Raw genomic sequence first — 144,179 nt, 5'->3', positions numbered from 1 at the left:
TATCTCAGTGGGCTATCACGCTGCCGTGGGTACAAATCCAACTAGAAACCTTCTTCTATCGGTCCCTTTCTTGTAGCGTTGAAGTCAGAGGGAGATGACTACTTCATCAACGGAGCGTGGACCATCGACTGGCCCAGGAAGTTTGACATCGCAGGGACAGCGTTCCACTACAAGAGGCCACTTGACGAACCTGAGTCGCTCGAGGCCCTGGGGGCCACCACGGACAACCTAGTCGTCATGGTAACCACATTTGACTGTTTTGTTGTGTGTTGAGTAAACAATGTGGGAGGGGTTTGCCTTTGACATAGAAAGAGGATCAAACACAAAAAAGTGCTTTTTCAGCCCACCGGGTGTCCTTAGTCAATTTGGGGGGGGTGGGGGGGGGTATTCCACGAAAAAGGGAATTTAACAAAGACAACCTTCAGATGTTACTCGTTTGAATCGACATGAAGCACAACAGCTGCTCCCAGCAATCCTTAGCTGACCTTCAGGCCAGTAAGACTGTGCTGGTTCGGGGTTTACTACTGTATATACAGCAACGTAGATATTGAAAAAGCCATTTCTGGCTCAATTCAACTGCAAGTGGACATGTGTTTTGGTGAGGGTGTGTGTTTATGTTTGCGAGCCGTGTTCTGGCTTGTGAAAACCTGCGCGTGTATGTGCACGGGTGTAAGTGGGTGTAATGCCTGGATGTCTGTGTGTGTGTGTGTCTGCGTTTGTGTTTCTTTAAGCCATCCCACTCCATGGCCCTCAGGACCGCAGTGGCTTTTGCCTGGACATGAATAGTGGAAATAGCAGACCCCATAGGACCACTGGAATAGGGCTGGGGTTAACCCGGTTAGGGGTTAGGAATAAACAGAGCTGTCCATCCCACCACAGGCCATTCCGTTTGTGGCAACTGAAAAACGGCATCATTCCTATGTTCCCTTGCATCAAATAATGCATCAAATACTGCATCAAATACGCTAACATAAACACAGTGCTCAATGGATGATTAGAGTCTCCGCTGCAGTACAGTAAGAGGAACACGTAACAACTCCTTACTGGGGACTTATTCTATATTTCAATAATTCATCATTTGATTTTTTACATTGTGTTAATGATGGCCGATTGACATTTCCACGTTTTTTTCAAGATGAGTGATGAGAAGAGAATCGCTCAACCCATCGGGTATCTCACTACGGCCCCGTATGCCCCGTATGCCCCCCGTCTTGGAATATGCTTGGCAGAAGCGTTAAAAGTATGTTTACATTGTAATACTTCTGACAGCCAGTTTATCGCCAGAAAGCATGGATTATTGAGTCATTATTATACTGAGCAAAAATATAAACGCAACACTAGGCCGTAATCTATGGATTTCACATGACTGGGAATACAGATATGCGTGGATCAGAAAACCAGTGTGGATCAGAAAACCAGTGTGGATCAGAAAACCAGTGTGGATCAGAAAACCAGTCCGTGTCTGGTGTGACCACCATTTGCCTCATGCAGCGCGACACATCTCCTTCGTATAGAGCTGATCAGACTGTTGATTGTGGCCTGTAGAATGTTGTCCCACTCCTCTGCAATGGCTGTGTGAAGTTGCTGGATATCGGCGGGAACTGCAACACACTGTCGTACGTGTCTGGTGAGTACGCCGGCCATGGAAGAACTGGGACATTTTCAGCTTCCAGGAATTGTGTACAGATCCTTGCGACATGGGGCCGTGCATTATCATGCTGAAACATGAGGTGATGGCGGCGGAGGAATGGCACGACAATGGGCCTCAGGATCTCGTCACGTTATCTCTGTGCGTTCAATTTGCCATCGGTAAAATGCAGTTGTGTTCGTTGTCCATAGCTTATGCCTGTCCCATACCGTTACCCCCCTGCCACCATGGGGCACTCTGTTCACTACAGTGACATCAGCAAGCGGTTGTGAGGCCGGTCGGACATACTGCCAAATTCTATCAAATGATGTTGCAGGCAGTTTATGGTAGAGAAATTAACATTAAATTCTCTGGCAACAGCTCTGTTGGACATTCCTGCAGTCAGCATGCCAATTGCAAGATTCCCCTAAAACTTGAGACATCAGTGGCATTGTGTTGTCTGAAACGACTGCAACATTTTAGAGTGGACTTTTATTGTCCCCCAGCACAAGGTGCACCTGTGTAATTTTGTGTATATCGTTGACCAAAATTACAATTAAATCCGGTTACCTTGTAACCCAACAAAATAGGCTGTCAAAGGGGTGTGAATACGCTCTGAAGGCACTGTAGGTCAACATTTGTAATGGTAAAGGTTTTTAATACATTTCAGGTGCAGAAGATGCGCTCTGTTCATTCTCCAAATTCTGTCGCTAAGTGTATTTCATGATACTGGAGAATGATCTGATATCACTATATCATTCATTTTTAAATCCAGTAAATATAACATAATGCAGTCAATTCTTGAACAGCATTTCTTACTTTGAGAAAGAAAAAAATAGTATATTTTGTAGTTAGGAATAATACTCTCTAGGTGTCCTGTAAATCATTTACAGAGAGCACTTTTTTCAGCCTAAAAGTGCCTTTTTTATTACCACATCTGTCAATCTTATCAAATGTATAATTTAGGTCACCTGCTAAATAATGGTTTCTTTATCTAATATAGCTAAAAATATAACTTTCCCCTGGTGGGATATACGATGCATTTGGAAACTATTCAGACCCCTTCCCTTTTTCCACATTTTGTGACGTTACAGCCTTATTCTAAAAATGTTAAGATTAAACTTTTTTTCTCATCAATCTAAACACAATGCCCCATAATGACTAAGTGAAAACAGTTTTTTAGACATTTTTTTGCTAATTTATGAAGAATAAAAACTGAAATACCTTATTTACATAAGTATTCAGACCCTTTGCTATGAGACTCTAAATTGATCTCAGGTGCATCCTGTTTCCATTGATCATCCTTGAGATGTTTTTACAACTTGATTGGAGTCAATTGATTCAATTGATTGGACATGATTAGGAAAGGCACACACCTGTCGATATAAGGTCCCACAATTGACAGTGCATGTCAGAGCAAAAACCAACCCATGAGGTCGAAGGAATTGTCCGTAGAGCTCCGAGACAGGATTGTGTCGAGGCACATATATGGGGAAGGGTACCAAAACATGTCTGCAGCATTGAAGGTCCCCAAAGAACACAGTGACCTCCATCATTCTTAAATGGAAGAACTTTGGAACCACCAAGTCTCTTCCTGGGGCTGGCCTCCCAGCTAAACTGAGCAATCAGGGGAGAAGGGCCTTGGTCAGGGAAATGACCAAGAACCTGATGGTCACTCTGACAGAACTCTTGAGGTCCTCTGTGGAAATGGGAGAACCTTCCCGAAGGACAACCATCTCTGCAGCACTCCACCAATCAGGACTTCATGGTAGACGGGCCAAATCGAAGCCACTCCTGCTTGGAGTTTGCCAAAAGGCACCTAAAGACTCTCAGACCATGAGAATAAGATTCTCTGGTCTGATGAAACCAAGATTGAACTATTTGGCCTGAATGCCAAGCGCCACGTCTGGAGGAAACCTGGCACCATCCCTACGGTGAAGCATGTGGGTGGCAGCATCATGCTGTGGGGGTGTTTTTCAGCAGCAGGGACTGGGAGACTAGTCAGGATCGAGGAAAAGATGAACGGAGCAAAGTACAAAAAGATCCTTGATGAAAACCTGCACCAGAGCGCTCAGGACCTCAGACTGGGGTGAAGGTTCACCTTCCAACAGGACAACAAACCCTAAGCACACAGCCAAGACAACGCAGGAGTGGCTTCGGGACATGTCTTTGAATGCCTTTGAGTGGCCCAGCCAAAGCCCGGACTTGAACCCGATCGAACATCTCTGGAGGTACCTGAAAATAGCTGTGCAGCAATGCTCTCCATCCAACCTGACAGAGCTTGAGAGGATCTGCAGAGAATAATAGGAGAAACTCCCCAAATACATGTGTGCCAAGTTTGTAGCGTCATACACAAGAAGACTCGAGGCTATAATTCCTGCCAAAGGTGCTTCAACAAAGTACTGAGTAAAGAGTCTGAATACTTATATAAATGTGATATTTCACATTTCACACTATTTTTTTATACATTTGCTAAAAATCAAAATCAAATATTCTTCACTTTGTCATGGGGTGTTGAGTGTAGATTGATGAGGGGGGGAAAAACATTCAGAATTAGGCTGTAACGTAACAAAATGTGGAAGAAGTCAAGGGGTCTGAATACTTTCCGAATGCACAATACATTGAACTGTGTATTTTTCACCATGCAAGGTAGAAAACAGCCTTCTTGGTCCATGTGCTGGGATATAAGGGGAAATGGTGTATTCTTATTGATCAGGCTGCCTACACCTCTGCTTTTACTACAGTTGGTGGCAGCATAACGACTCTCCAACCCAGCTCCTCTTTAAATGTTACATTTCTCCTATTTCTCAATGTAGCCACGTCGGCTGACATTCTCTTTAAGTGTTTGAGAACCAAATGCTTTTCCCTCCCCATCATGTAGAACTTGCACATTCCATGTGATAAGTTGGAATTTTCTATACTTGTATAGAATCAAAGTTAACCTTCTCTGTTCCGTCTAGTAAAACATATTAGCTGACATGACATATGAGGGCGGTGGGCATTCCATAGAATGGGAGAATCATAGTCTTAATACATAGTTATGGTATACATTACATACAGTATATAGAGCGGTGTGGGCATGTGGGCTAAGCAGACATTTAACGAAAAACATTTTGAAAAAGCATGAAGAAAAAAAACCCACAAAGAAAAATACGATAAAGGTTTGGGTCAATTCCATTTCAGTTGTTTCATTTCGGATGATTTCAATTCAGGACCTGCACTTAAAATGAATTCATATGGAACTGAAGCCAACGCTGCAAATGTGATAAATCAAACCACGTCTTCCTCTCACTTCCAGGTTCTTCTCCAGGAGCAGAACATGGGGATCCGTTATAAGTTTAACGTTCCCATCCAGAGGACAGGAAGTGGGGACAATGAGGTGGGCTTCTCCTGGCACCATCTGGCCTGGTCCGACTGCTCCGCCACCTGCGCTGGAGGTATGCAACTGCAACAACCAACCACATGCCCATATATGGCTTTGACCTGGTCCTGTTCATTTGGCACCAAACAAGAGAAAACATTTTGAAACGGGGTACTTGAAGTTATCCAATGCTCCCAGTCCAATAAATCTTTTTTTTTTTGCTTTCTGTTGCAAAACTCTATGGCTATGTTCAACATTGTGCCCTACGGAACACAATACTGTAAATGTGGAGACTGTGGGGAGCATGGGTTTAGGTGTCAGAGATCTATGGCTTTTTAAAAGTGCTGCTCTAGCTATCTGGTAATGGAATATGGTTACACACTGTCGACATTTTTATTGTTTTCTTTACAATAACAGTAGCTTTCTCCAACATGAGATACATTGTGTCTTGTGTGTCTTTCCAGTCCGGACCAACCGATACTTATTGAAATACTGGAGAATACTGTGGGGTAACCCAGTATGATCATTTCACATGGGTTTGTAGGATCATAACTTTATTGCTTTCTAAATGTCATTTCAGCTTTTAAGTCAAACTTAATATGCGTTTTCCATATTTAAACCAGGCACATGAATATGGTGTCATTTCTATGAATGAGCTGCTCTGCATATCTTCGGGTTAACCAGGGCTAGCTAGCATACAATCTGGCTCGCCAGAGATACTACGGTCTGCCGCTCGAAAACCCTTGTCCTACTGCATACTGAAACCTCCTCACTCTGAAACCACAGCGAAATGTCGACCACTGCCTGAAGAATGACTAAACCAACTCATTTTAACCCCAAAAGCCATGGGCTTTTATGAAGAAATAAATACTGTTCCTCTCCAGCTGTCGAGCATGGCCACTAAATGCCTTCAATATTCGAACAAAGAACACAGAACTGAAAAAGAACCCCGAAATAGAGCTCCTGGGAAAGGAGATCTGTGCAAAGAGCTACAGATATCATATCATATAGATGTTTATACCGTAGCATTGTAATATGTATATGACATTTTGGCTTTTGGGACTTCTACCAAGCAACACTTTACGACATATCAAAATGAATACAACAGATCCGTACGTTTTGCATGTGGGCCTTCAAATCATATAGCCGTTGAATTTAGCTGACGCTGCTAATCGTAACATTTCATTTAATGCATCCCAGTGCTAACACAGCCTTTTAAAAACACCTTCGGGCATCCAGGCAACTTCACTACCCTCTCCAAGCATGATACTTTAACACCAATCCATATATCGGCTGTACTATGGGTGTGTACACCACTATACAAATGCCACTATACGAAGGAAAGCAGGCAGGCACGCACTCACACTCGCTCTCTGTCACCTTACGCACACGTGCATAGCACTCACACTCGCTCTCTGTCACCTTTACGCACATGTGCATAGCACTCACACTCGCTCTCTGTCACCTTACGCACACGTGCATAGCACTCACACTCGCTCTCTGTCACCTCACACTCGCTTACGCACACGTGCATAGCACTCACACTCGCTCTCTGTCACCTTTACGCACATGTGCATAGCACTCACACTCGCTCTCTGTCACCTTTACGCACATGTGCATAGCACTCACACTCGCTCTCTGTCACCTTACGCACACGTGCATAGCACTCACACTCGCTCTCTGTCACCTTTACGCACACGTGCATAGCACTCACACTCGCTCTCTGTCACCTTTACGCACATGTGCATAGCACTCACACTCGCTCTCTGTCACCTTTACGCACATGTGCATAGCACTCACACTCGCTCTCTGTCACCTTACGCACACGTGCATAGCACTCACACTCGCTCTCTGTCACCTTTACGCACACGTGCATAGCACTCACACTCGCTCTCTGTCACCTTTACGCACATGTGCATAGCACTCACACTCGCTCTCTGTCACCTTTACTCACACGTGCATAGCACTCACACTCGCTCTCTGTCACCTTTACGCACACGTGCATAGCACTCACACTCGCTCTCTGTCACCTTTACGCACATGTGCATAGCACTCACACTCGCTCTCTGTCACCTTACGCACACGTGCATAGCACTCACACTCGCTCTCTGTCACCTTACGCACACGTGCATAGCACTCACACTCGCTCTCTGTCACCTTTACGCACACGTGCATAGCACTCACACTCGCTCTCTGTCACCTTTACGCACACGTGCATAGCACTCACACTCGCTCTCTGTCACCTTGCGCACACGTGCATAGCACTCACACTCGCTCTCTGTCACCTTACGCACACGTGCATAGCACTCACACTCGCTCTCTGTCACCTTACGCACACGTGCATAGCACTCACACTCGCTCTCTGTCACCTTACGCACACGTGCATAGCACTCACACTCGCTCTCTGTCACCTTACGCACACGTGCATAGCACTCACACTCGCTCTCTGTCACCTTACGCACACGTGCATATCTCCTTGCACCAGTCAGACCAGCATGGCGTTCACCTCGTCCCCAGGCTCAATTGATACTGCATATACAGCCTGGGAAACAGTGTGCAACAAAGTGAGGACTTGAAAGGGGCGTCGGTTAAAATCGAGGTGGAAGAGAGCCTGCTACAGCTGTATTAGATGGCACAATCAACATAAATGGTCTTTCACCGGGACCATCTGATTTCCCCAACTCACCTCCTTGGTCAGTGTGCTGCTCGCACTTCTGAAATCCAAAAGGGGAGGTCCTAAGGGTTCTGCTAGGTAGTGACGATGGACGGAGAGATCAGCCAATTAAAATCAGCGGTTGTGTCGTCCGCTTTTGCCACAGACTTCCAGTCAAGTCCCGTTCTGAGGCGCTTGGAAACCAGACGTCTTGGCAGAGCAAGTGCCGGTTGGTGGGCAAGATTAGTATGGTGTAGGTCCTAGGATATGTCCCATGGGACTCCACACACACACACACACACACACACACACACACACACACACACACACACACACACACACACACACACACACACACACACACACACACACACACACACACACACACACACACACACACACACACACACACACACACACACACACACACACACACACAGAGGGAGTTGGGTGACAGCGATACGGTCGTCCTCAGACTCTGCGCTAGCAGTCAAAGGAAAGAGCTGCTCCGTAAAAGTGATTTTATTTCCCAACATATCCTGTAAGGCACCAGACATTTACACATCTGGGTTTACCACAGACTGAGACCATCCCTTAAGTCTCCACCCAAACACAGACACACTGCACCGTAGGGAGCTGCCTGCTGCACTCTGGTTCATGTGCAGGAGAATAAGAAGGTGATTTCGGTACTGTATTTTCTTACATTTTCAGGAATCCAAAGTTAATCAGGGAAATGGGTGTCGTGTGTGTGTTTGCTCCCCTTCTCAAGTCAGGGTTCCCAGGAAGTGATGCATCAAACAGGAAGAGGCTGGACAATAACTGGGTGTTGTGCGTGTTCCCCCTTCTCTGTTAGGTTCTCAGAAGCAGGAAGTGCTGTGTAAGCGTCTGGATGATAACTCGGTGGTGCAGAACAGCTACTGTGACCCGGACAACAAACCTCCGGAGAACCAGAGATCCTGCAACACTGAACCGTGCCCTCCAGAGTACGTACAACAAGACTTTCATCTACAATACAGGACAATACGGTTCAATAGAATGCAATACAATGCAGTGGTCACGTACAGTACCTGCTCCCCAGGTAAGACCCTCAGACTCTATGAACCTAATATCCATCTTGGAAAATAAAGATATCCTGCTAAACTATGCTGGATGGGTGTACTGTATGCTACCTTGGCTCACAGGAAATGCTAATACTGGTGTTGGACCACTTATTACATACAACCAGAGACCAACCAATAGTCGATAGTGGGTGAAGTGGGTTCAGAAGGCTACACAACCGTTTAGGTCTATCCTAAGCTCCATTTAAGACTATTTCGTAGAAAAACGATAACGACTTGCTATATTAATTTGCCTTCAAGGAGTCCCTTAGCTGTAAAATGTGTTTTGAAGAAAATGCTAAAATAAAACGGCAATGATTTATAACTTCATATGTTAACTCTTTTCGAAGCTTGTTTTATGCCCAAGAATGAAAATGCTGAAAATGACCACCTGCGTTTAATTGTATTGGCTAGCTTACGCTATGAACCGTCGAGGGATGATGTACGCACGAGCGCGTGTGTCCGTCTCTGTGTGAGTGAGTGGTGAGTGCACGCACGCATCCTTGAGAGAGAGAGTGTGTGTGTGTGTGTGTGTGTGCGTGTGCGTGTGGGTGCGCGTGCGTGTGCGTGTCTGTTGTGGCCAAAAACGCTTAGCCTCTCTGCAAGGGCTGAGGGAACGGTCAGACAGAGTTCAATCATGTCTCAGATGTTCAATTGGAGGGAACAAAAGGATGAAATACTTTTGGCCTATGGGCTGAAGCCGTCTGCCAACAGTGATGCGTGTGTATAGTTGGGTGTAGATGAATAAGTCGTTACGGTTAGATGGGCATCTGTAATGAACTGATATGAAGGCCGTTCCTGGCTTCACTCAATGCCCAAGAAAGCTATGTTTGAAATCATCAGCTCACTCCATTAATAAGGGCCAGGTTGACAGAGGAACAAACACTATCTATGAATATTCAGCTTGTTAAGTGGATTCCTTTTCTTCTCTCCTCTCGGATAGCCCTTGTTGCCCGTTGCCGTATCTAAGGCAACTGCTACAGTTTTCCAATCAGGAAGGCAAACATAGTGTCCACAGGCAGGGAGAGTACTGGATCAACATGAGCGTGTAAACATGATTGTTTTAGAATACCCAGCATGGCATGGGCGGGGGCGCGGGGGGGAAGGGGAGGGGAGGGGGGGGGGGACCCAGATGTTGGGAGACAATGTTAATTCTCTGTACATTCCTGCGGAATGACGTAAGCCGGATCAGGAATGTAACGTCTCCCAGTCGCTGGATGTCTGCGTCGGCTGTGTTCCGACAACATGTTGTGTAGTTTGAAAAATGCGTTGCCCTTAAAGGGAATTAGTCTTGGCAGTGCACAAGAAAATATTTCCCCCGGAATATAAAATTGAAGCGTATTATCCCATTTGTGATACTGCATGATACTGGGGGCCATATGAAAACACATCTGACCCATATGGTTCCAATGGGACTGTCCTCTTCAAGTCCCATTGTTGTTCTGTCCCAGTCGTTGTTCTAATGGTGGTGATCGTGCTGTTGTAGGTGGTTTATCGGCGACTGGTCGGACTGTGGGAAGACATGCGGCGGCGGGATGCGGACTCGGACGGTTCTGTGCATCAGGAAGATGGGGCCTGCCGAGGAGGAGACCCTGGAGGACAGCCACTGTCTGACGCACCGACCAATAGAACGAGAGGCCTGCAACAACCAGTCCTGCCCCCCTCGGTGGGTCACTCTGGATTGGTCAGAGGTAGGAGAAGGACCGCCTCTTTTTACATCCCAGCGTGGGGGGAAAACAGGGTCTATTTTTTTCAAACAGTTTTGTCCACTGGGACAGCAGCAGTTGTAATAGGGAACTAGAAATGTGTCATGTAGGAAAAAAAGTCAAAGGTGACTAGTTTTATTGAGCTCGTCTGTTCTTCCTTCTGCTCCCAGTGCACGCCCAAATGTGGCCCTGGGTTCAAGCACCGCATTGTGCTGTGTAAGAGCAACGACCTGACCAAGACCTTCCCGCCCGCCCACTGTCCCTCCCACAGGAAGCCCCCCGTCAGGACCCGCTGTAGTCTGGGACGCTGTCCGCCACCTAGATGGATCCCAGGGGAATGGGGACAGGTAGGATTCGCTCCCCCTTCAGAAATCATTGCTTCCTTTCACTTTTCATTGCTTCAATATGTCTTGAGACCAGGATGTCAATGTGTTTGTACCAAAGGCAGGTAAACGAAGCTATTCTAAGAAGAACAGACTCCAAATCCCCTGTTTTGGTGAACAGCCTACAGAATTTATGGCTTGATCATAAACTGGGGTCCCTAGAGAGCTGATCATGTGTGCCTGTCCAACCTGTCTGTCTGTCTGCCTATGTTGTGCGCGCGTGTTGTGTGTGTGTGTGTGTGTGTGTGGGATTGTGTGCTGCGGCCCCAGTCAGATCTCAACCATACCATCAACACGTGTCTGGCCCCTGTGCCCACCGGGCCACCAGGCTTACCCTCCCTTCAGATCAGGCTCTGTGGAGCCTCACATCCCAGCCTGCATGTCATCTCCTCCCAATTAGACGGCCTTTATTAGGGCCCAGGCCGGCCCTGACAGATGGCCCACGTCAATGGAGGGTCTTAAGTGGGATTTGAACCAGTGACCTTTTGGCCTCCGGCAGCGAATCCGGGGAGTGAAGCACGACCTTCACAACAAGCTGCCCTTTCTATGGCTCAGGGAGAGGAGAGACAGGGGTGAGAGACAGGAGGAGAGGAGAGGGTGAAAGGTGTAATTATAGAGGGGGAGGGAGGGGGACTGAGAGGAGGAAGAGAGGAATGGGCCAATGGGAAAGAGAAAGAAAGAGATAGAGAGAGAGGTATATACATCTCTCCTTGGCCAGTGCGTGAGAAAGTCCTTGGTCTAAACAAACTTAAAGCTCTGGTGTTACTGGTATATATTAAACCCAAGAACCTGTTGTTTGATGGGCTGATTGAAGTGGGAGCACCGGGTGATGTTGTTATGAGAACCTGGGACCAGAGCCCATGACCTCTAACCCCCCACAATTCCTTTAATACCACAACAAAGTCCACCACAACCTGGTTAGGCCCCTAAATAACATCCAGGTACAGCTAGAAGCCTTCTACTACAGAACCTGAGAAATTATCTCGTTACAGACAAGTAAGAGAAGGGAAGGGGGGAAACCTAGTCAGTTGTACAACTGAATGCATTCAACTGAAACGTGTCTTCCGCATTCAACTCAACCCCTCTGAATCAGAGAGGTGCGGGGAGCTAGCATAATCTACATCCACGTCTTTGGTGCCAAGGGAACAGTGCCTTGCTCAGGGGTAGAACGGCAGATTTTTACCTTGTCAGCTCGGGGATTCGATCCAGCAACCTTTACGGTTACTGGCCCAACGCTCTAACCACTAGGCTACCTGCTGCCCCAGAGAACTACTACGGTACAGATAATAACATTGACGGGAGAATGTTGGACTCATAACCCTGGCTGATGTACAGTAGTTAACTAGATGTTTCCAGCTGATGCAACTAACTGCATGTCTCTTGTGTCTATAGCTGGTCGCTACCATCTCTCTGTTCTAATGTAAACCAGCTGACTGCAGTCTGACTGATGCCCATTAAATAATTACTACTGTATCACTTTCCTCCCATAATCGTCTGTGCATGTCGAATGTTCATTCTATTTCTTTACATGTTCATTCTATTTCTCTGCACGTTCATTCTATTTCTTTACATGTTCATTCTATTTCTCTGCACGTTCATTCTATTTCTTTACATGTTCATTCTATTTCTCTGCACGTTCATTCTATTTCTTTACATGTTCATTCTATTTCTCTGCACGTTCATTCTATTTCTTTACATGTTCATTCTATTTCTCTGCACGTTCATTCTATTTCTTTACATGTTCATTCTATTTCTCTGCACGTTCATTCTATTTCTTTACATGTTCATTCTATTTCTCTGCACGTTCATTCTATTTCTTTACATGTTCATTCTATTTCTATGCACGTTCATTCTATTTCTTTACATGTTCATTCTATTTCTTTACATGTTCATTCTATTTCTTTACATGTTCATTCTATTTCTCTGCATGTTCATTCTATTTCTTTACATGTTCATTCTATTTCTATGCACGTTCATTCTATTTCTTTACATGTTCATTCTATTTCTTTACATGTTCATTCTATTTCTTTACATGTTCATTCTATTTCTCTGCATGTTCATTCTATTTCTTTACATGTTCATTCTATTTCTATGCACGTTCATTCTATTTCTTTACATGTTCATTCTATTTCTTTACATGTTCATTCTATTTCTTTACATGTTCATTCTATTTCTCTGCACGTTCATTCTATTTCTTTACATGTTCATTCTATTTCTTTACATGTTCATTCTATTTCTATGCACGTTCATTCTATTTCTTTACATGTTCATTCTATTTCTTTACATGTTCATTCTATTTCTTTACATGTTCATTCTATTTCTCTGCACGTTCATTCTATTTCTCTGCACGTTCATTCTATTTCTTTACACGTTCATTCTATTTCTCTGCACGTTCATTCTATTTCTCTGCACGTTCATTCTATTTCTCTGCACGTTCATTCTATTTCTCTGCACGTTCATTCTATTTCTCTGCAGGTTCATTCTATTTCGTTACACGTTCATTCTATTTCTCTGCATGTTCATTCTATTTCTCTGCACGTTCATTCTATTTCTCTACATGTTCATTCTATTTCTCTGCACGTTCATTCTATTTCTCTGCAGGTTCATTCATGTTCATTCTATTTCTCTGTTCATTCTATTTCTCTGTGTCATGTTTGTCATTTATTATCATGTCTTGTCCCTGTTCATTTTCTGCTGGTCTTATTTCTCTCCCAGCTGTTCATTCTATTTCTCTGCACACCTGTTCATTCCTTTCTCTGATTAGGTTCATTTCTTCCTTTGTCTCTGTCCCGTTTCATTTTATTTCTCTGCATTGGTTCATTCCTGTCGTTTTTTGCCTTCATCAGATTCATTCTATTTCTCTGCATGTTCATTCTATTTCTCTGCATGTTCATTCTATTTCTCTGCACGTTCATTCTATTTCTCTACATGTTCATTCTATTTCTCTGCACGTTCATTCTATTTCTCTGCAGGTTCATTCTATTTCTTTACATGTTCATTCTATTTCTCTGCACGTTCATTCTATTTCTCTGCATGTTCATTCTATTTCTTTACACGTTCATTCTATTTCTCTGCATGTTCATTCTATTTCTCTGCACGTTCATTCTATTTCTATGCATTTCATTCTATTTCTATGCACGTTCATTCTATTTCTATGCATTTCATTCTATTTCTCTGCATTTCATTCTATTTCTCTGCATTTCATTCTATTTCTCTGCATTTCATTCTATTTCTCTGCATTTCATTCTATTTCTATGCATGTGCATGCACTGTATGTTTCTGTGTGTTCGGACTCAGTCACTTAAACAGTTCAGGAAGGCCATTCTACTTATCTTGGCTTTTCAACTCTGTCCTGTCTGTCTGTCTCTCTGTCTCTCTGTCACTCACTCACTCACTCACTCACTCACTCACTCACTCACTCACTCACTCACTCACTCACTCACTCACTCACTCACTCACTCACTCACTCACTCACTCACTCACTCACTCACTCACTCACTCACTCACTCACTCACTCACTCACTCACACTCTCTCTCTCTCTCTCTCTCTCTCTCTCTCTCTCTCTCTCTCTCTCTCTCTCTCTCTCTCACACCTTTCTCTTAACGGTGACTTAATAGGATGAGCTACTGTGTCCGTAGTGATTAGTCAGACTCGCTGAGTGTCTGCCGAGAAGGCAGCAGGGGGGGGCAGTGGGAATCTGCACACTCAGACTACGCTAAGCTAAGCTTGGCCCATAGAGGTAACCTTTTGGTTACTGGCCCAACGCTCTATCCGCTAGGCTACCTTTCAATAAACGCCATCCACATTACACTGCCAGACAGCAGTAAAGGGCTGTTTGACTGTGCATAGGACTCCGTCACTATAGGTTATAACACATGGGTGTGAGTTTTAACAGTGTGGCCGTGTTGAGGGTGAATAACTCTGTATCTTTTGACTGCGGTATGTGGTTAATAATGTGGTTCAGTGTTTGGCGCAGTGTGATTGATAATGTGTGTGTGTGTGTTTCACCACAGTGCTCAGCGCAGTGTGGACTGGGCCAGCAGATGCGGACGGTGCAGTGTCTCTCTTACACGGGCCAGCCCTCCAGTGACTGTCCCGAGGGCCTCAGGCCCACTGCCATGCAGCAGTGTGAGAGCAAGTGTGACGCCATGCCCATCGCCAACGGTGACGGTGAGTACAGAACACACACGCACACACTCACACATACACACGGAGCCCTCACCCACCGATCAAGCCGTATGACCTAAACACGGCGGGGTGACACAACTCTCACGGAACACACCACATTCATCTCCCCATTGAGGTTGAGCTGGCTGCCTGGACCCTCTATCCTCTGCCTGCTATGATGGATGTGTGTTAGGATGCCTAGGGACAGGACCAGGCAACACGCCGATGGGGGTGAATGGAAACGCTGAGCAGGTGTGTGGAGACGCTAGCAACTAATGGGATTAGCTTCAGGCTAATTGTCCCCGTGCAGACAGACAGAGAGACAGATAGCAGTGAGAGCATGCCTCCCTCCCAGGCCACAGCCCGATAAGGCATTTAGAGGTTCTGCCCTGTTCGTCCACCAAACTGTGTCTGTGGTGGGGGGTTGGGGGGGCTGTTATTACATTGTGAAGGGTTGAGAGAGAGAGATTCATCTGGCCTAGCCTCGGACTACTACTACAAACCCACACTCAAGACAGACGGTAATGGTTGCTTATGATTATTCATCTGTGAAGGAGCATAAGAACCAGGTCTCTTTTACAAAATATGTTTTGCCTCAATGAGACCGACCTGGATTGATACATACGATGTAAGAAAGAAGAGAAAGAAGCTGATCTTGCACATAGCGGTAAGAGGAAGAGCTTAGAAAGCCCGAATAATAGTCCTTTTTACAAAACGGGGCCAATGGGATGAACAGAAAAGTGCTCATGTGAAGTGAGATAGTTCTAGACGTGGTTTGTCCTCCATACTTATTCATATAGCACACATATATAGCACTATCTCTCCCAGGTAGGAGAGAACTGCGGGAGCCTCACAGCAGGCCATCCGTCAGCTGGAACGTACCACTACACAGCAACACGGAGGGGAGATTTATTAGGGCCTGTTGTTATAAGAGACAAGAGAAACTTGGAATAGTCCACAGTGTTTCTCGACCTTATTGCACCAGGGACAGGCTCGGAGGACCGCTTATATTAAATCTAACAGCTAAGACCTGACTAAATAGGTGTGAGACAATTATTTCTGGGACCGGTGCACCTGCCGGAGGTTAGAACCACTGGTCTGGAATGCATTTAATTCATTTGAATCCAACAGCAATATTACAACATGGACACACACACACACATGCACAGACAGACACACACATGTGGTTCATAGACATTGTCATTCCTCTCCTCTTGATCTTCTTCTTTCCTTTATCTCCTATCTAACTTTTGTATTTTTCTCTCCAGAATGCAAAGACGTAAACAAAGTGGCATATTGCCCACTGGTGCTGAAGTTCAAGTTCTGTGGCCGTGCGTACTTCAGACAGATGTGCTGCAAGACGTGCCAAGGACGCTGACCCACTGAGAGGGAGGGAGGGTGGGAGGGGGAGGGAGAGAGAGAGAGAGAGAGAGAGAGAGAGAGAGAGAGAGAGAGAGAGAGAGAGACAACGGGAAGAGTGAAAGAAACGCAAGACCAGTAGAAGAGGAGGAGGAACGAGGATTAGGAAACACTGGGACGAGAGAAGAAAAGAGGGATTTACCCGTTTGTTACACCTGCTACGCCCTCAAACCCCCCCCTAACCCCATCATCACCGTGGAAACCTAACCACTGCTCAGCAGACACGCTGACACAAACGTTTATTGCCGTCACTTCTGTGAAGTGGGAACCTTAGAGGATTATTGTTACTGATGTTATTTTTTATTATAATAATAATAATGAATATTATTTTTTATTATTTTATTGTCGTCTGATTGTTGTCGTTGTTCATCGCCGTTGTTGTTTTTTGAATCCAAAGTGCTGGACACGTCGAGCGGAAGCACCGCAGGGATGTAGGGAGTAGCCACTGGAAGGGGGGAGAGGGGGAGAGGAGGAAGGAGTGTAGCTTAAAAATGGAGGTAGGGGTCGTAATGGTGCTCTACGGACAGACAGACAGACAGACAGACGTCGGCTCCAGTGCACAGGCGTGCGTGAATATCCCATAAATTACACCTAAACACTCCCACATCACCAAAACCACCAGTACTGTAATGAACTGTAATGAACCACCAGTACTGTAATGAACTGTAATGAACTGCTGGTCAAGACGTCATCGCCCGTAGTGTCCTTCAAGCGTTTTGTATTAAATCTGTCTGCCACTGCCACGTGTTGTCAGTGGAGTCCTGGAGGGCGATGAGATGACAGAGGGCATGTTTCTTTTAAAAAATGTTCCGTGCAGGAAACCAAAAAAACGAGGTGCTGTGTCTGGAGTTATTGCCACTTCCGTGTTATCAGAGGAGCTGAACACAAGGGCCCATTGCTGGGGCAAAATAATGGATTTGTGAAAAAGTCCCTAATATTGCAAACTGCACCGTTTGTCAATGAAGTAGTGAACTGGCTTTGAAGGACCTTATTGTTGTTACCATTATCGTTATTATCATGTAGTTCTTATCGTGTAGTTCTTATCGTGTAGTGGTTGTACGCCACCTCCAAATAGCCTCATCAAAAGGCATTGGAGACGGTTGCTGTTCGTGAACGATACTGTAATCAAAGCCGGAGGACCTCTGTATCAGCTCCATAACAGTGTATGTGTAGGGCCGAGGTTTCATCAGCGTGGGAAGAACGCACAGCCTCTTCAGCACTGTGGCTGGAGTTAAGTGAAGGGCCAGTACTCGCACACACACACACTCGCGCACACACGTCCCTCCCAGCAGACCACGACGTGTTGCCAGACCACGCAGATCCGGTCTGCCACGGACAGACTACCTCCAGATACTGTCACCCCCCCCAGAGAGTACAAAAAGCAAATAACAGAATATTATGCAACTCAATGGTGCTTTTTATTCTTTTTTATTCCGGTGGAATACTGTTTGTTTCCGTTGCCGCCTCCTCGTTTCCTCTTCCTCTTCAAGTGGGAGGCCTTTCCTGGCTTCACCCTGGCTCCCCCAGGCTCTTCTCCCAGGCTCTTCTCCCTGGCCTCTCCCTGGCCTCTCGCTGGCCTCTACCTGGCCGCTCCCTGGCCTCTCCCTGGCCTCCACCTGGCCCGTGGTGCTATAGAAAGGGGTCATTCACTCCCCACTACCATACAGGGACTATAGGCTGGATCTGTTCGGAGCAACATGAACACTAAGACAGTATCTATGTTTGTTAATGCCGGCAATGTTGCTGTTTGTTTCAAATGATCTCTTCTTACCTCACTCACACTGGCAACTTTCATTGATGGCGAGGTATCCGTGTAGTAACCTCGCACCCCCAAACACAACACCGCCACCCCTCACCCCTGACCCCTGACCTCTATACATGGGATTCCAGCCAGTTGTATCCTGTATTATACCTAGCGGTGTCAAACATTCTTCCAATGTAAACCTCACCCAAGTGACATTGCTGCTGGCGTTGGTTCGGGGGTTTGTGAAAAGGGACCGCCACCTGTGTGTGGAGCTGACCCGCGGTTCCAGATGGCCTCAGACCCATATGGAGCCATGCTGCGGAGGATAAACCAGTAGGACTTAATGGGAACCCCCCCCCCCCCCCATATCATCGGGAAAGACAATTTAGGAGTCATAAACGGACCACGTGGGGACTGCCACAATCATACGACGACTCCGCTACTTTTGTTTTGCTGCTGCTACTTGTTTGGTAGCCACCTCCACATTGAACCGGGACGTTTGGACATTAGTGGATACGATGAAAACGAAAGCATTTGACACGTATTGAACTCCACATGCTGGGGCTTCTTCCAGAGCTGTCGCCATGTCAAATCCGGAGGCTTGAAGTAACAGTTTATTGGCATTGGGACACAGAGCCGACAGACGGACAGAGAGACAGACTGACTTGACAGAGACACTCTAGAAGATGCTCATTCCAACTGGTACTCATAGCTGTGAACTTGGACGTTATGAATGTCACGTTGCTTTACCACCTTCAAGGGCAAGAGAGACATGAAAAAGAAGAAGCATTATTTGATTAGTTGCGTATATTTTATATTCAGTATTAATGTTGGTACACTGTTACTAATATTTTTTTTTTTTACATTGTAAATGAAATGCTAATTTATTGCCATGTGTCACTTGTCATACATTTGCTTCACTGCATGCGAACATAACGTCAGTCTCGTGGAAAATAAATGCAGTGAAATAGGGCCCCTTCACCAAACTGATTTAACGTAGATACATTACGACAATAAAAAGAGCTGCTTCCGAAGAGACTGCGTTAAGATGGCTTCTGTTTTTCCCTGAAGTGTGTGAACATCCCGCTTCTGTGGTGTCTGTGTTTCAAGGTCTGAAAATCTTCTAAGGACCTTCTACGACTCTTCCCGACGCTCTAAAAGAACGTGTGGACAGATCTTCATTCTGAAGGTGCTTATAGTGGCCTGAGTTTGACATTTCTTGCTCTGGCTCAGTAGTAACACCCCTGATTCAAGCAGTATGTTATTTCAACTCCGGCTGTTAAAAGCTTTGGCCACCAGATGCAATTTGAGACTGATCAGTCCATTCACCAAGTACTGGGAACCTGAGGCTCTTAACACCCGATGGCAGCACACCAGAATACTGAACCCCCGGTTAATAGCGACTAACAAGTGCATCTATTCACTGCAGTATAAGGCTACAGCAAGCAGAGCTGCGCTAACCAATCCTAGACACCCTTACTTCGTAGTGATACACGTGTGATTTCCCATACGGGTCACTTTGGTTACAATCGGGGTGGAACTCCAGTCTGTATGATCTGGCTACTAGTACCTTCACCCCCCCCCCCAACTGGGACCTGCTGAGGCCTTCTCTAGGCCTCCTTGGTAATGAAGTCTAAATAAACCCCATCTACCCCAATTGGCTCATTAACACCTGCTCCTCATGATAATCCACAGCCTCCTGTTACACAGGCAGAAAGAAAGACGGGCTGTTATGTCTAGCGTGCGCGTCCCAAGTTTAAAATGCCTATGTGTGTGTCTGGCTAGGCTTCTGTCCTGCTGGCCAACTGCAGGGGTCTGTGATTACATTACCCTCGAGGAGGAGAGAGAGGGGGAAAGAAAGGGAAACGAGGAAGAGGAGCAGAGGAGAGCGAGGGATGAGGAGGACGAGGAGACGATTCGCAGAAAGAGGGAAAAAGGTGAGACGGTTCAGGCTGAGGGATTCGACAGCTGCTCTCCAACTGACACGTGATGCACGCCAGCGACCCCGGTTCGGCTGCTTTACATGCCTGGGTTGTCAGCAGCCACAACAGAGAGGAGCGCCGAGGTCTACAGACAGAAACAATGACATTCCTCATATCACCATATCACGACAAACACCATATACGGCTCCTACGAAGCTGAAATACGATTGTATGTACAGTGCAGTTCTGGTGGTGCAATATGTTAGAGGGCTAGGGGCAAGCTCAGCTCCATTTTGGGTTTGTTTACTAATGGACTGTGCTTGTATGAAAGGGATCCACCGTTGAACCAAATATGTGTGTTTTCCAGAAGCAGTCAACTGCATAGCGTGCGTCGTCAGGGGAACAGACATTCTCGACACAGATCCATGACACGATTGGCTTGTTGGTGATCCTTAAAACGTTATGTCCCATTGGGCACTCACCGGTTGAGTCAATGTCGTTTCCACGTCACTTCAATTCAATTATGTTGAACCAGTGTGGAACAGAAGCTGAGGGTGCTGGTGGGGGTGCTGCTCCAGGCATAGTATTGTTTAAATGGTTATTCAGCGTCACGTGGGCGATGTGACATAAATCAACCCTTTTCATTCGACTGCCGGACAAGATGGCGCCTGGTTCGTCTCTCACATACACCTCACCAGATGCCAAGTTCCTCTCCTGGACTCAGTAGCCTGTGTACAGCGGTAGTCTTACCTGATACAACAGAAACACAAGCATATGTTATGACACTCACAGACTCCCTCACAAACCCTGTAGGATGCCTACGTAAATGCTTCAGAACGTTCTGTCTCTCTCTCTCTGGCTCTATCTGTCCACGCCTGTTGTCAAGGCTATAATATTAGTCCCCGTGACATATTCCGTGTGTGTGAGAATGAACGTGCTGTGAAGAGGGGTTCCCAGCAGGTTGGCTGTCTGAGGTGACAGAGGTCTGTGGGAGATCTGTGGCGGCCGCTGACGAAGAGGTGCGCCATAGACTCCATCCTCATCCACGCTCTGCTCTGTGCATGAACACACAGTTACAGACAGTGAGAAAAGCCATTCCCCCTCGTTAGTTAAAAACACTCTCGGGGCATTTAGACACACACACACGCACTCACACCCCCCCCCTCCCCACACACATTGCTAGCACGCCTACAAGTGCATCTCCATCAAAGCCTCCAGGAAGGTATTTGTGACTTTAAGCTGCCTCTCCTGGCAGTGTTTGGATCAAGACCCGTGGCTGGTTCTAAGCCTCCTCACCTCTGGACCTGGGAAACATCCTAGTGCCAGATCCTTCTCTGACAGAAACATAGATCCTAGCCTGGCAGGGAGCCAATTACGGCAAAGAACAGGGGCCTGGATTCCAAAGCTGGATCTAGACAGCCGTCGTTGTCGCTGCTGTGTTAGTGGTTTTCTTCTCTACTAGACTGTGTGAGGATTAACGTGATGACAAACGGCATCTCTTCTCAGAGAAGAGAGGACAGCAAGAACCCCACCGCCCCCCCCGTCTGGCTGCCTGCAATCAAAGCTACAGTTGAAGTCGGACGTTTACATACACCTTAGCCGAATACATTTTTCACAATGCCTGACATTTAATCCTGGTAAACATTCCCTGTCTTAGGTCAGTTAGGATCAACACGTTATTTTAAGAATGTGAAATGTCAGAATAATATAGTAGAGAGAATGATTTATTTCAGCTTTTATTTCTTTCATCACATTCCCAGCGGGTCAGGTGTTTACATACACTCAATTCGTATTTGGTAGCATTGCCTTTAAATTGTTTAACTTGGGGCAAACGTTTCGTGTAGCCTTCCACAAGCTTTCAGGTTGAGCGGCCTTTCAGGTTAAGTCGATATAGGACTCGTTTTACTGTGAATATAGATACTTTTGTACCGGTTTCCTCCAGCATCTTCACAAGGACCTTTGCTGTTGTTCTGGGATTGATTTGCACTTTTCGCACGGTCATTTCTTTTGATTTCCCCACAATTTCAAGCAGTAAGGCACTGAGTTTGAAGGTAGGCCTTGAAATAAAAACCACAGCTACACCTCCAATTGACTCAAATTATGTAAATTAGCCTATCAGAAGCTTCTAAAGCCATGACATAATTTTCTGGAATTTTCCAAGCTGTTGAAAGGCACAGTCAACTTAGTGCACGTACATTTCTGACCCACTGGAATTGTGAAATAATAATAAGTAAAATAATCTGTCTGTAAACAATTGTTGGATAAATGACTTGTGTCATGAACAAAGTAGATGTCCTAACCGACTTGACAAAACTATAGTTTGTTAACAAGAAATGTATGGAGTGGTTGAAAAACGAGTTTTAATGACCCCAACCTAAGTGTATGTAAACTTCCGACTTCAACTGTAGCTGTGATACTCCTGGTGTCGCCGATGAGAGTCTGAAGTGCTTTGGACATGATTCTACTTAAGCTAAACAGCTCCAAAAGGTGTTGGGAGACCGGAGGCAGTGCGTGTGTGTATATGTTTGTTTCTGAGTGTGTCTGTGTGTGTGTGTGTGTATTAAGTCCAGCAGGAATGTATTTGGTTTGGGTAGGTCATCTGCCGTTGCCCAAGCCTGGCCTGGTCTCTCCTGGGGTTAGGCCCTGTTCGCTGCTCTCTCCCACAGCAGACAGCCAGCCAGACTGAGTTATTGTACAGAACAGCAAAGGATGGGATGTGGGGCTGTTGGGGGGGAGGGGGGACATCTGTCTACCTCGTCCCTCTCACCCCACATGCAAGGACAGTCCTGTAAGTTATATTCTATATTCTCAGCCATGAGGTGTACTGCAGGCAATGTCAAGTTTCAAGTTTTATTGTCAGATGCACAAGTACTCTAAAAAAAAATACAAATAAAAGAAGAACACGAGAAAGCAAGTGAGCATACCACACTGAGTGGACAAAACATTAGGAACATCTGCTCTTTCCATCACATAGACTGACCAGGTGAATCCAGGTGAAGGCTATGATCCCTCAATTGATGTCACCTGTTAAATCCACTTCAATCCGTGTAGATGAAGGGGAGAAGGATTTTTAAGCCTGGAGACAATTGAGACATGGATTGTCTCAATTGTCTTGTGTTCTTGTTGTTTCCTGCACTCAGAGTTTACCTGTTAGGGTCAACACCTGTGGGTAAATCTAAAAGCACAGCAATAACAAAGGATGGAAAACATCGGATAAGTGCTTTCTCACTCTATTATATAATGATACCACAGTATAGTATTAAAGTGATGCAGAATGCTGCTGAACAGAAACGTCTTTGTGTGTCTCTGCTGTAGAACCGAAAGTGAATCCGCACACTGGTATAATGTTCCCAAAGTGTTCAATTAAGGACAACATTTTGACCCCAAACGGAGTCCTCGTCTCTCAGTGATTGCCCTGGTTCCTTTGCCCTAGTTGTCCGTACAACAGTTCACCTTCAGAGACGTCCAGTTCCATCATGTCCCCTGTCCCATCATGTCCCCTGTCCTATCATGTTCCCTGTCCTATCATGTCACCTGTCCTATCATGTCCCCTGTCCCATCATGTCACTTGTCCTATCATGTCCCCTGTCCCATCATGTCCCCTGTCCTATCATGTACCCTGTCCTATCATGTTCCCTGTCCCATCATGTCCCCTGTCCTATCATGGTCCCTGTCCCATCATGTCCCCTGTCATATCATGTCCCCTGTCCTATCATGTCCTGTCCCCTGTCCCGTCATTCCCCCTGTCCTATCATGTCCCCTGTCCTATCATCCCCCCTGTCCCATCATGTCCCCTGTCCCATCATGTCCCCTGTCCTATCATGTCCCCTGTCCTATCATTTTCCCCTGTCCTGTCGCTATGCAGAGGCAGCCAGGTAAGTAGATTAGGCCCACAGCGATTCGATAGCCAATCACTTAGCCCCATGGAGTTGTGCCAAGAGAGAGTGTTTGAGCAGCCCCGGGGGTAGATGAGGTGTGTGTGTGTGTCTGCGTGTGTGAGAGAGTGTGTGTGCGTGTGTGTGCTAAGGACTCTGAGTTCCGATAGTAGTAAAGGGACGTTTTTTTCCTGGCCATCACATCTTTATCCCCATCAGAGATGAGTTATACAGGCCGTCCTCCTCCTCTACACAGCTAATAACAGACAGCAGCCTAATGGGGATGAATGATGATGATGGGACTTGGTGTACTGTACGGTAGGGTGTACGGCTCTCCCTTGCGTTTAGTGCTCTCGATTGCAGTTCTGCTTCACTGTTATGCTGCACTTGATCTGTGTCTAGTCCAAGCTGCAGCTTAGTGAAAAATGTAGTATTTTCTTCCATCCTGGGAGTCTCAAATGGTTTTGATGAGACTGCAAAGATAAAACAAAATGACACCATAGAATAAGCACTGCAGTGACACCATACATGGGGAGTGAGGCACGTTTTCCTCCTTTTGAAGGCTCCTTTTACTACTTCCATCTCCTTTATCGGTGTCTTTTGAATGAGGCTGATTCTATTGGCTAATAACAGAGCCAAATATAGCCTCCATATATAACTCTGGCTAATACTGTCACTTAGACAAAGTGAATGAGGCCATATAGCAGGCCATATAATTGTAATCAACTGATTAAGTGATTCAAACATAACAGTGGAGGAGTAACACTACATTTTATGGGGTACATGTGGACTGTTACCCTCGGTACTGTGTGTTAGAGATAACACCTGTCCTCCCGGTCTCTCTGGTTAATTCTGTTTCATTGTAATTACGATATATACAGTGGGGCAAAAAAGTATTTAGTCAGCCACCAATTGTGCAAGTTCTCCCACTTAAAAATATGAGAGAGGCCTGTAATGTTCATTATAGGTAATCTTCAACTATGACAGACAAAATGAGAAAAAAAAATCAAGAAAATCACATTGTAGGATTTTTAATGAATTTATTTGCAAATTATGGAATCATTTATGCCGACATGACATTTTCATGTATTTTAGAGTGGTCAATTTGCATGAAGTGTTGCTGGGAAAACCAGTTCTATGGAAGAATATTAGGGCCAAGTGAAGAAATAAATGGCAAAGGGTGATGGTACTTGGATACATGGTACGTTCTATTTTTTGCATGATAGTACTTTCACAAAAGTGGGAATATTTTGAGAACAAACTCAAAATGTAATTTTGAGAATAAAGTCAAGTGGCAGTTATATTTCAAGATTAAAGTAGGAGATTTGGTTAACTGCATGTCTCCCTGGCTCCCTGTTGCTGTGCCACCACCGATGACAAATGCCTGCAGTCAGATGACCTGGTGAAACTAACTATTGTCTAACAAGGAAATTCTTTATATTTTAGCACATCAGGACCTGGAAGAGGTTATGCCACATATTATTTTCAGGTGGAACCATACTAGTCTTCGATTAGGTATTTCATCCAAGTTCAGGTGGTTACATACACACTGTAGGTAGAGACAGCTGGGTTGTGTGTGTGTGTGTGTGGGGGGGGGGGGTCTAAATACACTTGTTCAAACAGGCGTCACACAAACACGGTATCCCCAAAGCGATAACCATTCTAACGGCCATGGTGCGTTGCTAGACTGCGAAGAGACATGGAGTTGCTACAATGTCATCCTCAATCTCCTGCGTATGCCAACACCATGCGTAGTATATTTTAGATAGTTACAGCTAGACCAGCAGCCTATATGTCGAAACAAATGGTTAACTTAGACATGTATGCATCATGGCATGGTGTTTTATATAGACTACGCTTCCGATGAAGTAGCCTGTGCTGCAGCGACAGCAACAGGTGACTGTGGGGCTGGCACTTGTACTTCAGTTGGGGCCAAGGGAGCATGTGCCACCGGTAGCAAACCACTCAAGGTGGCATCAATGGCAGAGTGAGGACATGCAGGAGGTGGCACCTTCCTCAGTCGGCTGGCAAGCCAGACACATTTTGCTGGGCCCAGCTGACATTGAACTTGACAAGGTGTTGACAAGAAGGTGCAGAGCTCGTCTGCGCGGTGTGGTTGTTGAACCCTTAACCTCGCTTGGATTCCAGGAAGCTGTGCTCTCTTTTCATGTTAGCAGTCCTCACTTTTACACTGTTGGCTTTGCAGTGCTGCTTTGACTGTCGAGGCTGTCGGGTTGCCAATAAAGGGACGGAGTCTGTGTAGGGGGCAGCTCTAGTTCACATCCTAACATCAGCTTGACAGGAGAGACTCCAGTGGTGGAGTGGTGGGCAGCTCTGTCGTGCAGCAGAGTTTGTGACATATACTCAGTGTCGGAGCCACCTTGACGTGAGCTCTCAGTCCATTTTTCAGGGATTGATTGAACCCATTTTTCTTGGTCAGAGTTGCAGGCGGTCCCCAGCGAGAAAAGAGCATATCCAGGGAGTGTATGGTGGCCCCTGATGTGACAGAGCCCATGGGTGTGACCTCTGGTCATTTTGAATGTAGGTCATACAGAACCACCAAGAAGCGTGTGTGATGTGGCACATCGTAGAGTTCACCGCAGATGTCCAGTTGGATATGTTCCCATGGACGGCAGCGCCAGGCCAGTGGCTGCAGTGGTGTTGGTGGAGGTCTTTCCACTGACAAGGCATGGAGCACAGTCACGTACGAGCCTCTCTGCTTCTGCTTCACAATGCCAAGGTTGTCCTCATGAGCCATGGCCAACACTCGTCCTCTGAGGCTGCTTGGTATGATGGTGCAGTTTCCGCGAGCCTGACATCTTTCATTCCAGCACGACAGCTCATGTTTGAAACCTGGCATATGGTTGGAGTTCCGACGGGCGCTGTGCTGGCCAATGATTGGCTACGTATTCCCGCAAGGTCGTGAAGATGGGGTCGTTGGCTGATTCTTGGGTCAGATCTTGAGCGACACTCTGTGTGCGAGAGGTGAGTGTGGGAGCTGGATGAGGTCCTCCTCGGAGTTGACCTGAGCACAGGTGGAGTCTGGGGGAACTGAGCGCGAAAGGAGGTTGGCTACCACATGGTCCCTGCCCAGCGTAAACTGCAGCTTAAAGTTATATTGCTGAGGGCGGTACACGCGGAGGGGCTTGTGACCCGACTCTGAGGTCGACATCAATGCTGTGAGGGCCTGGTGGTCGGTGCGTAGAGGTAAATGTGCCACCGCTCGCAGGCCCAGACGCGTGTTAGTGCCTCCCTCTCTCCAACTGAGTACTTCTGTTCAGTGGGGCTCAAAGTGCAAGATGCAACACTGTCCTGAAGCTGACAGAGGACCGCTGCCACTGCTGTGGCTGACGTGTCACAGGTGACCAGGTGAGTTTAAAGTTGGCCAGGACAGGTGAAGTGGTCAGCAGTTATTTGAGAGAGGGGACAGCCTGTGCACAGTCGGGTGTAAAGACCCAGTACACCTGCTTCAACAGCTGAAGCAGAGGGGACGTGATGGCCGAGTACTGGGACAGGAAACGCATGTAATAACCCGTCATTTGCAGAAATGAGGCAAGTTGTGTAGCAGATGTCGGTTCTGGGACATGATGGATGGCTTCCACGCTTGACTGCAGCGGTGAGAGCCCTAGGGCTGACACGCAGAACCTGACAAAGTCTATCTCTGGCACTGAGAACAGGCACTTCTCAGTGTTGAGTGCGAGGTTGTATTGGCTGAGCGCTGCAAAGGCTGCTTGCAGATGTTCATCATGGACGGCAGAGTTGGGTCCATGGATGACGATGTCGCCCAAGTAAACAGCCACTCCAGAGATCCCGGCAAGGATGGTGGACATTATCTTCTGGAAACAGCTGGGGGCTGAACTGAGGTGTATGGAAACTCCCTCTCTGGGTGTAGGGGAACTTGCAAAAGTCCAGCTTTGTGAAGACCGTCCACCCGTAGAAGTGAGTGGTCAGTTCCTCCATAGTCAGCAGTGGGTACTGATCAGGTATGACGGCCTTGTTGGCCGCTTTCAGATCCAAGCAGACCCGCAGCTCTCCAGACTTCTTTTTAGCGATGACCAAGTTGGACACCCATTGGGAAGGCATCCACCAGCTCCATGAATCCATCCTCCAGCAGCTTCTGTTGATCCTTAGTGACCTCCTCACGTAAAGTCAGTGGAATATGGCGTAGAGGATGAACGACTGCGGTCACCTGTAGGGTCGAGGAGGGGATTATGTGTGAACACTGTCAGGGCACCTACAACGTTGAAGAGGGTGGGTCATTGCTCTTGCTATGGAGAGGTGACGTGCAGGATTGTTGAGCCACTGTTGTCCAACAGAGAGAACCCCAGGCTGGTGAACAGGTCTAGACCTAAGATATTAGTGCCCTGCCGTGGGATGTGGAAGGGGAACCGAGTGCAGGTCTTGTTGCCATACTGCACTGGTGAGTGTATAAAGCCAACGTCATCAATCACTGAGCACCCATATTCGTACAGGCTAAGGCTAGGTGGCTGGAGAGGCAGGTGGGACAGGAGCTGGTGGTAGGTAGCCTACATGTTAGAGTGCTCAATCTAGTAAACCGCTATAGTTTTATAGCTATAGTTTTAGTAGGCTGTTGTAGCCAATTATAAAATGTGGAGAGCAGCTTGACATGGGACACACACACACACACACATAGCCCCCGGTCTCCAGGATCCCAAGATAATTTGTTCATGTAGTCTACTAGGCTATAGTCGTTAGAAGGATAGTTGTCATAAGGGGGAAACACTACTGTTAGTAAAGCATTATGGATAGGATTGTTAATAGTTGCCCTTATACACACATTTTTTTACAAGGTGTTTGCCTAGGCTACGCAGCATACCGTTGTAGCGAATTTAGGGGGCAGACTGACCAGCCTACGAAATGCTCTGAGACCAGGTTGCAGCGAAAGGGGACCCTAGTTTTATTCACATTCAGTGGCAGTGCCAAGAAGGTTTGCTGATTGTGTACATAACACACCATGGCAATTAGAAGAGTATATGCCTGTAGTCTGAAATTGCCATGGGGAAACTTGGTGTGTGTGTGTGTGCGAGTTATTAGATTAGACAGATAAGAGTGGGGCGGCAGGGTAGCCTAGTGGTTAGAGTTTTGGACTAGTAACCGAAAGGTTTCATGTTCAAATCCCCAAGCTGACAAGGTATAATCTGTCGTTCTGCCCCTGAACAGGCAGTTAACCCACTGTTCCGAGGCCGTCATTGAAAATAAGAATTTGTTCTTAACTGACTTGCCTAATTAAATAAAGGTCAAATAAATAAAAAGAGTGAGTGCGCAGTGACTCTTGTTTGAGCTAACGTATTAGATCATTAGATTGATAAGAGTGGCAGAGACGCTAGTTTGAGCTAACGTATTAGATCATTAGATTGATAAGCGTGGCAGAGACGCTTGTTTGAGCTAAAGTATTAGATCATTAGATTGATAAACGTGAGCGTACAGTGACGCCTGTTTGAACGAACGTATTACATCATTGGATTGATGTTTGTTTGCCCCCTACTTTTTACACACACACCTAACCAGCCCGTCTCGACCTGTATGCAACCACTTTCTCTTTCTGGAAATAATCTGCGGCACAACCTATTCCAGGTCCCAATACTTATAACAACATGGTTATTATGTGTTAAAAGAGCAAGGATTTCCTTCTTACTAAAGCCAATTCTAAAGTTTAGTTTCATCAGGTCATTTAACTCAGGCATTTCAACGGTGGCGTGCGCCAGCAACAGGGAGCCAGGAAGACATGCACTTAACCAAATCCCCTACATTAATCTTGAGATATAACTAAGACTTTATTTTCAACATTTTGACACTTATTCTCGAAATTACTTAGAATTTATTCCCGAAATATTGCCACTTTTTGCCCGTTTTTTTTTCAAGTACTATCATGCAATTTTTTTTTACAACCAAGTACTACCACCTGCTGCTGTTTATTTTCTATTTTCTCTTCACTAAGCCCTAATAGGCTTATGTACATTTCAGTCATGCTGAACAAAGAGGTAAGTTCCTAAAAATAATTCCTCAAAGATGTGTCTTCTGAGGTGAAGTATCAATGTCTCTCACCATCTCTCTGAGGATGTATGACACTATCTCCTAACTATTCCAGGGGTGGATATAGGAATGGACCTGCTGCCGTCATGTGGGTGTAAATAAGGAAATGAAATACACAGGAGCTGGAATGCATTGTACATTGGCAGGTACTTTCTCTACCTGGCAAACTCATCTTTGTTGATATTGTCTGCTCTTGTTGGACTCCTTCTGATTGTTGCTTCCGTTAGATGTGGAGACAAAGACCGTGGCAGGATGCTTGGTGGTGTCTTGAAAGGACATTAGGTCTTGAGGTTCACAAATGTATTCATATCACAGCAGGACTAGACTTTGACCCCATTTGGTACTATGCAAAATACCAATAAATATGCATGAGATTTTTTTTTTTTATTATTATTTTTTTTTAAAGAGATCGAGAGACGGAAAAAGAAAGAGGGAGAAGACAGAGAGCCTTTCCTTTAATGTACCTACCTGAATGAACATGACCAAAATACCACTGCCACACACTTTATGAAGGTGCGCATTCAGTCACAGTCAATATCATATAGGCATCCACTCGCTTCCTGACCATCAATGTCTTTTATATCCTGGCTTGGTCCACCGCACAGGACTGCCCAAGTTACATACCTTAGATTCTAATCTGGACGGGGACCAGTCACTGGGAGACTGTGAGAGAGATAGAGAGACACCTGGCCAGTGTGCATAGAAAGAAGATAAATACAGCTGTATACTTTAGCAATGTTTCCGACTGGACCGTTTCAGCTGGCTCTTGTGAGAGTGACAGGCCCATGACACAACACTAACGTGGAATGGACATCTCTCTAAAATGCAAATTGTTTTCGTTTTTGTAGGAAAAGCCGGGGGCTGGAATGGAGAAAAAGAAATAACGGCACACTGACTGCTGTAGCAATGTTTGGACCGGAAAGGTCAAAGACACCTGGCTGGCTAAGTGGAGAGTGATAGGCACCTCAAAGCACGGGCCAATGACACAACACGAACATCTCCATTTCAGACATTCCCTGTATTCATGGAAATCCCAAACTATTAGCATTTTAGAGAGAAGAGCCATCGTGTTGGGTCACAAGGTGTTGTTGTTCTGCTAACTAAGGGACAGGTGAAGATGGGAGGGTTGGCCCCAATGATAGATGAATTGTATCACCTGTTCAGCCGTTGTTAGGGGCTCAGAACAAGGAGTCATCCTTTTCAATGAGCAGGATTACTTTGTGGGTTCCTGACTTGGCCTTCTCCATTGGGGACCAGAGTCATACTCCGATTCCAACAGCCAGGTCTCATTTCTACAGACTTCCTTTCAGAGTTCAACACCATCCTCACAAAACAGCACCAATATAGTCATGTCAAATATAAATTCCCCTTTCCAAGAATCGTCTCTCGGATTTATGGAATAAATTCATGCATTACCTTAAATGGAAATATTTTTACAGTCTCCAACGGGTGGGTTAGATAACAACCGCCCAGTGTGTAATTTAATGCAAAATGCTCATTCAGTCCGAGGTAGAATATTTCTGAGGTTTCCTTTTTAGAGTTTAACCTTGGTCTTTGGTTGTAGTCTTGGGCTTAATTTATTGTTTTGACTGGGTCCTTTCTATGCTTTAAGATTTCGGGGAAATAGTCTTCATTCCTGATCAGTCTCGTCCAATACCTCTGGTTGTGGGGGTTTTCGTGTGCAGGCAGCCTGGCCTCTCTTGGATCCAGCGTCTGGAAAGGCCTTGCAGGGGGAATGAAGCTCTGTGTTTTTTGTTAATGCTCCAGTACCCCCCCCCCCTTTTCAAAGGGGAAACATTATGCTGTATCACATTCCCCAGGTTGGCATCTCTCCTGACATATGCCCCTCCAGTGGCACTTCTTTAACAAGGTGTCTGAGTCTCTGGGTCAAATGACACCCTATGAGCCCTATCCCCCTCCTAGTGCATGTAGTCAACTAAGCCTTATAGGGACAATCTGAAGTTGATACAATACATTCTTGGACTTAACAAATTAATTACACAGTATATACCCATTGATTCTTGACGAATATAGCATATAAATGCCCCACGGGCTCAGTTCAACTGTCGTACCCCATCAGAACCCCAGATAGAAGATTGTTCTACTCCAATGTCTGTAAACATTGTACACGTAAACAAACACTATAGCCTCAAAACATGCTTAAAAATACTGTTGATATCTTGGATGGTCAGTGGTTATATTTCTCCAGACTCGTCCCTCAGGTTTTAACCAGAAAAGAGGCAGTGGGACTGCTTTGTTATTGTTTCAACTACAGATTGCCCCTTTAAAAGGTCTCTGCTCAATAGTAGTACATTTACAATAGGGGATGTTGTCCAAATTATGTGCACTACAAGAAATAGTGGGCTCTGGTCAAAAGTAGTGCCCTATAAAAAAAAGAATAGGCGGTCGTTTTTGCCCGAGAAGATGAGGAAGGACAAGCAGCACAAGAGCAACAAACCCCAGGTCTCAGTAGCCCAGTCAGGCGTGTGGAAGAAGCCAGTGACTGTTTTCTAATACTTCATCATCCAGAGTTTCACCAGCGGCACACGCTCCCTTGGCTCCACTGTAAATGCAAGAACTCAACTCTGCTATATAGAGACTTTGATTGTGTTTGTCTTTAGTAAAAGAAAGTTCATACTATTTCCACATATGACCGCCAAGCACTTCTGGACATCAGATCGACAGTTACTAATCTTGATTTCGACTTCAAATACGACTTCAACTCCGACTTAGCTGTTCATACCGGACCCTATTCCTTGTTCTGTGGGCTACCAAAACATGGGAGATGAGGTGGAGTCCTGGTGAAATTGAGGCGAAGAGAAGAACGAACGACACTCCCCTCCGTTCGATTGACAAATGTCACTTGAGAACAAGACGGATGAGATTCGTTCAACATTCTCCTATCAGAGAGACTTGAAAAGCTGCCATATTATATGTCCTACTGAAACGTGGTTGGATGATGGCTCTGTGCACGTCGTACTCTTGTGGATTCTCCATGCAGCGGCAGGATCGGACGGTGGCTTCGGGGAAGTCAAAAAGGAAGGAGGTGGAGTGTGTTTTTTAATAAATAACAACTGGTGTGCTGTTTCAAGTGAAGGACATCTCGAGCTTTTGATCACCTGATATAGAGTACCTCGTGGTAAGCTGCAGACCCTTTGATCTACCAAGAGAGTTCTCATCTCTAAATATCACCACGGTCTACATCCCTCCACAAGCCGTTTATGGAGCCATAAACAAACAACAAACCGTTCACCCAGAGGCAGTGTTTCTGGTGGGCGGAGACCTGAACGCGGGGAGACTTAAAACCGTTCCACCTCACTTCTACCAACATGCCTCTGCACCACTAGGGGCGCTAAAACTCTACACCACTTTAATTCTACCCACAGAAATGCATACATGGCCCTCCCTTCGGCAAATCTGACCATGACTTCATTGCCTTGTTTCCTGTTTACAAACAAAAGCTCAAAAAGGAAGTACAAACGATGCACTCAATACAGAAGTGGTCGGATGACGCAGACACGAGGCTACAAGACTGTTTTGCTAGTACAGCCTGGGATATTTTTTTTCTGGGATTCCTCTGATAGCATTGAGGAGTTTACAGTCACGGGTTTCATCAAAAACGTGCATACACGACGTAGTCTCCACAGTGGCGATATGAACGTATCCAAACCAAAAACCATGGATTACAGGTAATATATGGGCTAAAGGCTAGAGCAACCACTTACAAGGAACGGGACATGGACACATACAAGAAAGCCCACTACGATCAAACATGAAAAAGGACAATATAGGATCAAAAAGGTGGAATCCTATTACACGGGCTCTGATGATCGTCGTATGTGGCAGGGTTTGCAGACGATAACCGATTACAATTGGAAACCCAGCAATGGGTCTCAATTGTATTTCACACTGCCTGGACAAGAGGGGAAGTAACTATGGGAGAATGTTGTTCATAGACTACAGCTCAGCGTTCAACACCATAGTCCCCTCCAAACTCATCACCAAGCTGGGGAACCTGGGACTGAACCCCTTCCCCTCTGCAACTGGATCCTGAACTTCCTGACAGTACGGCCCCAAGTGGCGAGAGTTGGCGACTACACCTCCTTCATGCCAACATTCAACATGGGGGACCCTCAGGGGTGTGTGCTTAGTCCTCTCCTGTACTCCCTGTTCACCCACAACTGTGTGGCCACGCACGACTCCAACACCATTATCAAGTTTGCTGACTACACAACGGTGGTAAGCCAGATCACCGATGACGATGAATTAGTCTACAGGGAAGAGGTCAGAGACATAGCAGTGTTGTGCCAGGACAACAACCTCTCCCTCAACGTCAGTAAGACCAAGGAACTGATCGTGGACTACAGGAGAAAAAGGGGAGAGAACACCATCCAGATCAATGGGGCTTTTGTGGAGCGGGTTGAGAGCTTCAAGTTCCTTGGCGCCCACATCTCTAAGGACTTAACATGGTCCGCACACACCCGCACAGTTGTGAAGATGGCACATCACAGCCTCTTCCCCCTGAGGAGGCTGAAAAGATTTGGCATGGGCCCTCGGATCCTCAAAAAGTTATACAGCTGCACCATCGAGAGCATCTTGACTGGCTGCATCACCGCTTAGTATGGTAAATGCACGGCCAAAATGCCCCGCCGACGCTATATATACAAAAGTAGACACCCCTTCAAATAATTGGGTTCAGCTAATTCAGCTACACCCGTTGCTGACAGGTGTATAAAATTGAGCACACAACCATGCAATCTCCATAGACAAACATTGGCAGTGGAATGGCCTTACTGAAGAGCTCAGTGACTTTCAACGTGGCACCATTCAACAAGTCAAGTGCCACCTTTCCAACAAGTCAGTTTGTCAAAAATATGCAATGCGAGAGCTGCCCTGGTCAACTGTAAGTGCTGTTATTGTGAAGTGGAAACATCTAGGAGCAACAACGGCTCAGCTGCAAAGTGGTAGGCCACACAAGCTCACAGAACGGGAGTGCTGAAGCACAAACGTAGCACTTAAAAATAGTCTGTCCTCGGTTGAAACACTACTACCAACTGTCAAACTGCCTCACAAGAAGTGTTTGTTTGGAGCTTCATGAAATGGGTTTCCATGGCCGAGCAACTGCACATAAACCTAAGATTACCATGTGTAATGCCAAACGTCAGCTGGAGTGGAGTAAAGCTCGCAGCCATTGGACTCTGAAGCAGTGGAAATGCTTTCTCTGGAGTGATGAATCACGCTTCACCATCTGGCAGTCTGATGGATAAATCTGGGTTTGGCAGATGTCAGGAGGACGCTACCTGCCCGAATGCATAGTGTCAACTGTAAAGTTTGGTGGAGGAGGAATAATGGTTTGGACTAGGCCCCTTAGTTCCAGTGAAGGGAAATCTTAAAGCTACAGCATACAATGGCATTCCAGACGATTCTGTGCTTTCAACTTTGTGGCAACAGTTTGGGGAAGGCACTTTCCTGTTTCATCATGCCCATGCCCCCGTGCACAAAGCAAGGTCTATACAGAAATGGTTTGTCGCGACAGGTGTGGAACAACTTGACTGGCCTGCACAGAGCCCTGACCTCAACACGATCAAACACCTTTGGGATGAATTGGAACGGAGACTGCAAACCAGGCCTAATCGCCCAACATCATTGCCTGACCTCACTAATGTTTTTGTGGCTGAATGGAAGCAAGTCCCCGCAGCAACGTCCCAAACCTCTAGTGGAAAGCCTTTCCAGAAACGTGTAGGCTGTTATAGCAGCAAAGGGGGGGGACCAACTCCATATTAATGCCCATGATTTTGGAATGAGACGTTCGACGAGCAGGTGTCCACATACTTTTGGCCATGTAGTGCATCTACCTCAAAGACCTCTGACCTCTGGTATTCCCTGTATATACTGTAGCTCCATTGTGTGTTTTATTCTATTCCTTGTGTTACTATTTTATTTCTAAACTCTGCATCGTCGGGAAGGGCTGGTAAACAAGCATCTCACGGTAAAGTCGACACCAGTTGCATTCAGGGCATGTGACAAATCCAATGTGATTTGAAGAATCACATTTTCATTACAGCGAGGAGAAGACGAAGGAGGGGAAGAGAGGAAAAACCTGCTGGTGAAAAATACATCTCAGAAAGTGGCAGTGAAATATCGTCTGTGACACGAGTACATTTATACAGGTTAACCCTATTAAAAGAACAGGGGCCCTGTCTACCTCTGTTTGACTTTAACTACCCCCTCTTTTTTTCACCAAGAGGCCATTAGAATACGAAGACTCAGATGAGCAGATAGACTGTCAGCAACACAGCTCCGGTAGTAAGGAACAGGGCACTGTGACAGAGAGGGTCACAGAGACCTAGAAAGACAGACGAGGTAGTAAAAGCACAGTACACATGGCTCAGATTCAGCGAATGCACTCACCGTTTAATTCAGGCTATTGAAATAATAGTGCTGGATGTTGCACCAAGGTCATACTGCTTTATGATAGGCTACAGAGTGGCATTTCCCCTCAGATCTCGCCCTCTCCTCTTTGAGCTCACTCTCTCCAACTCATGAATAACCCTAATATGAACACAAATGGGCTCCCTTCTTATGGACATGCTCTGGTGACTCTATTCCCATGGCCTATAGCAGCTCCTATAGCAGCGCTTTGGCAAAAAACTAAACGTGCACCCAGGGGGAGCCCCAGGACCGACTTTTGGGAAGCTATAGGGCAAAAGAGAAAGACACAGTCACCAAGGGGCGATTAGGTTAGGTGCGCTATCCCATCCCTTCTAATTGGGCATGGACACAGGCACACACACACAGCTCCTGCCCCGTACTGCCAGGTTGTTCCTTCTCACAGGGGACTTGGCCAGGTTGTGAGGACTCATGGCTAGGGGTTAGAGGTCAGACACGTGGCCCACTCCACATCCTGGTCCTCCTATGCCGCTCCACACCTCCCCGGCCACACAGGGTTAAGAGCACACAAGGAGGAAGGCTGCATTTCATAACATGTCAAATGGGTGGGGGTGAGGGTAGATCAGAAGCAAGGTCAAACTAAAATACCTTTACAAAGTCACTGGAAAGGGTGTGTGTGTATTGGGAGGAGGGGGGTTACAGGTCATTGGAATGCTAAATGTGCAGTAAAACCATGGAGCAGGAGTGTGTGTGTGTGTTACAAGTTATTTACATTATATGCAGCAGGAAATGGGCAGGAAAACTCATCTGAAGGGTTGAGGGAAGCAGCATCAAAGCCCTGTAGAGCCCAAGGTAAACTGTAATGTTATCCGACAACCCCAGTAGCCATCCTTCCCAGCCAACCTGATGTAGCTCAGACACACGCATACTGTGTTTTTTAGGAGAGCAGAAGGATTAGTCTGCTAGTTGTAACCTCCGTCAGCCCGTCCACAAGGGCAGAGAACATGGCGGTGGTGGGGCATGATAACGTAATTACCTCAAATCTCATCCCCAGCAGTCACGTGACCGATGGATGGACGTTCCGACAGACAGCAGCAACCATGAGTGGTATTTCCTGCCCAGAGCTAGCCATAGCAAGGTCAAGCCAGGGAATGTTAAGTATTCTGCTGGTGTTGCTGGGCTGGAGAGAGGAGTGGCATCGTCTTGTCCGACCCTCTCCAACCACCGCTAAGATGGTTTAACCATAGTTCAAAACCTGTACACGTATGCACGGCAATGTTCTAGCATGTTGGACGGTTGGATTTCATACTTTTCGAATTCTCAGTGCACTCAAGCAATTTCTTCAACCGGCGACCCATTTAAATGAATAGAGGACGTGGTGAGGTGAGGTGTGCGTTCGGGCTTTGTGTCCCCTGCGGAGGGCGGTCTCGGAGCCAGTAGCTATTGTATATGTCACAATGGGACGGCAGACAAATCGCGTCTCATCATCTGGGGACTATGACTTTATGCTTAAGCTGTTTTTGTATTCTCAGCTGATAATTCGATCAAGCTAATACAGTAGTTAGCTCCTTATATTTAAATTTCTTGACTGTTTCATGTCTATTTGTTTTTGTTGTTCTGCACAATATTGTGAGAGCTTTTGTAAACAGAAATGATTTCTAGCCAAGAGACAATATTGATATGAGCCACGCACAAGCCAAAAGGGAATCGGTTGTGACCAACCAGTGGTGGAAAAGGTGTCAAGGAAAACATACGGAGTAAAAATGACATCATTTTCTTTAGGAATGTAGACAAGTAAAAGTAGTCAAAAATATAAATAGTAAAGTACAGAAACCACCAAAAATCGACTTACATAGTTTAAAAGTATTTTTACACCACTGGTTGTGACCCACCATTGGCCAGCCACTGGCACGGCTACAGTAGGTAGTCTAACTGAAGCATGGTGCCTCTCACCTGTTTTACATTAGCAGCAGCAGCAGCTCAGACTCGGGCCAGGCCGTGGCTGGGCGACCAGGCTCATAGTGGAACATTAACTCTCCTTCCTGTTCCATATGAGAAGTTAAGCATGAACCCAGAAGAGCAGTAAAAGGCGGCTTGCAGGCCAAACTCTGCTCCTGGTCACACACATGGCAAATCTACATCATTTACCCTAACAAAACCACTACATTAAAGCAGAGAGGCTAGTCTGGTCTTAAATGCCACCCTAATCTTTGTGTAGTGCACTACTTTTGACCAGAACCACCTTATTGCATCCCCATATAGTACACTATGACATAAGACCAGAACCACCCTATTTTACCAGAGCCCATGGCTCTCAGTTGATGGAATAGGAAAGGAGCGATACATTCAAAAAGAGAGGCAAGGAGGTTCGATTGTCACTAGTTCGATTTCACCACAGCTATGTGTTCCTTGCGTCAATCTGGTGAAATGACTGTGAAATGGCTGGGTGAAGGCAGATCATATCCTGCCTGACTGTTTTAACTGACAGGGTTGGAATGGAGAAGAGAGGAAGCCCTACAGACTGACTCAATGTGCATCCCAAATGTCACCCTATACAGTGCACTACTTTTGACCAGACCCATATGGGCCCTGGTTACAAGTAGTGCACTATATGGGGAAAAGGATGCCATTTGGAATACAACTATGGTGCTTAAATAAAGACAGAGTCAGGGACTTAATCGAGCTTTAATACCAGTTTTCACAACTTCTGCTGGAGAGCTGTTTTTATGATTCCAGTCATGTGAAGTCACACTGGCTGGCTCTGTCTACTCAGCTGCTGTTATATCAGATATGAGGAAAAGTTGGCTTTGGGCACAGATACAGGATCAGCTTACCCTCTCCAGATACTGATATTAACTATAGGGGAACAACGCTAAACTGACCTTAGATCAATGTAAAAGGGGAAACTACTGCAGCAGCTACTGTGTTCCATTGTCTCTCCTCCCTTTTCAGCTTACTGCTCATTCCTCACCATAGTCAAGGTTTTCATAACACATTCTGGGTGGATCTCTCTCAAGTTGTTTAAAGTAACTTCCTCTCATAATCTTCTCTCCTTAAATCTCAAAAGCATACGGTGGCGTGCTGGTTTCCTCTCCATCTCGGTAGTTGCCCTTCTAGCATGAACAGTCACACTTGTCTTTGCTTACCAGCGCCGACTTTGCTGACCGCTGCTTTACTAAGGACATTCCTGTTGCTTACTATAACTTTGATGTGTGGTTGTCTCACCTTGCTACCTTTAAGATGAATGCGCTAACTGTAAATCGCTCTGGATTAGAACATCTGCTAAATTAGTAAAATTAGGCAAATGTAAACAGTCGGAGTTGGGTTCCTCGCCTCCACGGACACTAAACAACTGGGACACGTGAAAATCCCAGTGTGCATCCTCCATGTTGCGTTCACCTGCCCAAGCCAATGGTTGAGGAGTTCTTAAAACGCAGCAAGCGCAGAGAGGAATACAAAACACAGCTGCAAACATCAAAAGGAACGTGTGCCTTATGACAAAAAGGTACATTTATTATCCGTACATGTTCACAACATTGGTCATCAGACATGTTGACGTCAATGACTTGGGACCATCATCCATCACCGTACTACTTTCCCTGGATCCCTGGGCATTTCTCGACATTTCTCAACCCCTTTTCGCCTTTACTTTCCAATGCTCCCGCAATCACAACATACAGTACTGTACGACAGAGAATTAACCTATTTTTGGAAATGTGGGTTCACATTCCAGTTCAAAATGACACTGTCTTGATGATGGATAGTTTTAGATTAGCTATAGCTGCCAGGTCATGTGCGTTTCCTTTTTTATTGGAGGGATAAACCTGATGGGCTGAAGTCACACTGGCCTTGTGTTAGCCGTTCCCTTCGTTCAGATGTGAATGGATTCAGACAGCTTCTCAGAAATAGCTTTGTTTTGGTTGTTCATGGCATTCCAAGGTTCAAAGTTCGCTCAGGAGAGACAGTTGTTTTGAAGTGGTAGGTTTAGAGAGGAAGAGAGGAGAGGCCTGGTCAGTCACATGGCTGGGGTTAATCTCCATGCCTAATCCCTAACCCCTCACCTCTTGGCCTTCTTCTCCTTCATGATCTTCTTGCTCTCCTCTCTCCGCCGTTTGTTGACGGGGTTTCGTGGATCGGAGATCTCAAACGTGTCTTCGTCCTGCATGTTGGCATCCTTGACTTTCCTGGTTTGCTCGTCAAACTGGAGAACATGGGCCATCCTAAAATCAGAGAAAGAGGAGGTTCAAAGAACAGCAAATAGAGCACTGTGATGTGAACTCACATCTGGTGATATGGAACTCTCCATCTGTTCCTCTCCATCAATTCAAATAGAATCCCATTCCCTTTGAAGCCGGTGTTCTGTCACAACGGGCATTTATGGTATCAAGATGCCATGGTGGTGAGTGATGGCATTGTATTGATGATAAAGGAATAGGCTACGGCTACAACACAGCAACGTGCGCCCTATCACATTAGTGTAAGAATACAAACATGGTACAAAATACAGGGTTGAAATGTTCTGTTCTCTTAGGGAGGAGCAGGAAGAGGATGGAGAGGAAGATGAGGAGGAAGATGACTGATATGCATGTGGAAGCATCCTTGGCTGTTCTCTTGTCCTTTGTGGACTAGCAGCAAGCAGCACCTCCCCAAAACAGAGAAAAAGGGAGAACGGCAGAATCTGAAGAGATTGTTGGGTTTACATTTACATTTACATTTAAGTCATTTAGCAGACGCTCTTATCCAGAGCGACTTACAAATTGGTTTAAAAAGGCAACTGACTTCACGATTCAACCTCTATCAACACTTTGACGAAAAAACCCTGACATGTTACCTAGCAGGCCAAGTGTGTCATTGTAACAGTTATCGATCAAACTCCCAGTATATAGATACAGTGAGAGCAGGAATCCCCGGGGAGACAGCAGAGAGTGGAGAGAGAGAGGACTTCAAGAGGGGTGAGGCAGGTCTCCGGTGTCCATCACGCAGACACATCTGCCCGGCGCAGAGGGATTTGCGCTACATGCATAACGCTCTGACAGTGTCTTGACACGCCCCACCTGTTTGGAGGGTTCTGATGAAGGCCATGCGTCACCAGGGGCCACGGGGCTGCAACCCCCGGGGAATTAAAAACAAGATAAAAGGGAAGATGCTAATCACCAATTCACAGAAGCAGAGACGGAGACAAAGCCAAGCCAGACGAAGAGCTTCAGGCCCAAATCTCTTTGACTGTTTGCGCTATTACTGTGATGTACTACTATTACAGGTAGTTAGTTAAAGCCCATATCTTGTCCGAATCTGCCATATCTATCATTTTTACTTGGCGGGAAGATTATTATTCCAGTCCCCAAAAACCTACCGTTTTTTAATATATATTTTTTTAATACAAACTCCCAGGTCCTTTGATAATATTTATCTAGTGTGAATCGTCATCACTGTGTATTGAGGGATATTACAGAGTTTTACGGTGCTGCACCCAGTTTGGGCAAGAACATGAGAACAAATTGATGCAAAGAGCTATGTACAAAGTGCTATAAAGTGTTATGCAAACAAAGTCCTATCCGTTTTGTCATATATCAACGTTCCCAGAGACTATTTGTCTTTTTTTAAAGATTAAGTAAATGATAGTGTGCCAATGAATTGATAAATTGCCGAATACATCAGTTAATTAAAATGTCTGCATGCAGTTTATGGTTCTTATTGATACTATTTATACTTTCTCCTAACTGAAAGCCAATATTAGGCTATTCCTAGACAGGTTGAAATACACAACATGGTCAAAAGTATGTGGACACTTGCTTGTCAAACATCTCATTCCAAAATCAAGGGCATTAATATGGAGTTGGTCCTCCCTTTGCTGCTATAACAGCCTTCACTCTTCTGGGAAGGCTTTAATATGGAGTTGGTCCCCCCCTTTGCTGCTATAACAGCCTCCACTCTTCTGGGAAGGCTTTAATATGGAGTTGGTCCCCCCCTTTCCTGAGGTCAGGGCTCTGTGCAGGCCAGTCAAGTTCTTCCACACCGATCAACAAAATATTTCTGTATGGACCTTGATTTGTGCACGGATGCATTGTTATGCTGAAACAGGAAAGGGCTTTCCCCAAACTGTTGCCACAAAGTTAAAAGCACAGAATCATCTAGAATGTCATTGTATGCTGTAGCGTTAAGACTTTCCTTCACTGGAACTAAGGGGCCCGAACCATGAAACACAGCCCCAGACCATTATTCCTCCTCCAAACTTTACAGTTGGAACTATGCATTGGGGTAGGTAACGTTCTCCTGGCATCCGCCAAACCCAGATTTGTTTGCCGGACTGCCAGATGGTGAAGCGTGATTCATCACTCCAGAGAACACGTTTCCACTGCTCCAGAGTCTAATGGCGGCAAGCTTTACACCACTCCAGCCGATGCTTGTTATTGCACATGGTGATCTTAGGCTTGCATGCGGTTGCTCGGCCATGGAAACCCATTTCATGAAACTCCCGACGAACACTTGTGCTGACAATGTTTCTAGTTGCAGTTTGGAACTCGGTAGTAAGTGTTGCAACAGAGGACAGATGAATCTTACGCGCTATGCGCTTCAGCACTCGGCGGCCCCATTCTGTTTGTGTGGCCTACCACTTCGCGGCTGAGCTGTTGTTGCTCCTAGACGTTTCCACCTCAAAATAACAGCACTTACAGTTGACTGGGGCAGCTCGAGCAGGGCAAATATTTGACGAACTGACTTGTTGGAAAGGTGGTAGGCCACACAAAGGTCCTAGGACGGTGCCAGGTTAAAAGTCCCTGAGCTCTTCAGCAAGGCCATGTTTGTCTATGGAGATTGCATGGCTGTGTGCTCAATTTTATACACCTGTCAGCAACGGGTGTGGCTGAAATGGCCAAATCCACTAATTTGAAGGGGTGTCGACATACTTTTGTATATATAGTGTATTTCATAGCGGTTTAGATGGTACAATTGAATCTCTACACATTGCTTGTTTTGTCATATAAACTGACATTAGGCAAACTATTATTCAGTCAATTTTTACTCTAGGTGGACTCCAACCAGGAAATGGAAACAAGATGTACCAGAGTTCAATTTCGATCTGATAGGCAAACTATTAGCATATTTATTTCAACCAGTTTAGCTGGCAGCCGTTTTGCACCGTTCATGCCTAGAACAGCCTCCAGTCTTCCATCATAACAGTACATAAAAATAATTTAAAAAAAGATTTACACAGGGGGCAATTTCATAAAAACTAATCCCGTCCGAATCGGACAATGGAAAAAACAGACAAGCCTGGGGGTATTACTTACATAATGAACGTTCTATAGTAATAGAATATCAGCCAACCTATTGCTATACAAGTTCTGCTGTATGGTCCTTGGGAGAGATCCCCTTTAAATCAGCCACTAAGATCACATTGAAATGTGTGTCCTCCTTGTATGTGTGTGTTGGATGGCGTGTCTCTGACTGTGCACTTGAGTCTGTGTGCGAAGCGTACATTATGAGTGTCTGCCCATGTGCTTCGGTGAAGCGTGTGTATATAGTGGTCCTTGGTGGCTCAGTTGGTAGAGCATAAAAACATCTGCTAAATGGCATATTATATATACACTGAGTGTACAAAACATTAAGAACACCCTCCTGATATTGAGTTGCAACCCCCCCCCCTTTGCCCTCAAGACAGCCTCAGTTCCTCGGGGTGTGAACTGTACAAGGTGTTGAAAGCGTTCCAAAGTGTTGCTGGCCCATGTTGACTCCAATGCTTCCCACAGTTGTGTCAAGTAGGCTGGATGTCCTTTGGGTGGTGGAGCATTCCTAATACACACAGGGAACTGTTGAGCGTTAAAAACCCAGCAGCGTTGCTGTGCTTGATACAAACCGGTGTGCCTGGCACATACTACCATACCCCGTTCTAAGGCAATCTTCAATCTTTTGTCTTGCCCCATTCACCCTCTGAATGGCACACCCACACAATCCGTGTCTCAATTGTCTCGAGGCTTAAAAATCCTTCTTTGGCCTGTCTCCTCCCTTTCATCTACACAGATTGAAGTGGATTTAACAAGTGACATCACAGCTTTCACCTGGTCAGTCTATGTCATGGAAAGAGCAGGTGTTCATAATGTTTTATACACTCAGTGTATGTGTTTGTATGTGTAGGGCTGCACAATACAGGAACATATCTAATTGCAATTTTTGTACCAAATACTGCAATTTTACTTGTGTATATAGATCAAAACACTTGGGAAAACGGTTGGAATCACAGAAATAGAATGATCATTCTAATTTCATGGTTGGAATACTGTGGACACTTGGAATGCAGTTTAGGTTGGCATGAAAACGAATGAAGAAAAATATGGGAGGAGATGGTTGTGACAGAGTAGGAACCAAAGTGTTGGTCAGTGTTTCCCAGGCGACCCTAATTAGATTTAAATAGATATGTATGTTCAGACAAAGATGTTAGAACATTCTTCACCTTGTCCTCTCTGATAAAGAAACAAGTTGTTGCACCACGGGTTCCGGCCTGTATTCGAGTAAAAGTTTGCTAGCAAGATTTGCCGTATCTCACTGGACTTGTGATGTGTCTTAGCTCCTAATGCTAATTGTTAGCTAGCTGGCTAGCTGACTCCAGTGAGATACAGACACATTTGCAATCTTGCTAAGACCAACTAAGTAGCATGTTGCAGAGAGCAAGTTACACAAGCGAACAGTCAAATATACAAATGTTGATTTATGTTAAGGAGCAAAGTGGAACGCTGCCCACTGCAGTTCTTGTTTGAGATAAATCTGTAGACTGCACGCTGTGGTTTGGTCAATGGAGGCAGAGTGAATTCCCGAGCACAAGGAGAGTGACATGAAGGGCGGGGATTGAAGTGCATGGGATTGGGAAGCAGCCTTAAGAAGAGAGAGGGAGAGAGAATTGTGCCACCTTATGTGTTTGTCTGCCTTTTAGTCTGCTTGGGTACATGGGTGAAGTATGTGTGTGTGCTCTGCAGTCCCCCCTCCTGTGTTCATGTGAACTGGGCAGTAGTAGTGACAGCTCATCCAGGACGTCATGGTGGCTCTACTCTGGCAGACTGAGGAGTCCTGCAGCGCGAGGCGGACCGCTACCATAATTTGTCTAGCAGCCTCAGTGATGACAGGAACACAGCCTCATTGCCCAGACTACAGAACAGTGTGTGTATGTGCGTGTGTGTGTGTATATGTATACACACAGTGCCTTCAGAAAGTATTCACACCCTCAACCTTTTCCACATTTTGTGTTACAGCCTGAATTTAAAACGGATTAAATTGAGATTTTGTGTCAATAATCTACACACAACACCCCATAACGTCAAAGTGGAATGATGTTTTTCTAAATGTTTGCAAATTAATAAAAAAGTAAAAGCTCAAATGTCTCGAGTCAATAAGTATTCAACACCTTTGTTATGGCAAGCCTAAAAATAAGCTTAAGAAGTCACATAATAAATTGCATGGACTCACTCTGTGTGCAAAAATTGTGTTTAACAAGATTTTTGAAAGACTACCCCATCTCTGTACCCCACACATACAAGTATCTGCAAGGTCCTTCAGTTGAGCAGTGAATTTCAAACACAGCTGCGACACCAAAGGCCATGGAGGTTTTCCAATGCCTCACAAAAGGGCACCTATTGGTAGATGAGTAATAAAACGCAGACATTAAATATCCCTTTGAGCATGGTGAAGCTATTAATTACACTTTGGATGGTAAATCAATACACCCGGTCACTACAAAGATACAAGTGTTTTTCCTAACTCAGTTGCCGGAGAGGAAAGAAACCACTTCGGGATTTCACCATGAAGCCAACGGTGACTTTTAAACAGTTACAGTTTAATGGAAGTTACAGGAAAAACTGAGGATGGATCAACAACACTGTAGTTACTCCACAGTACTAACCTAAATGACAGAGTGAATAGAAGTGACAATTAAATACATGGTTATTCCACTTTGTAACAACAAAATGTGGAAAAGGTCAAGTGGTGTGAATACTATCTGAAGGCACTGTATATGTGTATGTGTAGCAGGCTCTGGGCTCCCACCATTCAGCGCTCCAGTCTGCTTATCAAACCCACTCTCTACCCAGAAGCCTCAGAACTCAGAAGCCTTTCCTCCATTTGTTTTTCTTTCGCTTTCTGAAAAGAGGGTGGAAAGAGGGAGGGATGGGGCGACGGGCTCTATGGCTGGCTTCTTGGAGTGAGAGTGTGTGTGTGTGTGTGTGTGTGTGTGTGTGTGTGTGTGTGTGTGTGTGTGTGTGTGTGTGTGTGTGTGTGTGTGTGTGTGTGTGTGTGTGTGTGTGTGTGTGTGTGTGTGTGTGTGTGTGTGTGTGTGTGTGTGTGTGTGTGTGTGTGTGTGTGTGTGTGTGTGTGTGTGTGTGTGTGTGTGTGAGCAGAGCGATCTAGAAAGTATAACGTTTGTAGACCCAGACGGAATAGTTTACAGTCCCCTGGCCCAGACTTGACTTGGGGAGTCTGACCTGTAGTAACCCAATAGTTCCTGTACCAGAGCTTGTAGAGTGGCACAGACATCCTACGCTAGTGCGTGGCTGGCGGGTGTTGTTCTAGATTAGGTCTGCGGCCCAAATGACACCATATTCCATATATAGTGCACTACTTCTTACCAGAGCCCTGTGCACCATTTGGGACCCGGGGTGCCTTTTGGGACATCGCCTGGGACTGCTAGGCTACTGTGCCCATCTTCCCTCCTCCTCCTCCTCCTGTCTCATACCTAGCTTGTTGGCGGGGGCCAAACAGTGAGACTGAGCTGGGGGCCTGGCTGGCTGAGACTAATAGCAACTACAGGTTTTGTTATTCTAAAATCTCTCACACAGACACTTTCCTCGAAGTTCAAACACATGGGATTAATTTCAGCCCTCTGACTCTCCCTATATATTGAGGTCTGAGAGAGAGAGGTCTGTTGGTGGAAATCAGAATGGGAAAACACGGATGTAAAAGCTGATTTCCTGACTGTGGCTCTGTCAGCCCACTGAGGGAAACGGCAGAGAGACCAGGCTCTGCAAACACATACACACCGCTGTCTTCATTGCCCTCAATAAACTGGTATATCTGAATTATTGGCACGGCGTCAGGTGCCAATACACAGACACACGGGCCGTGTTTTAACTCCCAGCAGGAGCTGCTCCACAGGGCAATGTGTTAGCTAGCTTGTTTCCTGTAGGCTGGAGCTCGCCCTCCCTCCCCTCCGTGTCTCTGCGTCTCGCTCTCAGTGAGTCGTCAGTACTGCGGTGAGGCTCTCTGTTCTGGTCAGGACACGGCAGGACGTTGAAAACACATCAGCAGCAGAGAAGAGAAACGTCAATCCATCTGAGGAGGTCATCAAATTGAAAAATAGAACCGAAATAGACCATAAATGTGACCGGCCGGGGGAGGAAAAAAATGGAATTCCATATGCATCTGATTTGTCTGACAGAAGGAGCGGTGCGAGCCAGCAGACTACAGTACTGAACAGTGTCCTCCTAACTGTAGTGTACATCCCATTCTATAGTTTCAGCCTGCGCGCACTAAAACCTTAGAGAAACATCCCTATACTTCCTAATGTGCTAGTTTCTTACACAGTGGCAACTCAATGTTGTCTTGTGTAAAACACACATTAGGGATGACAAAACCTTCAGTCCTGGTCTAGGCCTAGATGGTAGAGAAAGTGGCATCCACTATTACTGTAGAGCTGTGCCGAGGGTCGGGAACGGTCTGTCCAACACACGCATCCGTAAAAACCCGCGCACGCACACGCACACACACACACACACACACACACACACACACACACACACACACACACACACACACACACACACACACACACACACACACACACACACACACACACACACACACACACACACACACACACACACACACACACACACACACACACACACACACACTGAGCCAAGCCTACTAAGACAAAACTAAAAATGTCAAAGTAAGAGAGAAATAAACATGCCCATGTTAGAGCAATCTTTTCACCTGGCTGGCAGTCTGTGTTTCTCTGAGAGTACGGGAACTAAAACCTAAGGCTGGCACCCAGGCAGGCCATAGCTACATCTAGAGTGCGTTGGGGAAACTATTCAAACCCCTTGACTTGTTCAATTGATTAAATACATTTTTTCCCTCATCAATCTACACACAATACCACATAATGACAAAAAGTGAAAATGTAGAAAAAAATGCCTTATTTACATAAGTATTCAGACTCTTTGCTATGAGACTCAAAATTGAGATCAGGTGCATCCTGTTTCCATTGATCATCCTTGAGATGTTTCTACAACTCGATTGTAGTTCACCGGTGGTAAATTCCATTGATTGGACATGATTTGGAAAGGCACACACCTGTCTATATAGGGTCCCACAGCTAACAGTGCATGTCAGAGCAAAAACCAAGCCATGTCAAAGGAATTGTCAAAGAGCCCCGAGACAGGATTGTACCAAAACATTTCAGCAGCTCTGAAGGTCCCCAAGAACACAGTGGCCTCCATCATTCTAAATGAAAGAAGTTTGGAACCACCAAGACTGTTCCTAGAGCTGGTCACCTGGCCAAACTGAGCAATCAGGGGAGAAGGGCCTTTGTCAGGGGGGTGACCAAGAAACCGATGGTCAGTCTGACAGAGCTCTAGAGTACCTCTGTGGAGATGGGAGAACCTTCCAGAAGGACAGCACTCCACCAATCAGGCCTTTATGGTAGAGTGGCAAGACGGAAGCCACTCCTGAGTAAAAGGCACATGACAGCCCGCTTGGAGATAAAGACTAAAGACTCTCAGACCAAGAGAAACAAGATTCTCTGGTTTAATGAAACCAAGTTTGAACTCTTAGGCCTGAATGTCACGTCTGGAGGAAACCTGGCACCATCACAATCTACAGTGAAGCATGGTTGTGGCAGGACGACAAGTCTCTGAATCCTTGAGTCGCCCAGCCAGAGCCTGACCTTGAACCCAACCGAACATCTTTGGAGAGACCTGAAAATAGCTGTACACCAATGCTCCCCATCCAACCTGACAGAGCTTGAGAGGATCTGCAGAGAAGAATGGGAGAAACTCATCAAATACAGGTGAGCCAACCTTGTAAGCGTCATACCCAAGAAGACTTTAGGTTGTAATCGCTGCCAAAGGTGCTTCAACAAAGTACTGAGTAAAGGGTCTGAATACTTATGTAAATGTGATAGTTTCTATTTTATAGTGTGTACGTAGTGCGTACAGCCCAGGACATTACTGGGGCTAAGCTTCCTGCCATCCAGGACTTCCACACCAGGCGATGTCAGAGGAAGGCCCTAAAAATTGACCCCAGCCACCCCAGTCATAGACTGTTCTCTCTACTACCGCATGGCAAGTGGTACCGGAGTGCCAAGTCTAGGACAAAAAGGCTTCTCAACAGTTTTTACCCCCAAGCCATAAGACTCCTGAACAGGTAATCAAATGTCTACCCGGACTATTTGCATTGTGTGCCCCCCCAACCCCTCTTTTACGCTGCTGCTACTCTCTACATTTACATTTAAGTCATTTAGCAGACGCTCTTATCCAGAGCGACTTACAAATTGGTGAACAATCAACAGGGATTTAGTTTCAAAATGTCCTCCTCGAGCATGTGTTCTGTGATGGGTTCAGGTCCAACTGGGGGCAAGTTTAACACCTCAACCATCCACAGGCTCCCTCTCCAGCCCAGAGGCTGCTGACCCTTCACATGCCATGTCTCTGTTGATCTTATATGCATAATCACTTTAACTATACATTAATGTACATACGACCTCAATTGGGCCGATCAACCTGTGCTCCCGCACATTGGCTAACCGGGCTATCTGCATTGTGTCCCACCCCCCACCCCCTCTTTTACGCTATTGCTACTCTCTGTTCATCATATATGCATAGTCACTTTAAACATATCTACATGTACATACTACCTCAATCAGCCTGACGAACCGGTGTCTGGATGTAGCCTCGCTACTGTATATAGCCTGTCTTTTTACTGTTGTTTTATTTCTTTACTTACCTATTCTTCACCTAATACCTTTTTTTGCACTATTGGTTAGAGCCTGTAAGTAAGCATTTCACTGTAAGGTCTACATCTGTTGTATTCGGCGCACGTGACAAATAAACATTTGATTTGATTCGATTTGCAAACATTTCTAAAAACCCAGTTTTTGCTTTGTCATTATGGGGTATTGTGTGTAGATTGATCAAGTTTAGAATAATGCTGTAAAGCATCTAAATGTGGAAAAAGTCAAGGGGTCTGAATACTTTCCGAATGCACTGTATGTAATCTAGAGCAGTCAGAGTGTGTTGATCCACTGTATAAAGTTCAACAGTGTGTCAAGTCGTTAAGGAGCAGCTCCTCAGGCCTGTGTTATGACTGGGCATTAACAGACATAACATATCTGTTACAGAATGGGGGGGGGGTGGATGGGCTGCTCTGGCTGGCCTACTAGAACTGTCTCGTCCTGAATGGCACTATTCCATCAATATCATGACGTTGAATCAACGTGGAAAACTGGTTGGAGCTGCAAAAAGTCCTCGACGTAAGGGCATTTCCATCTTTTCATCCCCAACTTTTAACCTAAATCCAATGATATGGTGACATTTTTTGTTGATTTCAAGTTGAATTCACGTTAGTTGACAACTCATCCAAATGTAAATCAAAACTAGATGTTGAACTGACTTCTGTGCCCAGTGGGAAACTTTGCTTAGGACTTATTGCAAGTAAGGCTGTTCCCGACTAAAAAAAAATCTTGGTTGACCGAGAGTCGTCCTGACAGACCATGTGTGTTTGAATAAAATCAACTACATATGCACTGAGCTTGTTTGATGCTTCAAGCACACGGTTTGATTAAATAATGGAGACACAAAAATGACTCAAGAAGAGCCCGATGGTCACACTGTGTTAAAAAATAGTAGCGAGACCTGCGTGCATATTATGTGTGACAAACAGGTGCTGTGAGATTACAGTATTATTTTTCTGCCTGTTGGGAACAGTGTAAACAACACTAAATAAATTGTAAGTAATACTACAAGTCTGTTCTAACGAAAAACGTTTGTAAAGCCTTTATTACAGCATAACAAAATAAAAAAAATAGCCGAATCTGTACAATTGCTTTATCCAAAATATTGCTGTTGTATATTAAACAAACAAAACAGGCAATAGAAGCAAGATCTGTCATATTTATGTAGATATTTGTGACTAATTTCAGGAAACTAGGCATATGCCACGGGTCACTACTTCACAGGAACACATTTGAACTAAAACTGTGTTTTTTGGGGCAGAAATGCCTTCTGGAACATGTGAACTTTCATGTGCCTTAATAACAAACTTGTACGCCATTTGTAAATACGAATACAATTGTTAAATTATGAGCCTCGTTGGTTTCGCCACAGAAAAAGCCAGCAACCTTCCCGCTAACTATGATTGGCTGAGATAATGAATGGCTGGACATGCCGAGTTCGGATTGGTCTGCCATATGGCCCTCTTCTGTCTATTTGAGCTGGTAGGTAATCCTGTTTTTTTTTAATCCTTCAAAAAAACATATATATTCTGTAGTAGAACTGCATAAGTGTTGCTCTTCATAATCATGATTTGGGATTATGGTTCATTGTTTAGCTAGCTACATGTCTTATCAAAAGTCTCCACTATGCAAGTATTAATTTCAATAGAATGTCACCGTTAGCTACATTTTTGTCACGCCTTGGTCATTGCATCTTGTGTTTTTGTTATATGTTTGGGTAGGCCAGGGTGTGACATGGGTTTATATGTTGTGTTTCGTATTGGGGTTTGTATTAATTGGGATTGTGTATTATTAGGGGTGTGTCTAGTTAGGCTTGGCTGCCTGAGGCGATTCCTAATTGGAGTCAGCTGATTCTCGTTGTCTCGGATTGGGAACCGTATTTAGGTAGCCTGAGTGCGCGTTGTATTTCGTGGGTGATTGTACCTGTCTCTGTGTTAGTCACCAGATAGGCTGTAATTAGTTTCACTCGTTTGTTGTTTTTGTATTTTCAGTTATTTCATGTACCGCATTATCTTCATTAAAAGTCATGAGTAACCTACACGCTGCATTTCGGTCTGACTCTCTTCAAACAACAGATGAACTACGTTACAGAATCACCCACCACCATTCACAGACCGAGCAGCGTGTGAACTGGCAGGATCTAAAGGAGGACGTTATGGACGGCAGAAACAGGGATTATACGACGTGGGAAGAAATCGACAGGTGGGCGGCCGACCCAGAGCGAGTGCAGGAGCCCGCCTGGGATTCCCTACAGCAATGCGAAGAGGGCTATACACGTATGAAATCGAAAAGGAAAGCACGGCTTTACAGAGCGAAAACCGTAGGTAACGGGGAAAGCGCAGAGAGAGTGGCAGAGTCAGGAGTCAGACCTGAGCCTACTCTCCCTGTTAATTGTGAGGAGCAGCAATATGAGGACTTCTGGTCTTGGGAGATGATATTAGATGGAAAAGGACCCTGGGCGCAGTCGGGAGAATATCGCCGTCCCAAGGAGGAAATAGAAGCAGCTAAAGCGGAGAGGCGCAAGTATGAGGAGGCAGCACGGCGACGCGGTTGGAAACCGGAAAGTCACCCCCCAAAAAATATTGGGGGGGGGGGGCTAAAAGGGAGAATAGTTATGCCAGGTAGGAGACCTGCGCATACTCCCTGTGCTCACCATTGGGCTAGAGAGACCGGGCAGGCACCGTGTTATGCTATGGAGCGCACGGTGTTTCCAGTGCGGGTGCAGAGCCAGCTGCGATACATACCAGCCCTTCCTATTGGCCGGGCTAGAGTGGGCATCGAGCCAGGTAAGCTTGGGCAGGCTCGGTGCTCAAGAGCTCCAGTGCGCCTGCACGGTCCGGTCTATCCAGAGCTACCTCTACACACCAGTCCTCCGGTAGCAGCTCCCCGCACCAGGCTTCCTGTGCGTGTCCTCGCGCCAGTACCACCAGTTCCAGCACCACGCACCAGGCCTCCAGTGCGCCTGTTCAGCCTGTTCAGCACAGCCAGTGCTTTTCCTCCCTGCGCTCCTGTGCTATCGGAGTCTCCAGTGCCTGTTTCAGCGCAGCCAGAGCCTTTCTCCTCTCCTGCGCTGCCGGAGTCTCCTGTCTGTCCAGCGCCACCAGTGCTCCCAGTCGGCCCAGCGTCCAGTGCGCAGTGCGCCAGAGCTGTTCGCCTGTTCAGTCGCCTGTTTAGTGCAGCAGAGCCTTTCTCCTCTCCTGCGCTGCCGGAGTCTCCTGTCTGTCCAGCACCACCAGTGCCACCAGTGCTCTCAGTCGGCTCCAGCGCGTCCAGTGCGCCTCGCCTGTTTAGCGCAGCCAGAGCTGTTCTCCTCTCCTGCGCTGTTGGAGTCTCCCGCCTGTTTAGCGCAGCCAGAGCCTTTCTCCTCTCCTGCCGGAGTCTCCTGTCTGTTCAGCGCCACCAGTGATCCCAGTCGGCCCAGCGCGTCCAGTGCGCCTCGCCTGTTTAGCGCAGCCAGAGCTTTTCTCCTCTCCTGCGCTGTTGGAGTCTCCCGCCTGTTCAGCGCCGCCAGTATTCCCAGTCTGCCCAGCGCCGCCAGTCAGCCCAGCATCACCAGTCTGCCAGGATCCGCCAGAAGTGCCAGTCTGCCAAGATCTTCTAGATCGGCCAGACAACCTGAATCATTCAGTTCCACCAGCCAGCCAGGATTTACCGGAGCCTACTACCTGCCTAGGCTTCCTCTCAGTACCGAGCTTCCTCTCAGTACTAGGCTTCCTCTCTGTCCCGAGCTGCCCCTCTGTCCCGAGCTGCCCCTCTGTCCCGAGCTGCCCCTCTGTCCCGAGCTGCCCCTCGGTCCCGAGCTGCCCCTCGGTCCCGAGCTGCCCCTCGGTCCCGAGCTGCCCCTCAGTTATGTGGGGATCAGGGTGAGGACTATTAGGCCATGGTCGGCAGAGAAGGTGGATTATCCTAGGACGCGAAGGGGAGGAACTAGGACATTTATGGAGTGGGGTCCACGTCCCGAGCCAGAACCGCCACCATGGACAGACGCCCACCCGGACCCTCCCTATGCTCTTGAGGTGCGTCCCGGAGTCCGCACCTTAGGGGGGGGGGGGTTCTGTCACGCCTTGGTCATTGTATCTTGTGGTTTTGTTATATGTTTGGGTAGGCCAGGGTGTGACATGGGTTTATATGTTGTTATTTCGTATTGGGTTTGTATTAATTGGGAGTGTGTATTATTAGGGGTGTGTCTAGTTAGGCGTGGCTGCCTGAGGCGATTCCTAATTGGAGTCAGCTGATTCTCGTTGTCTCGGATTGGGAACCGTATTTAGGTAGCCTGAGTGCGCGTTGTATTTCGTGGGTGATTGTACCCGTCTCTGTGTTAGTCACCAGATAGGCTGTAATTAGTTTCACTCGTTTGTTGTTTTTGTATTTTCAGTTATTTCATGTACCGCATTATCTTCATTAAAAGTCATGAGTAACCTACACGCTGCATTTCGGTCTGACTCTCTTCAAACAACAGACGAACTACGTTACAATTTTCAAATATAACACGCTTCTAATTTGGCAGAAAGTCATATTCATTTCAAGTTAAAGTGTAAAGTGTACTGTTAGCTAGCCAGCTAAAATTAGCTGGCTGGCTCACTAGCTAACGTTACGTGTATGATCTTATTATTCGTATCTCAGAGCCATTTGCTTTGCTAGTTATAGCCTAATGTTAACTAGCTAACATTGAACCTGGTTGGTTAGCTACCTGCAGATTAATGCAGGATAGTAACGTCATGAGTTAGAATTATGGTTCATTGTTTACCTAGCTAGCTAGCGACATGTTTTAACAGAAGATTCCACTTTGCAAGTAACCATTTCAACAGAATGTCACTGTTGATAGACGTAGCTGGTAAATTCACTCTGGCTATCTACTCCGATTTCAGATAACTCTCGTCCGAGTGTGCCAGAGCGCAGAATAACTGATGAAATTTACGAACGCTCAACACCTGTTAAATATGGCTGGTAAATATGTCAGTAAACATGGACAACAAAAAAAACTTCAATTGTTACAAGCTCTGAATAACATGAAAACAGCCTAACCAGCTCTGCTAGGGCGAGTAAAATGGTCAGTGAGCTGTTCTCTCGTTTGTGTCTGGAAGTACACTAACATTAGCCAGTTAGATCGGGTGCTTGACTGATGTTGTTAGGGCCGAACGCTCAGATCAACCCTTCTTGGTGACAGAGGGCAGTATTTTCACGTCCGGATGAAATGCATACCCAAATTAAAATGCCTGCTACTCATCCCCAAAAGATCATATGCATAGTATTAGTAGATTTGGATAGACAACACTCTGAAGTTTTTAAAACTGTTTGAATCATGTCTGTGAGTATAACAGAACTTATGTAGAAGGCGAAACCCCGAGGTAAAACCATTCAGATTTTTGAGGTCATTTCTCTTTTCATTGGGAATCCAGATTTCTAAAGGGAACTTCTTGCAGTTCCTACCACTTCCACTGGATGTCACCGGTCTTTAGAAATTGGTTGAGGTTTTTCCGTTTTTCCGTGTAATGAAGAAGTAGCCCTGTTCAAAACGAGGGTCACTTCAAGTGTACTGTTTGTTAGAGGCACGTGACCAGAAAGGTAGCGTCAGTTTGTTTTCTTCCTGTATTGAACACAGATCATCCAGTCTTCAATTTTATCGATTATTTACTTTAAAAATACCTAAAGTTGTATTACAAAAGTAGTTTGAAATGTTTTGGAAAAGTTTGTAGGTAACTTTTGAAACATGTTGTAGTCACGTTGCACAAGTTGGAACCAGTGTTTTTCTGGATCAAAACGCGCCAAATAAATGGACATTTTGGATATATATCGACGGAATTAATCGAACAAAAATGACCATTTGTGATGTTTATGGGACATATTGGAGTGCCAACAGAAGAAGCTTGTCAAAGGTAAGGCCTGATTTATATTTTTATTTCTGTGTTTTGTGTCGTGCCTGCAGGGTTGAAATAGGTTCTCTCTCTTTTGTTTACGGAAGTGCTATCCTCAGATAATAGCATCGTTTGCTTTTGCCGAAAGCCTTTTTTAAATCTGACATGTTGGCTGGCTTCACAACACGTGTAGCTTTAATTTGGTATCTTACATGTGTGTTGTCATGAAAGTTACATTTTTATAGTAATTTATTTGAATTTGGCGCTCTGCATTTTCTCTGGCTTTTGGCCAGGTGGGACGCTACCGACCCACATATCCCAGAGAGGTTAAAGATAGTTTGTGTCGCAAATAAAGCTGCATAAATAACTCTAAATGAAGCATATAGGAGGAACTGTTTCTTTGTTAAATGCTCAACAGAGAATAGTCGCTTGTGCGAACTTCCTCGTAAATCGTTTAGAAATAATAGCCTTTATTTATTCAGCTATGTTCAATTGTATTCTTATTATCATAAAATAATACCACAGGAATTATAAGCAAATATTGCCTGCTAAATTAACTAGTGTAGCCCACAGCCATATGGGCATAGCCAGAGCAGGGTCTAACATAAGGACGACTCAGAATATGCTATTCTGTTCTTCTGAAATAGGGTACATTTTCTTCAAATCATGTTTCTTTAGACCTGCCTAAAATAAATAATGGTTTTATTGTGATGGTGTAGGCTATATTAAATGGATTTATTAAACTTTTTCAAATGTAGATGTTCCAAAAGGTCCACATCATTGGCCTGTAGGCTATGTGTGGAAGCCCGGAGATGCTAAATGTCTGGGATATTTTATGTTAAATAACGGTCAATTACCTTGAGACCAGCATTGTCATTTGCATGACAATCACCGGCTGACAAAATATCATAACCGCCAGAACGCTAACCATAACGTACCATCCTTTGTCGTCGTCCTCTGCCAGCTCCTCAGGGGCCTCCTCAGGGGCCTCGGAGGTCTCAGTGATGGCCGAAGACAGCTTGGACTTGAATCGGTCCAGCAGCGCCATTGTCTACAAGACAATCAGCTTAACGGTCACTGGGAGATCTGGGTCACTAACAAAACAAACTCTTAAGATCTAACGCTCATCTAAGTCTCAGACCTTCACCTCAACCCCCTGTTGCATCAAGAAAAAAAATGCACTGCTGGTAATTTATATGCGTTTGACTGAAAGACGTCATCATTAATGTCATCAACACTCTATAATCCCAGAGCTCCAATTGACCACAATGTAGGAAAATGTACACACTAACTACTGAAAGTCGCTCTGGACAAGAGCTTCTGCTAAATGACTCAAATGTAATGTGTGTAGAGAGTAAATGACAGCTGACACAGTTTTGAGTAATGACTCCTCTGTTACCTGCGCTTCTCTGCTGGATCCCTTCTTCAGTTTCTGTTTCCTCATGTCTTCATATTTCTTCTTGCCCTCCAGGTACTCCGCCACCGCCTCGCTGCCTGGCTTCTTCTCTTCTATAGGGACGCAGGAAGGTACTAGTTAGTTAACAGTCAGTTAATTGTTAGTTAATAGACGGTTCGCAAACTTGGATATATTAAGGCATTGCCCCGCTGTCTGTCTGTCTTCTCCATTGAAGTTGATACAGTTAGTTATTTAGCAGTTCATTTACAGTTAGCCTAGTTAATGTATCACATTAAGCAGTGACAATAGCAAAAAACACACTATCAGACACAATGCAGAGGCAAAAACAACCAACGTGTAAAAACCATCTGACGCTCGGCCTCGTCATTAGTAAGAGATCAGCTCAGAGAGAGGGACCCGTCATCGGGCCAAAGTGACAAACACAAAGTGATCTGATCCACTACTGCATGGCTAACAGATCCAGCAGGATGACTGATGGGCTCAGAGTTTAACAAGGAAACCCCTTTCCTTCTGCCATGAGACCCCCTCTCTTTCTGCTCTGCGTCAGAGCCAGCCACATCCAACATATTGTAAATGTTCCCAATGAAAAAAGACGTCTGAATTCTTCAACTTCAGCCTTGAGACTGGATGGAGACAGGGAAAGTATACCTCTGGGCAAGGAGAGTTTAAATGAGAAAACCAAGTGGCTCTACATTTTTGCCTCGAATAAGTGGATATACCTTGTATTATTCAAGCACAACAATACTTACAAAAGCACAGTAGTAGGTCTACTTAATACTTTAATTCATTATCTGTACACTGAAATTAACCTTAGTAATTCGCCAAGTGAGGATACAGAATACAACATCAAAACACTGTAGAATGTAGTGCCCTTAATCCACCACCATATTTTACATTAGGTATGGGGTTCTTTTATGCTAATGCATCCTTATTTTGACACCAAACCCACCACTGGTGTGGTGACCAAAGAGCACTGAATTCATGTCATATGACCATAGCACTGTTTCCAGTCCAAGTGCCATTGCCTTTTAGTAAACTCCAGGCATTTACATTTGCTGGATGACATGAAAAGTGAGCTCTTTGGCCACGCACACCAGTGGTGGCTTTGGGGTTGAAATAAGCATGCATAAGCAGAAATTAACCCCATTCATACTGTACAATATGGTGGTAGATCTTTAATGTCCTGGGGCCCTTGTTAAGGCCAAAAGCATCATGAGCTTTAACCAGTAACAGGACATTTTTGCCCAAAACATGGTTGCCTCTGCCTGGAGGCTGAAACTTTGCCGCAAGTGGATCTTCCAGCAATAACCCCAAGCACATATCACAATTCCTAAAGAAATTGTTAATTGATCCCAAAATCACACCGTTGTAATGAACTTCGTCTGTTGTTTGTAGAGAGTCAGACCGAAATGCAGCGTGTAGGTTACTCATGACTTTTAATGAAGCTAATACGGTACATGATATAACTGAGAATACAAAACAACAAACGAGTGAAACTAATTACAGCCTATCTGGTGACTAACACAAAGACAGGTACAATCACCCACGAAATACAACGCGCACTCAAGCTACCTAAATACGGTTCCCAATCCGAGACAACTAGAATCAGCTGACTCCAATTAGGAATCGCCTCAGGCAGCCAAGCCTAACTAGACACACCCCTAATAATACACACTCCCAATTAATACAAACCCAATACGAAATAACAACATATAAACCCATGTCACACCCTGGCCTACCCAAACATATAACAAAACCACAAGATACAATGACCAAGGCGTGACAGAACCCCCCCCTAAGGTGCGGACTCCGGGACGCACCTCAAGAGCATAGGGAGGGTCCGGGTGGGCGTCTGTCCATGGTGGCGGTTCTGGCTCGGGACGTGGACCCCACTCCATAAATGTCCTAGTTCCTCCCCTTCGCGTCCTAGGATAATCCACCTTCTCCGCCGGCCATGGCCTAATAGTCCTCACCTTGATCCCCACATAACCGAGGGGCAGCTCGGGACCGAGGGGCAGCTCGGGACAGAGGGGCAGCTCGGGACAGAGGGGCAACTCGGGACAGAGGGGCAACTCGGGACAGAGGGGCAACTCGGGACAGAGGGGCAACTCGGGACAGAGGGGCAACTCGGGACAGAGGGGCAACTCGGGATAGAGGGGCAACTCGGGACAGCGGGGCAGCCCGGGACAGAGGGGCAGCCCGGGACAGAGGGGCAGCCCGGGACAGAGGGGCAGCCCGGGACAGAGGGGCAGCCCGGGACAGAGGGGCAGCCCGGGACCGAAGCAGCCCGGTACTGAGGGGCAGCCCGGTACTGAGGGGAAGCCCGGTACTGAGGGGAAGCCCGGTACTGAGGGGAAGCCCGGTACTGAGGGGAAGCCCTGTACTGAGGGGAAGCTCGGTACTGAGAGGAAGCTCGGTACTGAGAGGAAGCTCGGTACTGAAAGGGAGCCTAGTACTGAGAGGAAGCTCAGTACTGAGAGGAAGCTCAGGCAGGTAGTAGGCTCCGGTAAATCCTGGCTGGCTGGTGGACCTGGATGATTCAGGTTGTCTGGCCGATCTAGAAGATCTTGGCAGACTGGCACTTCTGGCGGATCCTGGCAGACTGGCACTTCTGGTGGATCCTGGCAGACTGGTGACGCTGGGCCGACAGGAGACTCCGGCAGCACAGGAGAGGAGAAAGGCTCTGGCTGCGCTAAACAGGCTGGAGAATCCGATAGCACAGGAGGGGAGAAAAGCACTGGCTGTGCTGAACAGGCGATGCGCACTGGACGCGCTGGGCCGACTGGGAGCACTGGTGGCGCTGGACAGACAGGAGACTCCGGCAGCGCAGGAGAGGAGAAAAGCTCTGGCTGCGCTAAACAGGCGAGGCGCACTGGAGGCCTGGTGCGTGGTGCTGGAACTGGTGGTACTGGCGCGAGGACACGCACAGGAAGCCTGGTGCGGGGAGCTGCTACCGGAGGACTGGTGTGTAGAGGTGGCTCTGGATAGACCGGACCGTGCAGGCGCACTGGAGCTCTAGAGCACCGAGCCTGCCCAAGCTTACCTGGCTCGATGCCCACTCTAGCCCGGCCAATAGGAAGGGCTGGTATATGTCGCAGCTGGCTCTGCACCCGCACTGGAAACACTGTGCGCTCCATAGCATAACACGGTGCCTGCCCGGTCTCTCTAGCCCAACGGTGAGCACAGGGAGTATGCGCAGGTTTCCTACCTGGCATAACTATTCTCCCTTTTAGCCCCCCCCAATATTTGTCTTGGGGTGACTTTCCGGTTTCCAACCGCGTCGCCGTGCTGCCTCCTCATACATACGCCTCTCCGCTTTAGCTGTCTCTATTTCCTCCTTGGGACGGCGATATTCTCCCGGCTGCTCCCAGGGTCCTTGACCGTCTAATTCCTCCTCCCATGTCCAAATCTCCAAATGATGCATTCTCTCCCATTGCAACTGCTCTTCACGATTAACAGGGAGAGTAGGCTCAGGTCTGTTTCCTGACTCAGCCACTCTCTCTCTGCGCTTTCCCCTGTCACCTTCAGTTTTCGCTCTGTATAGCAATGCTTTCCTTCTCGATTCCATACGTGTATAGCCCTCTTCGCATTGCTGTAGGGAATCCCAGGCGGGCTCCTGCACTCGCTCTGGGTCGGCCGCCCACCTGTCGATTTCTTCCCACGTAGTATAATCCATATCGTCCTCCTTCAGATCCTGCCAGTTCACACGCTGCTCGGTCTGTGAATCGTGGTGGGTGATTCTGTAATGAACTTCGTCTGTTGTTTGTAGAGAGTCAGACCGAAATGCAGCGTGTAGGTTACTCATGTCTTTTAATGAAGCTAATACGGTAAATGATATAACTGTGAATACAAAACAACAAACGAGTGAAACTAATTACTGCCTATCTGGTGACTAACACAAAGACAGGTACAATCACCCACGAAATACAACGCGCACTCAAGCTACCTAAATACGGTTCCCAATCCGAGACAACTAGAATCAGCTGACTCCAATTAGGAATCGCCTCAGGCAGCCAAGCCTAACTAGACACACCTCTAATAATACACACTCCCAATTAATACAAACCCAATATGAAATAACAACATATAAACCCATGTCACACCCTGGCCTACCCAAACATATAACAAAACCACAAGATACAATGACCAAGGCGTGACAACCGTGATCTGTTTCACATGTCTTTGTGCTCGTCTCCACCCCCCTACAGGTGTCGCCCATCTTCCCCATTATCCCCTGTGTATTTTTACCTGTCGGTTTGTATGTTGCCAGTTCGTCTTGTCAATTCTTACCAGCGTTCTTTCCCGCCTTCCTGTTTCTCTAGTTCTATTTCCTAGTTTTTCCCGGTTCTGACCATTCTACCTGCCTGACTCTGACCTGATCACGAACCTCTACCTGCCTGACTTGATCACGAACCTCTACCTGCCTGACTCTGACCTGATCACGAACCTCTGCCTGCCCTGATCATGAACCTCTGCCTGCCCTGACTCTGACCTGATCACAAACCTCTGCCTGCCCTGACTCTGACCTGATCAAGAACCTCTGCCTGCCCTGACTCTGATCTGATCACGAACCTCTGCCTGCCCTGACTCTGATCTGATCACGAACCTCTGCCTGCACTGACTCTGACCTGATCACGAACCTCTGCCTGCCCTGACTCTGACCTGATCACAAACCTCTGCCTGCCCTGATCTCTGACCTGATCACGAACCTCTGCCTGCCCTGACTCTGACCTGATCACGAACCTCTGCCTGCCCTGACTGACCTGATCACGAACCTCTGCCTGCCCTGACTCTGACCTGATCACGAACCTCTGCCTGCCCTGACTCTGACCTGATCACGAACCTCTGCCTGCCCTGACTCTGACCTGATCACAAACCTCTGCCTGCCCTGACTCTGACCTGATCACAAACCTCTGCCTGCCCTGACTCTGACCTGATCACAAACCTCTGCCTGCCCTGACTCTGACCTGATCACAAACCTCTGCCTGCCCTGACTCTGACCTGATCACAAACCTCTGCCTGCCCTCACTCTGACCTGATCACAAACCTCTGCCTGCCCTCACTCTGACCTGATCACAAACCTCTGCCTGCCCTCACTCTGACCTGATCACAAACCTCTGCCTGCCCTCACTCTGACCTGATCACAAACCTCTGCCTGCCCTCACTCTGACCTGATCACAAACCTCTGCCTGCCCTCACTCTGACCTGATCACAAACCTCTGCCTGCCCTCACTCTGACCTGATCACAAACCTCTGCCTGCCCTCACTCTGACCTGATCACAAACCTCTGCCTGCCCTCACTCTGACCTGATCACAAACCTCTGCCTGCCCTCACTCTAACCTGATCACAAACCTCTGCCTGCCCTCACTCTGACCTGATCACAAACCTCTGCCTGCCCTCACTCTGACCTGATCACAAACCTCTGCCTGCCCTCACTCTAACCTGATCACAAACCTCTGCCTGCCCTCACTCTGACCTGATCACAAACCTCTGCCTGCCCTGACTCTGACCTGATCACAAACCTCTGCCTGCCCTGACTCTGACCTGATCACAAAACTCTGCCTGCCCTCACTCTGACCTGATCACGAACCTCTGCCTGCCCTGACTGACCTGATCTGTCTCAGTCTGCGGACTGCACTATCCGCCTCCCATGTCTACATATGGGTCATCTCGAGTCGCGATAATCTCAGTCTGCGGACTTGAACACTATTGAAAACCTGTGGCTTGAATTGAAGAGGCCAGTCCATAAGCGCAGACAAAGGATCTCAAGGATATGGAAAGATTCTGTATGGAGGAATGGTCTAAGATCCCTCCCGATGTGTTCTCCAATCTCATGAAACGTGGTCCTTCTGTAGCTCAGTTGGTAGAGCATGGCGCTTGTAACGCCAGGGTAGTGGGTTCGATCCCCGGGACCACCCATACGTAGAATGTATGCACACATGACTGTAAGTCGCTTTGGATAAAAGCGTCTGCTAAATGGCATATATATATATATATATATGAAACATTTTAAGAAGGCTCAGTGCCGTTATCGTCGCAAGTTAAGGTATTGAAAACAGGGGTGTCAATAATCCCCCCCTATTAAAAATACATCTATTTTTCTGAGCAATTGTGTTAGTATAAAATATTATAATTTTATTTTTAAGCACACAATCTTTTTTGCTCATCTTTATCAAGGGTGCCAATCATTTTGGACCTGACTGTAGATCATGGATCTAGGTCAAATTCCACATGCGGGCCTTGAGAGTGAAGGAGAATCTCCAAGCATTTCTATAAGCTAAAGTGGGCAATCCGCAGTTGAAACAATAAGCTGAGGGATGGGACTGAAGAAATGTAACCACTCACAAATTCATATACAAAGTTATGGATGCAAGGACTGATCTTCCATGATATCAAAATTATAGTTTGAACAATGTTTTAAGGATATATAGTATGCTTACATTTACTTTATTGACAAACATTGGAGTAAAACAAGCTTCTATGTGGGGTTCTGATGGGGTACGTAAGTAGAACTAAACTCATGAGGAATTTATTAGCAGTGGTATAAAGTACTTAAGTCTTTTGGTTCTATCTGTACTTTACTATTTATATATTTGACAACTTTTAATTTTCTTTAGGAATGTAGTGAAATAAAAATATATACTTTTCTCCATACATTTCCCCTGACACCCAATTCAAGCTATCAATCTGATCTGGCAGGCTCACTAAACACAAATGCTTCATTGTAAATCAAATTTTAAAAGACAATTGTGCCGGCTGGTTTATACTTCAGTACATTTTAGCGATTATTTTCCTTTTGATGCTTACGTACATTTAAAACCAAATAATTTTACTCAAGTAGTATTTTACTGGGTGACTTTCCCTTTTTTGATAGATTTTTTTATATTGGTGTCTTTAAGTATGACAATTGGGTACTATAAGTTATATTCTTCAATAATCAAATGGGTACATATCATTAACTTGTTCTTCCAATGGTTCATGTCTTTGCTTTGACATACTTTCATGTCGTTCCCGACATGAAATAATTTGAAAGCTTTGCCTTGCACTTCACCTCCCCAGTCAGTCACATAAGTCAGCAAGCATAAGCAGGGCTCTGCCAAAGGTGCCTCCACAAAGTATTGACTCAGTGGTGTGAATAATGAGATATTTCCGTTTCATTTCATTTTCAAGAAATTTGCAAAAATGTCTAAAAACATGTTTTCACCTTGTCACGATGTTGTCAGGTGTCTTTTATACTGATAACAAGTTCAAACAGGTGCCATTAATACAGGTAACAGGTGGAGGACAGAGGAGCCTCTTAAAAAAGAAATTACATGTCTGTGAGAGCTAGAAATCTTGCTTGTTTGTAGGTGGCCAAATATTTTCTGGATTTCTTTTTCTCATTTTGTCTGTCATAGTTGAAGTGTACCGATGATGAAAATTACAGGCCTCTCATCTTTTTAAGTGGGAGAACTTGCACAATTGGTGGCTGACTAAATACTTTTTTGCCCCACTGTAGATGGGTGAGCAAAGAAAAACATCCCTACCTAGTTCATCTGCACACTTATTTCCACAACAGCCCTCTGATGTCACAGATGGAGATGGCAGGCAGGTAGCCTCAAGTCACCTGGCTTCTGGAGATATGTTAACTCTGACTAGCGGGTAATGTCCCCAGGCCCCGACAAGACAGGACACACAGAGGGGACAAAACAAACAACGTAACGCGTCATTGACATACCTCCTGCGTCTGGGCCTGTCATCTATTAAGAGCTGCCATAGTACTGTACGAATGCTGCTGGCTGGAACACTGGGCCATTGTCTGAGAGAGGCTGGTATGTTTGCGACTTGATCATCCAGAGGGGAGAAATGGTATTCAGCACGTGTTACACAAGTATGAGGCCTATTCTTCAGAGCAATTTTTTTTTTTAACTAGCTCATCTTGAGATCATGATACTGTAACTGTACATTACCTTTCACTACTTGGTGTGTATGGCCAGTGGGATTTTAGCATGTAAATCTTGGTGGGGTAAAACAAACAACATGTGGGATGCATGCCAGCAAAGTCAACACACAACATTAAACAATAAATTAATTGCGCTATATAAAAACGGTGACAAACAGTGGCCACAAACTGTTAGGACCTACATAAAGCTGTCCCAACACCTTACCACTCCTACACCTGCCTATCAGCGGAGTCTTGTCTGGCAGCGAAACAGTTCATTCAGCCTCATTTACTGCCTTTAAAAAAAAAACAGCTGATATGGCTGATTTGCTTAAACAAATGTACATCTCAGTTGTCAGTAGAAACCACAAACTATGGCATAAGGGGACGACAAGCAGATAAGAATGAAATAGGTCATTTCGAATAAAACATTAATGAGCAAGCTAGGATGGACAAAGTTAATATAACCATTTGTTTAGCACTTTTGAAATGTACAGCAACAGAATTCAGAATTTCTCTAAAACAGGTTATAGGCTATAATGTGCACAACCACGTCAGAACAGTAGGCGAAATTAAGAGGTGTATACAGACCAAATTATTAGGGTGGGGGGGGGGGGGTACATGGGCTCCTAACATCTAACTACACAACATACACTTATCTTAGCTACAGTATACATACCTCCCTGGCATATTACATCATTTATGCCTCAGCATACAAGACAGTTTTGGACCTTGTTGTGCTGTGCTCACTTGAACAGGAAGGTGGCACAGCAGTCCTTCGTGGGCAAATTGTGTAATGAAAGTCTGGCATTATCTGGATTTATGGTGCTTTCAAGACAACTGGGAACTCTGAAAACAACGAGGTTGAACCATGATGTCAGTGATTTTCAGGTCGTAGGTCTAGAAAGAGGCCAGAGTTCTCAATCTACAGTTCCGAGTTGGATGACTGAAACATATTTCCCTGTCGGAGCTTGTTTTTTCTGGAATTCCCAGTTGACTTGACTTCATTGAGTTCAAGACTTCGCAGATCCGAGTTAACAGTGGTTTGTTTGCACAAATCATGCTTCATTGACCGCAAGGCCAATGTTGAATGTTTATAATTTTGAACTAGGAAGAGAGCCACTTAATCCCAGATTTGGGACCACACAGCCACTGTCACTGATTCCTTCCAAATCACTCATTGTTGAATTTACGATTTCCAACTTGTTTTGTAATGTTTATGTCCAATGGCCGATGAGCATCGATACGTTTTATCTATCATTTCTCTTCATTATTTCTCTTCATATGACAAGGATTAAAAAGGATTTGCCAGTAGACTTGATTCATGATGACTGCTAGCTAAGATTTTGAAAGTATGATGTTGACATGATCAGTCCAATCAAAGCTACTGTACATATAACGTGATATGACGTCATTTTATCTGTCGCCAATGACCTTCAGCTTTCTTGGATGGGCACTTCTAATGTAACTCTATGGCAGCACCCAAGGGGCTAGAATTTTAGAGCTCTACCCTTAGACTTGACGGTGACGTAGTGTCCCCACGAGAGACGGAACACTGAGCCAATCACGGCGCAATGCTCCGTATTTCCTACTGGCTTGCCCCACCACCACATAAAGCACTGAGCAAGGCTGAAACACCTGCATTTTGTAGCTGCCTTACTCAAGAAAGCAAAAAAGAGACCATGTTTGTATGTGGCTTTGAGAAGTGCTCAATGACAAATATATTTATATTTTTACATTGTTTCCAAACTGATATGTATTAATGTCAAAATAACATGCAAAACAAATAAATAAAATATATATACACTGGGGCAAAAAAGTATTTAGTCAGCCACCAATTGTGCAAGTTCTCCTTCTTAAAAAGATGAGAGAGGCCTGTAATTTTCGTCATAGGTACACTTCAACTATGACAGACAAAATGAGAAAAATAAATCCAGAAAATCACATTGTATAATGTGGTATTACTGTCTGGTCATTATAGTGTTTATAGCAATGCACAGGTATTAAGGTATCACTGTATCCTACCTGGTATAAGCTATTCCAGAGCACTCATACAACGTTATGCAGTATGTGCATTATGTCTAGCTGACTAAGCTCAACTCCTCGGCGTTTGTTGAACTCCACCAAAGGAGTTGAGCAGAGGACAGGCTTTGTGGAATTCATCTCCGGCTACATCGATTCGCCCAAGGTCACCTACATTATAGCCTGCCTATACTGCTATTCCGGAGATGCCCTGTATTTGTCATTTCTTTCTATTCCTGCGTAGAACCACTTTTGTACGCTCTCACTACTCTGTGAGAAGTCAGTACTCAACCTCGTGTGGTAAACCCAATATCTGCCATAAACCTGTTCTAAAGACTTCTGATTAGTTCTTGCCGTACAGCCCTGTGGCAGCCGAATCCTGTCCACTGCTACCTATATAGTTCTCTACTAGCCTTTAGTATTATTCTGTAATAATGTTGTCTGTTTAGAGTGAAAAGGTTTTTTTTTTGTCAGTTCACTTTATGAGGAACCTAATTGAGTAACAAAAAGCTTAAGCCCCACAGGGTATTTGGGTTTGGATGGCTATCATTATAAGTCCAGAAAACCATGCAGTTACTCATTTCACAAGGTATTTAGGCCACAAATACACCAAATTTGGAGCAATCGTCAGAATTCCCTAGCAAAGACTGGGGCCACACTCTCTCTCACTCTCTACAGTCCAGGCCTCTTCCCCAGAGTCAACATGGAAGTCTGCTCTGCTGCTTGAGGTGCAAATCTTTCCCTTTGATTTACGATAGCAAGAAGTGATCCCTTTCAATCTTTCCCGTTCACCCCTTGCACTCTGCCCCCTCGCAGCAGCCCGGGACTTGCCAGATGCTGAATGATGACTCCCTTGGGCACTAACACAAGGAACACACGTCGCCCTCTCCAGCTGTTGTCACTAACTACTATCTTTGAGTTTGATGGCCATTCTAACCACATTCTTCCCCCCTAGCTATCACCTGAGCCAGAGAGAGCTACAAATCACAGGCCTGATGTGGTAGGGGGGGGGGGGGGTTGTTGTGAATGACAGACTCCTCTTCGTTAGGGGAGGAAGCACCTCCATCTCTCTTTTCCTCTTTAACCAATCAACGCTTGTTCAAGACGAATCAGAGGAGCATCGCTTTCAAAGGCCTAGAGCAGTCAAAGCAGTGTCAAAAGAAACCCCGTTTCTCATCGATCAGTACACTCATCAGAAACAGTTCCGAAAACGTGTGTTGTGAAGCCGGCTACTCCTCCCTCTTTCTATCCATCATAGTCATTGCCGTCACAACAATAAAATAATGCAGATTCCAGCTGTGAACTGAGTGATGTGGTTCTGAGTTTCCTACAGATTGCCTCCCAAAAGAGGTCACAACAGGGAAACCCAACACCACCACTATATCGTCATTGAACCTTAATTTCCTTCCAAACAGACATTTTGAAATGAAGGTTTCTGCCAGTTTCTTTTTGCTCAATAGGCTGTGTCCTCTGACATAATTTGGCTTAATAACTTTGACGAATAAATGTGTAAATCTCCATTTGAATGTATTCTTCGAAAGGTCAAAAGAAATTACAACAATCCTTGACTCAACAGCCAAATTGAATCCCATTCCAAAATATTAGAAATTCTCGAATGAAGCCACGCGATTCATAAAATGTCAAACTGAACTGCCTTTGTCAGAAACGTGAACTGATATTTTGGAGGGAAAAAAATAAACCTAACTGCAACATATAATCATAAGTCAATTGACGTTTCAAAGATCAGTCTTTGTTTCTTCCACATCAACAATTTGACTGACAAGGCGCCATTGAAATAAAACACGCTGTGCACACAGGCATAACCTGTATAAATAACTTGGAGTGGTAGAAAGAATGTTGCCACATCATTGAGGGTGGGTATAAAATGGACAGTGTTTTCAGCCCGTCTTTCTTATTTTTGGCTCTCAGAACCAACACTTATGCCAAGAAAGAGAAAACCAGACTAGAAGAACATGCTATAATTTATGTCTTGAAAATGGAAGCGATGTCTGTCGAAAATAATAACTCAAAAGGTAACTCAAACGCTCTTTTAGCTCTCTGCTGGGTGAGTTCTGAGGTGACAATTGATTTTCTTCCCCTGATTAAGTTGCCGCATGCCAAGTTAGTGGGTAGGGGCTGCTGCTGTTGTTAGCGCATGGAGGAGGAATATGTTTGCTTCTGGGACTGAGCACAAAGATGTGTATAGCATAGGAAGTCCAGGGAGACCAGATTCAGGGCCTGCTGCAAGAAACCAAATGATGAAATCAGTTCCCAGCAAACAGGGGACACCCTGAGGACATCCAGCGACGTTCCCATTAGGCCCCTTAAGGGCTTCGGTGCGACGTTATCTTATTGATGTTCTAAGAACGTCTAAGAACATTGCATGATGGTCCCAAAGGGAACGTTCTCTGGTGGATCTTTGTCTAGTTCCCTGTAAGAAACCAGGACATCACTGAGGACCATGTCAGGAACTTTTTAGGACGTTCAAGACTTTCCTTTTACTAGTCCTTAGGATGTCACGTGACGGTCCCAAAGGTCCCACATTCTCTGGGGAACCTTTTCATAATTCACAGTTTGTCCTTGGGGCGTTTTTAGGACGTTGTGTCATGGTCCCCTGAAGGTCCCCCGAACATTCTTGGGACATTGTGTCATGGTCCCCTGGAGGTCCCGCGAACGGTCTTGGGACATTGTGTCATGGTCCCGTGGAGGTCCCGCGAACGGTCTTCGGACATTGTGTCATGGTCCCCTGGAGGTCCCGCGAACGGTCTTCGGACATTGTGTCATGGTCCCCTGGAGGTCCCGCGAACGGTCTTGGGACATCGTGTCATGGTCCCTTGGAGATCCCGCGAAAGTTCTTGGGACATTGTGTCATGGTCCCCTGGAGGTTTTGTTTAGTTCCCGGTTTGCCCCGGGGATGTTTTTAAGACATTTTGGGGACGCTGTATCATGGTCCCGTGAAGGTCCCCTGAATGTTCTTGGGAAGTTGTCATGGTCCCCTGATGGTTTAGTCTCGTTCCCCGTTTGTCCCGGGGACATGCCCAAGGATTATTTTAGGACATTCTTGGTACGTTGTGTCATGGTCCCTGGAGGTTTTTGTCACATGATGAGCCCAGGTGTCCCAAACCATTATAAGTAAAGTAATGAAATGGTATGGGGCTTTTAAAGGTAAGTGATATGCTGTTCAGCTAAAACGGTTTAAAGATATTTAATCAATGACAATAGGATTACATTTGACATGAACACTTAGTACTGTCTATTCAATATGACCCAAACTTGGATTTGAACTCACAACTTCTTGATTTGGGGAATACTGATCCTTCTGTCGTGCCACAAAGTCTGTATAATTTCCCAGCCTCCCGAGTGGCGCAGTGGTCTAAGGCACTGCATAGCAGTGATAGCTGTGCCACTAAAGATCCTGGTTTGGGTCCAGGCTGTCGCAGCTGGCCGCGACTGGGAAACCCATGGGGCGGCGCACAATTGGCCCAGCGTCGTCCGGGTTAGGGGAGGGTTTGGCCGGCAGGGATGTTCCTGTCCCATCGTGCACATGGACTCCTGTGGCGGGCCGGGCGCAATGCAAGCTGACTACGGTCGCCAGGTGTACGGTGTTTCCTCCGACACATTGGTGCGGCAGGCTTCCCGGGTTAAGTGGGCGTTGTGCCAAGAAGCAGTGTGGCTTGGCTGAGTTGTGTTTCCGAGGACGCACGGCTCTCGACCTTCTCCTTTCCCGAGTCCGTACGGGAGTCGCAGCGATGGGACAGGACTGCAACTACCAATTGGATACCACAAAATTGGGAAGAAAAATGGGTAAAAAATAAATAGATTCAACACAATTACAATAATTCAGCAGTCCCCTACACATTCATTAATTATAATCCATCACAGCACTTAATTACAATAGCAGTGCAGATGACACTCTTTTGTTATTAGTTATTTCCGACTATTCTCTAATTGATTTAATTAACTTATTTCAGCAATGTGAGGGTTTTCTGTATAGTTGTCTAATGTTGGTGGGGGAAATATTATTCTGTTTTAATGTTTCTCCTGAATCACTATAATAAATATAATCGTTTTCTTCTTCAGTACATTTTTAACAGAGCTGAGATTGACTTTGAAGTACAAAAAGTGTAGGAAAACCCCCACAGATGAAATCAGTCATTGATACAGACGTGGTGGTATAGCAGGAAGATCAGAATTCCGTGAACCAAGACACGAGTTCAAATCCCATGTGAGGAAATGTTAAATAATAATTACTGTATGAATAAACATATACAATGCAATCATGAATGTCAAAGAGAGTCAAATATGTAAGTTGAAAAGACTATATTAAAAGCACCTTTGGTGTGTTAGTTCCCGTTAGTTTGTGTCGGGGTGCTAGGGTCAGTTTGTTATATCTGGAGTACTTCTCCTGTCCTATTCAGGTGTCCTGTGTGAATCTAAGTGTGTGTTCTCTAATTCTCTCCTTCTTTCTTTCTCTCTCTCGGAGGACCTGAGGACCATGCCCCAGGACTACCTGACATGATGACTCCTTGCTGTCCCCAGTCCACCTGGCCATGCTGCTGCTCCAGTTTCAACTGTTCTGCCTTACTATTATTTGACCATGCTGGTCATTTATGAACATTTGAACATCTTGGCCATGTTCTGTTATAATCTCCACCCGGCACAGCCAGAAGAGGACTGGCCACCCCACATATGCTCTCTCTAATTCTCTCTTTCTTTCTCTCTCTCGGAGGACCTGAGCCCAAGGACCGTGCCCCAGGACAACCTGACATGATGACTCCTTGCTGTCCCCAGTCCACCTGACTGTGCTGCTGCTCCAGTTTCAACTGTTCTGCCTTATTATTATTCGACCATGCTGGTCATTTATGAACATTTGAACATCTTGGCCATGTTCTGTTATAATCTCCACCCGGCACAGCCAGAAGAGGACTGGCCACCCCACATAGCCTGGTTCCTCTCTAGGTTTCTTCCTAGGTTTTGGCCTTTCTAGGGAGTTTTTCCTAGCCACCGTGCTTCCACACCTGCATTGCTTGCTGTTTGGGGTTTTAGGCTGGGTTTCTCTACAGCACTTTGAGATATCAGCTGATGTACGAAGGGCTATATAAATACATTTGATTTGATTTGATTTGATTTGACCAACTGGGAACTATGCAAAATCTTTAGCGGACCATGACACAACGTCCTGACGACTTCAGTTGACAATTTCTTGATGTCCTAACGACTCATTATTGTTTGCAGGGTTAGCGGCTGGGATCAGATCAGTAGCCTGTCAAAATAGCTTCCACTCATACTTAGAACAATACCTCATTTAGGACAATGCCATACATGGCAATAGGTTTTTAGCTCATTTCAAATAAACATTAACTTCATATACAATATTTTCCATGATAAATGAAAGCGATAAGTTCAAATGGTTCAAATGGGAATCTTACTGCTAGATATAGGCATGGCATTTCAGATCAGAAAACATTACATTTTTATTATATTCTGACAATTACAAACTCAGTGATTATACTTCAGGCTCTCGTCTGCTACTAACATTAACCTAACCGTCCCAGATAGATATGATGGAGCTCCCTTTTCTTGTTTTTTCCTGGTATTTCGTTGGCGATTGCTGAGTACATGGTGAACATGCCTCCTCCAAACGGTCCATGACCTGTCTTGGCCAAGTAACAGAGGGGCGTGCATCCCAATGGCACCCTATTCCCTACATAGTGCACTACTTTTGGTCAGAGGCCTTTGGGCTCTGGCAAAAGTAGTGCACTATATAGGGTGCCATTTGGGACGCCGCTGTGGAGGACTCCATCCAAGCACAACATGTGCACAAGCAGGATCAGAATTCCATCCTCTGCAATTTCATTCTCATAAAAAAATAGGACAACGAGGAATCTAGAGCACTTCAGTCTTCTTGTGTGTATTTATCAATAGTGTGTTTGGCAAGCTAAGAAAACAATCTAGATTAGATTTTTTTTTTCTTTCGCAAACCGTTCGGTCACACTTGAATTAATCAAAAGCGCTTAGAGAACATTTGAGGGCAAACGGCTTTGCTAACACACCAGTCTTCTGCTAACAGAAATTCAAAACGTCTATGGGTCTAATGGTCCTGTCCAAATGTCCGGTCTCTATTGAAAGCGTAAAAGAACAATACCCATTTTATTTGCCACATGAATGTGAGGAATGTTGAGTGTATTAAAGTGCACGTCCGTGTACGTATGTTTTGGAAGTGATGTCTCTGTCTTAATAGCAGACCGGTGAGGTAATGATGATACAGAAACACAAAGTCAGCAAGTTTACCCTCTAAATTCCCTTTCCCTAGAGACTACAGTCAAACCTACCACAGCTGCATCTGAGCTTCTTTGGAATTGACCGCTGCTCAGAGGTCAGGCTGTGGGGGGTGAGATTTTTGGCCCCATCGAGGCATTCAATGTGAGGACAGTGACGTACAACAGCCTCCCTATTCAAAGCTGTTTGAAGGTCAAAAGGTTTTCCTGAGCCCACACTAATCCTTAGAGAAAGTAGGGCAGAAACCTGCCTGACCAGGCAGCTTTAGAGTGAGTAGATTTTATTAATAAAACAAGACTTACTGACCTTTACTAGGTCACAGTGATTTTGTTTTTTTAGTAACAGCAAAGTTAAAAGTGAAAACAGAATCTGTATCCGAAATGGCAACCTACGCCCTATATTGTGCACTAGACCAAATAGGGCTCTGGTGTTCAAAAGAGGTCAGTAAACCATATAGGGCCAGGGATCGGAACCGGTTAAAAAAAACTGAAAATAATTATTTTTCAAGGAACAGAACCAGAACAGGGAACGAAAGTGATCTATACCGTTCCGGAAAATAACTTATTTTTGAAAGCATAGGATCCGGTTAATAACATTTTATGTTCCGGGTATTTTTTTCTAGTTTCACAAAGAAAAACGCAACAAAGCGCCTATGCAAAGTCATGCCTCTGTCAATCAGAAACTTCATCCAGTGTCTGCCTGCCAGATGAACATATTTGCCAGTGTGTGTGTAGGCTACCTGCCCCTCCCACTCTGAAACACAGCTGTAGCCTACTAATGTTGCAAGTTTGATTCAGAATATAGGGAGATATTTTTAATTAGAGAAGAAAGGGTTTAACTTTTTCAACGTTAGTTGGGGATACTATAGTTATCACATTTCACGAGTTATTGATTCTGGTGCCGCTGTGCACACACAAGCTTGTTAGCTAGATAGCTCTGGTCCAACGTTAGCCGACTCTGAAGTTCAAAGACATTCAAAGTTCCTCCATAGAAGCCGCTCCTCCGTAGGTATAGCTCTATGGGCCTAATTCAGATAATGCATGTCATAACAAGATTCCCAGCACTTCAAGCCAAGCCTCCTCCTTCACCCTCTCACTCTCCCCACCTGCAATATGTAAGTTGTATATGTCCTACACTTCTCTTTCCATCGCGTATGTAAACAACTCACTGAGCTATAGCTTGCCTGCTCCATAGCAAGCCTCTAATGGGGGGGTTCGGACCGGTTCAGAGCATTATTTTGCTGGTCGGAACAGTATATATATGGTTCGGTTCAGAACTAAACTATTGGAGATTCATTTAGGTTCCAACCTCTGCAGGGCGCAGCCAAAATATGAAGCAGTAGCTGTTTCACCGCTTTAAACCCAAAGTCACCATCCAGAATGATGAGAATGAGATAAAAACCACCTCCTTCAGTATCTAACCCACCACACCACGCAACAGTGCATTCCTCTCCCTCAGCCGAGTCTCAGGATTCAGTGTTTAAGCAGACATCTGCCCCCCTGCAGAGTCCGCTGGCAACGTGACTTCTCTTCTACACATTCCATCCTACTGAATGAAGCCTCACGTCCAACACATTCACGTAATGAGAGGAGCGTTCAAAGAGGCTGCTGCCCAGCCGGAGACGCACATAAAGGCCTCCTGGTTAACCCCCGGTTACAGCATCCGTCTGGATAACCACATCTACACTGACCTACCTGTTGTGACTTAACCTGAACTGAAGCTTTTGTGTTTCCCTGTGACCTGCCAAGTAGGCCTAAACAGAATCGGCTCTAGCTGGGATCCAGTCTCAGTTGAGACCTAATAGTGGGTTCTGAGTCGAGTACCCACCATGTGGTAAGCACCGAGTAAGAGGCGGTGTCGGGGGGAAAAAGACAAACAGTGTCTAGGAGATGATGAGAGCATCTCAATATCTCATGAACTTAAACGCGCCTTGCGGTGACCCCCCTGTTCAGTTGGCATTTATGCCGCCACAAGACCACATGGACCATTGGTTTTGTTGCAAAACAACGTTTTGAGCTTCTCAGTCGTACCTAACTCTGAGCCAACGTGGTTTTTCATGATTGTCCAAAAATATGTGTTTCTTTATCGGTGGGTGTACCGACAAAACACTCGGGAGACAGGCGATATTACGGGAGGCTGCAGGACTGTGTGGTAACGAAGGGGGGAAAATACACCCACTTAGTTGCCTTGTCACTTTAAGCAAAGCTGAAGACCAACCTACGGCAAGGCTTTGGTTTTTAACCAACGGGGGTAGGCAACTCAGTCATTTGTTGCTCAAGCAATTTACGCAATTAAAAAAAAAGAAGAAAAAAAAGCAGAGCCTTTGGTAGAATAAACTAGACGTTGACGTCCGCCTTAATTGTCAGAGACGAGAGGACTGTCTGGCTACGTACGTAGCCATTAGAGGAGAATGTGGCCCAGAGAAGAAATACTGTACCTCATGGAGATGGAGGATATCCTCTGTGTTAGATCACAGAGAGAAAATGACTTTGGGTAACACTTCACGTATAAAGAGTATAAAGGGTGAGTAGGTAAGTCGTTTTTTTTTTAACAGTCTATAAAATCTGTAGAAAATCCTTTCATAAACCATTTAACAAACCATTTATAAAGTGGTACCTGCAAGGTATTTAAAACAGTAGTTGATGTAGTGACATACCCTCGCCTTCCTCCTCCTTCTTTGGAGGATTGGCGATGTCTTCCCTCCTCTTTTTGATGGCCAGTAGGTCCTTCTTCAACTGGCGAGCCTCTTGACGCAGCTCGTCGCTGTAAAGGGAACAGAGGAGTTAACATTCAGGTAAACCACAGATCAAAACAAGGTATACCGCAGGTGACAGCCTCAAAATGTACCGGGGAAAAAAAGAAAAAAAAACGAAAGTCATCTGAATTACTACAGATGGCTCTACAGCAAATCAGACTGACTGAAGAGAGCAAACGCTACTGCGATCGGGGAACCCAGGTGCATTTGACTTTTCAGTGACGTGGTCAAAAGTCATAGCTTAAATTCCTGTTTATTTATCCAGAACTTTCTACAGCAGTCCACTGTTCTGGGTCTTGACAAACAAACACGTATTGTTCCAAGTTACCTACTTCAAGCTTCTCACAACGCAATTAGCATGTGGAGTGTGTGTGAGAGCACTGAGCCGTCGTAAAATGAACATTTAAATGTTTTTTTTTTAAACAAAAAAAACAAAACACACAATGATCATAGGCAGCGCTTCTATACAGTTTGAGGGTTGAAATATGTACACTAAAAAACGAGCTCCAATAAATCGAGTGGCGCCTTATTATGAGGAGTGTTCACGCGGCCTTCCAGGCAGGCCAGGGTTCTGGCACCACTAGAAGGGATGTTGTGGTTGAGTGGGTACAACACAGCCCCATAAAACCCCTGCAGAGAAAAGTCCATCTCTCTCTGAGTAACAAGTCACTGATCCCTACTGCGGCCGTGGACCAAGTGAACTCGATGAAGTGCTTGAGACTGGGGAAACTGGCACCAAGTTGCCTCCAATTTGTTCCCAGTTTAAAAAGGCATGTCCTCGGTTGGTTTTTAAAAACTGTGGCTGGCTGGCTATGGTCATACCCTTCGCAAAACAATCATTTATTTGAGTCGATTTCTTTATCATAACTTGCTTCCTACATGTATTTATATAGACTGCAATTACAGTAATACAACACCGAGGGGTGTTACCTTCAGATGGACTCAAATGTGTTTCAATTTCATGGGAGGCTATAAACCTGAAATGACACTTACCAATGACACAGTAGCCCAAAATACTCAGACCTCAGACAGAGGGGAACAGACTTCAAGAAGACATAAGCAGTGAGAAGTAGTGGATCTATAAATAAAGTGTATGCCTCAATTACTGTGCTGAGTACGAATGCACATTCATACACTGCAAATGTTCAAGTGTGATTGTCCGGCCTTTCTGACCCTGAATGAGGAGACCTGGAACAGTGATTAAAGTCAGGCCATTGAGGCCAAGGCATGTCCAGACCCAGGTCCAGAAATCCTGGGTGTGAGCGGAGGTCTCTGCTGGCTGGCTGCCCAAAAGCTCAGCTAGGAGAGGGAGAGGAGAGGCTAGAGAGGAAGTCTGCTCCCCGTGCCAACAATCCTCCTCATACTGTTCTCTTTAACATGACTGACAGACAGAGGCTGCTAAGTACAGACCAGCTATCTGATGTTGGGAGATAATAATATTTATACAAAGCCTGACAGCTCTGTTTGGGTCCTTTTGCAGAGCACAGGTAACACGGGTAGGCAACACAGGTGAACTTCATCTCTCTCTCTCTCTCTCTCTCTCTCTCTCTCTCTCTCTCTCTCTCTCTCTCTCTCTCTCTCTCTCTCTCTCTCTCTCTCTCTCTCTCTCTCTCTCTCTCTCTCTCTCTCTCTCTCTCTCTCTCTCTCTCTCTCTCTCTCTCTCTCTCTCTCTCTCTCTCTCTCTCTCTCTCTCTCTCTCTCTCTCTCTCTCTCTCTCTCTCTCTCTCTCTCTTCTCTCATTCTGTACTTCCCCAGCTCTCCTTCACCCCTCCATTCTGTACTTCACCCCTCCATTGCTCCTTAGAAGCTCTCGGGGGGGGGGTCATCAAACTTAGCGACGTCTGATATATTGACCTTGTAAAATGTATTATTGTGGTCGACTAGATCCCGCTGTGTCTCTTCCATGTTGGGCTCCCTGCTGTCTCTAAGTAGGGGCTCAGGTATTGGAGGCCTATAAGGTACTGTATGCGTGACCCAGACACAGCTAGACATGGTGTTGGTTCGTTCAATGTTATTTCTCCTCTTTAGGGGCTTAGGTATGTGAGTCTCAGACACACAGCCAGCCAGACATGGTGCTGGTATGTTTTCCCTTTCTTGGGGCACAGGTATAGGAGGTACTTGAGCTCTGTGAGCCTCAGACACAGATAGGCATGGGGTTGTTGGTATGTTTCCCCTCTCTATGCAGCAGAGACACTGTCAGAGCTGAGGTGGTAGACGAGGAGACATCCTGGAACTCTGCCTGAGGCCTTTGTAGACTGTCGCCTGCCCAGTGTCCCGTCTCAGTCTCACATCCACCTCTCTGTGTCTCCCGGTGTCTCAGAGCTCGTCTAAGAGCTCGTCTAAGAGCTTTGGGGAGCCGGGCTGAGTGGATTACGGCATGAGGGAAGGTCAAAGCTGAGGTGGTAAGGTAAAGGTCAGAACACATGAGATCAAGATGGAGGAGACGAACGAACAGTATAATTTTTGCTGACCATGTTAACCTTTCGAATTTGCTCTGTTTTGTACACCTCGATAACAATCAGCTTAATTGGGCAAAACAGCTCTGGGCCTGCTAGCTGTTGACACGGTAACTACACAAGCTCAGATTTATCAGCACAGAGATCTATGGAGTTTGAAATGAAGACAGACCATAGGCTATATATTTTACTGGGAGGGAGGGGAGGACACACTTCTGACTGAGTGATCATTTTCGGCTTGCCTTGACACGCTGCAATTTGCAAAACAAGAGAGACATCTCCAAGGCAACTGCCAAACAATGGTGCCGCGGGCAGACCCCCGTGCCAATAAAGGAGAGGGGCCAGAGAGGACGGGAACGAGGAGGGAAGAGAGCCAGCCAGCAACACCTGTTCATTCACTCCTGGGGGCTCAGCACATTCCACACAGAGCCCTCCAACACTGCAACACACTGATAGACTGACACTGGAGATTATATTGTTTCTGTCAGCAGCACAGAGGTAAACTAGCTACTCTGCCCCCATCCGCCTGTCTGTAGGGATGACAGTATTGTAGGGAGTGTTCCCGACAAAAAAACATTTTGTTTGACCAACAGTCGTCTGTTCTTTCAACCAATCGATTGGTCACAATTTTAAAATGTGTATTTTATATACAGCGGGGCAAAAAACTATTTAGTCAGCCACCAATTGTGCAAGTTCTCCCACTTAAAAAAGATGAGAGAGGCCTGTAATTTTCATCATAGGTACACTTCAACTGACGGACAAAATTAGGGGAAAATCCAGAAAAATCACATTATAGGATTTTAAATGAATTTATTTGCAAATTATGGTGGAAAATAAGTATTTGGTCACCTACAAACAAGCAAGATTTCTGGCTCTCACAGACCTGTAACAACCTCTTTAAGAGGCTCCTCTGTCCTCCACTCGTTACCTGTATTAATGGCACCTGTTTGAACTTGTTATCAGTATAAAAGACACCTGTCCACAACCTCCAACAGTCACACTCCAAACTCCACTATGGCCAAGACCAAAGAGCTGTCAAAGGACACCAGAAACAAAATTGTAGACCTACACCAGGCCGGGAAGACTGAAATACTGCAATAGGTAAGCAGCTTGGTTTGAAGAAATCAACTGTGGGAGCAATTATTAGGAAAAGGAAGACATACAAGACCAATGATAATCTCCCTCGATCTGAGGCTCCACGCAAGATCTCACCCCGTGGGGTCAAAATGATTGCAAAAATCCCAGAACCACACAGGGGGACCTAGTAAATGACCTGCAGAGAGCTGGGACCAAAGTAACAAAGCCTACCATCAGTAACACACTATGCCTTCTTCTGTGTCTTCTTCCGGGTTGGAGCGTGTGGTCGCATCGGCACTTCGCTCCCGCAGGTAGTAGAACTTTTTCATTACATTTCATTACACTTCATTATATTTCATTATAGCACAACGGTTTGATTTGTCTAATCTTAGCAATTTCTTCTCAGCTAGCTACATAGCCGTCTTTGTATCAAAGATAATTGCGTAATTATCGTATTTCGCCGTCCTAACGTAGTCTTCACTAGCCAGCTAGCTAACGTCCACTGATTAGCTGCACTGGAGAAACTATTACACTCAACTGAACGACTTGATTAGTGTAGTGTTAGCTAGCTACATAGCTGTCTTTGCTGTCTTCGTATCTTCGTATCCAAGATAATTGTGTTGTTTAGGTTTAGAGGTTAGCTAGCCAGCTATTTGTCGTCCTTAACGTAGGAGACTCTGCTAGCTCTGCTAGCCAACAGCTAGCCAACGCTAGCCAACGTCTTCTGAATAGAACTCAACAACCCGGTCGCATTCACAGGTAGTATCACATTTTCACTTCATTTCATTACAGTACAACGGTTTGATTTGTTTGATCGTAGCTAGCTACATAGCTACATAGCTAGCTACATAGCCGTCCTTGTATCAAAGATAATTGTGTAGTCTAGAGCGATTTTCTAGGTTAGCTAGCCAGCTATTGTCGTTCTTTTAACGCAACGTAACGTAAACAACACTACTAGCTAGCCAGCTAGCCCCCGAATAGCAGCACTGCAGAAACTATTACACTCAACGGAACGACTTGATTAGTGTAGTGTCAACAACGCACCCACTGCCAGCTAGCCTACTTCAGCAGTACTGTATCATTTTAATCATTTTAGTCAATAAGGTTCTTGCTACGTAAGCTTAACTTTCTGAACATTCGAGACGTGTAGTCCACTTGTCATTCCAATCTCCTTTGCATTAGCGTAGCCTCTTCTGTAGCCTGTCAACTATGTGTCTGTCTATCCCTGTTCTCTCCTCTCTGCACAGACCATACAAACGCTCCACACCGCGTGGCCGCGGCCACCCTACTCTGGTGGTCCCAGCGCGCACGACCCACGTGGAGTTCCAGGTCTCCGGTAGCCTCTGGAACTGCCAATCTGCGGTCAACAAGGCAGAGTTCATCTCAGCCTATGCCTCCCTCCAGTCCCTCGACTGCTTGGCACTGACGGAAACATGGATCACCACAGACAACACTGCTACTCCTACTGCTCTCTCTTCGTCCGCCCACGTGTTCTCGCACACCCCGAGAGCTTCTGGTCAGCGGGGTGGTGGCACCGGGATCCTCATCTCTCCCAAGTGGTCATTCTCTCTTTCTCCCCTTACCCATCTGTCTATCGCCTCCTTTGAATTCCATGCTGTCACAGTTACCAGCCCTTTCAAGCTTAACATCCTTATCATTTATCGCCCTCCAGGTTCCCTCGGAGAGTTCATCAATGAGCTTGATGCCTTGATAAGCTCCTTTCCTGAGGACGGCTCACCTCTCACAGTTCTGGGCGACTTTAACCTCCCCACGTCTACCTTTGACTCTTTCCTCTCTGCCTCCTTCTTTCCACTCCTCTCCTCTTTGACCTCACCCTCTCACCTTCCCCCCTACTCACAAGGCAGGCAATACGCTCGACCTCATCTTTACTAGATGCTGTTCTTCCACTAACCTCATTGCAACTCCCCTCCAAGTCTCTGACCACTACCTTGTATCCTTTTCCCTCTCGCTCTCATCCAACACCTCCCACACTGCCCCTACTCGGATGGTATCGCGCCGTCCCAACCTTCGCTCTCTCTCCCCCGCTACTCTCTCCTCTTCCATCCTATCATCTCTTCCCTCCGCTCAAACCTTCTCCAACCTATCTCCTGATTCTGCCTCCACAACCCTCCTCTCCTCCCTCTCTGCATCCTTTGACTCTCTATGTCCCCTATCCTCCAGGCCGGCTCGGTCCTCCCCTCCCGCTCCGTGGCTCGATGACTCATTGCGAGCTCACAGAACAGGGCTCCGGGCAGCCGAGCGGAAATGGAGGAAAACTCGCCTCCCTGCGGACCTGGCATCCTTTCACTCCCTCCTCTCTACATTTTCCTCCTCTGTCTCTGCTGCTAAAGCCACTTTCTACCACGCTAAATTCCAAGCATCTGCCTCTAACCCTAGGAAGCTCTTTGCCACCTTCTCCTCCCTCCTGAATCCTCCTCCCCCTCCCCCCCTCCTCCCTCTCTGCAGATGACTTCGTCAACCATTTTGAAAAGGTTGACGACATCCGATCCTCGTTTGCTAAGTCAAACGACACCGCTGGTTCTGCTCACACTGCCCTACCCTGTGCTCTGACCTCTTTCTCCCCTCTCTCTCCAGATGAAATCTCGCGTCTTGTGACGGCCGGCCGCCCAACAACCTGCCCGCTTGACCCTATCCCCTCCTCTCTTCTCCAGACCATTTCCGGAGACCTTCTCCCTTACCTCACCTTGCTCATCAACTCATCCCTGACCGCTGGCTACGTCCCTTCCGTCTTCAAGAGAGCGAGAGTTGCACCCCTTCTGAAAAAACCTACACTCGATCCCTCCGATGTCAACAATTACAGACCAGTATCCCTTCTTTCTTTTCTCTCAAACTCTTGAACGTGCCGTCCTTGGCCAGCTCTCCCGCTATCTCTCTGAATGACCTTCTTGATCCAAATCAGTCAGGTTTCAAGACTAGTCATTCAACTGAGACTGCTCTCCTCTGTATCACGGAGGCGCTCCGCACTGCTAAAGCTAACTCTCTCTCCTCTGCTCTCATCCTTCTAGATCTATCGGCTGCCTTCGATACTGTGAACCATCAGGTCCTCCTCTCCACCCTCTCCGAGTTGGGCATCTCCGGCGCGGCCCACGCTTGGATTGCGGTCGCTCCTACCAGGTGGCGTGGCGAGAATATGTCTCCTCACCACGCGCTCTCACCACTGGTGTCCCCCAGGGCTCTGTTCTAGGCCCTCTCCTATTCTCGCTATACACCAAGTCACTTGGCTCTGTCATAACCTCACATGGTCTCTCCTATCATTGCTATGCAGACGACACACAACTAATCTTCTCCTTTCCCCCTTCTGATGACCAGGTGGCGAATCGCATCTCTGCATGTCTGGCAGACATATCAGTGTGGATGTCGGATCACCACCTCAAGCTGAACCTCGGCAAGACAGAGCTGCTCTTCCTCCCGGGGAAGGACTGCCCGTTCCATGATCTCGCCATCACGGTTGACAACTCCATTGTGTCCTCCTCCCAGAGCGCTAAGAACCTTGGCGTGATCCTGGACAACACCCTGTCGTTCTCAACCAACATCAAGGAGGTGGCCCGTTCCTGTAGGTTCATGCTCTACAACATCCGCAGAGTACGACCCTGCCTCACACAGGAAGCGGCGCAGGTCCTAATCCAGGCACTTGTCATCTCCCGTCTGGATTACTGCAACTCGCTGTTGGCTGGGCTCCCTGCCTGTGCCATTAAACCCCTTCAACTCATCCAGAACGCCGCAGCCCGTCTGGTGTTCAACCTTCCCAAGTTCTCTCACGTCACTCCGCTCCTCCGTTCTCTCCACTGGCTTCCAGTTGAAGCTCGCATCCGCTACAAGACCATGGTGCTTGCCTACGGAGCTGTGAGGGGAACGGCACCTCAGTACCTCCAGGCTCTGATCAGGCCCTGCACCCAAACAAGGGCACTGCGTTCATCCACCTCTGGCCTGCTCGCCTCCCTACCACTGAGGAAGTACAGCTCCCGCTCAGCCCAGTCAAAACTGTTCGCTGCGTTGGCCCCCCAATGGTGGAACAAACTCCCTCACGACGCCAGGACAGCAGAGTCAATCACCACCTTCCGGAGACACCTGAAACCCCACCTCTTTAAGGAATACCTAGGATAGGATAAGTAATCCCTCTCACCCCCCTTTAAGATCTAGATGCACTATTGTAAAGTGACTGTTCCACTGGATGTCATAAGGTGAATGCACCAATTTGTAAGTCGCTCTGGATAAGAGCGTCTGCTAAATGACTTAAATGTAATGTAAAATGTAATGCCGCCAGGGACTGAAATCCTGCAGTGCCAGACGTGTGCCCCTGCTTAAGCCAGTACATGTCCAGGTCCGTCTGAAGTTTACTAGATGACAATGACTCCAAACACACCGCCCGGGCAACGAAGGAGTGGCTTTGTAAGAAGCATTTCAAGGTTCTGGAGTGGCCTAACCAGTCTCCAGATCTCAACCCCATAGAAAATCTTTGGAGGGAGTTGAAAGTCTGTGTTGCCCAGCAACAGCCCCAAAACATCACTGCTCTAGAGGAGATCTGCATGGAGGAATGGGCCAAAATACCAGCAACAGTGTGTGAACCTTGTGAAGACTTACAGAAAACGTTTGACCTCTGTCATTACCAACAAAGGGTATATAACAGTATTGAGATAAATTTTGTTATTGGCCAAATACTTATTTTCCACCATAGTTTGCAAATACATTCATTAAAAGTCCTACAATGTGATTTTCTGGATTTTTTCCCCCCCTCATTTTGTGTGTCATAGTTGAATTACAGGCCTCTCATCTTTTTAAGTGGGAGAACTTGCACAATTGGTGGCTGACTAAATACTTTTTTGCCCCACTGTGTGTGTGTGTATATATATATTCCGATTAATCAGTATCAGCTTTTTTTTAAATCCTCCAATAAATCGGTATCGGCATGAAAAATCATAATGGGTCAACCTCTAATAACCATATACAATTTAATGTGCACATGTCTTACAGTGATGGCCTGTGTCATCCCCATGACCTCCAATGATTTAGTTCACTCAGACAGGCGCGAATCAGACAGGTGTCTTGTACACCATCAAAATACATATTTTCTTAGCTACTGCTCGATTATAGAAATCTTGGTCGACCAGTAGCCTATCAACCAAACAAACGGCCAAACGACTAAATGGAATCAGGCCTTACAGTATTGATGAAGTCACTATTTTTTGACAAGACTGGTTGACTTGACAGCCGTCTGCATTGAGAGTCCTAAGACAAAAGTGCCCAGAGGATACTCCAGTTACAAAGAGGCACTACTGACCCTGTCCCGACCACGGCTTCATGGAAGAAGGACACAGCTAGGCACCGAATTCGCTGTCAGCCTCCTTAACGTTCTCCTGACTGAACCGAGGTGACAAAACCAACTGACAGTACCTAAGTCAAGAACAGTTCGGTGAAAGAGGTCACCTGCACTGCTGTCATTTAATTAATGAGTCACTTTGAGTTAAGATCGCTGGAGACTTCTTCAAACGCTCATGGAATTCAGTTTCTATTGACTGCTATGTGACTGTAATAAAACATTAAATGAATTCTATATTCTTTTATGAGAAGTAGAAATAAAATGTAAAACTTCTGAGCCTATACTATAGCCTCATAAACGCAACTGCCAAAATAAAGGAGACACTTGAGTAAACACAAAGTACATTGAAAGCAGGTGCTTCCACGCAGCTAGAATAAGAGTTCTCAGAGGTCTCAAAGGAGCCCAGTTTGTACAACTGAATGCGTTAAACTGAATGTGTCTTCCATATTTAACTCAACCCCTCTGACTTCATCAGCATCCACCTCATCGGCGCCCCGGGGAGCAGTTAACTGCCTTGCTCAGGGGCAGAACAAAATATTTTTACCTTGTCAGCTCTGGGATTCGATCCAGCAACCTTTGGGTTACTGGCCCAATGCTTCTACCCGCCAGGCTAACTGGTGTGTGTGTTTACACAGGCAGTCCAATTCTGATCTTTTTATCACTAATGGTCTTTTGACCAATCAGATCAGCTCTGAAAAAGATTTGACATGAAAAACATCTGATGTGACCAAATTATGAGGGGGGGAAAAAAAATCAGAAATGAGCTGCCTGTGTGTCTCAGTCACCAGATCTCAACCTAGTTTAACACTTATGGGGCTTGAGACAGCTTTTTTCACCACCATCAACAAACCACCAAATGATGGAATTTCTCACGGAAGAATGGTGTCACATTCCTCCAATAGAGATCGAGACACTATGTCGGTGCTTGCTTTATATTGGCGGTAACTTTTATCAGGGCCGTGGCTACACATGAGGAGCCCCCCCCCCCAAAAAAGTGAGAATAGTAGAATACACAAGGTGCAATTTTCAAAACTTGGTTGTGCATCAGCAGTCTGCTATTTGTCATTCACTGACAGTCACTCAATTAGCCCATGTCAGTTAAGATGTTTAGACTAATTTAACAGTCTAGCCAGCTATCTAAACTTGTAATCTTGGCCAAATTACCGACCGGGCAGTCAAGGCATGCACCCAGGGGCCCTAACCTCCAAGGGGCCCCCATTGATTTTGTTTGTCACGCTCCCTCAGATATCATATTAACATGCCCTAAGTCATGGGAGAATGTGTAGAATTGCAATAAATCAGCTTTTAAAATGGCAATAATTACTCCCCAATCCATGACAAAACGTGTAAAAATGCAGGAACTTAGTTAAACTGCAACAACAACAAAAAAGTTATGCAAAGCAAACGTATTTGTTTACCTTTTGTTAAATAAGAGTCTAAGCTCTGTCCTAAGCGGGGGAGGGTTCTACTAAACCATATGGAATTGTTTACATTTTGCTCCTTGATTTTGAATTCACACCCCTTGAAGTATACCTTTTTGTATTGAAAAAATGATTTGATGAACATTTATTTTGGGCTTTACTGCTATTAGCCCATTCAAATGCATTGAAGAACAGATTCACGACATGGACCAACAGATAGCCCCCCCAAAAAAATCCAAAAAGAAGTTTACTGTAAAGTGTCTGTCCTATATCTGAGCAATTTTACATGTATTTAACCCCTTATTTTTGACACTAAACAGTTTCCATACTGTATACATTATACTTCCATTCATTTTCTTTCCATTGGTACCAGGGGACCTTCAGAGGAGTTTTGTGAGGCCTAGAGATGTGCGTGCACGCGAGTGTCTCGCCTTTCCACAGAGGGGTCATATTAGTGTGTAGCCCAAACTGTTGGGACGCTAACAGACAGAAGTTGGCAGATTGGCTGTACAGACTTCAGACAAGTCCCAAGACACTTGTGGGGGTCGTAGAGAAGAACGGAGAACACCATCGTCTTCGTGAGAATCTCATCTTTCCATAGAGTCATAATAGTGTGCAGGTCAAACCGTTCGGACGCTACAGACGATTTTGTGAGAAGAACCGATTTTCGGGATGTCTCATGGTCTGAAACGTCGCTCTCGCTCTGTCACCTTCCACCGCAGATGCGGAAGTGAGACCTAGACGGATGCGGTGGACTGAGACGCATGCAAAGCAAAACAAATATTTTAACAGGGATTTCTTTTATTATGCTAATTAGATTTCCACTGGGGCGCGGACATCGCCATGAGCAGGAAAAGTATTTTATTAACCCCCTCACAGATCTCTCTGTACGTATTAAAATGATTGATCAAAAACTAAGTGCTGAGTTAATGTGAAGCGGCTAATCGTATAGCTAATAGGCTATGTGTTTGTAGATGGACTGAGGTGGCTGAACGTGATAACGTTACCAATGTGAGGCTCCCATCGGACCTCACTGAAACTCAGAACCTGGCTACGGCCCTGTTGCCTGCATAGAGGCTATATATAAAAGCGGATATAGTCGGAGTAAATAGGCAAAATCAGATTTCAAGAAGTGGCAAGCTGTCACAAACGGCCTCCAAAACAGAACTGCTAATAAATGAGAATGAGCCAGAGCAGAGCGGTACAGTTAAAAATAGCAGAAACACCACAAGGTGAGCACTAGTTTCAACCAGCCCAAGGGGAGGTCTCCATGGGTATTCATTTAGCCAGATGAAAAATAACACAGTAGTGAATACAGTGGCCTTCTGTTAGCGGGACCATCCCAGCCTCTCTCACACACGCACACACACACAGAGCGTGTTAATGAGACCAGGCTTTGACGAGATGCCAGAGTGTGCCCTCTCCCTCTCTCTCTCTGACTCCCTCCCTCCTTCAGATCTCTCAGCTGGGGGGGGGTCAAGAGACATCCATCCCCTCTTCCACTCCACCTCCTTCATCCCTCCTTCCCAACCGGAGCACAATGCCAGCCATTCAGCAGCACCTCCCCAGCGTTGTGGGACTGTCATCCCACAACACTGTAAGGAGGAGAAGGAGGGGAAAGAGAGAGAGACAGAGAAGAGAGGAGAGAGAGTGAGAGACGCATGTCTAGGACCAGCCTATCTACATTAAATGTCCTCCCTCTCCTCTTTTCTGAGCAGATTGAAGTAGGAACAGGTCTTCGTCATTCCTCTCTGCTGGGCCAGGCGGCTTTCGGCCTCTCAGGGGCTGCCAGCGATTGTCGCTCATTCAGACAATTCAAATAAGCGAAACCCAGCGTGCTGTGGATGATTTACTTTTCATAAAGAAAGCACACAAAGTGACTGGCTACGGCCCAGTCAGTCAGTCACTCGCTCTCTCTCTCGAACCCCGCCAGCGCCGGAGAGGAACCCACAGCACAGCACAGCACAGCCAGAGAACGGGAGGGATCCCAATCCCTCAGCGCAGCATTCTAAACTAGGCCTCTGGTATACCAGAGATATTGGGATGACAGACAGTGGGATGACACTTTACATTCAAGCCATCCAGCAGACACTCTTGTCCAGCAGACACTCTTGTCCAGCAGACACTCTTGTCCAGGGCGACTTACCATTTAGTGCATTCATCTTCAGATAGCTAGGTGGGACAACCACATATGATAATAAAGTACATATGATGTCCTGTTTAAAATATATATTCTTTGAAGAGTTAAGGCTTCGGACACATCCTTAACACGGGCAGGGACTCTGCTGTCCTGGTGTCAGGGGAAAGCCCTTTCTGCCACTAGGGTGCCAGGACAGAGAAAAGCTTTGACTGGACTGAGCGGGAGCTGACCCCCGTGTAGGGGTTGGACGGCCAAGAGGTGGCAGAACGGAGTGCTCGGGATGTGGTGTAGGGTTTGTGCATAGACTGAAGGTAGGGAGGGGCAGTTCCTCTTGCTGCTCCGTAAGCAAGCAGCAGAGTGGATTCGAGCTTCGGCTTGGCTCGAAGCCGAGCAGGACGGTGAGGAGGAATCTGACCACAGCACCAGCAGCAGCACAGACAAGAATCTGCATGACTGTGCAGAGAAGGAGAGAAGCAATGTGTCTATCCCTCTCCTACCAAGTAGGCTAAATTCCCCACAGGTTCTTCATTCCATCCAGCCCATCAAACACATAAAGAGTCCTAAACACACAGAGAGACAGACAGATGGAGAAAGAGGGAAGAGAGAGAAAGAGGAAGACAGAGAGTGCTCCGTGCTGGATAGACATGCAAGGTTGGGCCAGCAGAGATGTGTAGACCTGTCAGTTCCAAAACACACAGGACCCTGCTGCCAGGAACGGGATTGTCTACAGCGGTTCTCCACTAGAGAGTCCAGTGCTTCCTGATTCCCATTACCTTTCCCTGAGAGACCCCCTGGGTTATGACCAATCACAACAAACAGGTGCAGCCAATTAGCCACACCGTGTCACTTTTGTGTGTGTGTGTGTGTGTGTGTGTGTGTGTGCGGTGTCCAGGGTAAGACCACTTGGGCTTAGATAATTGGTGTCTGTTGTCCTAGTTAATTGCGAGTTCCATTGTCTGCTGAAGGACCGTCTAGTGAAACAACAACGGTCTGGCCTGGCCAACCCTCCTTCGGGAGAGGTACTGGGTCGTCTTGGTGACCAGGTCGTCAGTCACCTAGTCAGTCAGGGAAAGGCCACATCTCAATCTGTTAAAGATCAACAGTCATTATAGACTTTTCTTCACTCACACACACACACACACACACACACACACACACACACACACACACACACACACACACACACACACACACACACACACACACAACCCCCTGGACTGGCTCACAGGCCTAGACCTTAAAAGGCCCAAACAAAGATATTTCTCAGTTAAAACATGATTAAGATTGGAAAAAGACTGGTCATGGTTAAACGTTGGGCCTGACAGGAGTTGTTTCTTCCTGATTTGGGGTTGAATTCAGGGCTAATCTCTCAAGAACAACCAGGCAATGAGAAGAGGGGAAAGACAGGGAGACATAGATAAGAGAGATATACACCGAGTATACAAAAGATTAAGAGCACCTGCTCACTCCATGACAGACTGAAAAAGCTGAATCCAGGTGAAAGCTATGATTCCTTATAGATGTCACTTGTTAAATCCAATTCAAATCAGTACAGATGAAGGGGAGGAGGCTTGTTAAAGAAGGATTGTTACGCCTTTTTTTTAAACATAGACTGTGTATATGTAAGTCGCTCTGGATAAGAGCGTCTGCTAAATGACTTAAATGTAAATGTAAATATATGTGCCATTCAGAGGGTGTATGGGCAAGACAAAAGATGTAAGTGCCTTTGAGTAGGTGCCAGGCACACCGGTTCGTGTCAAGAACTGCAACAACGCTGCTGGGTTTTCCCCGCCCAACAGTTCCTGTGGAATGCTATCGACACCTTGTAGAGTCCATACCCTGACGAAACGAGGCTATTCTGAGGACTGGGGGGGGGGCAATTCAATATTAGGAAGGTGTTCCTAATATTCGGTAGACTCGGTGGAAATGGAGAGAGAAAGGCAGAGAGAGTGCACGCCCGAGAGAAAGAGAAGAGAAAGAGAGAGCGCAAGAAAGCCAGGGTCTTGTTGGCAGAGCCAGTCAACTAAGGCTGTGTCCCAGAGCCATATGGAAGCGTTTTGCTTCCCCAGTCATGCCCCGTCGGGTTTAACAAAAGCGGCGGCTAGTCGGCTACCACATGCACTGCTTTTGGGACTCACTTCAATATATATATATATATATTAAAAAAAAAATATATATATATATATATATATTTTTTTTTATGAACTCCTGCAAAGAGGCCCCAGGCACTTCATATAGAGACCGGATTTAATCAATAGGAATGGTGACGAGGTGTTGAGCTCAGATCCCTCTCTGGTGAATGCTGTGAAGGTGAGACTGATTGATATATAGCTATATATAGCTGTATCATGGGGTCGATATACAATAACGGATAATGATGTGGTAAGTGTATATACCGGTGTTGTAAAAACTGTCCGCACCCAACCAAACAGTCCGAGTATTTCTAGAGAGATTTCCAGGTTTATTACCCTCTCCTTTAATGCACGGGACCAAATTACAGTTCCCTCTTCAATTCCCATCCTGTCATAGTAAATATACATTATGATTTGAGATCTCTCGTGAAAACACCTCAGACTGATTACGTCACTTGATGCTGAGGAAAATGGAATGTTGTCTGGTCGCTTGGCACCTACGGGAAACAATTGCCTGGCAATATGGTAAAGAAGTTGTGTGTAGATCTGAAAAATATTTTTCCGCGAGATTCCTAATTTTCGCGGTCGTCTCAGACTTGACTTTTAACGTCTCCACCTGAGACCTGCTGGATAGCACCCACGACCATCCTTCAGTTTTATCCCCTGCAGTTGAGCATAAAGGAATTACTCAGCGGGCCAAACAATAAAAAAATACACTCTTGTGGTCTGAAACAATATCTCAGAGAGAAAGGGGGAAAGAAAGAGAGAGAGACAGAGAGGAGAGATTCTTCAACAATGCCCCCTTTGTCCCGGCCCAACACTGTGCTCTACCTACTAGCCTTCCCTTTGACTCTGTGCCAACACAAACCACGGTGCTGGGGTACAGGCCTACAGCCAAACAATCTACGCTTGTGTTTAATATACTACAGTCGGTCTGCATCGGCCTACCTGTCAGTCACATGCACACACGCACGAGCGCACACACAGCTGACAGGTTGAGCCGGTGCCGAGTCCTTATCCCATTGGGTAATTGAGAGGTAACACAACACACTGCTAGATAACAGTTTATGATAAGGCTGGTGCTGTGTGGTAATCAGCACTGGCATTGAGACAAACACGTCACATGCTTTTAAAAACACTATGTTTCCTCCACAGGTAACTGATTTTGGACGACAACCTTGAGGTTACAAAAACTGTCACAGCCGTTTTCTCTGCCCGGCTCGATCTGTCTGTCTGTCTGACTCTCTTTCAGTCCTGTTTGCTTGCTCGCTCTCACACAGTGTTGGCAGACTGATGCCTCTACTACAGCGGAGTAAGGCATGTGGTGCGGGTGACAGCATTTCTCTTCCACCTAGCGGGTCCTGGCTGCAGTGGACAGGCTGAGTTCATTGATGTGGGGCCAGTGGCCCGAGGTGAGTGCGTGTTAGCAGCGAGGGGGTTCTGCTTGGCTGAGAGGGTGTCACTAGTCCTCATCAACACCCTAGCATGGTGATTCCTCATGAGACTAGATTTTCACAAAATGTAATTCGTAGAATGGTCCTTTAGAGGAAGGAATGTTGACATATTTGGCATGTGTATCTTAAAGCCTAATTGAGAGAGAATGAATTGAAGTTTTGTGACCACATTTGGAACATTTGTGACATGTTGACCTTACCCAGGCCTCCTTTAAACATTCCATGATGTTTCATCTGTAGGTGCTACAAAGCAGACATTGGTGTCATATGAAGCTTTACCGTAATATGAGTAGCATTTAGACTTCAATAACAATTTTCCTACATGCATTTATGAATATTGAAAAACAAACATCGAAACATTGAAAACACCAAATCTTAGATTTGGCAAAAAACAAAATGCTATACATTGTTGAACATAATATACTCTACGGGCAGATCAACATTCCACAGTGGGATCTCTTCTACTTTTAGAGTTACGATCCAATATGTTAAGCATTAACAACAGCGTGAATGTCAAAATGATCATCCTCTACTGGTGATACAGGATGTGCTATGATACAAGTAAGAAGGAGGGCTGTGATTGGTTACATTGTCTACTATGTCAATTTCTCTGTATAAAAATGGGCCACATCTTTAAAACTAGCAGAGATCCTCACTGGAACGTCGATATGCCAATAGTCTTTTATGTTCAACAATGTGTAGCTTTTTTCTCTCTAAATCTAATGGCATATGTCCAAATTGCTCATGTTAAATATTCATGTGAATATTTCTCAATGTTAATTAATGGAAGAAAATTGTTATTGAACTGAAAATACTACGCATATTACAGAACAAGAGGTAAAGCTTCATATGACACCAATGTTTGCTTTGTAGCACCTGCAGACAAAAACATTATGGAATCTTAAGAGATGCATTTTGCAGAAATCACTATGCCATTTCCTGGTTGCAAAAATTCTAACAGTTCGCTTAATTGTGTAGATAATCATTCACTGTATGTAGATAATCATTCACTGTACCATCTAAAAAGCTGTGAAATATCATTTCCATAACCAAAAATATTGTACTTTCAGCTGGTGTTCAAAACTGGAAGTAAAAGACGCAAAAACTTAACTTAAGAACGGGAAGCATAGAAATAGCACACATAGAACAGATTCACCGCTTCTTAGAATTGCAGATTCTGAATGGCAGATCTATAACACACATTTCTATGTTACATATTGCAGCTTTAAAAGGCAGCCTAGTTAAGGCCAAATGTACCAACTTTAATACATTTTTCCACAATTATGCTATAAAGATACAAATGTCAAATATATGTCAACAATCCTTCCTACAAAGGATTATTTTATGGATTACATTTCTCTAAAATCTTAAGAATCATGACATTTTTTGTTATATTGTCATGAGGAATCACCCAGCATAAGTACCTCCGACTCTCTTGATTCATTCATTCATGGTCACCAAAAGTAATTGCCATTAAAATGTATTTTTACAACAATCAGTGTTTAATCAGAGATGGCGTTTGCCATTGTAATTATCTTGTCAAGACTGTACTTAGTTACAGTAGTGAGCGAGGAGTAAGGAGTCATTGTTGAGTTATCAGTGTTGGTATGTAGCCTGATATAGCCAGTCCATAGGATTAATGATGGCCATTACATCAAAGCAACTGAATCACACTGCTCTATCTCTACGACGAGGTCCTTTGGTATGTTCAGTCTGCATCACTCAGTTTTTACAAGATACCTTCGAAAACCTAATCGGAACAGATTGAACGAAAAGCTCTGTCTCTTTTATCACGGATTTCCTTGTGAACTGAACCAACATGTCACCAAGCTGGACATTGAGTTGGGGCTTTTAAAGCAGTAGTATATCCAGTGCATAGACAGACTGAGCTCCCTTGTCCATGCAGTGCTACAACGCCTCCCCATGGCCAGTCTAAAGAATTACAACTACTGTATCACTGATTTGACATCACTTTCTCTTGTAGCTACCGCCACCTGCTGGGCACCAAGTCAGGTTTCTAATCAAAGATGTTGTGGTAAAGACAAAAAGGGGCCTAAACTCAGAACACTGACGAACGATTAACGTAAACGATAACACCGCTATTAGATTAAACAACAATACCCAATTAAAAAGGTGCATAAATGGCCATGGATGGCATGTCATTGTAGTGTAATCTACCTGCGGTTGGCCCTCTTTCCTCTGTCCTCCTCGCTGGGATCGGTATTCTTCTTCTCATCCTCCTTCATCTTCTTCAGCTTCTTAGAGATCCTCTCCCTCATTTCCTGCCTCTCGTCAGAGTCATACTCCTCTTCGTCACCATTCGCATCCCCCTCCGCAGCCTCATCATCCTCACCCTGAATACGAGAGAGAGGAGAGAAGGCATGAAGAACGCTCAAGAGAAAAGGTGTTCCCCAACAAGCGGAACGGAGTACATTATACACGTGGTGCATGGTGTGTTGATTGAACAGACCCCATGCAGGTATAAGAGCATACCTCTGCTGCTTCTCCAGCCCCACCTTTGGCTTTTTTCCTTCGAAAACACAAGACAAATAGATTCAGAAAAACATGAATAATATATCCATTCATTCACTCTCCAAACAAGATAAGTTGAGGCAGCAGAGCATGGTGTCTCTACGGTATCTTAGTGTTTACTTGTTGACCGCTGGGACAGAGCTCAGCAGTGGATCATCCTTCAGCAGGTCATGACTGCTTTTGCTTTTCCCCTTCAGTGTCTGGGTGAAAAGAAACAATGTGTGTAATGTATCTGATTGACACGGATGGCATAAAGATGGCGAGTTTTATTTGAGGTGCAGAATAACAAGACCGCTCATGTTCTAGTTACCTGGCTGACTTGAGTTACCATTTCCTCTTCCTCCTCAGCTTCCTCTCCAAATGACAACAGACTGAAGTTCCTGACAAAATAAATAGGTCCAGAGTCCGACTGTTCATAACTGCAGTACCACGCTTCCGAGTCAGCAACAGATTGAGAGTGAGGGGCAGAGAAAGAGTGTATAATAGTCAATTAAACACTTACTTTGTTGCTTTGGACTGAGATTTCTTTCCCTCTTTTTTGTCTTCATCCTTTTTGGATTTTTTTCTTTCACGTGGAATGATGTCATCAAAGGGAGAATGTAACACCTGCAGAGAGACATTTGAAAAAATGTAAAGTAACAAGAGTCTGACAGAATTGGCACGCATGTAAAAACAAATGAATGGTCAAAGTGATAAAATATTAGGGTGTGATGTAAACCCATAACAAGACATACATACCTCAGTGGTTCGTATCTTGTGTGGATTTAAAGGTCTTTCCTCCTGATCACATTCCACTTCGGATAACCTGAGCATGTTGTACACTGTATCACCCGTCACCTGCATTGGGGAAAGGAAGATGAACTTACAGGACAAATGCTGCATACTAAAAGCTTTCCAAACAGAAAAGATGCATTGATCTTCTTTTGGCATTTTACCTTTCCAAAGATGGTGTGTTTGTTGTTGAGCTCATCTGCCCGACCCAGGGTGAAGAAGAACTGGCTGCCGTTGTCATGTGGCCCTGCGTTGGCCATGGCAACCAGACCACGTCTGTTGAAACGCAGTCTGGAGTGGAACTCATCCTGGAAACGGGGGACAGAGCCAACAGCAAAACCAGAATCAGCCCCACTGTCACATTGTTAGTGGGGAAGTCTGAAACCATAGTAATGGGTGAGTTGACAAAGGTTCCATGTAGAAAAGTTGAGTTTATGTCTAGCCTATCATTTTTGGGGGGTGACCATGATGCGAGTTAATAAGGTGATGGAGACAGTGAAAGTTAACCTTGAATGGGCGTCCATAGATGGACTCTCCCCCCGTCCCGGATCCTGTGGGATCTCCTCCTTGGACAATGAACTCTGGCACCACTCTATGGAATGGTGTTCCATCATAGTAGCCTGTGGAAGAGAACAGTACACATTTACAATAAGCTGGTGTGCAATGTGAAATGGTGAGTATACTAATCTCTTGAGGACAGACTAAACTAAATCAGACATAATTCCAGGTTAACCAAGATTGAGTATACATTATAAGTACATCAGTACTGTTGAGTGACCTTGCATTTTAACCTGCTAGTAGATATAAATCAGGCACCCAGTCCTTACCTTCCATGCATAACTGGACAAAGTTTCTGGCGGCCTTGGGTGCCTCTTTGGACCACAGCTCAATATCGATGTCACCAGCTGAGGTCTTGATCAGAACCTGAGAAGGTAGAAGCATATCACTTTATACCAAGGCCACACGTCTGCTTGGCAGAACGTTAGCTAGCCAGCTTACTGTACTTCGTGCAGACTGTGATCTTCAGAGGAACTAATTACAGGAGCCCTGGCAAACAAGCTGGCGCTCACCTTTCCGCTTGTTGGAGGCTCTTGAATGTAAATGTTGCTCATTTTGTTGTTGACGTTAACGGACAACTCGACACCGAAAATCTGTTATCTATCTTTCAGCAGTATGAAAATATATATTTTTTCCGAAAATGCAGCACTAAATATTTGGCAAAGACTGCAAATTAGAAATGAATGTCTAAACGTGTCTCCAGCACAGCTCACTGAACCGCCATGTTGTTAAACCATGAATGCGTTGTTTACCTCGAGGCAATGGGGTGTGAGCGGCATTTACCAAGTCGATGCGTGGAAGCAGCTTCCCTAATATTTCTTTGAAGGGTGATATGGCAAATATCAATGAACTTGTTAAATATGTGTATGGAAATATATCGTAAATAAACATCTGTTAAAACATTGATGGATTATCATTTTCATATACACCCCTAAAATGTGTGGTTTGATCCGTGTGTTACACTGCGATCAACCCCCTCTCCGCCCCCCTAAAACGTTATACAGAACAGTAGCTCGCTAGCTAAAAGGAGGTTGACTAATTTATGTCGAGAAAACTCTAATTATTAAAGTTTTCTGAAAAAATAAGAGAGTCAGAAATATTAGTATGTACGAATTATTTATCAAGTAGTCAAATCAGCTCCAAATGTGTTTAAACATTTTTTTAAAATAATGTTTTAACCAAAGATGGTAGTAACCACTAACCATTTTATGTTTCCTATCGGACCTGTTTTGTAGAGGACCTACAGGGAAGTGTTTCGAAATGTATTAACGCAGCAAGGTTGTTATTTTTTTGCAATAAAGTGTGATAATGGCTGCACCAGGTATGTTTGCTCTAACATAAGACTCCTCGGTATTAATATTTTAATGGAAATTGGAGGTAGCTAGCTGTAACTATCTTTTAATGTAATGTAATGTAGTTGCCTTTTGGCAGAACTTATGGACTGCTAGTTAGCTAGCCTAGCAACTATGATCCGATTGGCTAGTATGATTGTGTTCAATGTTTTAAATAGCTAGCTCGTGTTATTTTGATAATAATCTGTGTATGACATTTTAGTCTCTCCATTCGTCTGATAACAGCTGTGTTATGTTATCTCAATGTGAATCATATACACTGAACACAAATATAAACGCAACATGTAAAGTGTTGGTCCTGTGTTCCATGAGCTGATATACAATATCCCAGAAATGTTTTGTACGTACAAAAAAAGCTTATTTCTCTCATTGTGTGCACAAATCTGCTTACGTCCCTGTTAGTGAGCATTTCTCCTTTGCCAAGGTTAACCATCAAACTGACAGGTGTGGTATAATAAATAAGCAGATTGAACAGTATGATCATTACACAGGTGCACCTTTGGGGACAATAAAAGGTCACCCTAAAATGTGCAGTTTTGTCACACAACGCCTCAAGTTTAGAGGGAGCTTGCAGTTGGCATGCTGACTGCAGGAATTCCCACTAAAGCTGTTGCTGGAGAATTGTTCATTTGTCTACCATAGGACACCGTTTTAGAGAACTGTGTAGTCTGTCCAACCAGCCTCACAACCACGGACCCTGTGAATGGCATTGTGTGGGTGAGTGGTTTGCTAATATCAACGTTGTGAACAGAGTGCTCCATGGTGGCGGTGAGGTTATGGTATGGGCAGGCAGGCATAAGCTATGGAAAAACAACACAATCTGCATTTTATCGATGGCAATTTGAATGCACAGAGATACTTTGATGAGATCCTGAGGCCCATTGTCGTGTCATTCATCCGCCGCCATCACTTCATGTTTCAGCATGATAATGCACGGCCCGGATATGATGCACGGATATGTACACAATTCCTGGAAGCTGAAAATGTCCCAGTTCTACCATGGTCTGCATACTCAGACATGTCACCCATTGAGCATGTTTGGGATGCTCTGGATTGACGACGTACAACAGAGCGTTTCAAATCCCGCCAATATCCAGAAATGCCGCACAGCCATGAAGAGTGGGACATCATTCCACAGGACACAATCAACACTAGGCGAAGGAGATGTGTTGCGCTGCATGAGAACAATGGTGGTCAGACCAGATACTGACTGGTTTTCTGATCCACACTAACCTTTTTTTTAAGGTATCTTACCAACAGTCATATGAAATCCTAAGATTAGTGCCTAATATTATTTTTTGTCAATTTACTGATTTCCTTATATGAACTGTAACTCAGTAAAGTCTTATACATTTTTTGCATAATGCGTTTATATTTATGTTCAGTATAAGAAGGAATCAGAATATACCGGCCTACGTTTTTGCGAGACTTCAACAAAGCAAAAATTGTCCCATTTCACAATGATTACATTTGTCAATGAATTTGCAGGTCCCAATAAGGACAACATCAGAGCTGGGTGCAAGAAATGTGGTTACCGTAAGTCATCTTTATTGCTTATATTATGTCTCTAGTCTGACTCTACATATTCAAGCCTTGTGAATACAATTCCAGAATGCTTCTTGTTGTCCCCTGACCCCTGAGTGTGCCATAATCATTATGTGCTAGATACACTTTCATTCTAAAGTACTTCCCTTCTTCACTCACTTTTGTACTTACTCTGGTCATTTTATCAGCGGGCCACCTGACATTCGAGTGCCGTAATTTTGTGCGTGTGGACCCCCGGAAAGACATTGTCCTAGATGTAAGCAGTACAAGCAGCGAAGAGAGTACAGAGGACGAGCAGGAGGATCTGCCTCATGACAAGCTGGGTCGGGAAGGAAAAGACTCAAAAGGTCTAAACCTCTTTTACATTTTGGAATCTCTGCTCAGCATATTGTTAGAATAATCTGAATTCCAACTGGTTACTGGTACAGACACGAATGCCATTCTGGACATATGGAACGAATCTAATGAGACCAACTACAATCCATAAGCAACCAAGGCTCTTCATGTACTCTCTGATTACTACCTCATTGATGCCTGGCGAGCTCATAACCCTAAAGCAAAAGAGTACACTTTCTATTCAAACAGGCACAAAACATTCTCCCAAATCGATTTATTACTATGACGTGCCTGCGCTTTTATTTTCTTTATTCAAGAAAATATAAATTCGACATATGAGCATATCTGATCGTCATGCTTACTACTGCCAGATACACATTCCAGATTCTCCTACAGGAGCCACAAGATGGCGCTTTAATATTTCCTAACTACAAAATCCAAATTTTCTGTGACCAATTTGAAACTGAATTGAATGAATTTGTAATTATTAACAAAAATTCAGTTGAGGATCCTCACATTTTATGGGACGCCATCAAAAACAAAAACAATGAATTTGCCATCCAACGAGTTAGACTCAACCATTTCATCCATGGTAAATGACCCAGTCATCTACTTGCTAACAAGCTTCGCAGCCATGATCAATTACTGGATATTGCAACGATTTGAATCTGAATCAGGTGAATTACTATACCCAAAGTCAAATTAATCAACTAAAGAATCTCCCGTTGCTATAAAGAATTGTACACCTCTGATTTGTAAATCCACACCAAGCCAGATTGATTCCCATTTAAAAGATCTAAGAACTCCTCTCAGTTGAGGAAGCCAGGCTTGCTGGGAGCCCAAATCTCTTTCCATGAACTTAAAAGGGCATTAGATAACATCAATAAAAGCACATCACCTGGTTGGGCTGGTATTCCTGGTACTCTATTAAAAATGTAAAAAATGTTGGAACCAATTAGGTCCACTGTTGCTTGAAATGATTAACACAGTCGTTTACAAAGATTCATTTGGAAGGGATGTTAGAACAGCACTAATTTCCCTTTTTTTATATATATATATATAAATATATATATATATATATATTATATATTATATATATATTATATATATATTATATATATATATTATATAATATATATATATATATATAATATATATATTATATATATATATTTATATATATATATATATATTATATATATATATATAAGGTAAGGATGCCATTTTCATTTGCTAAACATAGATATTAAACTTTTTTCAAAAATTCTGTCGTCTTGTCTTGCTACTTACCCAAATATTATCCGAAGATAACATCTGTTGTGTATTACATATCTCACATGCTTCATCATAAACCTCTGTCTCTCGATGCAGAAGAAGATTCTGATAGACTAGAATGGTCATATCTTTGTGACTTGGCTCGAATTTCATTAATATGACTAAAATACTAAATGACAATCCCCCATCCATAGTAATAACAAGCAATACGTGCTTTGTTCTATTCAGTATAACTAGAAGTTGCAGGCAACGTGATCCCATCTCACCTCTGCTATTTTTGTCTAACTACAATGCAGTTCAAAAGTATTTACTAAATAAACTAAAGTAAAACATTTAATGAAAAGTAACACAAAATAACAATAATGATGCTATATACAGGGGGTCAATGTGCAGGTTCGTCGAGTTAATTTGTATATGTAGGTAGGGGTAAAGTGACTATGCATGGATAATGAACAGTGAGTAGCAGCAATGTACAAAACAAGGGGGGGAGGGATGTCAATGTAAATAGTCCGGGTGGCCATTTGATTAATGGTTCATCAGTTTTATGGCTTGGGGGTAGAAGCTGTTAAGGAACCTTTTGGACCTAGACTTGGCGCGACGGTACCGCTCGCCGTGTGGTAGCAGAGAGAACAGTCTATGACTTGGGTGGCTGGAGTCTGACAATCTTTGGGGCCTTCCTCTGACACCGCCTAGTATATAGGTCCTAGATGGCAGGAAGCTTGGCCCAAGTGATGTACTGGGCTGTACGCACTACCCTCTGTTGCGTTTTACGGCTAGATGCCGAGAAGTTGCCATACCAGACAGTGATGCAACCGGTCAGGATGCTCTCGATGGTACAGCTGTAGAACATTTTGAGGATCTGGGGAACCATGCCAAATCTTTTCAGTCTCCTGGGGGGGGTATTGTCGTGCCCTCTTCATGACTATCTTGATGTGTTTGGACCATGATAGTTTGTAGGTGACGTGGACAGCAAGGAACTTAGATCTCGACCCGCTTCACTACAGCCCCGTCGATGTGAATTTGACCCTCCTTTCCCGTAGTCCATGATCAGCTCCTTTTGTCTTGCTCACGTTGAGGGAGAGGTTGTTGTCCTGGCACCACACTGCCAGGTCTCTGACCTCCTCCTCCCTATAGGCTGTCTCATCATTGTTGTGATCAAGCCTACTACTATTGTGTCGTCAGCAAACTTAATGATGGTGTTGGAGTCGTGCTTGGCCACCCAGTCGTGGTTGAACAGAGAGTACAAAAGTGGACTAACCATGCACCCCTGAGGGGCCCCCGTGTTGAGGATCAGTGTTGTAGATGTGTTGTTGCCTACTTGTAACGAAGTTCGTCTGTTGTTTGAAGAGAGTCAGACCGAAATGCAGCGTGTAGGTTACTCATGACTTTTAATGAAGATAATGCGGTACATGAAATAACAGAAGAAGAAAACAACAAACGAGTGAAACTAAATTACAGCCTATCTGGTGAATAACACAGAGACAGGTACAATCACCCACGAAATACAACGCGCACTCAGGCTGCCTAAATACGGTTCCCAATCCGAGACAACGAGAATCAGCTGACTCCAATTAGGAATCGCCTCAGGCAGCCAAGCCTAACTAGACACACCCCTAATAATACACACTCCCAATTACTACAAACCCCAATACGAAATACAACATATAAACCCATGTCACACCCTGGCCTACCCAAACATATAACAAAAACACAAGATACAATGACCAAGGCGTGACAGAACCCCCCCCTAAGGTGCGGACTCCGGGACACACCTCAAGAGCATAGGGAGGGTCCGGGTGGGCGTCTGTCCATGGTGGCGGTTCTGGCTCGGGACGTGGACCCCACTCCATAAATGTCCTAGTTCCTCCCCTTCGCGTCCTAGGATAATCCACCTTCTCCGCCGACCATGGCCTAATAGTCCTCACCCTGATCCCCACATAACTGAGGGGCAGCTCGGGACCGAGGGGCAGCTCGGGACAGAGGGGCAGCTCGGGACAGAGGGGCAGCTCGGGACAGAGGGGCAGCTCGGGACAGAGGGGCAGCTCGGGACAGAGGGGCAGCTCGGGACAGAGGGGCAGCTCGGGACAGAGGGGCAGCCCAGTACTGAGGGGCAGCCCGGTACTGAGAGGGAGCCCAGTACAGAGAGGAAGCCCAGTACTGAAAGGAAGCTCAGTACTGAGAGGAAGCTCAGGCAGGTAGTAGGCTCCGGTAAATCCTGGCTGGCTGGTGGACCTGGATGATTCAGGTTGTCTGGCCGATCTAGAAGATCTTGGCAGACTGGCACTTCTGGCGGATCCTGGCAGACTGGCACTTCTGGCGGATCCTGGCAGACTGGTGACGCTGGGCCGACTGGCGGCGCTGGGCAGACAGGAGACTCCGGCAGCGCAGGAGAGGAGAAAGGCTCTGGCTGCGCTGAACAGGCGGGAGACTCCAACAGTGCAGGAGAAGAGAAAAGCTCTGGCTGCGCTGAACAGGCGAGGCGCACTGGACGCGCTGGGCCGACTGGTAGCACTGGTGGCGCTGGACAGACAGGAGACTCCGGCAGCGCAGGAGAGGAGAAAGGCTCTGGCTGCGCTAAACAGGCGGGAGACTCCGATAGCGCAGGAGAGGAGAACAGCTCTGGTTGCGCTAAACAAGCGGGAGACTCCGGCAGCGCAGGAGGGGAGAAAAGCACTGGCTGCGCTGAACAGGCGAGGCGCACTGGAGGCCTGGTGCGTGGTGCTGGAACTGGTGGTACTGGCGCGAGGACACGCACAGGAAGCCTGGTGCGGGGAGCTGCTACCGGAGGACTGGTGTGTGGAGGTGGCACAGGATGTGCTAGACCGTGAAGACGTACTGGAGATCTTGAGAGCAGTGTAGGCACAGGACGTGCAAGGCTAGGGATGTGCACAGGAGGCCTGGTGCGTGAGGCTGGCACCAACTTCACCAGCTGACTAACACGCACCTCAGGTTGAGTATAGAGCGCTAACTCAAGTGCTATTAAATCCCCAACACGATCCGTCGGACGAATATTATATCTATAGCACCAAGCTAGCAACTCCCTCATTACTCTCCACTCCACTTTCCCCATTAACTCCTTCACAGTCTCTGCTTCGCTCACCTCTAACACTGGCTCTGGTTCAGGTCTCCTCCTTGGCTCCTCACGATGAACAAGGAGAGTTGGCTCAGGTTTATCTCCTGACTCAGCCATACTCTCCCTAAACCCCCCCCCAATAATTTTTTTGGGGTGACTTTCCGGTTTCCAACCGCGTCGCCGTGCTGCCTCCTCATACATGCGCCTCTCTGCTTTAGCTGCTTCTATTTCCTCCTTGGGACGGCGATATTCTCCCGGCTGCGCCCAGGGTCCTTTACCGTCTAATTCCTCCTCCCATGTCCAAATCTCCAAATGATGCAGTCTCTCCCATTGCAACTGCTCTTCACGATTAACAGGGAGAGTAGGCTCAGGTCTGTTTCCTGACTGTTTCCACTCTCTGCGCTTTCCCCCGTTACCTTCGGTTTTCGCTCTGTATAGCAATGCTTTCCTTCTCGATTCCATATGTGTATAGCCCTCTTCGCATTGCTGTAGGGAATCCCAGGCGGGCTCCTGCACTCGCTCTGGGTCGGCCGCCCACCTGTCGATTTCTTCCCACGTCGTATAATCCCTGCTTCTGCCGTCCATAACGTCCTCCCTTAGATCCTGCCAGTTCACACGCTGCTCGGTCTGTGAATGGTGGTGGGTGATTCTGTAACGAAGTTCGTCTGTTGTTTGAAGAGAGTCCGACCGAAATGCAGCGTGTAGGTTACTCATGACTTTTAATGAAGATAATGCGGTACATGAAATAACAGAAGAAGAAAACAACAAACGAGTGAAACTAAATTACAGCCTATCTGGTGAATAACACAGAGACAGGTACAATCACCCACGAAATACAACGCGCACTCAGGCTGCCTAAATACGGTTCCCAATCCGAGACAACGAGAATCAGCTGACTCCAATTAGGAATCGCCTCAGGCAGCCAAGCCTAACTAGACACACCCCTAATAATACACACTCCCAATTACTACAAACCCCAATACGAAATACAACATATAAACCCATGTCACACCCTGGCCTACCCAAACATATAACAAAAACACAAGATACAATGACCAAGGCGTGACACTGCTCTTATTGTCAAAATGAATATATAACTCCAGAATTTCTGGAGTTCAGTGCTTTCCTTGTCTCCCACTACTGGCTATTGTGAAAAAAATCCATCGTGCGGTTTCGAAATGTATATGGCAAGGTAAGTGATCACGGATAAAATTATCAATCTTACAAAGAGGGAAAGACGTTGGAGGAATATCCGTACCAAACTTTAAATTGTATTTCCAGGCACTAGCATTTCATCCCATCGTAAATTGGTTTAGATGTGATTTCTTCCAGCCCCTGGCTGAGTATGGAGAGAAATACAGTGTATCCTATTGCCCTGGAAGAGGTGCTCTTCACTGATAGACTATATATACACTGCTCAAAAAAATAAAGGGAACACATCCTTGATCTGAATGAATTAAATATTCTTATTAAATACTTTTTCTTTACATAGTTGAATGTGTTGACAACAAAATCACACAAGTTATCAATGGAAATCAAATTTATCAACACATGGCGGTCTGGATTTGGAGTCACACTCAAAATTAAAGTGGAAAACCACACTACAGGCTGATCCAACTTTGATGTAATGTCCTTAAAACAAGTCAAAATGAGGCTCAGTAGTGTGTGTGGCCTCAATGTGCCTGTATGACCTCCCTACAACACCTGGGCATGCTCCTGATGAGGTGGCGGATGGTCTCCTGAGGGATCTCCTCCCAGACCTGGACTAAAGCATCCGCCAACTCCTGGACAGTCTGTGGTGCAACGTGGCGTTGGCGGATGGAGCGAGACATGATGTCCCAGATGTGTTCACATGGAGTCTGTTTCTGACCGTTTGAGCAGACGCATGCACATTTGTGGCCGGCTGGAGGTCATTTTGCAGGGCTCTGGCAGTGCTCCTCCTGCTCCTCCTTGCACAAAGGCGGAGGTAGCGGTCCTGCTGCTGGGTTGTTGCCCTCCTACGGCCTCCTCCACATTTCCTGATGTACTGGTCTGTCTCCTGGTAGCGCCTCCATGCTCTGGACACTACGCTGACAGACACAGCAAACCTTTTTGCCACAGCTCGCATTGATGTGCCATCCTGGATGAGCTGCACTACCCGAGCCACTTGTGTGGGTTGTAGACTCCGTCTCATGCTACCACTAGAGTGAAAGCACCGCCAGCATTCAAAAGTGACCAAAACATCAGCCAGGAAGCATAGGAACTGAGAAGTGGTCTGTGGTTATCACCTGCAGAACCACTCCTTTATTGGGGGTGTCTTGCTAATTGCCTATAATTTCCACCTGTTGTCTATTCCATTTGCACAACAGCATGTGAAATGTATTGTCAATCAGTGTTGCTTCCTAAGTGGACAGTTTGATTTCACAGAAGTGTGATTGACTTGGAGTTACATTGTGTTGTTTAAGTGTTTATTTTTTTGAGCAGTGTACAAAGTATGTGGGCACCCCTTCAAATGAGTGGATTCTGTATTTAAAGCACACCGCCATGCAATCTCCATAGACAAACATTGGCAGTAGAATGGCTCAGTGATCCATAGAGCAGCCCTGGTCAACTGTAAGTGCTATCATTGTGAAGTGGAAACGTCTAGGAGCAACAACGGCTCAGCTGCGAAGTGGTAGGCCGAACAAGCTCACAGAATGGAACTGCCGAGTGCTGAAGCGCGTACTCATAAACATCGTCTGTCCTTGGTTGCAACACTCACTACCAAGTTCCAAAATATTTGTTTGTCGGGAGCTTCATGAAATGGGTTTCCATGGCCGAGTATTTGCGCACAAAAGCCTAAGATCTCCATGCGCACTGCCAAGCGTCGGCTGGAGTGGTGTAAAGCTCACCACCATTGGACTCTGGAGTGATGAATCACGCTTCACCATCTGGCAGTCCAACGGACAAATCTAGGTTTGGTGGATGCCAGGAGAACGCTACCTGCCTGAATGCATAGTGCCAACTGTAAAGCTTGAAATGTTGACTCAAATGCTGCCCACAGTTGTGTCATGTTGGCCGGATGTCCTTTGGGTGGCGGACCATTCTTGATACTAACGGGAAACTGTTGAGGATGAAAAACCCAGCAGTGTGTCAGTTCTTGACACGAACCGGTGCGCCTGGCACCTACTACCGCACTTAAATATTTTGTCTTGTCCTTTCACCCTCTGTATGGCACACATACACAATCCATGTCTCAAGGCTTAAAAATCAGTCTTGAACCTGTCTTGAACCTGTGGAATGGTAAGGATTTTTCTGTGGGGGGTGGAAAACATGGTTTCTGGGTGGGGGGGCAGGCGGGAGGTGGGTGGTTGGTTGGAGGGAGACATGTTGATTGGGGGAAGGGGTTAGAGGCAATCCCCCCCCCCCTTTTCTCTTTTACTTACTACATTTGTTACTTTTTAGGCTCTGTGATGCGAGCTAACCATTTAAAGTAGATGAGTTTGTATATTGTGCATTAGCCCCCCCCCCCCCCAAATACAAAAATGTATAAAGGTTTGGTCACAGAGAAAAAGGTCAATACAGTACAACCGTCAATAGTTATTTTATAACAGACTACTCAGCACTGCTTTGGTCACTGTTATAACAGGCTCTGCTGTGTTACTATGTTATAACACAGTTACATGACCCTGCTTAGTTGTCTATCAATCCTTGGCTTCCATCAACTGTGTTGCTCTCACTTTTGTTCAAGTGTTTTTGTCTGAATGGCTTTGTGCATTTGTCCTGATTGCTGTAGGTCCCCAGGAGGACACCAGGAAAGTTAAACACAAGAGGAGGAAGAGTAAAGACAGAAAGTCTGAAAGAAAGAGGTACGTCACATTCGTTTCTCTCCGGTATGTATGAGAAATAATCATGCATGGTGGTAGTGTTATGTCTAATCACTGTGGATGGCACAATCTCCCGTAGGTCTTATTCATCGAGTGACGAAGAGGAGAGCAAGAAGAGAAAGAAACACAAAAGCCACAAGAAAAAAGGCAAAAAGGAAAAGAAAGAAAAGAAGGAACGTCACAAGAAGAAGCAGAAGAAGAAAGGTGAACCGTCCTCGTCTGACAGCTCCAGCGGGTGCTCTGACACTGATTGAGAAGATGGAACGTTCAAGGGACAGATTTACTGAAGTGTTTGTTTACTCGTCATTTTACGGAGGAATCGATCGAGCTAAAGACATTAGATTGTATTTCGATCCACTTTACCTTTAAGATATTATTCCTTTTTCTTCAACTTTGATTTTCTTTTCTTTGATGTTTTATGTCCTGTGGAAAGTAATAGGTGCAGACACTGAGTATATCTGGCCCTTGTGTGTCACAGAATCAAGGACCATCTGTAAGGCTGGTCAATATAGCTTCTGCTACAAATGAAACAATGGACCCAGATTTACTGTCACTGGTTTGACTTTGGTGAACACTGAAACGTTTGGATGGAATTTGTTTTTAAAAGGCATTATGTAGATTGATAGCGTCAAGATTTGACCATTTATTAGTGAACCATCTGAACTTTTTATTTTCCAAGTGTTGATCTTTCAAGTTACCAGAATGGGATAGGCAAATGTAGTAAGCAAGACATTTCTGTATTTTCCATTTTTAGGAAGGTATTAAGGTGGTAATGCATCCAGATTTGATGTCATTCATTTAGTAGAAAACTGTAATAAAACAATCCTATTACATTTCTGTGTCTGAGCTCTTTGAAGTGAAAGTGATTATTATATTCAATATACGATGGGAAAATATATTTTGCTGTTTGAGAAATGCAGAGACATTGAGGAATTGACTTCTTTTCAATCTTCTGATATTTATGAAATGGCTTTTGGAGGCAAGACGTGCAGAAGTGTATCTCCATCCTACACACAGTACCCCTGGTGTTTTGCGGGTACTATTTAATGAAACTGCCAGTTGAGGACTTGTGAGGCATCTGTTTCTCAAACTAGACACTAAAGTACTTGTCCTCTTGCTCAGTTGTGCACAGGGGCCTCCCACTCCTCTTTATATTCTGGTTAGAGCCAGTTTGCGCTGTTCTGTGAAGGAGTAGTACACAGCTTTGTACGGGGTCTTCAGTTTCTTGGCAATTTCTCTGTAATTTCTTGCATGGAATATCCTTAATTTCTAAGAACAAGAATAGAGTGATGAGTTTCAGAAGAAATGTCTTTATTTCTGGCCATTTTGTGCCTGTAATTGAACTCACAAATGCTGATGCTTCAGATACTCAACTAGTCTAAAGAAGGCCAGTTTTATTGCTTCTTTAATCAGAATAAGTTTTCAGCTGTACCAACAATTGCAAAGGGGTTTAGCCTTTTAAAATTATAAACTTGGATTAGCTAACACAACGTGCCATTGGAACACAGGAGTGATGGTTGCTGATAATGGGCCTCTGTACACCTATGTAGATATTCCATTAAAAAACAGCCCTTTCCAGCTGCAATAGTCATTTACCACATTAACAATGTCTACACAATTTCTTTGCTTTTCTTTCAAAAACAAGGGCATTTCTAAGTGACCCCAAACTTTTGAACGGTAGTGTGTGTGTGTGTATATATATATATATGTGTCTATATACATATATGTATGTGTATATATACATATGTATGTGTATATATACATATGTATGTGTATATACATATATATATATATGTGTATATATATATATATATATATATATATATATACATATGTATGTGTATATATATATATATATATACACATATGTATGTGTATATATATATATATATATATATATATACATATGTATGTGTATATATATATATATATATACATATATACATATGTATGTGTATATATATATATATATATATATATATATATATATATATATATATATATATATATACACACACAGTGGGGCAAAAAAAGTATTTAGTCAGCCACCAATTATGCAAGTTCTCCCACTTAAAAAGATGAGAGAGGCCTGTAATTTTCATCATAGGTACACTTCAACTATGACAGACACAATTAGGGAAAAAATCCAGAAAATCACATTGTAGGATTTTAAATGAATTTATTTGCAAATTATGGTGGAAAATAAGTATGGTGCAGCTGTATAACTATTTGAGGATCTGGGTACCCATGACAAATCTTTTCAGTCTCCTGGGGGGGGGTGTTGTTCTGCCCTCTTCACAACTGTCTTGGTGTGTTTGGACCTTGATAGTTTGTTGGTGATGTGGACACCAAGGAACTTGAAACTATCGACCCGCTCCACTACAGCCATGTCGATGTTAATGGGGGCCTGTTCGGCTCACCTTTTCCTGTAGACCACGATTAGCTCCTTTGTCTTACTGATATTGAGGGAGAGGTTGTTGTCCTGGCACCACACTGCCAGGTCTCTGACCTCCTGCGGGGCCAGATGGATTACCAGGACGTGTACTCAAAGCATGCTCGTACCGTTACACCTGGCAAGTGTCTTCACAGACATTTTCACATGACCGAGTCTGTAATATCTACATGTTTCAAGCAGACCACAATAGTCCCTGTGCCCAAGGAAGAGGAGGTCACCTGCCTAAATGATTTACCGCCCCGTAGCACTCACGTCGGTAGCCATGAATTGCTTTGAAAGGCTCCCGGATACCATAGACCCACTCCAATTCGCATACTGTCCCAACAGATCCACAGATGACACAATCTCAATCACACTCCACATTGCCCTTTCCCACCTGGACAAATGGAACACCTATGTGAGAATGCTGTTCATTGACTACAGCTCAGCGTTCAACACCATAGTGCCCTCAAAGCTCATCACTAAGCTAAGGAACCTGGGACTAAACACCTCCCTCTGCAACTGGATCCTGGACTTCCTGACAGGCTGCACCCAGGTGGTGAGGGTAGGTAGCAACACATCTGCCACGCTGATCCTCAACACTGGAGGTCCCAAAAGGTGCGTGCTCAGTCCCCTCCTGTACTCCCTGTTCACCCACGACTGCATGGCCAGACACCATCATTAAGTTTGCAGACGACACAGCAGTGGTAGGCCTGATCACCGACAACGACGAGACAGCCTATAGGGAGGAGGTCAGAGACCTGGCCGGGTGGTGCCAGAATAACAACCTATGTGGACTACAGGAAAAGGAGCACCCCAGCCATAAACTGTTCTCTCTACTACCACATGGCAAGCGGTACCGGAGTGCCAAGTCTAACCCGGACTATTTGCATTGTGTTCACCCCCCCCCCAACCCCTCTTTTACGCTGCTGCTACTCTCTGGCTAACCGGGCGATCTGCATTGTGTCCCACACCACCTGCTCTTTTTATGCTACTGCTACTCTCTGTTCATGATATATGCATTGTCACTTTAACCATACCTACATGTACATACTACCTCAATAAGCCTGACTAACAGGTGTCTGTAGCCTTGCTACTCTTATTTTCAAATGTCGTTTTACTGTTTTATTTATTTTCTTACCTACACACAGACAACACACCTTTTTTTCACACTATTGGTTAGAGCCTGTATGTAAGCATTTCACTGTAAGGTCTACACCTGTTGTATTCGGCACACGTGACAAATAAACTTTGATTTGATTCCTCTGCTCTGTGTGTCTTGTGTTGTTTCCACCCGGGCCAGTGTGAGTGGATCTACAACCCAGATGATGCTATCTGCTGCGTGGCCTGCTCAGAGAAATCCACCGGGAAGATCTTCGCCTACGACGGACGGGGAAGCAACGAGAAGCTCCATACCTTCGACAAGATACACTCCTCTCCGCTGTCCCAGGTCCGCCTCAACACCAGATACAGGCTCATCGTTTCTGCAGAAAAGGCTGGAATGCTGGAGTATTGGACCGACCTACCCAGGTCAAATTCCCCTGGCACGTGGACTGGGAGTATAAGACTGGCACAGACTTGTATGAGTTTGCCAAAAACGAAACCTAACCAACCAGCCTGTCCTTCTCCCACGACGGTAAGATGTCTACTATCGCCACCGACAGGAAAGTCAGGATCTTCCGCTTCCTGACGGGAAAACCGATGAGGGTGTTTGATGGGCCGTTATCGGTAAGTTCCTAACTTTCACAATCGGGTCTTTACTTTATTTCACATTGCTATTAATAAACTGTGCTATATCTTATAATCAAGAGATTTGTCATTTTAAGTCACAAGATACTGACAAATTGGTAGCCAATTCACTGTTTCCCACATTTTCCAGTGCATTTATCTGAACTGTGGTAATTTCTCTGACCTGGTCCTTTTAGATGCCCAGAGCTGCAGCAGATGAAGCAGCAGCTACCAGACATGGGAGTTTGGTCAGCGGATGGCGGTAGAGAGGGAACTGGAGAAGGTGGACGAGATTAGGCTCACCAGCATCATCTTTGACGAGACGGGTCACTTCGTCCTCTACAGAACCATGCTGGGCATCAAGGTCATCAATGTGGAGAACCAACAGGTAGCGTTTGAATGGTCAAAATGCACTTCACAGTAATACCCTCTAAACACAGTGGTTGTCAGCCTTGGAGAGCTACAGAGTGAGCAGGCTTTTGTACCAGCCCTGCACTAAAAAACCCTAAGTCGATTTATCAAGCTCTTGATGATAAATCGATTAGTTGAATCAGTTGTTTAAGGCTGGACTGATGTATTTGTCACCTGTGTGTGGTCAGGTGTGTGCGTATCCTGGGGAAGTTAGAGGACAGCCGTGTGGTGAAGCTCAGCCTGTTCCAGGGGGTTGCGTGCAACACAGCTCCCACCATCGAGATGAAGGCATCAGACAACCCGGCCCTGCAGAGCACAAAGCCAGACCCAACAATCTTCTGCACTGCCTTCAAGAAGAACCGCTTCTACATGGTGAAAATTCAGTCAACTTTTTTTTTGTCCTGGAAGGGCAATTGTAGCCCCTGTAAAAGAGAAACGGTATATTACTGTTGCTCTCTTGTAGTTACATTCTTTGACATATTTTGACCCGCATTCTATCATTTCTGTCACTACAACTTCCTTTCTCTTGGTAGTTCTCCAAGAGGAGAGCCAGAGGACACCAAGTGTGCCGAGTCAGAGACGTGTTCAACGAGAAGCCGTCTGAGGAGGTGATGGCTGCTACCCAGGCTGAGGGGCCCAATTTGCAATGCCAAAGGCTCTGTCTGTTAACTTTCCTCAGAACCTACAGTGTTGCATTTGATTGTCTCACCAGTCGGTGTGCTATTATTACATTCCTTTTTTTAAAGTAAAAGTCTTGGATTATTCAAGAATGCATCTTGCTGTCTCTCATTCCATGTGTCCTCTTTTCTTGGATGTGTGAAATGAATAAAGCAGGGTTTTATTTGGGACCATTCAGGGGAACATTACAGAACGTTCAGATAGAATCATGTTAGATATTTCTATCTACAACTTCTCTGGATGGGTCAGACCATATTCAGACATTCATCAGTTTGTTTTTATTTAATAGCGTCACATTATGAATAATTTACAAAAAACATCAAGTCCGAGTAACAAATGTGCGGCTGTGCACTGTGCTTCTAAACGTTTCAAAATCACATCAGAAATGGAAGATTTCGCAAATCAAGAGATCCGTTAAGAGTAGAGGGAAAGGCTTCTTCACATGTGCCTTTTTGCTTCTTTTTTTTTACACATACAAGAAGTAGTAAACACTATAGCAATAAGGAAAGTTCATTCTAACCAAAGGATGGTTCCGCGATACAACAAGAGGCATTGAAAGAGCGTTACTACAGGTGGGTAATGTAGTATTTTACTAAAAATGCAGACTGTGCTAAAACAGAAAATCGAACAAATGTTATTACAGAACTCAACCTGGAGTCCTATAGTCGACAGCAGATATTATTTTTCATTTGGTTTCAAACGAAGCCAGGGTCACATTCAGTAGGGCACAACATCATGGTACATTCAGATAAATATTGTGTGAAAATCATCCTGTCAATTAATGAAGGAATCATGTCAGCGCTAAACATTTATCTGCAACGTTGCACCGTCCTGAACACAACCCACATGCACCAATGCATTCTTCACAACAAAAAACACTCCACAAAACAAGAGGCAAAAATTTAGCTCAGATGTTTCACCAGAGATACAATATCTCGGCTGTTTCAATCAACTCAAAATGGATTGATACAGATTTCAGTAAACTGCATTATTTAACGTAACAGACACTTCTCAACCAAAGTAAATAATAGCTGAATCCAAACCTTCACCGCTTGTGTTATTTTCAGACCGTATGCTGCATTACATAAAATCATCAGTCAAGTGCATTGGTACCGAAGATCGGGTAAGCATCAGGTAAGAAGTTTAGGTTGGTATTTGGAGAAACTGGTCTCTAGGGTATCAATGGGTTATGGGGTAGTTCTAGGGTAAGAGGATAAGGGGTGAGACTGGGTACCACAAGTCAGTCATCAGGGGAGGTTTAGGCCACGTCCAGCACGCCTGCAGCCACCAGCTGTCGGGACAGCCAGTCCAGGCCCTCGTAGAGCCCTGTGCCGCTGCGGGCGTCACAGCCTTGGATGTGCCAGCTCCTCCCACAGCACAGCTTGTGAAGGCTCAGAAGCTCCGTCATCTCCTCCACTGACTCAGCCCCGGGGACATCCTGCAGATGAGGATAGAGGAATCAATGACTTGATCATCTTTGTGTGTGTGTGTGTGTGTGTGTGTGTGTGTGTGTGTGTGTGTGTGTGTGTGTGTGTGTGTGTGTGTGTGTGTGTGTGTGTGTGTGTGTGTGTGTGTGTGTGTGTGTGTGTGTGTGTGTGTGTGTGTACTTGTTTCTTGGACCAGAGGGCTGCGTGTGTACCTGTTTGTTGGCGAAGATGAGCAGCAGGGCGTCTCTCAGCTCTTTCTCGGTCAGCAGTTTCGCCAGCTCACTGTGGGCCTCCATCAGCCTGTCTCTGTGACAGCTGTCAATCACAAACACCACCGCTGGAGAGATAAACTGAGAAAGTCAGGGCCCTATTCATTCATAACCTGTTTCCAGGTTTCCTGGATGAGTAAAAAAAAATAATTTACTGAAAAAGTTTTGTATAACATACTGGATTTTCAAATTCTCTCTTCAAAAGCAGTACATTTGTCATATGTATTGATACAGTAAGGGAAGCAGGTAATATGAAAGAAAGAGGCTAGACAGATACACTCTTTATATAAAGTATAAGGACACCCTTTCAAATGAGTGGATTGGGCTATTTCAGCCACACCAGTTGCTGATAAGTGTATAAAATCGAGCACACAGCCATGCAATCTCCATAGACAAACAATGGCAGTAGAATGTCCCGTACTGATAAGCTCAGTGACTTTCAACGTGGCACCGTCATAGGATGGCACCTTTCCAACAAGTCAGTCATCGTCAGACAAGAACTGTTCGTCGGTAGCTTCACGAAATGAGTTTCCATGGCCGAGCAGCCACAAGGCGAAGAGCACCATCCGCAATACCAAGCGTCGGCTGGAGTGGTGTAAAGCTCGCCGCATTGGCCTCTGGAGCAGTGGAAATGCGTTCTCTAGAGTTATCAATCACGCTTCATTATCTGGCAGTCCGACAGACGAATCTGGGTTTGCGAATGCCAGAACGCCACCTGTCCCAATGCACAGTGCCAACTGTAAAGTTTGGAGGAGGAAGAATAATGGTCTGGGGCTGTTTCTCATGGTTTGGGCTAGGCCCCTTAGTTCCAGTGAAGGGAAATCATAACGCTACAGCATACAATGACATTCTAGACGATTCTGTGCTTCCAACTTTGTGGTAACAGTTTAGGGAAGGCCCTTTCCTGTTTCAGCATGACAATGCCCCCATGCACAAAGCGAGGTCCATACAGAAATGGTTTGTCGAGATTGGTGTGGAAGAACTTGACTGGCCTGCACCTCAACCCCATCGAACACCTTTGGGATGAATTGGAAAGCTGACTGCGAGCCAGGCCTAATCACCCAACATCAGAGCTCGACCTCTAAATGATCTTGTGGTTGAATGGAAGTCCCCGCAGCAATGTTCCAACATCCAGAAGAGTGGAGGCTGTTATAGCTGCAAAAGGGGGACAAACTCCATATTAATGCTCAACAAGCAGGTGTCCACATACTTTTGACATTGTAGTGTACCTTGTGTGTTCAGGTAATAGTGCTTCCAGAGAGGTCGTAGCTTATGTTTCCCACCAACATCCCAGATGGTGAACTTGAGATTCTTATACTCCACTGTCTCCACATTAAAACCTAGAGATGACAAGAAGGAATGGCTAATGTCAATACAATTCAGGTAAATAAGTCGCTCTGGATAAGAGCGTCTGCTAAATGACTTAAATGTAAATGTCATGTAAAAATGCATAATTTGACACATGCCTACATGACAACGACTGTTGTGGGTTTACCTATGGTAGGGATGGGCTGCATAAACTCGTCCTGTTTCAGCTTGAAGAGGATGGTGGTTTTCCCGGCACTATCCAGTCCCAGGGTCACCACCCGGATCTCCATCTTTGGACCAATGTGGACCCGGTTGTCCTGGAACAGAGAAAAACCATGTCGTCTAAAGGAGGTAACTAATTATCTTTCAATGGAGAGTGTGCCAAGTCTTGAATTCCTACAGAGTAGAGCAGAGTGCTGTACCTTGGTGAAGGTGACGGGGATACCAGCGTCTAGCTGGATGTGGTCGGCCAGCTCAGTGAACTGCTGCTGCTGTTTCTGCAGAGTCTCCAATAGTCTGTTGATCTCCTGCTTGGCCAGAACCACCCTGCAGTCATCCTACCGAGAGAGACGGGAAAGACATCAGTCATGATTACTGGGATGTTTTGTGATACTTGCAGGCAAGAATGCTTGATCTTGCTGTGACAATTCTGACATTTTATATGGCAATATGCAATGATTTTGTTGAATTTTTCACAAATGCGCTGACAAGGGGAAGTGGCTTGACGTGTGACTTGATTGAACCATATTATGTGGTAAATGTGCAGTAATTGGTTGAGAATGCGAGCCCTCTTTTTTTGCTGCGGTGATGAGTCAGTTTTGTCCAATAATATTGCGATGAATTGACTGTTTTATGCTGAAATAGTGCAGTGATTAGTGAAACTGGCAAGCCCTCTGATAATATTGTTGATTTTGGGCATTGTTGATTTTAAAAAATATATATAAAAATTTTTGCTATCGTAGAATCCAGGAGGGACTGTCCAATTGAACACGCACACAGAAGACCCCAGGAAGAACATAGCGGTGCAAAGCTGCTTATTGAAAACGACGGCACCTTCCGGTGCAAGCAGAGATTGCGTTCCTACGGTGTGCTCTAGATTCTATCCCCCATTTTGGCTCCTACCTGCTGCAGAGTTCTCTCACAGTGCAGGCAGGCAGTGGAGACCTGGGAAAGCAGGATGGCCATGTCCTCCTGCTGCTGCCGGAGCCAGATGAGTCTCTCTCTGACGTGGGCATCCACTACGCTGAGCGCCATCTCCTCCTGTCTGCACAGTGTCTCGTGGAGGTCGGCGAAGTAGGCCCGTACGCAGGACCGGGCGCTCTCTGCCGTGCCTGGGACCTGGGGAACACCCACAGACGACTGAGTCCATCAGGAATACACACAGCATGAGGAAAGATACACTAGGATTAAACGTAAGCTATTTCATGACTTTTTTTTGAAGGAAACAACGTTTGAGGACTTTTAAAATGTAGCCATTGTAAATTGGTAAACACAGTAACAGCTTTACATTGATTATACCTCAATTGCCTAGCTATCCTCTTTGACAACTAAAACTTATTCTGTTGTATAGAATGCAAAAAAATCATCCACTGCCAGCTGTTCTTACATGTTCAGTGTGTGCCATGCCGATGCCGTCATCCACGGTCTGTTCCCCTCCCTCAATCTGCTGTACGATCCCAACCAGCTTCCTGGAATACTCCGACACCTCCTCTGTGAACGTCCGGATACAGTGGGCCATGTCCAGGATGGATGCACGGATCTGATTGGCTTCTGCCTCCAGAACCACATGCTACAGGAAGGAAGCAATCAGTAAGGAGAAATTAAATCAAATCATAGCAGTTGAACAGCCTCAACCTTCCTGCCTCAACACCATAGTACCCGCCAAGCTCTTCACTAAGCTCAGGGCCCTGGGTCTGAACCCCTTCCTGTGCAACTGGGTCCTAGACTTACTGACGGGCCGACCCCATGTGGTGAAGGGAGGCAATAGCACCTCCGCCACGCTGATCCTCAACACGGGAGCCCCACAGGGGTACGTGCTCAGCCCACTCCTTTACTCCCTGTTCACCCATGACTACGCACCAGTGTTTCCATTAGCTGGCAAATGCCGGCAAAAAAAATGAAAAGCGGATAAATAAAAAAAAACTGTCGCCGGCCAAATTGTCCCGGAGAAGAAACGACACTACTCCACTACAGAGCTGTGAGTCTCGCTCTTCCCTTTCATCCTTGAGCTGTTTCTACAACTCGGAGTTCACCTGTGGTAAATTCAATTGATTGCATGTGATTTGGAAAGGCACACACCTGTCTATATAAGGTTCCACAGGTGACAGTGCATGTAAGAGCAAAAACCAAGCAATGAGGTCAAAGGAATTGTCAAAGAGCTCCGAAACATGATTGTGCCTAGGCCTAGATTTAACTAGGCAAGTCAGTTAAGAACAAATTCTTATTTTCAATGACTGCCTAGGAACTGGCTGTTCAGGGGCAGAACAACAGATTTGTACCTTGTCAGCTCGGGGATTTGAACTTGCAACCTTCTTGTTACTAGTCCAACGCTCTAACCACTAGGCTACCCTGCCACCCCAAGATCTGGGAGCAAGGGTACCAAAACATTTATGCAGCATTGAAGGTCCCCAAGAACACAATGGCCTCCAACATTCTTAAATGGTAGAAGTTTGGAACCACCAAGTCTCTTCCTAGAGCTGGCCGTCCGGCCAAACTGAGCAATCAGTGGAGAAGAGCCTTGGTCAGGGAGGTGACCAAGAACCCGATGGTCACTCTGACAGAGCTCCAGAGTTCCTCTGTGGAGATGGAGGAACCTTCCAGAAGGACAAACATCTCTGCAGCACTCCACCAATCAGGCCTTTATGGTAGAGTGGCCAGACAGAAGCCACTCCTCAGTAAAAAGGCACATGACAGCCTGTTTGGAGTTTGCCAAAAGGCACCTAAAGGACAAGATGATTCTCTGGTCTGATGAAACCAGGATTGAACACTTCGGCCTGAATGCCAAGCGTCACGTCTGGAGGAAACCTGACACCATCCCTACGGTGAAGCATGGTGGTAGCAGGGAGGGACACTAGTCAGGATCGAGGGAAAGACAAACGGAGCCAAGTACAGAGAGATCCTTGATGAGAATCTGCTCCAGAACGCTTAGGACCACAGACTGGAGCGAAGGTTCACCTTCCAACAGGACAACGACCATAAGCACACAGCCAAGGCAACGCAGGAGTGGCTTCGGAACAAGTCTCTGAATGTCCTCGAGTGGCCCAGCCAGAGCCCGGACTTGAATCCGATCGAACAACTTGCCACCCCCATCTAGCCAGCTAACTAGCTGGGTGAGAGTACTTGACGTCGTTCACTGAGGGTCAGTGCTACCTGGGAACCTTGGGACATCCCTAGGCAAAACACTGACCTTAACCCCTCCCATAACCGTGAACCTTGCCATTTTAAAATGTCAACTTCAATGGAATGGCGACGTCCCAAGGATCCCAGCTAGCAAGGACAGTTTACTGATGCAACGTGTAGGGCGAGTGCCAGCACCACATTTTGTGATTGATGTTTTTCTTTTCAAATGACAACAAAATACCAATACATTGAAAATGTGTCCAATGCGGTGTTCCAGCTGGCTAGCATGAGGCAGCTCAGTCTTCAGAGTCTAGGCATTTTGTTTGCTGGAATCATTGCCGTTTATCCTCCCATTCGCTAGAGTAACAGTTTTTCTATTTTAAAAAATTCAAAGTATTTCTGGTGCTCTTAAATTGTTATTTGGTGCTTACATTAATATTCTTTGTAGGGCAGTTTTCAGCACAATCAATACAAAAAAAGGTTTTATTGGTCATCTGTGAATATTGCCACTCTAAAATCAGAATTGTATCAGATCAATAAATTCCATATCGGTCGGGTTCTAATAAAAACATATTGTTGTCTCCAGTGGGTCTCGTTGCTATGAATTCTCCAAGCGGACTCATCCTCCTGCCGTACCTTGTGTCCCTGGTGCTTGCCGTACTCTTTGCACACGCAGCACATGAGCGGCCCAGGCTGGCAGATCTCCTCCTGACAGACAAACTCGATAGCGTGGACCTGATGCTGCGGGCACAGAGTCTTCTCGTGGGGCTTGTCTGCCAGGGGTACCCGCCGGTGCTTGGCCAGGGTGCGGGTGGAGTGGGTGAGCTGGGAGCAGTTGGCACACAAGTGGGTGGCACACACCGTGCAGTACATAGATGCCGTGTGGCTCTCGTCCTCGTCACAGCGGATTACACTCTGGAAGGAAAGGGAAGAACATAGAATAGTGTTACTTCCTTAATGACAACGCATGAAATGTATGTTTAGCTGGATGATGAAATGTAAATAAATAAATAAATAAAACAGGCAGATCAAAGCAAAGTCCCATGTTGCCTTCACCTATCCTCTGTGTTTTCAGATAGTTGCAGATGACAGATGGGAACCCAGGGCAGGGGTAACTACTGCCTACCTCTCCCATGCCTTTGAGGGACTCCTCGGCCACGCCCAACTGGTTGGACGCTCCATTCTGCAGCCTCTCCAGAAGTTCCAGCAGAGCAAAGTTCTTCTTCAAACCCCACACACCAGAGTCACCTGGGAGAGAGAGAGAGCGAGAGATGGATGTCACAACACCGTCACACAGACCAGAGTATGTGAGCCATTGGAAATCCCACACATCGCTCGTGGAGCTGTCTTTGCGCACCGCTCTGTGGTTCAACGCCCATTCCCCTGCTCTGCAAAAAAAAAAAAAAAAAAAAAGAGAACAGCGCTCACAATTTTTTTCCTTTAAAATGTAGCTCAGACCAAGACTCCCTTTTTGTTTAACAATAGCCTATATAGAAACCAAAACGTGACGCATGGGCTGATTAGTTGTCTTGCTATCAATTACACAGGCTGTGTGACCTATTTCTTTGTTGACTCTTAACATCTCTGCGCATTAGTGGTGGGGTAGGCTAAATAAATACAACAGAATAGGCCTTATTAGGGGAATAGTGGTGAAATGAAAAAATGCTGGGCAGAGAACACCCAGAGCTCGTGGCTGAGCAGTACCGGAGTGAAATTGGAGCAGGAGAGAAGGCAGAATCGATCCATTACAGCCAAATTACACACGCTCCACTAACACAGGTAATCCCAAACTGGGGCATGCACAACGATTTATTTCAGCTTTTAATTCTTTCATCACATTCCCAGTGGGTCAGAAGCTTACATATACTTAATTAGTCTTTGGTAGCATTGCCTTTAAATTGTTTAACTTGGGTCAAATGTTTCAGGTAGCCTTCCACAAGCTTCCCATTGATTTGGGTGCATTTTGACCCATTCCTCCTGACAGAGCTGGTGTAACCGAGTCAGGTTTGTAGGCCTCCTTGCTCACACATGCCTTTTCAGTTCTGCACATTTTCTATAGGATTGAGGTCAGGGCTTTGTGATGGCCACTCCAATAACTTGACTTTGTTGTCCTTAAGCCATTTTGCCACAACTTTGGAAGTATGCTTGGGGTCATTGTCCATTTGAAAGAGCCATTTGCGACAAAGCTTCCTGACTGACTGTCTTGAGATGTTGCTTCAATATATCCACAATTTTCCGTCCTCATGCCGCCATCTATTTTGTGAAGTGCACCAGTCCCTCCTGCAGCAAAGCTCCCCCACAACATGATGCTGCCACCCCCATGCTTCATGGTTGGGATGGTATTCTTCGGCTTGCAAGCCTCCCCCTTTTTCCTCCAAACATAACGATGGTCATTATGGCCAAACAGTTCTATTTTTGTTTCTTCAGACCAGAGGACATTTCTCCCAAAAGTACTATCTTTACCCCATGTGCAGTTGCAAACCGTAGTCTGGCTTTTTTGTGGCTGTTTTGGAGCAGTGGCTTCTTCCTTGCTGAGCGGCCTTTCAGGTTATGTACATATAGGACTCGTTTTACTGTGGATATAGATACTTTTGTACCAGTTTCCTCCAGCATCTTCACAAGGTCCTTTACTGATTTGCACGTTTCGCACCAAAGTACGTTTATCTCTAGGAGAAACAACTTTCTTCATCCTGAGCGGTATGACGACTGTGTGGTCCCATGGTGTTTATACTTACGTACTATTGTTTGTACAGATGAACGTGGTGCCTTCAGGCGTTTGGAAATTGCTCCCAAGGACGAACCAGACTTGGAGGTCAACATTTTTTCCCCCCCCTGAGGTCTTGGCTGATTTCTTTTGATTTTCTCATGATGTCAAGCAAAGAGGTACTGAGTTTGAAGGTACACCTCCAACTGATTCAAATGATGTCAATTAGCCCATCAGAAGCTTCTAAATCCATGACATTATTTTCATTATTTTTGTGATAGAACTCACTGTGTCTATACAATTGTTGGAAAAAATTACTTTCAAACAAGAAATTTGTGGAGTGGTTGAACAACGAGTTTTAATGACTCCAACCTAAGTGTATGTAAACTTCCGACTTCAACTGCATATATAAATGTATTTTCTTCACATTTTCAAACAGTCCATTTCTATTTATCAATGACAACCTCACATTCGGGTGAGGTTGTTTCTCACCTGAGTAGCCTCGTTTCACTGCCAAAAATTAAACCATCTAGTGTTCAGTGAAACAACAACACAATGTCAAATACATGTAGCCTAGTCAAATAACTAACACAATAACTGCTACTCTCTAGCGGGAATTCCACGAACGGTCCGTATGTAGCCAAACGTAGCTGCTGCTCATGTTGGTATCTGTACTGATGGAGTCAAAGCCATGATAGGGAAACATAGTGAAGTGGTAAAGCGCGTGCAAGCAGTTTCTCCCGACACCACTTGGGTACAGTGCAGCATCCACCAAGAGGCTCTTGCTGCCAAGGGAATGCCTGACAGCTTGAAAGACGTTTTGGACACTAAGTGAAAATGGTTAACTTTGTTAACTTCTCTAGGGTAGGGGGCAGCATTTGGAATTTTGGATGAAAAGCATGCCCAAATTAAACTGCCTTCTACGCAGGACCAGAAGATAGGATATGCATATAATTAGTAGATTTGGACAGAAAACACTCAAGTTTCCAAAACTGTTAAAATTATGTCTGAGTATAACATAACTGATTTGGCAGGCGAAAACCAGAGAAAAATCCATTCAGGAAGTAGGAATATTTTGTTGTAGTTATCTATCCCATGCCATTATAGTATCCATCGACTTAGGACTCAAATTGCAGTTCCTATGCCTTCCACTAGATGTCAACAGCCTTTAGAAATGGTTTCAGGCTTGTATTCTGAAAAATGAGGGAGTAAGAGCAGTCTGAATGAGTGGACCCTGCCATGTCACAGAGCTTTTTCCATGCGCGCGACCGAGAGAGTGCCTTTCTTGTTTACCTTTTATATTGACAACGTTATTGTCCGGTTTAAATATTATCGATTATTTAGGCTAAAAACAACCTGAGGATTGAATATAAACATCGTTTGACATGTTTCTATAAACTTTACGGATACAATTTGGATTTTTTGTCTGCCTGTTGTGACTGCGTTTGAGCCTGTGGATTACTGAAGAAAACGTGCAAACAAAACTGAGGTTTTTGGATATAGAGAGACCTTATTGAACAAAAGGAACATTTATTGAATAAATAAATGTCTTCTGAGTGCAAACATATGAAGATCAAAGGTAAGTGATTCATTTTATCTCTATTTCTGACTTGTGTAACTCTTCTACTTGGCTGGTTACTGTTTGTAATGATTTGTCTGCTGTGCTATGTTCCAAATAATTGTAAGGTATGCTTTCGCTGTAAAGCATTTTTTAAAAATCTGATACCGTGGTTGGATTGACAAGAAGTTCATCTTTAAACCTATGGAAAATAGTTGTATCTTTTCTGAATTTTAATAATGAGTATTTCTGAATTTCTGTATAGGAATTTGGCGCTCTGCTATCTCACTAGATGTTGGCCAGGTGGGGCGCTAGCGTCCCACATACCCTAGAGAGAGGTTAAAGCAAGGCCCCTGAACTCATGTGTATTTTCTGCACTATGCAATGGTATGGGAAGCGACCACGTAACGCTTTTACAACATGCAGAAGTGCGCTGGTTATCAAGGGGCAAAGTATTGACACATTTTTTTATTGAGAGACGAGCTGAAAGTTCTTTACTGACCATAACTTTCACTTGTCTGACTGCTTGCATGATGACAAGTTTCTCACACGACTGGCCTATCTGGGTGATGTTTTCTCTTGCCTGAATGATTTGAATCTAACATTACAGGGACTCCGTAACTATATTCAATATGGGGGACATAATTGAGGCTATGATTAAGAAGTTGGAGCTCTTCTGTGTGTTGTCCTTGTTAATGCAGACACAGGTCTTTCCATCATTGTATGACTTTTTTTGTGCGCAAATGAACTCAAGCTTACGGACAATGTCAAATGTGGCATAGCGAAGCACCTGAGTGAGTTGGGTGCGCAATTACGCAGGTACTTTCCAGAAACAGATGACACAAACATCTGGATTCGTTATCCCTTTCATGCCCTGCCCCCAGTCCACTTACCGATATCTGAACAAGAGCCTCATCAAAATTGAAACAAGTGATTCTGTGAAAATGTTATTTAAATCAGAAGCTACTGCCAGATTTCTGGATTGGGCTGCGCTCAGAGTATCCTGCCTTGGCAAATCGTGCTGTTAGGACACATATGCCCTTTGCAACCACGTACCTATGTGAGAGTGGATTCTCGGCCCTCACTAGCATGAAAACTAAATACAGGCACAGACTGTGTGAAAACTGATTTAAGACAGACTCTCTCCAATACAACCCACCATAACAGAGTTGTGCATCCCTTCAAGCACACCCTTCTCAATAACCTGTGGTTAGTTATTCACAATTTTCGATGAACAAAAGGTTTTATATGAAAGATGGTCAAATAAAGAGCAAAATTATTTATTATTATTTGTGCTCTGGTCCTATAAGAGCTCTTTGTCACTTCCCACAAGCCAGGTTGTGACAAACTCACACTCATTCTTATGTTTAATAAATGTATCGTATAGTGTGTGTGGCAGGCTTACAATGGCAAAAAAACAATTTTTGAGAGTGCGCTAACCCTGGTGCTAGAGGGGTTACACAACTGGAGGTGGAATGTTTGAAGGGGTACGGGACTATAAAAAGTTTGGGAACCACTGCTCTAACACATACACAGGAAAACAATAGGCCTGTATAGAAACCAAACAATACAGAACTCACCCAGTTCAGTGACCTGTCTGTCAAAGGGGCAGCGGACGGCTCTACCATGCAGGGGCAGCCGGGTCAGACAGTCATGGCAGACCGTGTGACCGCAAAGCAGCAGCCGGGGGACCTTGTCCCCTTGGAGAGAGAAGACATCCTCACACACACCACACTCCAACACCTGGGAACCACAACAACAATAACACAAAGACAGGTTTAGCCAGACACCCACACACTTGGATGGATGGATCTCTTCATTGCATATCATCTCAAAATGTATTCATTTGTCCATGGCCTGAGATTAGGAATATGCCTTAGTTAGTCTATAATTATCTTCAAAGTAATGACTCGGGATGTTGGGTTTGAAATGAAAGATTATTTTAGTAATACTACTTGTTCACGTTCCATTTAACAAAATTCTACAAAACAATAATAGAAAGTTTCTAACGAAGGTCAGGATAATCACTTGTCACTTGTACAGAACGGGTGCGTTCTCCCCTCTTCATACTACCTGTCGTAAAGACATTCTAGAATTTGCAGTCAATAGCGTAATCCAATACAATAGAAATATGTACAGTTGAAGTCGGAAGTTTACATACACTTAGGTTGGAGTCATTAAAACTTGTTTTTCAACCACTCCATACATTTCTTGTTAACAAACTATAGTTTTGGCAAGTCGGTTAGGACATCAACTTTGTGCATGACACCAGTAATTATTCCAAAAATGGTTTACATACAGATTATTTCACTTTAATCACAATTCCAGTGGGTCAGAAGTTTACATACACTAAGTTGGCTGTGCCCTTAAACAGCGTGGAACATTCCAGAAAATTATGTCACGGATTTAGAAGCTTCTGTTAAGCTAATTGACATAATTTGAGTCAATTGGAGGTGTACCTGTAGATGCATTTCAAGGCCTACCTTCAAACTCAGTGCCTCTTCACTTGATAACATGGGAAATTCAAAAGAAAATCAGCCAAGGCCTCAGAAAAAAAATTGTAGACCTCCACAAGTCTGGGTCATCCTTGAGAGAAATTTCAAAATGCCCGAAGGTACCACGTTCATCTGTACAAACAATAGTACGCAAGTATAAACACCATGGGACCGCTCAGGAAGCGGTATGACGCTTTCCGTCTCCTAAAGATTAATGTACTTTGGTGCGAAAAATGCAAATCAATCCCAGAACAACAGCAAAGGGCCTTGTGAAAATGCTGGCGGAAACCAGTTACAAAAGTATCTATATCCACAGTAAAACGAGTCCTGTATCGACAATAACCTGAAAGACCGCTCAGCAAGGAAAATGCCAAAACCGCCATAAAAAAAAGCCAGACTACAGTTTGCAACTGCACATGGGGACAAAGATTGTACTTTTTGGATAAATGTCCTCTGGTCTGTTGAAACAAAAAGAGAACTGTTTGGCCATAATGACCATCATTATGTTTGGAGGAAAAGGGGGAGGCTTGCAAGCCGAAGACCACATCCCAACCGTGAAGCATGGGGGTGGCAGCATCATGTTGTGGGGGTGCTTTGCTGCAGGAGGGACTGGTGCACCTCACAAAATAGATGGCATCATGAGGACGGAAAATTGTGGATATATTGAAGCAACATCAAGACATCTGTCAGTCAGAAAGCTTGGTCGCAAATGGGTCTTCCAAGTGGACAATGACCCCAAGCATACTTCCAAAGTTGTGGCATAATGGCTTAAGTACAACAAAGTCAAGGTATTGGAGTGGCCATCACAAATGGCCATTTCACATTCTTAAAATAAAGTGAAATGGCCATTTCACATTCTTAAAATAAAGTGAAATGGCCATTTCACATTCTTAAAATAAAGTGAAATGGCCATTTCACATTCTTAAAATAAAGTGAAATGGCCATTTCACATTCTTAAAATAAAGTGAAATGGCCATTTCACATTCTTAAAATAAAGTGAAATGGCCATTTCACATTCTTAAAATAAAGTGATGATCCTAACTGACCTAAAACTGGAAATTTACACTAGGATTAAATGTCAGGAATTGTGAAAAACTGAGTTTAAATGTATGCAAACTTCCGACTTCAACTATATGTAGTTCTCTCAATCTCTAATACAATTACATATGTAAATAACTGAAGAAAATATCTTTAGATACAGCTCAATGACTTACCTGTAAACATTAACTCTGTAACCCATTAAAAGTTACAACATTAATGTCCACCTCCTGCCACTATAATTGTCATGGCATACTTTTAAGATTGAAAGCAATAAAATGAAAACAACCTGTTTTTTTAACCAGTGGATTTTGTCCATCCTCCACCGATTCAGAATGCCATTTTCATAGTCATGGCACACCGTGTGTGTGAGCCAATGATATATACAGTACCAGTCAAAAGTTTGGACAGCTAGTCATTCTAGGAGTATTCTTTAGAATAGTGAAGGCATCAAAACAATGAAATTACACATAAGGAATCATGTAGTAACCAAAAAAAGTGTTGAACAAATCAAAATATATTTTCTGTTTGAGATTCTTCAAAGGTAGCCACCCTTTGCCTTGATGACAGCTTTGCACTCTTGGCATCTCTCAACCAGCTTTGTGCTTTGTTAAAAGTATTTATTTTGAAAGAAACCACTACTAAAGGACACCAATAATAAGAAGAGTCTTACTTGGACCAAGAAATACAAGCAATGGACATTAGACCAGTGGAAATCTTTCCTTTGGTCAGAGGAGTCTGAATCTGGGATTTTTGGTTCCAACCGCTGTGTCTTTGTGAGACGCAGAGTAGGTAAACGGATGAAGCATGGAGACACTGTCAGTGATTTATTTAGAATTCAAGGCACACTTAACCAGCATGGCTACTACAGCATTCTGTAGAAACACACCATCCCATCTGGTTTGCACTTAGTGAGACTTTTCAACAAGACAATGACCCAACACACCTCCAGGTTGTGTAAGGGCTATTTGACCAAAGTGGGTGGTGGAGTGCTGCATTAGATGATGCAGGGAGGTCGGCCTCCACAATCACCCAACCTCAATCCCAATTGAGATAGTTTGGGATGAGTTGGACCGCAGAGTTAAGGAAAAGCAGCCAATAAGTGCTCAGCATATGTGGGAACTCTAAGACAGTTTGAAAAGCATTCCACATGAAGCTGGCTGAGAGAATGCCAAGAGTGTGCAAAGCTGTCATTAAGGCAAAGAGTGCCTATTTTGAAGAATCTAAAATATATTTTGATTTGTTTAACATTTTAACATTGCTAAATGACTTAAATGTAAAATGTAAACATTTATTTGGTTACTACATTAATCCATGTGTGTTATTTCATAGTTTTGATGTCTTCACTATTATTCCACAATGTAGAATAATAGTTGACAACTCCATTGTGTCCTCCTCCCAAAGCGCTAAGAACCTTGGCGTGATCCTGGACAACACCCTGTCGTTCTCAACCAACATCAAGGCGGTGGCCCGTTCCTGTAGGTTCATGCTCTACAACATCCGCAGAGTACGACCCTGCCTCACACAGGAAGCGGCGCAGGTCCTAATCCAGGCACTTGTCATCTCCCGTCTGGATTACTGCAACTTGCTGTTGGCTGGGCTCCCTGCCTGTGCCATTAAACCCCTTCAACTCATACAGAACGCCGCAGCCCGTCTGGTGTTCAACCTTCCCAAGTTCTCTCACGTCACCCGCTCCTCCGTTCTCTCCACTGGCTTCCAGTTGAAGCTCGCATCCGCTACAAGACCATGGTGCTTGCCTACGGAGCTGTGAGGGGAACGGCACCTCAGTACCTCCAGGCTCTGATCAGGCCCTACACCCAAACAAGGGCACTGCGTTCATCCACCTCTGGCCTGCTCGCCTCCCTACCACTGAGGAAGTACAGCTCCCGCTCAGCCCAGTCAAAACTGTTCGCTGCTCTGGCCCCCCAATGGTGGAACAAACTCCCTCACGACGCCAGGACAGCGGAGTCAATCACCACCTTCCGGAGACACCTGAAACCCCACCTCTTTAAGGAATACCTAGGATAGGATAAGTAATCCCTCTCACCCCCCCCCTTTAAGATTTAGATGCACTATTGTAAAGTGACTGTTCCACTGGATGTCATAAGGTGAATGCACCAATTTGTAAGTCGCTCTGGATAAGAGCGTCTGCTAAACGAATTAAATGTAAATGTAGAAAATAGTAAAAATAAAGAAAAACCCTTGAATGAGTAGGTGTGTCCAAACTTTTGACTGGTACTGTATATACACTGGATGACTGATAAGGGGCACTGCCACCGTGACTCCATCTTGGCACTTCCAAAATATGTTTTACAAATGGTGGGGAAGCTCTAGAAATGCATTTATACACATTCATGCTCCTACTGGGGAGTGCCGGTGGCTTCAAAGCCTTTCAAAAGCAAAGACATAGCATCAGCAATCCAGGGTTTATATACACTGAACAAAAATATAAAACGCAACATGTAAAGGGTTGGTCCCATGCTTAATGTGCTGAAATAAATGATCCCAGAAATTTCATACGCACAAAAAGCATATTTTTCTGAAACTTTGGGCACAAATTTGTTAGTGAGCATTTCACCTCTGCCAAGATAATCCATCCCCCTGACAGGCGTGGCATAACAAGAAGCTGATTAAACAGCTTGATCATTAGACAGGTGCACCTTGTGCTGGGGACAATAAAAGACCCTGTGTGGTGTTGTGTTGAACAACGCCACAGATATCTCAAGTTTAGGGAGTGTGCAATTGGCATGACTGCAGGAATGTCCACCAGAGCTGTTGCCAGATAATTTAATGTTAATTTCTCTACCATAAGCCACCTACAATGTCATTTTAGAGAATTTGGCAGTATGCCCAACCATCCTAGCAACCGCAGACCATGTGTAACCACGCCAGCCCAGGACCTCCACATTCAGCTTCTTCATCTACGGGATGGTCTGCGACCAGCCACCCAGACAGATGAAACTGTGGGTTTGTACAACCGAATAATTTCTGCACAAACTGTCAGAAACTGTCTCGGAAGCTCATCTGCGTGCTCGTTATCTGCACCAGGCTATTGATCTGACTGCAGTATGGCGTTGTAACCGTCTTCAGTGGGCATATGCTCACCTTCGATGGCCACTGGCACGCTGGAGAAGTGTGCTCTTCACAGATGAATCCTGGTTTCACCTGTACTGGGGAGATTTAAGTCATTTAGCAGACGCTCTTATCCAGAGCGACTTACAAATTGGTGCATTCACCTTATGACATCCAGTGGAACAACCACTTTACAATAGTGCATCTAAATATTTTAAGGGGGGGGGGTGAGAAGGATTACTTTATCCTATCCTAGGTATTCCTTAAAGAGGTGGGGTTTCAGGTGTCTCCGGAAGGTGGTGATTGACTCCGCTGTCCTGGCGTCGTGAGGGAGTTTATTCCACCATTGGGGAGCCAGAGCAGCGAACAGTTTTGACTGAGCTGAGCGGGAACTGTACTTCCTCAGTGGTAGGGAGGCGAGCAGGCCAGAGGTGGATGAACGCAGTGCCCTTATTTGGGTGTAGGGCCTGATCAGAGCCTGGAGGTACTGAGGTGCCGTTCCCCTCACAGCTCCGTAGGCAAGCACCATGGTCTTGTAGCGGATGCGAGCTTCAACTGGAAGCCAGTGGAGAGAGCGGAGGAGCGGGGTGACGTGAGAGAACTTGGGAAGGTTGAACACTAGACGGGCTGCGGCGTTCTGGATAAGTTGTAGGGGTTTAATGGCACAGGCAGGGAGCCCAGCCAACAGCGAGTTGCAGTAATCCAGACGGGAGATGACAAGTGCCTGGATTAGGACCTGCGCCGCTTCCTGTGTGAGGCAGGGTCGTACTCTGCGGATGTTGTAGAGCATGAACCTACAGGAACGGGCCACCGCCTTGATATTAGTTGAGAACGACAGTTTGTTGTCCAGGATCACGCCAAGGTTCTTAGCGCTCTGGGAGGAGGACAAGATGGGAGGAGGACAGATGGCAGACAGCGTGTATGGCGTCGTGTGGACGAACAGTTGGCTGATGTCAACGTTGGGGGGGTTATGCTATGGGCAGGCATAAGCTAGGAACAACGAACACAAATGCATTTATCAATGGCAATTTGAATGCACAGATACCGTGATGAGATCCTGAAGCCCATTGTTGTGCCATTCATCCACCGCCATCCCCGCATGTTTCAGCATGATAATGCATGGCCCATGTCGCAAAGATCTGTAAACAATTCCTGGAAGCTGATAATGTCCCAGTTCTTTCATGGCCTGCATACTCAGACATGTCACCCATTGAGCATGTTTGGGATGCTCTGGATCTGTGTGTACAACAGCGTGTTCCAGTTCACACCAATATCCAGCAACTTTGCACAGCTATTGAAGAGGAGTGGGACAATGTTCCACAGGCCACAATCAGCCTGATCAACACTTATTTTTATTTACTTAACTCGGCAAGTCAGTTAAGAACTAATTCTTATTTACAATATATATGCGAAGGAGAGGTCTCAAGCTACATGAGACAAATGGTGGTCACACCAGATACGGACTGGTTTTCTGATCCCCTACTACATTTTTTTGTTTGCATCTGTTTTCCCTGTCATGTGAAATCAATAGATTAGGCGCTAATTAATTTATTTCAATTGACTGATTTCCTTATATGAAGTAACTCAGTAAAATCATAGAAATTGTTGCATGTTGCATTTATTTGTGTTCATTGTACATCAATGGTAATAGCTATTGAAGATTGAAATCTTATGAAATACACAAAAAGGCTTGGATTTTTCTCCATCCACCCGATTCAGAAAATACCATCTTCATAGTCATGGCAGGCTTGGTTTGATAGTTATTGAGGAGCGTGAACCGAATATCCAATATAAAACACATTTTACCCCTACATTTAACCTTCTTCTTCTTGAACTGCACTGTTTGTTACGGGCTTGTAAGTAAGCAATTCACGGTAAAGTCTACACTTGTTCTATTCGGCGCATGTTGCAGTTAAAGTTTGATTTGATTTGGGTTCAAGAACTGAATAAATTATGCAGTATCAAGCCAGCTACAGTTAATTTTAACATACAGCTATGCTAATATATGCATCCAAGTGACAGGTGAAGTTAACGGATGCAATTGCATGGTTTGCATGGTTTACAAAAAGCTGTGCTCGGGGCACTTAATTGCAGACAGAATCACCATCTGGGTTTGGTCGATTTCATGTCTACGCAGACACAAAAACTGCAGGCCGATCGTTTGACACTGCAGTGACGCCCCGGCCGCAGAGGCATACGAAGCCAAGAAGGCAGAATTGAGCGCCCTTGCTGGTCGTTTGAATAAACCGCTGGATTCGACCGGTAATATCGCCCACAAACATTGTTCATATGCTTCTTCAGACGTATAAGTATTCAACCAACCTTCACCGTGTTGCCTGTGGCCCCTCTACCGTGCCGAACACAGACGTCCATCGTTGCTGCTGTCCCGTTTGTTCACACCCATAGCAACTGCCATCCGATGACTAAACCATTCCCACGGTGTCAGTGTGAATCCGAAAATGTCTGTGTGGAATATCTGTAGACCGCCAACTAAATTTGAGAAGTTGTATTTATGAAATGTAACTTTGGTATCGATAAAAAAAACTAATAGGTTTGGATATTTACATTTTAAAAATCAATAATGAAACTGGCGATTATTTATCACCCCTAATATGGACATGGAAGAGTCCGTCAGCTTTTTCCGTCAGTTCCACGGGTTGTGAACTTAGCGCCCTCTTGCGTTCTTTCTGCAACACTAAATTCACAGTTTCTAAACATGTACAACAATTTCATGCTGTTACTGTCTTTGCCTGTACTGTCGTAACCCAGTCTCTCATTAACTATGTACTATATGTACAAATAAGCACAATGGTAAGTATCTCATTAACTATGTACTATATGTACAAATAAGCACAATGTTTTTATGTACTAATAGCACAAACTCATGATGCATTGCGCTCACAACCATAACACCAGAGACCTCAGATGCCACGACACTTCTCAATATCTTTAAACTTGATGCGCACCGAGTTTGCGTTATTAGTACAAATAAACATAACTGTTTATTTTAGCTATTAGCTATTTTACGGTGAGAACGCGAGGTAAGTCATTTTTAGGACATTTTTAGGAAAATTATGTATTTCGGCCCACATAACTCTAATCTCTTATTTTATTTCAGTCAGTTATGTATATTGGTTTATCTTGTAGACAGGACCTGATATTTATTTGCTCTGGACAACAGTATCTTGTATTTTTATTTATTATTCACATTTAACTAGGCAAGTCAATTAAGAACAACTTCTTATGTACAATGACCGCCTACCAAAAAGGCTTCCTGAGGGGACGGGGATAAAAAATAAAAATACACTTATTATTTTTTTTTTTGTGAGGGGGTTGCCTGCTTTCCGTGTTATTTTGCCATTAACACGTGTCACATATCAGTCTGCAAACAATGTAAAAAAATGTTAACATATCATAAAGCCAAACATGGTCTCCTTTTTGTTTTCTTGAGTAAGGCAGCTCCAAAATGCAGGTCTTTCAACCAAGCTCTTTCTGTGGTGGTGGGGCAAGCCAGCAGAAAATACGGAGCATTGTGCAGTGATTGGCTCAGTGTTCTGTCACTCATGGGGACACTACGTCACTGCCAAGTCTAAGGGTAGAGCTCTAAAATTCTAGCGCCTTGGGTGCTGCCATAGAGTTACATTAGAAGTGCCTATCAAAGAAGGCTCAAGGTCATTGGCCACAGATAAAATGACGTCAAATCACGTTATGTCTACAGTAGCTTTGATTGGACTGATCATGTCAACATCATACTTTCAAAATGTTAGCTAGCAGTCATCAATCATCATGAATCAAGTCGACAATCTACTGGCAAATCCTTTTTAATCCTTGTCATATGAAGATAAATAATAAAGATAAATTCTAGATAAAACGTATCGTGCACATCGGCCATTAGACATAAACATTACACAACAAGTTGGAAATCGCAAATTCAACAATGAGTGGTTTGGAAGGAATCAGTGGCTAACTGCAAGCATTGCAAGTCAATTTTTAGCCTGCTATTCAGTGGAGTGGCTGTGTGGTCCCAAGTCTAAGATTAAGGGTCTCTTTTCCTATTTTAAAATTATTAACATTCAACATTGGCCATGCTGTCAATGAAGGGTGATTTGTGCCGTGTTCAAAACAACTATTAACTCGTAACTGCAAAATCTGACCTTAGTGAGTTCAAGACATCTGAGAACTCTGGGAAAAACGAGCTACTACTGGGAAAACACGTTTTGAACTTTTATCTAACTCGGAATTGTAAATCGGGAACTCTGGTCTCTTTCTAGAGCTACGCCCTGAAGATCACTGACGTCATCATGATTCAACCGTATTTTTTTCTGAGTTCCCAGTTGTCTTGAAAGCACAATAAATCCAGAGAATGCCTGACTTTGATGACAACATTTGATGACAAAACACGCCACCTTCCTGTTCGAGTGAGTACAGCGCAACAAGGTGAGTCCAAACATGTCTTGTTTGCTGCTATATAAATGATGTAATATGCCAGGGAGATATGTACACTGTAGCTAAGAAAGTAATAATAAGTGTATGTTGTGTAGTAAGCTGTTAGTAGCCCATGTGCCTCACCCTAATACTTTAGCCTATATTCCTCTTAATTTCACATACTGTTCTGACTTGCTGGTGCACATGTAGGCTCTAACTTGTTTTTGAGAAACGTAATCATTGAATATTGTAAGAGCTTTCATTGGCTGCTCATATGCCCCCTTTATTTATCCTGCGGTTCTGACTTGGTGTACACTGTAAGTGTAACAGAATAATTTTAAACCGTCCCCTCGCCCATACCCGGGCGCGAACCAGGGACCTTCTGCACACATCAACAACAGTCACCCTCGAAGCATCGTTACCCAGCCGTTTCACATCCGTTACATAAGAACGGCCCATGATTTGAATTCTGTCGCTGTACATTTCAAAAGTGATGAACAAATAATGATATTGACTACGTCCATTCTAGCTCACTCTTATCATCTTGTCGTCCCTTTGTGACAGAGTTTGCACGTCTCACTTGTCAGTAGAAACCACATTTGTGTAAGCAAGTCAGCCATATCAGCTATGTTTTTAAAGGCAGTAAATGAGGCTGAATGAACTGTTTTGCTGCCAGACAAGGCTCTGCTGATAGCCAGGTGTAGCAGTGGTATAGTGCAATTAATGTATTGTTTAGTGTTGTGGCTTTGCTGGCTTGCACCCCACCTTTTTTTATTTTGCCCCACCAGGATTTATATGCTGAAGTTGCCACTGTGTATATACTGTATATAAAGGACAAAACACACACCATGACAACACAGCATGGTAGCAACACCACATGACAACAACATGGTAGCAGCACAACATGGCAGCATCACAAAACATAGGACAAACAGTATTGGGCACAGACAACAGCACAAAGGCAAGGTAGAGACAACAATACATCACGTGAAGCAGCCACAACTGTCAGTAAGAGTGTCCATGATTGAGTCTTTGAATGAAGAGATGGAGATAAAACTGTCCAATTTGAGTGTTTTTTGTGTGTTCTTTTTGCAGCTAGTTCCAGTTCCAGAAGTGAAAAGAAGAGCGACCCAGGGATGTGCGTGCTTGGGGACCTTTAACAGAATGTGACTGGCAGAACGGGTGTTGTATATGGAGGATGTATGCTTTTTGGTTCCCGCCATGAGCCAGTGAACATTTGGGCCTTTTTAGCTAACTACTCGCTGTTATTAATTATGTAAAAACACAATATCAGTCGTGGAAGCACATGAACATATTTTTTTAAATTAATTATTGAGCAATTCATTTCATGAGTGACGGACTGTGAAACTTAATCTCCCATGATTCCGTAGTACCGGAATTGACACAAACAGACAGTCATAACATGTGCTAGGGGGTACAACAAATGACAGATTATACAAAGGCCTTGTTTTAACAGGTTTCTTATTGGAAGAATGTAGTATGGTCTTAATGTACAGCTCAAACTCCTTATAGAAAACAAGGAGAGTGTTTTTGTTATTAGTGAATTTACATTTATGAATATTACATTTTCCATTAGCACAATTAGATTTAAGAGGTCAAATTTGTTTTCTTTGTCCTTATCACAGTTGCCCTTATTATAGTTAAGGAAACCTAGCAGCATATTCTCACATAATAAACAAAAGTCATCAAGAATATTAACAATTATAAAACTATAAATTTACATTTAAGTCATTTAGCAGACGCTCTTATCCAGAGCGACTTACATAAATATCTTGCCACCTTTGCTTTCCATGTAGACAATGCCAAAATAAATGTTAAACTGTTTCTGTTTGCTCAACACAAAAACTACAGTTAATGCTATAGTATTTTTTTGAGTTTCTTCAGATAATGATTTGCAGGGTTCGGTAACTGACCGTGTTGTGTTTGTTCTTAGTTATCCGTCAGTGGTTGTGTTTATACCTCACCCAACTTAAAATAAGAAATTACTCTGCATATAATACACAACATATAATAAACAGAAGAAACTATTTAGCATTTTAATTAGATCTTCGATGGTGTAGTTAGTTCATTTATTGCCTGTATGTGACCCATAAAAATATTAATCATATCCACACGGGATCCAAGCTGTCAAATTTACATTTACATTTAAGTCATTTAGCAGACGCTCTTATCCAGAGCGACTTACAAATTGGTGCATTCACCTTATGACATCCAGTGGAACAGTCACTTTACAATAGTGCATCTAAATCTTAAAGGGGGGGTGAGAAGGATTACTTTATCCTATCCTAGGTATTCCTTAAAGAGGTGGGGTTTCAGGCGTCTCCGGAAGGTGGTGATTGACTCCGCTGTCCTGGCGTCGTGAGGGAGTTTGTTCCACCATTGGGGGGCCAGAGCAGCGGACAGTTTTGACTGGGCTGAGCGGGAACTGTACTTCCTCAGTGGTAGGGAGGCGAGCAGGCCAGAGGTGGATGAACGCAGTGCCCTAGTTTGGGTGTAGGGCCTGATCAGAGCCTGGAGGTACTGAGGTGCCGTTCCCCTCACAGCTCCGTAGGCAAGCACCATGGTCTTGTAGCGGATGCGAGCTTCAACTGGAAGCCAGTGGAGAGAGCGGAGGAGCGGTGTTATTTCTGAAGACTAAATTCAGTGAATATGTCCAGAAAATGGGCTTTATGTCATGAAATGGAAAAATAAGAGAATTTTTGTATTATTAATAAATTATATATTAATAATATTTCTATGGGACAATACAGACCATAAATAAGCTGGTGTCTGCACATGTTAAACTGTAATTCTCTTTTTGCTGTCTGTATACCAATTGTGTACATGTGAATATTCAAATACACTTCATAAAAAGTAATGCCAGCATTACTCACCTGTGATTTAATGAATTAAAACAGATCAATAACAAATAGGTTTGAGTGTTAACTGTGGAGGCTTTGCTTTTGCACAACATAACGCAGTCCCCACAGTAATGAACATCAACCATCCACAATGTACCCCAAGGGTGATGTCCAGATTGAGATCTCCCTTGGGGGATTTCTCAACAGATTTATCAATGCTAGGATCGTTACACTACTCCCTCGATTCAGAAAACACAACCTGTGCTTCTCTATCACAAATCCCTCACGCCTTAACAGGACGTGCTTTTGACCCTCGCGCACTCTCCTACTACTGCGGCATCAGAGTAGCAAATGGTAGGAGGGGGTGTTCACCTGGGGTAGGCTTGAAGCCAAATGAAATCACACTACACACAACAAACCCAAGAGAGTAAGGGCCTTATCAAGGCTAGCATCGTTCAACTGTCAGGCAGCATGACTACCTTGTTAGGACATTTCTAACTAGTACTAAATACAGTTTTAGCTGTCTCACTGGCTTTCATTTCAATGTGGGATTAAGTACAAAGTGGTGCTATAAAACGTTCAAATCCTCAGACCGATTGAATGTAACCTAAGCCTCTGTCTTGCAGGCATGAACTCTTAGGTTGCATGTATTGACAATAGATTAAAAGTGTTATATTACTCTCAAATTAAGAAGAACCACTGCTAATGTACATTAAAACCACATAGTTATGTACATGTAATTTAATGACATATCTAATATAATGACCTACAGTATATCATCATTTTATGACATACAGGGCATTCGGAATGTATCCAATCCCCTTGATTTTTTCCACGTTACATTACAGACTTATTCTAAAATTGATTCAATCGTTTTTTCCCCTCATCAGTCTACACACAATACCCCATAATGACAAAGCAAAAACAGATTTGTAGAAATTTTAGCAAATTTATGAAAATTAAAAACATATCACATTTACATAAGTATTGAGACCCTTTACTCAGTAATTAGTTGCACCACTATTGGCAGCAATTACAGCTATGAGTCTTCTTGGGTATGATGCTACAAGCTTGGCACACCTGCATTTGTGGAGTTTCTCCAGCTCTTCTCTGCTGGAGAAGCTCTGTCAGGTTGGATGGGTAATGTCGCTGCACAGCTATTGTCAGGTCTCTCCAGAAATATTAGATCGGGTTCAAGTCTGGGCTCTGGCTGGGGCACTCAAGGACATTCAGAGCCTTGTCTCAAAGCCACTCCTGCGTTGTCTTGGCTGTGTGCTTATGGTCATTGTCCTGTTGAAAGGTGAACCTTCACCCCAGTCTGAAGTCCTAAGAGCTCTGGAGCAGGTTTTCATCAAGGATCTTTCTGTACTTTTCTCAGTTTATGTTTCCCTCGATCCTGACTAGTCTCCCAGTCCCTGCCGCTGAAAAACATCCCCACAGTATGATGCTGCCACCACCATGCTTCACTGTAGAGATGGTGCCAGATTTCTTCCAGCCGCGACATTTGGCATTCAGGTCAAAGACTTCAATCTTGGTTTCATCAGACCAGAGAATCTTATTTCTCATGGTCTGAAAGTCATTTAGGTGTCTTTTGGCAAACTCAAAGCGGGCTGAGGAGTGGCTTCCTTCTGGCCACTCTACCATAAAGGCCTGATTGGGGGAGTGCTAGAGAGATGGTTGTCCTTCTGGAAGGACTCTGGAGCTCTGTCAGAATGACCATCGGCTTCTTAGTCACCTCCCTGACCAAGGCCCTTCTCCCCCCGATGGCTCAGTTTGGCCGGGCGGCCAGCTCTAGGATGAGTCTTGGTGGTTCCAAACTTCTTCATTTTAAGAATGAGGCCACTGTGTTCTTCAATGCTGCAGAAATTATTTGGTACCCTTACCCAGATCTGTGCCTTGACACAATCCTGTGTCGGAGCTCCACGGACAATTCCTTTGACCTCATGGCTTGGTTTTTGGTCTGACATGCACTGTCAACTGTGGGGCCTTATAGAGACTTATAGCTCCAAGGAATTGAATTTACCACAGGTGGACTCCAATCAGGTTGCAGAAACATGTCAATGATGATCAATGGAAACAGGATGCACCTGATCTCAATTTCGAGTCTCATAGCAAAGGGTCTGAATACTTATGTAAATAAGGTATTTCTGTTTTTTATTTTTAATACATTTGCAAAAATGTTGAAAAACCTGTTTTCGCTTTGTCATTATGGGATATTGTGTGTAGGTTGATGAGGAGAAAAGGTGCATTTAATCCATTTTAAAATTAGGCGGTAACGTAACAAAATGTAGAACAAGGGAATGGGTCTGAATTGTTTCTGAATGCACCGTATATCTGTATATCTGGATTCTGGTTTCTACTCCCCAAAAAAACACAGTTATACTAATGCCTTTAGGTTATATACAGAAAACACAATTGGATTTAATAGTTTCCATTACCTGTACCCATCCTCCTGCAGTAGCCATGCTCCTGCACCTATCCCCACAAGATACAGGTACAGAATGCGAAAAACAAATTCCATGCCAAACTTAAAAATAGCTGTATGACATTTTTTTTCATGAATTCTGTCATTACATTTATTTTTATTTTTTTAGACTCCCTGATGCAGGACCTACAGGACCTACAGGACCTACAGGACCTACAGGACCTACAAAAGTGACTTGGGTAGAGAGGCAGGCCTTGTGTGCACAATCGTGGCAGTGGTGATGGTGGACAGCATGTTCTCTGCTGAAGGTTCTGTGATGGGCCAGTGTCAGTATTGCAACAGGGAGGATGCAGTTGTGTGGTGCTAAGATTGCCTGCCCAGACATCTCCTCTGTACCACATGTGACATAGCCACCCATAGCACCAAGGTTTTGCACAACAGGGAGTCTCTGTTTGAAGGGTTTTATCGCCCCTTGTCCCCAACCTCCGTAATTCATCAGGATGATGAGGGATCCCTTACCTTCCAGGAGAAAGGTGTGTTTATTGTTTAGGTGTTTCAAATCAAATCTGATTGCCCCTCCTGCAATATCCACTTTTTAGTCATGCTGCACAATTTTCAATGCAATCAATATTTACAGTCCAATATATTTAACAATTTAGTTGTGATTCTTGTCACATTTTGGTTTGTAGTTTTTTGCCCATGGCAGTGCCACAGCTGTGTGGTTGCCCCTCTCCAGCGCCCTGACAGTGACGAGTGGCAAGCAGGACATCGTGATTGGAATATATGGTAAATATGTGTTTTTCAAGGGCTTTACTTTTATTCACATGTTTTTAAAGAATGTAATTAATGACTTCCTAAGAATTACTCCTGACTCACAGTGCTACAATCTGTCCGTTTCTGCTCTGAATTGCTCCGGGTGTCTAAGACATTGGACAGTGGGGCTGGACAAACCTGTAAAGAGTGGCTACTAGCCAGCCACCGTGACTCACCAGACCATCTTCACAGTGGACCTCTTCAAGTCCTTTGAAGACATGAAGGGGTTGGCCGCGGGATGCTCCCGTCAAGCCTTTGTGGGAATGATTGACGGAAGAACAAAGCACTTTGCCAGGGTAAGTGTGTATATACTAATCAAATGATCATTTCAAGGAATTAGTGGTTAATATTTGTCCCCAATATAAACATTGCACCCGACCCCTGTATGTCTTGCATTTGATCAGAGTGGAAAGATATGTGGCGACACATTCCAGAAGGCATTCCTCGAGTGGACGTACGGGCAGTTTGAAATAGACACGTTTTGTGGAAGCCATCTCCTCCATTGTCCTGCCTGCTCACAGGAAATGGATGCTATATCAGTTGATGGGAATCGCAAGCAATACCGCTTCCGGAAAGCCTCAGGGCTTGTACTACATCTTATGTGTTGATGTTTTGTTCAGGATATAATTATACCTTCTTAAAGTGCATGCTGGTCTTCTTTTTGTTATGAAGTATATATGTTTGTGATGTTATATTCCAGCCGGTCCCTTTTTTAGCAGAAGATGAACTGACAATTAGAAGGTCAATCTCCATGAAGACAGTGATTCGTTTTTTTGTTTGTTGCATTATCCAAACCCCTCCGAGACACACACACAGACATACACAGAGAGGTTGGAGCTTCCTTTCATCTCTCCTCTCCTTCTCTGATAACACAATCCCTTGTCTGTCTGTTTGAGAGTGTACACTGTACTCTTAGTTTAATCGCTGCCCTGCCCTCTCCTGTAGGATCATTGTGGGCCTGTTGTAGATGAACGTGGCTCCACTGGCTGTGTTCCAGACCCCGAAGGCCATGTGTGCTGGCCAGAGGATAGCTGACACCTCCACGGGAGACTCCTCCACCGCCTCCTACCCCACCACAGCCTCCACAGAACCCAGACGTCAGCCAGTGTCCAATATCAGGGGCTGAGGGAGCTAGAGAAGAGAGTTTGTGGTTTCCCCTGTCCTCAACAATACTGCTTTCTCACTGGTAGTTCAGCCAGAGTTTATAGGTCATTGTTTCGTCTACCATAAACAGGACATGTCTCTCGGGTAGGGACAGGCAGAGAAGAGGGTTAATGTTTCTACAGCCTCGGAAGCCCAGGCTTCTCATGTTCTTAAAAAAGAAAATCTGGGGAAGTTCCTCTCAGGAAGACGATGAAAAAGGGCCAGGTATGGATTGTATTGACACCATATGAAATATTTAGCATGGGTGGAGCTCCGAACAGAGAAAAATGTTCCAACTTACAACAAGCCTGCATGCATAAAATACAAAACTAATGCTGTATAGGCTACTAAAACATTGTCTGATAAGGTAGGAAAAGAGAGAGACAGACAACTGAGGGGAATGTAATTTCAACTCAAAGCCAGTCAAATACAAACGTTGGATGCCAGCGTCCTCATTGCAACTCAACATCCCAACCTAAAGTTCTCCAGACTTCTACTCGTTGATTCAACAAGACAAGATGCTGAGGAGTATTTCTGTCTGTAATGAAGCCCTTTTGTGGGGAAAAACTCATTCCAATTGGCTGGGCCTGGCTCCCCAGTGGGTGGGCCTATGCCCTCCTAGGCCCACCCATGGATCCGCCCCTTGCCCAGTCATGTGAAATCCATCAGATTAGGGCCTAATGAATTGATTTCAATTGACTGATTTCTTTATATGAACTGTAACTCGGTAAAATTGTTGAACTTGTCGCATGTTGCGTTTATATTTTTGTCAATTATTAGTGGGTCTTATGGTTGTGGAAGGCTTGTATTTAGCTTAGGTATAATTTTATAAACCCTGAATTCATTAGATTATTCCTGACTTTTTGAAATGCAGTGTATTGACCTCTTTAATTGCGCAACACAAAGCTTATTTCGAGAAAACGGCAAAATGATCGAGATGTGTATTGTGAATCGCCCATAAGTTTGAAAAAAATTGAGATGTGAGTTTTAGGTCATGTGGGCCAGCCCTAGTTGAGGGGAAGGGGTTTACCCTGTAGGGGAACTGAATACTGTGTTCCATCTTCCTTGCTGTCAGTCATGCTCTCATAAGTGTCTCATTGGTCCCTCATCGGAACATGCTCATCTGCAGGTTCTTATCCTGCCCCAAACACTGCCTTTTTGGCTTGCATGACACACACCGATCGCTGCCTGCACCTGCCCGCCCGTCCAACATCACTACTCTGGACGGCTCTGACTTGGAATACGTGGACAACTACAAATACCTAGGTGTCTGGTTAGACTGTAAAACTCTCCTTCCAGACCCACATCCAACATCTCCAATCCAAAGTTAAATCTAGGATTGGCTTCCTATTTCAAAACAAAGCATCCTTCACTCATGCTGCCAAACATACCCTTGTAAAACTGACCATCCTACCAATCCTCGACTTCGGCGATGTCATTTACAAAATAGCCTCCAATACCCTACTCAACAAATTGGATGCAGTCTATCACAGTGCAATCCGTTTTGTCACCAAAGCCCAATATACTACCCACCATTGCGACCTATACGCTCTCATTGGCTGGCCCTTGCTTCATACTCATCACCAAACCCACTGGCTCCATGTCATCTACAAGACCCTGCTAGGTAAAATCCCTCCTTATCTCAGCTCAAACAACTACCTCTTTCCCTACTGTATTTATATTATATTATTTATATTATTTATTTTGCTCCTTTGCACCCCATTATTTGTATTTCTACTTTGCACATTCTTCCACTGCAAATCTACCATTCCAGTGTTTTACTTGCTATATTATATTTACTTTGCCACCATGTCCTTTTTTGCCTTTACCTCCCTTATCTCACCTCATTTGCTCACATCGTATATAGACTTGTTTATACTGTATTATTGACTGTATGTTTTTTTACTCCATGTGTAACTCTGTGTCGTTGTATCTGTCGAACTGCTTTGCTTTATCTTGGCCAGGTCGCAATTGTAAATGAGAACTTGTTCTCAACTTGCCTACCTGTTAAATAAAGGTAAAATAAAAAAACACACACACACACACACACACACACACACACACACACACACACACACACACACACACACACACACACACA

The 144,179-nt window shown here is 45.0% G+C and overlaps 4 protein-coding genes, 1 long non-coding RNA gene and 1 pseudogene across 7 annotated transcripts in view; 4 read left to right on the top strand and 2 right to left on the bottom strand.

Moving 5' to 3' along the window:
* The window catches only part of adamts6 (ADAM metallopeptidase with thrombospondin type 1 motif, 6), a 125,802-nt gene extending 109,414 nt beyond the window's left edge, over positions 1–16,388 (top strand). For all 3 annotated transcript variants that reach the window (XM_046369618.1, XM_046369619.1, XM_046369617.1), the window contains exons 19-25: positions 77–240; positions 4,926–5,064; positions 8,495–8,624; positions 10,225–10,429; positions 10,615–10,791; positions 14,842–14,998; positions 16,264–16,388. In XM_046369618.1, coding sequence (XP_046225574.1) covers positions 77–240; positions 4,926–5,064; positions 8,495–8,624; positions 10,225–10,429; positions 10,615–10,791; positions 14,842–14,998; positions 16,264–16,373 — 1,082 coding nt within the window. In that variant the 3' untranslated portion in view covers positions 16,374–16,388. The remainder of the gene's footprint in view (positions 1–76; positions 241–4,925; positions 5,065–8,494; positions 8,625–10,224; positions 10,430–10,614; positions 10,792–14,841; positions 14,999–16,263) is intronic.
* Positions 16,389–39,880: 23,492 nt separating this feature from the next.
* On the bottom strand, positions 39,881–97,287 carry cwc27 (CWC27 spliceosome associated cyclophilin). The gene is made up of 14 exons (XM_046369616.1): positions 97,037–97,287; positions 96,794–96,890; positions 96,474–96,586; positions 96,131–96,274; positions 95,934–96,032; positions 95,698–95,801; positions 95,506–95,575; positions 95,316–95,395; positions 95,157–95,193; positions 94,842–95,017; positions 76,547–76,653; positions 57,650–57,759; positions 57,189–57,301; positions 39,881–40,619 (listed from the first exon to the last, which is right to left on the bottom strand). Exons 1-14 carry the CDS (start codon positions 97,076–97,078, stop codon positions 40,457–40,459), a joined length of 1,455 nt encoding a protein of 484 aa, XP_046225572.1. The 5' UTR covers positions 97,079–97,287; the 3' UTR covers positions 39,881–40,456.
* Positions 97,288–97,522: 235 nt separating this feature from the next.
* srek1ip1 (SREK1-interacting protein 1) lies at positions 97,523–108,783 on the top strand. Its single transcript, XM_046368101.1, has 5 exons — positions 97,523–97,845; positions 99,365–99,412; positions 99,610–99,768; positions 107,860–107,932; positions 108,030–108,783. Exons 1-5 carry the CDS (start codon positions 97,833–97,835, stop codon positions 108,202–108,204), a joined length of 468 nt encoding a protein of 155 aa, XP_046224057.1. The 5' UTR covers positions 97,523–97,832; the 3' UTR covers positions 108,205–108,783.
* A 2,851-nt stretch (positions 108,784–111,634) lies between these two features.
* LOC124047656 lies at positions 111,635–113,272 on the top strand (annotated as a pseudogene).
* A 188-nt stretch (positions 113,273–113,460) lies between these two features.
* Positions 113,461–132,827, bottom strand: LOC124048635 (E3 ubiquitin-protein ligase TRIM23-like). Its single transcript, XM_046369615.1, is given in 12 exon segments — positions 113,461–114,639; positions 114,841–114,965; positions 116,127–116,237; positions 116,393–116,522; positions 116,628–116,762; positions 117,328–117,543; positions 117,812–117,994; positions 120,181–120,459; positions 120,671–120,792; positions 125,387–125,549; positions 132,734–132,800; positions 132,802–132,827. Coding segments are annotated over 12 exon segments (1,737 nt in total). The 3' UTR covers positions 113,461–114,459.
* Positions 132,828–140,521: 7,694 nt separating this feature from the next.
* On the top strand, positions 140,522–141,214 carry LOC123989624. The gene is made up of 3 exons (XR_006830581.1): positions 140,522–140,655; positions 140,812–140,908; positions 141,048–141,214. It is a non-coding gene; the product is annotated as an uncharacterized LOC123989624 (long non-coding RNA).
* Positions 141,215–144,179: the final 2,965 nt, after the last annotated feature.

Source organism: Oncorhynchus gorbuscha, linkage group LG11 (assembly GCF_021184085.1).
Source record: "Oncorhynchus gorbuscha isolate QuinsamMale2020 ecotype Even-year linkage group LG11, OgorEven_v1.0, whole genome shotgun sequence".
Classification (NCBI taxonomy): Eukaryota; Metazoa; Chordata; class Actinopteri; order Salmoniformes; family Salmonidae; genus Oncorhynchus; species Oncorhynchus gorbuscha.
The sequence above is the reverse complement of the archived record's forward strand: the minus strand, read 5'-3'. Positions and strand labels throughout refer to the sequence as shown.

Bases quoted from the DNA above. Each gene is read 5' to 3' on its own strand.
- srek1ip1 (XM_046368101.1), top strand. The intron at 99,769-107,859 runs GTCTAAACCTCT...TGATTGCTGTAG, and splicing joins GGAAGGAAAAGACTCAAAAG to GTCCCCAGGAGGACACCAGG. The intron at 107,933-108,029 runs GTACGTCACATT...AATCTCCCGTAG, and splicing joins AGAAAGTCTGAAAGAAAGAG to GTCTTATTCATCGAGTGACG.
- cwc27 (XM_046369616.1), bottom strand. From the start codon at position 97,078: ATGAGCAACATTTACATTCAAGAGCCTCCAACAAGCGGAAAG. The intron at 96,275-96,473 runs GTTAACTTTCAC...CCCCGTTTCCAG, and splicing joins TCTATGGACGCCCATTCAAG to GATGAGTTCCACTCCAGACT. The intron at 40,620-57,188 runs GTACGTTATGGT...CTCTGATTTTAG, and splicing joins GAGGACGACGACAAAGGATG to GATGGCCCATGTTCTCCAGT.